The sequence below is a fragment of the Musca autumnalis genome, unplaced genomic scaffold, assembly GCF_047663935.1.
Source record: "Musca autumnalis isolate F117 unplaced genomic scaffold, ASM4766393v1 scaffold_2, whole genome shotgun sequence".
NCBI lineage: Eukaryota > Metazoa > Arthropoda > Insecta > Diptera > Muscidae > Musca > Musca autumnalis.
In genome coordinates this window covers 53,052,522-53,196,700 of record NW_027411755.1, presented here as the reverse complement: position 1 = coordinate 53,196,700, position 144,179 = coordinate 53,052,522, and the positions used below count along the sequence as shown (strand labels likewise).

Here is a 144,179-nt window from a genome sequence, read left to right as displayed (position 1 = left end):
CAGGTTTTGGTATATCCTTTATATAACGGTACCACATGATTCAGGCATTTCAAAGTTTTTATCTACATTTTCGGCCTAATACCCCTGTTACATTTAACCGGATTAACCCTGTTGGTTTGGATTTCAAATGTCAATTCTATAGCGCAAACCTCAAATAAATCCTCTCGAAGTAGGTTAACCCCACAAAAAACTCCAGTGTAACCGTACTATAAATTGGCTATAATTTTGGTCAAAAAATGTAATTACTGAAAAGTTAAAAATAAAAAAAATAATTTAAAAAATTAAGTTACAGTGTTTTATTTATAAGTGCATTAAAACTAGAAAATAATTTTTCATGACGGAATCTTTCAAATAAAACGCTTGCATTTGAATTACAAATCGTGACAATATTTAATGGCAAGCTTTTTATTTGAGAGATTCCATAATGAAAATTTATTTTTTAGTTTTGAGTGCATTTATACATAAAACACTATAACTTAATTTTTTAAATATTTTTTATTTATTTGTTTACTTTACAAATATCGGTTTTAATGCTCAAACCTTGTTCAAATTACATATAATGCAACCTTCAAGACTTCGATAAGCAATCTGATATCAGATGAAACCTCTTTTGATATTGATAAATCATTGAGTTTGTAAAATGTTAATTGTGCAGCGTAATCGTATCAATTACAATTGCCAAATTCAAGCATGATTGGGAACACTTTTGATATTATAAAAATAATTTTAAGTAAAAAATTCTGTCTTCAATATATTTATTTCTGGTTAATTTTAGCCATCTTCATTTTAAAACACTGCCCTTGTTTCTTGCCAAATTTATAAGTCTCTCTTAATATAAACGTGAGTTCATGTGAAAGATTATGTGATTTTTAGATCAATTTGTTCCACTACCCATACGAATGGCATCACATCCAATTGCTCTCTCTCTCTCTCTCTCTTACGCACAAGAAGAGAAACGTAGATGTTATTTTTGTTTCCATTTCTAGCAAAAATATTAATATTTAATAGACCCACGTAGTTGTAGCATTTGCATTGAAGTATGAGCACGTTAACATACATACATTTGTATATCCGTAAGTGTTGTCGAATTAGTCGATTTATCGTCATTTTGACGATTTTTTAGCCTAAATTTGAAAAATTACGATTTTATGGTCTAAAATGACGATTTTTCACATACGCCAAAATTGCGTGATCTAAGACATGATAACAATGAATGCACCAAAATTTCACAAACGATTTTAAGGAAAACATTTTACAAACTCTATTTTATGAGCTTTTTTAATGTTCTTAATAATTTCCAGGTTGGGTATATTTAGATTTCTGAATTTGTTTAGTTTATTGTGGACAACGGCACATCCCGAATAAAGGAATTTTGATGGTTTTGCTCCCACCTTCGAATTCAATAAACTGAAAATTTTCATTTAGGATTGATAGTTGATGAAAATCTTCATTGAAAAGTTGTGGAGATGAAATGACAGTTTTTTATTGATTTCCGACTGTCCAATAACCAAAATGTAGGATGATGACTGAAAAACATGGATGGTCACATTGTTAAAAAAGCGATATTTGAGCAAAGATGTCATTCGAAACTGACAATGTATACCCAGTTTTACCTTCCTGCATTACTGCAAACTCGATAACCATAGGAAAAACTGTCACCTTATGAAAGCTGTTTTATGGCGGTATTTAAGTCAGATTTGGTTAGATTTATTGCTGTGAGTTTTATATCTTATGTATTCAGTCTCATTCGCATAACTATTATCGAAAAAAAATCGTATTAACGGTAACCAAACTTAGTTTTGGAATATTTTGGCGATTTTCCAAATTTGATTGACGTTTTGACGATTTTGTAGACGATTTCCGATCAAAAACTGTCAGCAACGCTGATATACGTACACACATATATTTGCAGTTAGATAAACGCACACTCGCATATACATATATATTTAGACATATATACTCGTATGCACGATATGATTGTGTTTATCTCTAGATTTGTTTTTTAATTTATTTATTTCCCACTGGTCCTCAAATTCTATGTGTGAGTCAGGAATCTTTAAGCGTTCAGATATGTATGTACGTTCGTTTGTGTTCTTACAAATATTTGTGTAGATTTACGTTTTTCATCGCTCTCCCACTTTGCTTTGTTTACTTTTCGGTTAGCTGTTACTTTGTGTTGTAATGTACAAAAATATTAACGTGTTGGTTGTTCTGGGTCGATCTCTACTTCTGGCTGTGTATGTGTCTGTCGCTTTTTTTCCGTCTGTCTGGCTTTCTGCCTGCCACTCGGCTTATTTATTGTTGTTAAAATATTTGATTGTTTGAGTGGAGTATTCCCCCATTGGCTCAACTTCATTTATTACCCTCTATTACAGAGAGTAATGTTTTTCAAAACGAACTGACAGTGTTGCAAAATTTTACTGATCGCTACCAATATCATGATTTCATCCCGGCGAAGGGAATTATCAATTGGCTTCTCAGTTTTTGAAATGATGCCTTTTTTAGCGAAAAACCGAACTCTTTAAGTGTCTAGTATTCTCATATGAATGAGAATCACACTCACTTTTCGGCTTTTCAAAAGAAACACCAAAATCAAAATATTTTGCAACATGTCAGCACGTATCAACTAAGAATTCTTCGAATTCTGTGAGTTGAAAAGAACACCAACACAGTTGCCTGTGAGGTTGTTTATTGGAATTTTGTTTTTTGTTTTTAACAAAGCTCCAATTCGCCCGTGCCTCGGCTGTTTTTTGTTTGTTTTGTTTATTGTTGAAGTTCAATCTCATTTTCGATTGTTTGAGTGGAGTATTCCCCCATTGGGAATGAGTGATGACAGATGCTTTATGTGCAAATGTCGTTTGCTGTTCCGGGTCGTGGTTCTTTTTACTTACTGCCATGCAAGCCTGTCAATGGGGATTTTAATATATTGACATGTGATAGTGTGTGTGCGTTGTGATGTTTTTGTTTTGTATTATCTTATTCATATCCTGCTGGTAGTAGATTAATTTAACCAAGGCGTACTGTGCAAACATATGTTTCGGTTGTGATTGAGTCGAATTATGTTATTGAAATATTTTGAATTGTTATTAATTGTTTTTGTATTTAGAATATTCGACCTAATTTGTACTTATATATTCAGAGAATTATGCTGCCTTGGTATTGATTTTTTCTTAATATAGAAATTCATTGTTAGTCGGACCATCTGTGTTGTAGGCTACAGATGCGAAATAGGGCTATTTTGGTTCACGAGCTTGGTCATTTGCATGGTGATAACAATCCCTTACACAAATGTAATTGTGTTTGTGAGGAAAAGAATAATACAAATACGTAATTTACTCTTTTTTGCAAACATGTGTAGAAAGTCTAGTTTTTATAGAAACAAAAACAAGCTACTAGCATATGGTTGAACGTTTTCAATATTTTCCGCAAAGCCTTTGCTTCTTTATTATTATTATACCCTACACCACTATGTGGGGAGGGTATTATAAGTTGGTTTTGGCCAAAAAGTTTGTAACGCATCGAAATAATGGTCGTAGACCCATACTTATATATACCAAAATGAATGTCTCGACGAGCTGAGTCGATCTGGCTATGTGTGTCCGTCCGTCAGTCCGTCCGTCTGTCCGTCTGTCCATCTAAACCTTGTAATCACGCTACAGGTCGCAAATTTTATCGGATCGTCACGAAATTTTGGATGTTGATGGGGGTCCGGGAGGGGAAGAAGCCTATTGATTTGGTGATGGTCGGATAATATTTAGGGGTCGGAATGGGCAAAAAACTTATGTGGATAAAAAGACAACGTTTTTTTCCAAAGCGAATATCTCAGCTTCTATACGGGGTATACCAAAAGCAAAACCTAACCTAGGTTCTCGTAGGTGATCAAACAACGAAGATATCACAATAGTCGCAAATAAAATCCAACTTTTCATTTTTGCGATTTTAATTATAATGACGATTATCACAGCTTTGGTTGGGGACTTTCCAAAAGCAAAGCATGGCTATGAAAGTAGAAGATCCCATCTTTACAACGATGTAAACTAGGTCGGCGTTGGTGACCAAATAACGGAGATTTCACAATAGTCGGTAATACATCCCATTTTTCCACTTTTTTGGAAATCACGCTACAGGTCGCAATTTTGATCGGGTCGTCACGAAATTTTGAGGGTTAATGGGGGTCACACAGATGAAGAAGCCTATTGATTTTGTTAATGGTCGGATAATATTTAGGGGTGGTAATGGGCAAAAAAACTTATTTGGAGAAAAGACAACGTTTTTTTCCTAAGCGAATAGCTCAGCCTCAATATGGGGTATGCCAAAAGCAGAACCTGGCCATGAAAATATAAAATATCGCCTTTCTAGTGATGTAAAGTAGGTTCTCGTAGGTGATCAAACAACGAATATATCGCAATAGCCGCTAATAGAACCCAACCTTTTATTTTTGCGATTTTAATAATAATGGCGAATATCACAGCTTCGGTTGGGGATCTTCCAAAAACAAAGTCCGACTATGAAAGTAGAAAATCCCATATTTACAGTGATGCAAAGTAGGTTGACGTAGGTGGCCACATAACAGAGATATCACAATAGTCGGCAATACATCCCATTTCTTCATTTTTTTTTTTTTTTTTTTGAAATCACGCTACAGGTCGCAATTTGATCGGATCGTCACGACATTTTTGGGGTTAATGGGGATCCTACAGAGAAAGAAGCCTATTGATTTTGGTGATGGTGGGATAATATTCAGCGGTCGGAATGGGAAAAAGCTTATTTGGAGAAAAAGTCAACGTTTTATTTCAAAGCGAATATCCCCGCTTCTTAAAGGGGTATATCAAACGCAAAACCTGCTAATGAAAGTAGAAAATATCACCTTTGCAACGTAGGTTGTCGTAGGTGGTCAAACAACGAAGATATCGCAATAGCCGCTAATAGAACACAACTTTTCATTTTTGCGATATAATAATAATGACGAATATCACAGCTTTGGTTCGGAACCTTCCAAAAGCAAAGTCTGACAATGAAAGTAAAAAATCCCATCATTACAATGATGTAAAGCAGGTTGGCGTAGGTATCCAAATAACGAAGATATCACAATAGTCGGTAATACATCAATTTTCCACTTTTTTGGAAATCATGCTACAGGTCGCAATTTTAATTGGATCGTCACGAAAATATGGGTGTTATTGGGGGTCCCACAGAGGAAAAAACCCTTTGATTTTTGATAATGGGCGGATATTATTCAGGGGTCGGAATGTGAAAAAAAATATTTGGAAAAAACACCAACGTTTTATTTCAAAGTTAATATCTCCCTTCTGTAGGAGGTATATCAAAAGCAAAACCTGGCAAGGAAAGTAGAAAATATCACCTTTACAACGATGTGAAGTAGGTTGTCATAGGTGGTCATACAACAGAGATATCGCAATAGTCGGTAATGCATCCCTTTTTCCATTTTTGTGCAATCACACTACGAAATTTTGATCGGATCCTCACGAAGTTTTGGGGGTTAATGGGGGTCTAACAGAGAAAGAAGCCTATTGATGGTTGGCATACATCCCACTTTTCCATGAAGACATTCAGAGTAAATGAAGACATTCAGAGCAAAGGCGCTAAGCTATCCCAATTTTAATATTTTGAATTTTATTAGGCAAAAGCTTATGAACGGGGGTAGTGGTGTAGGGTATTACATAGTCGGCCCCGACCCGACTATAGCCTTGGCTCACTTGTTTTTATTTACTGGTTTGACATTTGTGCGTTTAATAGATTTTTAATCAGAACGTTGTATTTTTTCTGCAACATTAGTTTGTCTCTGTTGATTGTAATTTTGTTTTCATGGCAGTGACAGTGGAGGCCATTAGTACAAGTTGACGATGTTGCGCAACTTTTGTCTATGGCATTAGCAAACTGGCAAATTGCAAATATTCAGCCACTATTTGCACATAACTGTCACTATCGTCCGCACTCCAATATCTATGACGACTTCATTGCATCGTATCGCATCCCAAAGCCATGGTTGTTGCTGCTGATAGGAACATTGGAACCAAAGGCAATGGGCCATTGTGACGATGGCTCTCATCATTACCACAGTCATTGCCATTTTGATAATTTTTTCTACCATCTTAACCACAACATTTTGCCACTATTGGTTAGTGTTAATGAGGAAAGTTGGTAGTCGCTTTACATTAAAATTGTTTAGCATTTTCTTTTTGGTAACTTTTTTATCGTTGACTTTTTGTTTTTTTTTTTTTTGTTCTTTGACCTTTCCTTGTTGGTTCTTTGGTTTAATAGCTTGCATGGCTTGTTGACTATCCCAACCGCCTTTGTGTGACGTTCTGTTTAATGTTTTGCTAATTGTGGTTTGACATGCAATCATCATTGTTGTTGTCATAGACGTCATCATCATGACCAGCGGCAGCAGCGTGGATGTCGATTCTTTGCAAAATGGTTTTAGGTTTTTTGTTGTTGTTGTTCGCTTCTGTTTTCTTTTATTCTAATTAATGTCAATGTTATTGGAAATGTTGAGTTTTTCAATATTTCTAATCTAATCCTTGCAATGGTTTGACTGCCATCACCATCATTGCGGTTTGGCCTTAGTGCCATTGAAAAAATATAGGAGCAATTAAGTGGCACAAGAACAAAGAAAACAAAACAAAATCCGCAGGATATAAACAATCCTGTAGTTAGTTTGTTTTCCATCCCATTTCTCATTTTCGTATCAACTGCATATTTAAGTTCTATCACAATATTGGATTTAGTGGTACGGTTAAAGGTATTCTAATTGGAAATATGGTTGGCGACTTTATTTTCCTTTTTTGTTTTTTCTCCATCGATACATGATTTAGTTATTTGTTTTGCAAGCCTTAAGCCACAATAATTTATTCCGTACAAAAGGAAGAAAAAACAACGTAACGTAAAACGCAAGGAAGGTAATGAATATGTTATGCTGATGGCATGGGGAGCGTATGACAACCGGAATAGCACAGAATTTAAACAAATGTTTGATGGGGCCATGACTGCGAATGATGAATGAGTGGTATGAGAATGAGGACCACCTGGCGTATGGGTATTATAAATACATATAAAGCAATTAATCTACGATTATGTGTAAATAATTTGAAAATCCGTTATTTATGATTAAATAATAAATAAATAATACATGGAATACGGAAAGAAAAAGTTGATTGATAGTATCATTAATATCAACAATACATACTCCACTTGTGAATATTGGATTTTATTGATTTGGTTTGAAGAGGAAAGTGTAGATAAAAATCTGAAAATCGTCCTTTAATGTAAATATGAAGTCATATGAATCGTATTTAAGTGGGATTTAATTGTCCTAACTATTTCGCAGACAGACTCAATCACACAGTCTACACTAAAAACAAAACCGCATACCAATCGGGGCATTATAGAGAGACGTATGAAGAATAAAACAAGTAAGCAAAGGCTATAGTCGGACGGGGCCGACCATGTGATACCCTACACCACAACCTGTAGGAATTAGCTATGTGCTTGCACGCTGAATGTCCGGGTTCGATTCATATCAAAATGTCAACGGTGGCAAAATACCCCTTAGTAATGTTGGTGATATTTCCTGAGTATATCAGCCATGAAAAACGTCTCAACAAGTGGCAACTTAGGACACGCCGTTCGGACTCGGCAATAAAACTTAATATGAATCCATTGATATCAGAGAAGCCTCCCTTGTCTTTACTGGGATGTTTAATAAATTGTTTGTTTAATATATAAATTATACATTTCTAAAAAAATATTCGAAAATCGCAAAATTCACATTGATTAGTCCCTCCTGCTACATCTTCAAATTGTCTTTGAATATCAGCTTCCTTTTTGGAATACACCTAAAATAAATAAATATATATACCACACAATTTGGTATATTTGATAATTGGAAAAACTGCGAGTTTATTGAAGATCTATCGCCCAAAATTGTGCACTTGTACCTCACATATGCTTCGAAAATAGTTCATTGTGGGCATATACTGTGATATCTGAAATATATTTTATACCGGTAGAAATAACTAACAATGAATAGAAATTCAAAAATTTTGCATACAAACAAATTTATAAATCCCAAAATTATTCATATTCAATTAAACAGCAAAGAAGGGAGTATAAGTCAGCTGCGCTAATGGTGATATATCCTCAGCCCCTGCCGTATAAAAATACATTTATTTTGTAACACGAGTTTGCTTCAAAATACGTAGTATCTGTAGGTATCGTAATATGGGGCTATACCAAATCAATTTTAGTAAGCTAACTTCTGAGTTTTGGAAAAGCTTGAGAATTATTTTTTCAGATTTTTAATGTTAGTTGGAGCCGGCAGGGGTTTTTGGAGCTTCTGGACTATTATCTCAGGAAGTATGACTTACCCCGGAAAACGGACCAGAATAGGGACCGTGAAAAGAAACTTCTTCAAAAATAACAAGTAGGAAAAGCGTTAAGTTCGGTCGGGCCGAACTTTTTATACCCTCCACCACAAATTTCAGCCATCTCGGTGTGATAATGAGGCCAAAACCTTCAAAATACCGAAAATCGAGAGATATCGTTCTATGGGTGCTATATCAAAACGTGTACCTATATAAACATTTTACGGTAGAAATGTTTCTTAGCCTCTGGAAACACAAAATACATAGTTACAGCCGATTCTGTTGTCAAACGGGACTAATACATTCAAAATATATTAAAATGAAGCGTACCTTATATGGGGCGTTATATGGGGGCTATACCAAAACGTGGACCTATATACACCAACTTTGGTAGGAATGTTTTTTGGCCTCTGGAGACACAAAATACCAAAATGTAAAATTGTAAAATGGGACAAATATCTTAAAAATTCTTTAAAACGACGACGCGTCACGCGTCATTTTGTATGGGGGCTATACAAAAGCGTGGACCTACATAGCCCGGTTTCAATACCAAAAGTCCTACGTACATATAATAGAATTTCCCAAAATGTCATCCACCTACGTCAATCCGTTCGGACGCTAGAGTGATTTCCACAGACGGACAGACGGACGGACAAGAATATATATAGTTTGTGGGGTCTACAATGATTATTTCGAGTAGTTACAAACGGAATGACAAACTTAATATACCCCCATCCTATGGTGGAGGGTATAAAAAATAATCAAATAGATCCCATACGGGTCCTCAGACTGAACTTTTCTCAAATTTTGTGTGGGAGGTACTCGAAGGACGGACCGATATAGTCCATATACCAACCTGACACATGACTGAATGAAATAATATGATGTGTAAAGTTTCGTCCAATCAGAAAATCCCCTTGAGAGTTATCTTGCGGATTTGCGGCGCAAGTACAATCTGCTGAAAAAATTCAAAACAATTCGAGAGGACTCTTAAATTTCCCTTTTTCCGAATTTTGTGTGGGAGGTACCCTAAGGTGTGGACCGATATATTCTTATCCGATCTACATCTGGATGTGTTGCATAAATTTGTTTCAAGATTTTCGGTGTTATACGCGAGTTTACGTTCTACTCGACAGCTACAAAGCAAGTGAGTGATTTTGACATTATCTTTCTACAAGAGACAGCCCTTTCAAAATACATAAACCCAAATTTACAGGAAAAGCGTACGTTTACGTGTTATTTCGTATGGCTTGTCGGTCGCATAGATTTTCGTTTGGAAGGTGTTTACATGAACAGAAAATTATTTTTTTCGACTTCCGAAGCGCAAGAAACCTTTCGGTCGACATACATGAACAGGCTGTAAGTGCATGATAAAAAAAAAACAACATAACACAAATTCATCTCACCATAACTCAGAAGTTTTACCTATGGCATAACTGTCTTAATCGATTTTCATCGCCGAAAAGAATTTTTGAAACCAGTGATATTTTACATCAAAATCGGTTTAAGAAAGCGGTTTTTTTGTTCTAGCTTCGGAACCAACAAAGTTGTAATCAGCTACTTGCTGTCATTTGATTGACCATTTTATTAGCTTTCTAATGATATACATATACGGTTAATCGATTACTTAAAACCGGTTCCAAAATCGGTTTTGATATCAGAATAACCGGTTCGAAAATTGAGATAACCGGATCTATCCTTCAATAAAATTTGTTATTATCGTGTTCGTCATTACAAGAGCTATTAATGGTATGTATTTCAAAAGCACCACATACCAATAACAAATATACATAAAAACAAAACATAGTTTTCTGAACAAAAACCGGGTAAATGTCAAAAAGGACCATGAAAACGGGGAAATATCGATTGGTTATCAATGAGAACCGTACCTAAAATCTTCTGAACAACATTTCTGTAGAATATTTGGATGCTGTAAAATCTCGTCTTCTGGTACTTTTACTACGGTTCAAAAAATAAAGGACGAAAAGGACATAAAAGGAATTGAGTTAGAGGGATGAAATATTCTACAAAAAGATTCACCATTCGATTTGACTGAAGACACGTAATGTCAAAATGAAGCTACAATAACGCTTTAGTGAGATATAAAGCTATTTTCTCACAAATTAAGGGGCCAAAATTAAACCATTAATCACGCAATATCTCGGAAACTTGATCTATGGTGAAAATTTCCTTTTGGGTTCTTAGTACACTCACCGAGGGCTTTCATCTTGAAAAGGGATTTTCCACCCACTGAATTTGAGTCCCGTTTTGTAGCACATTGTCATTTATCGGTATTTTCCGACAAATGTGCACTTTCTCGAGGCCATAACTGCCTGAAAGAGCGTTCCAATGCTTTTGCGATGTACTAGAGAGTTCTTTATTATTGTCTTGGCTACAATTGTTGTCTTTGTGTTGGATAGAAAATCTCAGTGGTTTGGTTGATATATGTCAAAGTATCCAAAAATCCTTGAAAAAAATTTCAAGTCAAAATCCGGGGGCTCGATTTTCACCGTAGACATATGGTCTAGTTGACTTTTTTGCTCAGTACAATCCCAAGAATCAGAAACTGCAGGCGCCCGATAACACTTTTTTCCTTCCATACAAATCGCCCCGGCCTAATGTCCACGTTTTGATGTAGCCAACGGTTATCCTGATGTTCGTAATGTTTAGGATTATAACTACATTTTTGACAGACCTGTCTGTAATTTGAAATTTGAGATTCTGAGTTGTCACAAAACTCCTTTAGTAAAAATTTTCAACATAGGTCCATGTTTTAGAGTAGCCCCCATATAACGGTACTTCACGATTTTCGCCATTTTACTTATGATTTTTAACCGAATTAACTTGACATAGCCCCTATATAACGGTATCTCCTGATTTTCAGTATTTTGAGGATTTTAGCTACAAGTTTTAAACGAACTAGCTGAATTTTGTTATTTGAGATTCTCAGTGGTCACAAAACTTGTCCACCAAAAATTTCCAACATAGGTGCATATTTTGTGGGACCTACTTTTTATCGCCGAGTCCGAACGGCGTGTATTACGACACCATTTGCAGAGAAGGTTTCCATTACTAAAAGCACAGGAAATGTCGCCAACATTATGTTACGGTCATGGATTAAACCGCAGACTTTGCAAGGCGGACGTGCTTACCACTGCCCAGCGGTGGCTCCCACACTTAAATATAGCCCCTATATAAAATTGTCACCTGATTGAAGACATTTTTAGATACATGTTCTTATCTAGTTTTGGCAGTTGGGTATCCGAAAGAAGGGCATATTTCGTCACCTATTTATATATATTTTCATCAAATTTTGAGCAACAACTACATGAAATCGAAATGTTCATCGAATGTGTACAATAATAAGAAGATGTGTACAATAATAAGAAGAAGATATGATTATACAAATTCGATTATAATATTCTCCCAAAAATACATTAACAAATTATGATGAACTAAAATCATAGCACCGTTCTCTTCTTGATACTCATTTTAGCATGCTTCTATTGGGAACCAACTATCAAAAATGTTTATTAGTTTATATCTGCTAATGACAGTGCCATTTGAAGTTTAATAATTTTATCTTTTGTGCAAATATTTTCTATTAAATACTGTTGTACCGCTGCAAAACGTCCCGAGGGTCGACCGATGCTATTAATTCAACTGCCATAAAATAAGAAAGTTTTAAACAAAAGTTTTATCACTTTCATTCTCTTGCACTGTCTCTATCTGATAACTGATGAAAAGCTAATAAACTTACTATGTACACATATTGCAGGGTCACTAAGCATCCAGCCACCCGCACTTTCACACACATAACCTCAGGACAAATACGTACGAAGAACCACTCACACATTTGATACCAAGAAATTTATTGTGTTCTCTAACAAAATCTAAATAAAATTAAAAGTTAAAATAACTTAATTGCACAGTGAAAAAAAGTTTTAATTTTTTCCAATAACAAATCCTGCAGTCACTTTCTGGCTTTTTCAGTTAAGTCCCCCCGGGGGACTTTAAGTCATGGCAAAGTTATGAAAAAACTAACATTACAGAAGAAATCATAAAAAAGCGAAAAAAGCGAGTGCCACTTGCGTGTTAATGTCTGCCAAGTGTTGATACCTTTATTAACACCACCCAACACTCAACATATAGCAACCAGCCAGCCAAGCCAACCAAGAAACGCCTTCACTAACATTTCTCCCTAATGGTCTGAGATTTTACACCAGTATATTCTGTAAAGTAAATACTCTGTTAACAAAAGTGAAAAAAGAACGTTTCAAAAAAATTGCATCGGATACTATTTAGTGAGCAACGATGGCACAAAAACATGAAACAACATGAAAACATGGCTGCCAACAAAAGATGAATCAGTAGCATAGCCAGGGCGACACAAATGTTGTGTTTATTTAGTCAAAGTGTTTGCTTTAGTCAAGTATTTGACATTATATGCTTGAGGCGCTTTTTAGTCGGTGATAAATGATAAACATTTAACAAAATATGATAAGCATGCTTCGGCTTTTGTATCTTTACAAGTCCAAAAGAAACATAAAAAATGATTTTGCTTTAGTGGTCTTTGGAGATTTTATAATTTATTTTTGTTATTCAAATCGGATTAGATATGAACGTATTCTTGAAAGAAGAACTATTACACGGTGTTCAGCTTAGTTGTTATGTCCAAAATAACATCTCATATAGAAAATGTTAAAACGTTTTTGAAACAAGTAAAACCGAAAGTAAGTTCAGCCAGCCCGAGCGTTTATTAGTTTCCACCATGGGTAAATCTTAAAAATGTAAAGTTTTTCTTGCAGTTACATTTCTTGGCCGAACTGGCCTAATTTAGGCATTTGAGGCATGCATCAGTGGTCATAAAATATCTTCACTTAAAATTGTGTACAGAAAAGAAAACTAAGTGTGTCATTTTAGATCAGTGGCGATTTCAATAGCCACCACAGCCTCTGGAGATATGCCAACGAAGATGAAAACGGCGAGTGACTCTACCAATGGTCAGAAAATCATGGTTTCCATATATTCTTCCGGCTCCGGCAGCTTTCGCTCTGCCAGATGGCACCGTACTCCTCAACCGAGGTGAAATTTTCGCAAAGCTGACTGGGCCAAATTCGCCGCCAAACTCGACGGGGACGTTAAATTTATATCCCTAAGTCCAACAACTTCGAACGATTCTATGGACTTATAGTTGCCGCACCCAAAAAGTGTATCCCAAGAGGTTTTCGAAAAGACTATATCCCATGCTAGAATGAGGACAGTGAACGACTTATCGAAGCCAAAGCCCAGAGGTAGCAGATGAGCTCATAAAACGCCTAGACGATGCGAGAAAATCTGAGTGGCAAAATCCATGTCCAACATGAGCTCCAAACACTCCAGTCGTAAAGCGTGGCAACATGTTCCCAAACTTGGCACTGCAAACACCCCATCTTCCAAAGTCCTAAAATTGATCCAAACATCATTGCTGCCCATATAGTACATTTATCCAAGGCCGATGCTGACAAACCGTTCACTCAAAAAATCAACTCGGAATTGAAGGTCCTACGTACTCACACCACCCCAAATAACTCTTTCTCCCACCCATTCTCCGTATCGGAAATTGACTCAGCACTGTCAAAAATAGAAAAATGGAACAGCGGCAGGAATGGATTGTGCATAGTGGTCCCCGTACTAGGAAATGGCTCTCCAGATTCTACACTGATATCCTTCACTCAGGCCATATCCCGGGCCTCTTAAAGAAGTCAAAAGACATTGCCCTTCTCAAACCAGGCAAGAACCCCGCTGAAGCTTCGAGTTACCAACCGATTGCCTTCCTCTCAATGTGCCCAAAGTTATTTGAAAGGCTTATACTGTGCCGAATTGATGATGAAATAGAGAAGTTTATCCCACCTGAACAAGCTGGATTTAGAAAAGGTAGGAACTGCACCAACCAAGTACTAGCATTAACAATAATGGTTTCATTCGTCGATCTGTCGGCTGCCTATGACACAGTATGGAAAAAAGGACTCCTGCTTAAATTAAATAAGACCATTCCGTGCAGTAGAATTCGCAATATGATATCAGCTCTCCTCAGCGACCGTCTCTTCACTGTTCATCTAAACAACAACCATAGCAGAACGAGAAAACTCCACAACGGCTCGCCACAGGGCTCAGTACTAGCTCCTACACTCTTCAATCTGTACATCCACGACCCTCCAGAGACTGCTTCCCGCAAGTTCATCTACGCAGACGATATGGCGTTCGCTGTTCAAAACTCTGGGTTTTGTATCTTGGAAAGGGTTTAAGAGAATGATCTTTCAATAATATCATCCTATTGACGTAGATGGAGACTAAAACCCAGTCTATCGAAAACCGAAGAGTGTTGCTTCCACCTCACGCATATAGATGCAGGCAAAAACTAAGAGTTCGCTTCAATGGGTCTGTTTTTACTACAACTTCAACCCAAAATACCCTTGACAGTATCCTTTCGTTTAAACAACGCCTAGATAAAACAGCCCATCCATCCATAAACTCGCATAAACGAATTGGGGTACCTCGGCCAATTGCCTTCGAACATCTGCCTTATCTCTTGTATACTCAACAGCCGAATACGGAGCACCTGTGTGGCTCAACAGTCACCACGTAAAACGAATTGACATCCAGCTAAACTCCACCATAAGACTGATAACAGGAACACTAAAATCAACACCGACAGAATGGCTTCCAATGTTATCAAATATTCCACCTTCAAACTTAAGAAGAAAAGTGCTATTCTAAAAACAAAATCGACCAGAAAATACCAGTATCCCCCTCAATCTAGATCTATCAATGGCATGTGAATCCAGACTGACCTCCAGAAAACCGCCTTTGCTACAAGCTAAACAGCTGCACAGCTAACATTTCAATACCCTGATCGCTTGGCAATTGCAGTGGAACTCCTTGGGTCGCAGCAGTCCTCTTTTCAACTCACAAAACAGAACAACTAAATTTCATCTACCACGCAAACCATTGTGTAATTTAAATCGCCTTCGCTCTTCCACAGGCCGCACAATGAAAACCCTACACAAATGGGGTCTCGCCGATGATGCCAACTATGTGTGCGGTGCCCAAACCAGTCGATCGACCACATAATTTACAACTGCCCAGGTGCTATCTTTTCCAGGAAATATTGAGGAAGTACAGTCCCTTTCAACAGACGCAATATTTTGGCTAAACACATTGAACCTGTAAATACATAAAATCAAACTTAACTGTGATTTTCTTAAGAAATCCATACGCTAAAGAATAAAAATTACTATAAATTTATGTTGAGTTTTACTAATGTTTGCCCCGTAAGGGCACGTCCATATTTTTTTAAATACAGGGGAAAGTCTCTAGTTTAGGATAAAAAAATCTAGGTGCACCCATCTGCCACCCTGTTTGTATATTGTTCCCTCAGAACTAAAAATGCAAAATTACAGCCAAGTCGGTTGGAAAATTTGGCTAAAATGGTCAAAATACCGAATATCGGGAGGTACGTTTATATGGGAGCTATACCTAAACTTGGGCATATATTGAACATTTGTTGCAAGGAGGTATGTTGTTCCTTTAAAAACGTTTTTGAAACAAGTAAAACCGAAAGTAAGTTCAGCCGGCCCGAGCGTTTATTAGTTTCCACCATGGGTAAATCTTAAAAATGTAAAGTTTTTTTTGCAGTTACATTTCTTGGCCGAACTGGCCTAATTTAGGCATTTGAGGCATGTATCCGTGGTCATAAAATATCTTCACTTAAAATTGTGTACAGAAAAGAAAACTAAGTGTGTCATTTTAGATCAGTGGCGATTTCAATAGCCACCACAGCCTCTGGAGATATGCCAACGAAGATGAAAACGGCGAGCGACTCTACCAATGGTCAGAAAATCATGGTTTCCATCTATTCTTCCGGCTCGGGCAGCTTTCGCTCTGCCAGATGGCACTGTAATTACAATCCCGATCTATATTTTGTTTATGGTCTCAACGACAACCCCTTCCTGCTTCAAGACGCATGCTGCCTCACTTTCCTCAAAGCCAACATCGTCCGGCAATCGTACACATTGGCATAATTGTTCCGATTATAAGATCTACCCCTCAACCGAGGTGGAATTTTCGCAAAGCTGACTGGGCCAAATTCGCCGCCAAACTCAACGGGGACGTTAGATTTCTATATCCCCTAAGTCCAACAACTTGGAACGATTCTCTGGACTTATAATTGCCACACCCAAAAAGTGTATCCCAAGAGGTTTTCGAAAAGACTATATCCCATGCTAGAATGAGGACAGTGAAGAACTTCTCGAAGAATTCCGTATAAGCCAAAGCCCAGAGGTAGCAGATGAGCTCATAAAACGCCTAGACGATGCGAGAAAATCTGAGTGGCAAAATCCATGTCCAACATGAGCTCCAAACACTCCAGTCGTAAAGCGTGGCAACATGTTCCCAAACTTGGCACTGCAAACACCCCATCTTCCACAAGTCCTAAAATTGATCCAAACATCATTGCTGCCCATATAGTACATTTATCCAAGGCCGATGCTGACAAACCGTTCACTCGAAAAATCAACTCGGAATTGAAGGCCCTACGTAGTCACACCACTCCGGAAATTGACCCAGCACTGTCAAAAATAGAAAATGGAACAGCGGCAGGAATGGATTGTGCATAGTGGTCCCCGTACTATAAATGGCTCTCCAGACTGATATCCTTCACTCAGGCCATATCCCGGGCCTCTTAAAGAAGTAAAAAGTAATTGCCCTTCTCAAACCAGGCAAGAACCCCGCTGAAGCTTCGAGTTACCAACCGATTGCCTTCCTCTCAATGTGCCCAAAGTTATTTGAAAGGCTTATACTGACTGTGCCGTATTGATGAAGAAATAGAGAAGTTTATCCCACCTGAACAAGCTGGGTTTAGAAAAGGTAGGACCTGCACCAACCAAGTACTAGCATTAACAAAAATGGTTTCATTCGTCGATCTGTCGGCTGCCTATGACACAGTATGGAAAAAAAAAAAGATTCCTGCTAAAATTAAATAAGACCATTCCGTGCAGTAGAATTCGCAATATGATATCAGCTCTCCTCAGCAACCGTCCCTTCACTGTTCATCTAAACAACAACCATAGCAGAACGAGAAAACTCCAGACGATATGGCGTTCGCAGTTCAAAACTCTGGGATTTGTATCTTGGAAAGGGTTTTAGAGAATGATCTTTCAATAATATCATCCTATTGACGTAGATGGAGACTGAAACCCAGTCTATCGAAAACCGAATGTTTTTGCTTCCACCTCACGCATATTGATGCAGGCAAAAAACTAAGAGTTCGCTTCAATGGATCTGTTTTCTCCCATAACATGGGTATAACCCTTGACAGAAATCTTTCGTTCAAACAACACCTAGATAAAATAGTCAAAAAAATCAAATCCAGGAACAACGTCATCCAGAAACTCACAGGAACGAATTGGGTTGCCTCGGTCAATTGCCTTGTATACTCAACAGCCGAATACGGAGCACCTGTGTGGCTCAACAGTCACCACGTAAAACGAGTTGACACCCGGCTAAACACCACCATGAGACTGATAACAGAGACACTAAAATCAACACCGACAGAATGGCATCCAATGTTATCAAATATTCCACCTCCAAACTTAATAGGAGGACATGCAATTCTCCAGGAATATAACGAAATTGACGAAAATACCGGTATCCCCCTCAATCTAGATCTATCAATAGCATATGAATCCAGGCTGACATCCAGAAAACCGCCATTGCTACAGCTGCACAGCGAAAATTTCAATACCCAGACCGCTTGGCAAACGCAGTGAACTCCTTGGGTCGCAGCAGTCCTCTTTTCAACCCACAAAACAGAACAACTGAATTCGATCTACCACGCAAACCATGGTGTAATTTAAATCGCCTCCGCTCTTCCATAGGCCAGAATGGCGGCGATGATGCCAGTTGTGTGTGCGGTGTCCAAATTCAATCGATCGACCACATAATGTACAACTGCACAGTGTCGTCTTTTCCAGCAAATATTGAGGAAATACCGTCCCTTTCAACAGACACAATATCCTGGCTAAACACATTGAACCTGTAGATACATAAAATCAAAATTCACTCTGTATTTTTTAAGAAATCCATACGGTAAATAATAAAACTTACTATAAATTTATGTTGAGTTTAACTAAGGTTGGACCGTAAGGGCACGTCCATATTTTTTTTAAATACAGGGGAAAGTCTCTAGTTTAGAATAAAAAAATTTAGGTGCACCCATCTGCCACCCTGTTTGTTATTCCCCTTATACCACGCCAGTAAAATCGCCAAAATTCCGAAAATCGGGAGGTACGTTTTTATGGGAGCTATACCTAAAAGTGGACCTGTATTGAACATTTTTGTAAGGTGGTATATTGTTCCCTCAGAACTAAAAATGCAAAATTACAGCCAAGTCGGTTGGAAAATTTGGCTAAATATCGGGAGGTACGTTTATATGGGAGCTATACCTAAACTTGGGCATATATTGAACATTTGTTTCAAGGTGGTATGTTGTTCCTTCAGAACACAAAATGCAAAATTAAAGCCAAATCGATTTGAAAATTTGGCTAAAATCAAAGCAAAATATAAAAAATATATACGGGGGCTACACCTAAATGTGGACCTACATCCATTAAATTTCTTTTCTCTCTTTTGGGCTTCTAATATGTTTAAAATTTTGAGACCGTAGCTCGATTATAGGGACAGCTGGAATTTTATAGTTTTACACGCAAGGAGACACCCGCAATGAAAGTTTTTCAATTTGCTTGTGCTGGAATTAAAGTTGATGTAAGTACCACAACACAAAGAAAAAGTCAAACCAAGAAGATGATGGCGTTGAAAACCGCTAAAAGAAAATTTCGAATTAGAAATAAAATCGATGGAAGGCAATTAAAGGAAGGAACAAACGCACCATGACTAAAGCGGGCGTTTGTGTCTTAAACTTTGCACATAAAAGTCGTGAAGAAAGCAAAAAAGTGTGTTTAAAGGTTTATTTGTATTTTCCCTTCCATGGTCTGTCTATGTCAGCGACGACCACAGAAATACAACCAAAGCGAAGACACGTATGAACGTATGAGTGAAAAAAGCAACAACCACATTATGTTTTCATTCATTTACACTGTATGTGAGAGAGAGAGAAGCAAATGCAAAAACAACTCAGTGGGCGCCCTCACTATACGATCTAAGCAAAGAAGCTCGTCCCTGGTCTATGTTAACATCGACAACGAAATTTCTGTCACATTTTCTTTTTTCCATTGGGCTGCTGCTTCCGGCGGTTTTTTCACTACAACCTACTATGAACATTTTAGCACCCTTTAAAGTTTCATTGTTTTTAGTATAATCGAAGCAAAAAGCCGGAACACAAATGAATTGAAGTGTCTAAAAAGCTGCGAAAACAAAACACTAAACGATGAAAAAACAAAAGGAATTTCCAAAATGTTGCCACAAGTTTTTGTCATGGTTTCGTGTGTTAGGCGTTCAAATGAAATGAAATGCGCTCTACACTTCTGGTGGTTGGTGATGACATGCCAACGCCGGACTAGAATGTCCAAAGGGTATCAACAGAATTGCTTGGTAAAGTTGTCGCCTAAATTTCACAGCAAATGGAGCTTAGCATTATTTAACTTTATGTGGTCTTTCTGTTCGGTTATTTGCCCTTTTATGTTACAAGTGTCACTTGAAATATCCCCTTTTGCACCCCATCATGCCTTTGGCAATGCTAACATGACTGTCAAAAACAAGCTATGCTGACTTTTTATTACTTCAATTTGATTGTTGAGAGGTCTTTCGAAATTTTTTGTTTGTAATTGATAACTTTTTTATTTGTTTGTCCATTTGAAATCTATGAATTTAAATGCGATTCATATTTTTCATTTGTTTGTTTTTTGGCACTTGTGTGAAATGTATTTATATTGACAACCACCAATCTTGTTGAGGACATTTAATATAAATTAAATGATTTTGCATTTGTTGTATTGAGGATTTCTTAAAAATTCATTATACCCTCAGCCTTTAGGCTAAAGAGGGTATTTACACTTTGATACGACCAAAAATGTGCCTCATCGAAATAATGTTTTTAGACCCCAAGTATGTTTGTACGATATCCGTTTCAGACAATTTTGAGTAGATCTAGCAATGTCCGTCCGTCTGTCTGTCTGTCTGTCCGTCTGTCTGTCTGGCTGGCTGGTGCGCACGATAACTCTCGAACGGATCAATCGTTTCGGTTTAAATTTTGGGTATCGAAATATTTTGTCCAGATTCGATTTAATTTCGAAGATGGGCCATATAGCCATATGTTCAAAAATTGTCGCAAAACTTGTGCGCACGATAACTCTTGAAGGGAATAACCGATTTGGTCCATACTTTGCACATCGTGTAATTTCTACCAAACTTAGATGAGGTTTCAATATGGACTCAATCGGTCTACTCCTTCGGGTACCTCCCACACAAAATTTCGGAAAAGTTCAGTTTAGGACCTGGTCTCGAATCGCTTTGATTTTTGTTTACGCAAGTTGTATTCGCTGTCCTCTATACGACGCTGTAAGTTTCATTAGGGGCAAGTCCATACTTCCTGAGAAAATAGCCTGAAAGTCACAGATAACCCTATGACACCGTGTATAGTGGTTGGAGCACAAGAAAACTCTCGAACGGATCTGCCGATTCGTTTCAAAATTTGGCTTTTGTAATATTTTGTCTAAACTTAGTTCAAGTTCAAAGACGGATTATATCGGTCCACTCCTTCCGGTACCTCCCCCACAAAAGTTCGAAAATTTTCGGAAAATTTGTGCGTACGATAAGTCTTGAAGGGAGTAAGCGATTTGGTCCATACATTGCACATTATGAAATTTCTAACAGACTTAGATGAGGTTCCAATATGGACTCAATCGGTAAACTCCTTCGAGTACCTCCCACACAAAATTTCGGAAAAGTTCAGTTTAGGACCTGCTCTCGAATCGCCTTGGTTTTTGTTGTAACATCTTGTTTTCACTGTCTCCAATACGAAGGTATAAGTTTCCCCAGGGGCAAGTCCATACTTCCTGAAAAAATAGCCTGAAAGTTGAAAAACAAACCCTATGACACCATGTTTATGGGTGGAAGCGCAAGATAATTCTCGAACGGAAATGCCGATTCCGGCCAAAATTAGGACTTCGTAATATTATTTCCAAACTTAATTTAAGTTCGTAGATAAGCCATATCGGTCCACTCCTTCAGGTACCTACCCCACAAAAGTTCAAAAATATTCGGAAAAATTGTGCGCACGATAACTTTTGATGGGAGTGACTGATTTGGTCCATACCTTACACATTCTCATAATATCTACCAGATATAGATCAGGTTCAAATATGGACTATATTTGTCCACTGCATCCCGTACCTCCCACACAAAATTTTGGATAAGTTCACTTTAAGACCTGCTATTGAATCACTTTGATTTTTGTTGAAGCAACTTACATTCGCTGCCTCAATTACGATGGTAAAAGTTGTTTCAGGGGAAAGTCCATACTTCTTGAGAAAACAGCCCGAAGTGTGTAAAAACCCCCTATGACACCCCCATGGTCTATGTTGGTCCCTTCCTTTAAGTGCCTTTTCGCAAAATTTTTGTACTATAATCCTAATCAACATTTTTGTCGGTTCATACGACCAACATTTTTAAACCCCGTAAATACATAAGTTTTTTGTGAAAAAAGTGTTTCAATTTGCACAGGCTGAGAGTATATCTCTGTCGGCAAAGCCGACTGATACTTTTTTACTTGTTTTGTACATTCTTTTGTTCGTGGTGTCACATATTAATATCGCAATAGGGGAGATTTCCATTTGCATGAAATAGTTTCACTTGAATATGTTTGTAACTTGAATACGATGTCATCTTAGTGGAGAAAAAATTCTGAACTTCCATGTATAAAGAGCCGGGCCGAACTATTTTTGCCCTCCAACACGAGTTGTATTGAAGTAAAATGAAACAAGTAAGAACGGCGTTAAGTTCGGCCGGGCCGAACTTGTGATACCCTCCACCACGAGTTGTATTGAAGTAAAATGGAACAATTAGTTTCCCTTCGTTTAAGAAGAAGACTAAATACCGAATTTCGAAAATTTCGGCAAAACAACCGAAGTTCGGGAGGTACCGTTCTATGGAGGCTATATCAACACGTCGATCTATACCGACAAATTTCCGGCGGAAAGTTTTTAACTCAAAGAAGACTAAATACCAAATTTCTGGTATTTCGGTAAGATAATGTGGCTAAAATCTAAAAATACCGAAAATCAAGAGGTACGCTTTTATGGGGGATATAGAAAGACGCGGACCTATACTCATAATTCTCTTTTGGAATATTTTATAACCCATGGAAAACTAGATAACAAATTTCAGTCATTTGGGTGAGATATTGACTTCACAACCTTCAGAATTACGAAAATCGGGAGGTACCGTTCTATGGGGGCTATATGAAGGCGTCAGGTGGAAAGTTTAATACCACCAACGAAGACTAGATACCAAATTTCAGCCATTTGGATGGATTATTGTGGCCATAACCTTAAAAATACCGGAAATCGGGAAGTACCGTTTATAGGGGCTATAAGAAGGCGTGGGCCTGTACTGACAAATTTCAGGAATGTTTCTTCCAGGAATAAAGATAAAAGCTGTATATTAAAAATGTTCACAATTTTCACACAAAAATTGTGGTCCATTTAACCCACTAAATATTATCTGATCGCCATCTCAAATTGCAAGTTTCTTCTCATTTAAAATTTCGTTGATCGGACTATTATTGCGACCTACAGAGCCGCTACAAAATTGGATAAATATTATGTTTTTGGTCCATTTCACCCGCTAAATATTTCACGATCATCACCAATAAAAATAGGGATCTATTCTGGTCTGAACGCGACCTTATACAAAATTATGTGACGATCGGTCCATAATTGCTGCCTGGAGTTTGATTACAATTTATAATGGACAGACGGACGGATGGACACGCATCTCAAAATCGCTTTATCCCGTCGAGATATGAAGATTGGTGGTATACATTGGGGTATACATTGGGGGTCTCCGACGAATATTTCGCGGTGTTACAAGAATTTTTACCAAAACAAACTTATAATACCCTTTCCACATAGTTGTGTAGGGTACAAAATTGATATCTTAGGTACATTTTTGTAGTTAACTGCATCCTTAATTTTTGGGCGATTTGGTATCGGTGGACCAGAATATGAGAAAAAGCTATAAAAACCAAATATTTTCGAAATTTTTTGGCTATTTTCGCCTTTAAAAACCGCTCATAGACATTTCGTAAGTTCTAGAAAGTTGTTTGCTGATATCTTTGCTACATTACTTTGGTTAATTGCTTTTTGGAATTTTGAACGGTTTTGTATCTATGGAGCAGAAAACAAGAAAAGAGGATTAAATTCGCATTTGTTTAGCTATATTGACCATTAAGAACACTTTCTACAGAGTTCGTATGTTCTAGAAAGTTGTTTATTGAGATCTAAGGAACATTTCTATAGTTGTTTGTTTGCTTCAATTTTGTTCGGTTTGATATCTGCAGAATAAAATCCGAGAAAAAAATATAATGGATATTTGATCTTGACGATTTTCACATTGAAGATGATGTTGAATGGATTTTATGTGCTCACAATTATTATTCTCTAGGACGAGAGTTACAACCATGCCTCCACGAGTAATCCCAAATTCCAAGCGGTTTAGAAGACATTTGCCGTACAAAATGATCCCTTTTGACATCAAAGCCTCATTTATTTTGGGGGCCCATAACCGCGAAAGTTGAAATGATAGGGAAAAACGTCGGGACACGTGTCTTCTTATTCTTGGTCTTCTATCTGCTGTGTCAAAATATGGTTAAAAATTGCGACACGAAAATTTTGTAATTGAAGTGTGAATGTAAGTGTAATTGAAAACAATATTATGAAATATTTTTGGCATAAACTTAAGATAATAAAATAAAAGCCCATTTTTAATAACTTCATCTCATATTTGTTAAAGCATTTAAGCTTTCTTTCTAAATAAAATTTGTTTTGCATTTCAATACACAAATCTCCAAAACCTACCTTAAATGTTTATTATTCTTATTTCAATAGTAAAATTCAACTTTGTGTGAAAACTGAATACATATTTTCTTTTGAATTTTCAAAACATGTTGTGCTCCTCTTATTCTCTGAGTTCCTCTACCTATACATGGATAGTTTTTTTCAGTTATTGTCGGTTTAAATTTCTTTGTTATTATTTATGTAAACATTTTTTAACATAGTACTTTTTATGCATTCTAAAGTTATTTTTCTCTTTGCAAATTTATGTTACGAGTACGTAGGTAGCTGCTAGCTAGCTGCTATCTACCTACCATTTTGTGTTACAAATTCTATAGAGTTTGCCCATTCGAATGCATTCAATTGCAAAGTTTTATTTTATTTAACCTTACACCAACTGTGAGTTTTTACGTATGTACGAGGGCGGTTCGGAAACTTCTTAGCCTATCAATGAAAGAGAATAGTTAGTTTTTCAAAAATATTTTTATTTTTCAATATAATCTCCTGATACTTCAAAACACTTAGTCCAACGCTTTTCTAGCAATTTTATACCTTGATTAAAATAGTTTTTCTCGAGGTCTTCAAAATAGTGGTTTACAACTGTAATTGCATCTTCATTTGAGGTAAAACGCTTGCCAGCAAGGAATTTTGGGAACAAGTAAAAGTCACTGGGGGCTAAATCATGAGAATAAGGTCGTACTTTAATTCGTTGATTTTAGCCATTGTTAAAACAGTCTTGTGCGCTGGTGCGTTGTCTTGATAAAAAATATTTTTTTGTGTTGTAAGCCAGGACGTTTTTCTCGAATTTGTACATTTAATTGATCCAAAAGGTGGCAATAGTACTCTGAATTTTGCAGATAGTCAATCAATAAAATACCTTCGAAGTAACATGTGTTCATAACAGAGATGGAAGTTTCCAAAACACTTAACTTTTTATACCCTCCACCATAGTATGGAGGGTATATTAAGTTTGTTTTTCCGTTTGTAACGCATTGAAATACTCATTTGCGACCCTAAAAAGTATATATATTCTTGATCAGGGTAAAATTCTGAGTCGATCTGTGCACGTCCGTCCGTCCGTACGTCTGTGGTAATCACTCTAGCATCCACAAAAATGGAGATAGAACGCTGAAATTTTGGGAAAATGCGTCTTTTGTTTGCAGGCAAACACCACCATATAACGGTACCCCCCCGATTTACGGTATTTTGACGTGTTTAGCTAAATTTTCAGATCGATTTAGCTATAATTTGACATTTAGAGTTCTTAAGTTTCAATAAACTCCATATAACGGTACCCCCGATTTACGGTATTTTGACGTGTTTAGCTACATTTTCAGATCGATTTAGCTATGATGTGACATTTAGGGTTCTTAAGTTCCAATAAACTTATATAACAAACGTTGTGGATATAGGTCCACGTTTTGGTATAGCCCCCATATAACGGCACCCCCGATTTACGGTATTTTGACGTTTTTAGCTAAATTTTCAGACCGATTTAGCTATAAATTGACATTTAGGGTTCTTAAGTGTCAATAAACTTATATAACAAAACTAGTGACATAGACATAGGTCCATGTTTTGGAATAGCCCCCATATGACGTTACCGCCCGATTTCATGTATTTTGATGTTTAAATTCACATTTCTAGACCGAATTAGCCATAATTTGATATTTAGGGTTCTTAGTGACCAAAAAACTTATATTCGGAATAATTATGAACGTAGGTCCGTGTTTGGTATAGCCCCATAAACGGTACCTCGGTATAACGGATTTCGGTATCTCCATATAACGGATTTTCGGTATTTTGAGAATTTTACCTACAAGTTTTAACCGAATTATCTGTAATTTGAACATTTGACATTTGAAATTCTTAGTGGTCACCAAACCTCTCTACCAAAAATTGTCAAGAAAGGTCGATGTATTGATAAAGCTCCCATATAAAAGTACCTCCAAATTTTCAGTAATTTGACATTTGAAGTTCTTAGTGGTTACAACACCTCTCCATAAAAAATTGTCAACATAGGTCAGTAACTGGCATTTTTTGCTAAAATTTTTAACCGAACTAACTGTAATTTTACATTTGAAGGTTGTAGTGTCACCACACATCTGCATCAACAATTTTCAACATAGCCCCAATATAACGATACTTCCCGATTTTCGGTACTTTGAGGATTTTACTTAAAATGTTTAACCGAACGTATGTCCATATTTTGGTATAGCCCCAAAACAAACCTCCCGATTTTCCGTACCTTAGCTTTATTTTTGGACGAACTTTCTGTAATTTGAAATTTAAAAGCCAACAAAAATTGTTAATTTAATTTCATGACATTTGAAGTTCCCACGTTATGTACCGATTTTCGGTATTTTGGGGATTCTATCTACAATTTTTAACCGAATTTGGAGTTATTTGACATTAAAGGCTCCCATCAAAAACTGTCAACATAGGTCCATGTTTTATTATAACCCCTATATAACGGTACCTACCCATTTTTAAGCCCACCAAAAATTGTCAACATACCGAATGAAACATTTTATGTACATTATCTGACATTTTAACGTACACACTTAAAGTTGCGGGCTGGAATGAAAACTAATTATTCCATTTTAGTTCAGAATATTTTATGGTGGAGGGTATGAAAAGTTCGGCCCGGCCGAACTTAACGCTTTTTTACTTGTTTCTGTTAATACCGCGCTTCTTGTGCTAGGCTATGAAGTTTCCGAACTGCCCTCGTATTTTATTCTTTGCTACTTCGTGCCAACATCAGATTTTTGTGAGGTGTTTGAATAGTTTATTGTGAGATTTTTGTTTTTCGGGTTAGAGTTGCTATACTGTTTTTATGTTTTAATACATTTCAAAATGCTATAAACTTTGTGTCACCTGACAAATAAATTGTATATTGGCAACAAAAAAATCCTTTTTTTTCAACTGATGGAACAATAAATTCGTGGCAGAGTGTTGTTGTGGCCACAAATCGTACAAAAACATTTCATGGAAGTTTTGTTAGGTGTTAATTGCTTATCCATTAGTTTCTTTGGAACTTTGTCTAAAAATGTTTTTAATATGTTTATGTATATTTTTTTGCCATGAGTGATTGTTAAAAAATAAATTAACAATATCTTTTACACCACAATTCGCCATAACAATTGTTGCTAATCCTGATAAGTCTATTTATGATAATAAACAACATATTTATGAGAGTTAAAAAATATATATAGAAATATATCACGTATTTATAAATATGTATGTATATAAACATTTATGTTTACGATGACATTTTCTAAATAAATATAGATTTAATTATAATCCATGACAGCAGGTGATAATGCAATTTTTATGGGCGATTTATAATAATACAATTTTGGGAATAACTAAGGTGTGCATTTACTACTTATATATTCATTATGGAAATGTAAATAAATACTGAAGAAATATTTAAATTAAAGCTAATGGTCATTTGAAATATTTTCAAATGTTTATATTAATTGCTATCCATTACAGAATGGCAAATCACTGATTCAAAATGTTTAAATATTAATTGATAACAATTCACATTGATTGTATTGTTGATATGTGTATTACACTATGCAACACTGAAAATGCAAACAACTTCTAGTATGCATTTTTTGAAAGAACTTATTAAGGCTACAAAGACAATAGTAGGGTTTTGTCCTGTCAAATCTAGTTCGTATTTTATGGCCACATCTAAACCGGGCTGAAACTACAGTTTTATGAATTTTTATGCAGAAATGATTAGGAATTTGGCCTTGTTGTCGTCGGGAATATTGTAGCTATAAACTAGTAGAAATTTTCTTTGGAACAAATCACATAAGAAAAACATCATCTAGGGCATCAAAATCGATAAAATATAGAACATTCTACATAATTGCTGAAATTCTGGTCAGTATCAGCTAAACTATTGGGAGTTGAACCAAGTAAACCTTTGCAAAAATCTTCCAATTAAAGTTCTCAGCAATTCTTCAGAACATTCTGAAACTCTAAAATAATAACTTTAAAAGAATTTCTAGTGTTTGTCTAATTTTGGTTTAGGAATTTCACATATTGGTTCCATTTTTTTAATACTTACTGAAAATGCAGTAACAAATGCCTTTCTTTAAAGCAACACAAGAAAAATCACAGTCCTTGAAATTTTATTTGTACTACACATAACAAATATCCACAAAATTTATTACACGAATCTTTTTTTGGCTACACAATTGTTACAACAACATTGACATCTCTCTTTTTTAGCTTTGTTGCACTCCAACAAGACTGAAAAATATAGGATTCAGGTGTTAACACGAACTTTGTTCGCAAAACTATTTATGTTTGTTTCGCAATTTGTTATATGGCAAACAAAATGAAAATATTCACTAAAAATACAATCAACTCGTAAATAAAATACATAAAAGAAAGAGAGAAAAACAAACAAACGGCAGTCGTAGAAAATACAGTAGCAAAAACATTGCATGAATAATGTTGCCGCACAGCAAAGTACAACTGTTGCTATAAAGCGCAAACAAAAAATATACGAAAATTTGCAATAAAGAAATTTGAATTCAAAAAAGAATTCCTCATTGTGCAAGTGAGTTGTGATGCTTTAGATCAAGGCAATTATGCTGCATAGAAAAGAAGCAAATGTTTTTATTTAAATTAAATATTCCTTATTTAAATTAAGGAATATAGGCTGTTATGGTTGCTTCAATAATGTGGTAAGTATCAACAAATATAAAACTCCTCCCACTTAGCGAGTCTCCTAACGAACACATGTAAGCCGTACTATTAACAGAAAGGCAAATGAACCACCTAAATAATGTTCAATACCCTGTCAAATTTGCTATTTTCGAATTTGCACCTTAAATTTCAGAATTAATGATTATGCTCTCATTTGTTGTCTCAATATCGCTGATATTAAAGCATGGTATGGTTTTACAAATTATAAAAGCAGCGTAAGAAATCTGAGCTTAAAAAATTTTGATTTTTTAATCAAAGAAATGTTTACTTCTTCCACTAAATTTATTGCTTCTTCGACGCAGATCCAACAATTAAATATTTTACCCTGCAATAAAATGTCTCAAAATGCACCAATTTCTACATATTTAAACTTTGAAGATTTTCACTTATTTTCTTAAATTCAAAAATTGAATTTTATTAAAATAAAATTTACAGCTCCTACGTTTTGTAGCATTTAACTAAGATTTATGTTTTACCATTTAGATTTTATGCCGGTGTGTGTCTGTGTAAGTGCACAACATTTTTGGGAAATCTGTACAAAATATACAAATGTATATTCTATCGAAGAAAATTGAAGTCCTTGAGCATGAACATCCTTTACATATGAACAGCTGCAAGCGTAACAGATGTATTTTAATGTTGAAAAATTCAAGAAAAATATATTACAAATAGATTTTGTGAAAAGTAGCTAGGAAAGAGAAAAGAATAAAAGTGAATACATTAAGAAAGATATAAGCACTTAGAATGGATGTGCATTTGTACATATAAAAAATATTGAAATTTCTCTATGGTCAATACTGTGGATGTCCAGTTTGTAAACAAATATTTTATTTATTCTGCAATATTTTCTTCAAGAACACACTATTGTGTCGGGAATATCAGAAAACGTTTTTAAAGCATTTGCATTCTGGGGAAAACTAGACCGATGGATATGAGCAGAGGCCAGTAAAAGTTATTATGCCGTTAATGTCTTATTCCGTTTACATAACCTAACCAGACTGTGTGTGATTCATATCACATACTATTCGCTACCAACGCAGATTGATCCATATGAGTAACCATGTCGCTCCATGTGCGTCCGAAAATTTCAAATAAATCTTTGGGAAATTTTTAATCTCAATGTGTCAATTAAGACACATTGTTCCGGAGGTTTATATACGCCTCCCCTAAAAATTGTCAATTGGTCCACGGTATAGGCCCTATTTTTATAAATATAATATTTCGTTCGAAATTGGCTGCCAATATTGGCCCAATTTTTTTTCAATTGATACTTCATATATCCAGATGGTAGAAAATATGTCTGCAAAATATGTTGTTGTAGTTTTCATAGAGAACTCTACAACTGTACCTCCCGGTTTTGGGAAGTTTGGTATTTTCAGGGTTTTAGCTGCATTATCATATTAAGATAGCTTAAATTTGGTATACAGTCTTCGTTTGAGCTTTAAAAATTCTCCTAGAAATTTGTTGGAACAGGTTTTGATATAGCGCCCCTCCCTCCTGGAATGTTACCGAAATGCCCACATGTCGAGGTTTGAGCCACCCCGATACCAAACTAGGATATCTATATTAAATGTTATCAAACTCGACAATTACATGGCTGCCTTATCGATAATTTACCATCACTACTTTTCAACCAAATTGGGAAGAAGCAAGATCGTCTTGATCGTCAACACAAAACAAAAAAAAAAAAAAACAAGTAAAAACGCGTTAAGTTCGGCCGGGCCGAACTTTTCACACCCTCCATCATAAAATATTCTGAACTAAAATGGAATAATTAGTTTTCATTCCTGTCCCCAACTTTAAGTGGGTACGTTAAAATGTCAGATAATGTACATAAAATGTTTCATTCGGTAGGCCTTTTTCATGGTGCCTATATCTAACTATGTATGTTGACAATTTTTGGTGGGCTAGAAATTGGGAGGTACCGTTATATAGGGGTTATAATAAAACATGGACCTATGTTGACCGTTTTTGATGGGAGCCTTTAATGTCAAATAACTCCTAATTCGGTTCAAAATTTTAGCTAGAATCCTCAAAATACCGAAAATCGGTATATAACGAGAGAACTTAAAATGGCATTAACAGCTAGTTCGGAGGTATGTGGGCTATACGAAAATATGAACTTAAGTGAACAATTTTTGTTGGCTTTTAAATTTCAAATTACAGAAAGTTCGTCCAAAAAATAAGGCTAAGGTGCGGAAAATCGGGAGGTTTGTTTTGGGGGTATACCTGCGTTCGGTTAAACATTTTAAGTAAAATCCTCAAAGTACCGAAAATCTGGAAGTATCGTTGGGCTATGTTGAAAATTGTTGATGTGTGGTGACCACTACAACCTTCAAATGTCAAATAACAGTTAGTTCGGTTAAAAATTTTAGCTAAAATTGCCAATTACTGAAAATTGGGAGGTACCGTTATATGGGAGCTACATCCGAACATGGACCTATGTTGACAATTTTTTATGGAGAGTTGTTGTGACCACTAACCTTTAACTTTGGAGGTGAAAATGTAGGACCTACTTTTTGACGTGGTGGTAAATTTTACCCCTATACATATTCTTAAATAGTTCTTTATATATTTTCTATTTTTTATAATATTTTAAATTTTTTGCATGATATTGTGTCAGCAAATAATAAAATAATATCAAATCAAACCACACTCTTTGTTTATATAGAAAATTAGGCTCTACATTTCACAGACCTTTTTTAATCCAACAAAAAAGACATATTTTATTTTTAGAAGAAATAAATAATATAACAATACTAAAAAACGTGAAATTACATTTTTTGTCACTCTTGCCTACATATTTAATAAAAATACAGAGATCATTCAAAAACACACGTTTTTTAAAAATCTGCAGGTTACCAAATAGTTGAATTATCAGTCATAGTGATCGCACTTGTACACATACATATTGGTATGATGCAACCTATTTACATTCCTTTATTGGATTGGAAACAGGTATGTGTAGTTTTTTTTTGTTATGCCTACTAAGCATATATAACATATTTTCGAGTCTCTGGGATATATTTTGGATGGGGCTATTGAGTCCTTGCCCAAGATCCTAGTAATAATTTAACGTAAGCCTTTGGTTATGTTGAATTCGGGATCGAACATCACCGTCAACGTTGCTGAACTTATCGTCCTCTTCTAGCAATTGCCTTATTATAGGAACACTGATTTGCTGTGAAAATGGATTAATTGAAAATGCAGAATATATAATTCATATGCCGAGTTTAACGTGTGGTCAAAACTTTTCCATGAAATTCATACTTTGTATTGGACGTGGGGTCATTTTTTTACATAGGATACTTACGTTAGTTTGGAGGTGGTGGTAAAATATTCTCTGTGCCACAGTGACAAAAACTTGGACGTGGGGTAATTTTTACACCACCGTAAGCATATCTCCTCACTTGCTAGTCATATGACAACCAAAACATTACTGCCTACTTATGTTAAGGAAATATGAAGATACAGAGAAAATTAGACCGATCGCTCAAATCATTTGAAAATAATTAACAAAATATGATCGAAGGGGTAAAATTTACCCCCACCTCCACATTTAAAGGCTAAGAACTTCAAATGTCAAATTACTGCTAGTTCGGTTTAATATTGTAGCTAAAATCATGAAATTACTGAAAATCAGGAGGTACCGTTATATGGGGGCTTTATCAATACATCGACCTTTCTTGCAAATTTTTGGTGGAGAGGTGTGGTGACCACTAAGAATTTCAAATGTCAAATGTTCAAATTACAGATAATTCGGTTAAAACTTGTAGGTAAAATTCTCAAATTACCGAAAATCCGTTATATGGGGATACCGAAATCCGTTATGCTGAGATACCGTTATATGGGGCTGTACCAAAACATGGACCAATGTTCGTAATATTTTCGAATATAAGTTTTTTGGTCAGTAAGAACCCTAAATATCAAATAATAGCTAATTCGGTCTAGAAATGTGACTTAAAACGTCAAAATACCTGAAATCAGGCGGTAACGTTATATGGGGGCTATTCCAAAACATGGACCTATCTCCACTAGTTATATAAGTTTATTGACATTTAAGAACCCTAAATGTCAATTTATAGCTAAATCGGTCTGTAAATGTAACTAAAAACGTCAAAATGACATAAATCGGGGGTACCGTTATATGGGGGCTATACCAAAACGTGGACCGATATAGCCCTTCATCGAACTTGACCTGCCTGCAAACAAAAGACGCATTTACCCAAAATTTCATACAATTTTGGTGGAGAGGTGTGGTGACCACTAAGAACTTCAAATGTCAAATGTTCAAATTACAGCTAATTCGGTTAAAACTTGTAGGTAAAAATCTCAAAATACCGAAAATCAGGAGGTACCGTTATATGGGGCTGCACCAAAACATGGACCAATGTTCGTAATTTTTTCGAATATAAGTGTTTTGGTCAGTAAGAACCCTAAATATCAAATAATAGCTAATTCGGTCTAGAAATGTGACTTAAAACGTCAAAATACCTGAAATCAGGAGGTACCGTTATATGGGGCTATACCAAAACATGTACCTATGTTCATACTTTTTTCGAATATTGGTTTTTTGGTCACTAAGAGCCCTAAATATCAAATTATAGCTAATTATACCCTACACTACTATGTAGAAAGGGTATTATAAGTTTGTTTTGGGAAAAATTCATTCGGAATGAGTTTATTTGCGTATTGTTGTGAATATATGTACATTATGGCACATTGACACTGTGCTTTGGACAATCATTTTTATTAACAGCTTTTTAATTAATTATTTTTGAATTTTGTTTATTACGAATGCATAGATATTTGTATTTAAGTGTTGTTAACGTAGTATTTCATCCAAAATCGTGAATACAGTTCGCAATGAACAAGTTTTCTATTAAAAAAAAAATAATTTATAGTTTATCAAGATAACACTGTGCAATAAAATGGAGCTCGAAGTCCGGGGGTGGATAATTCCTTTTGGGGGTGAAAGCCTTTGATAAGTATATGCAGAACCACAAAGGGCAGATCCGCCGTGAGTCGAACTTTTGAGTTATGGCGTGATAAATTTTTCACTAGAGACCCTAAACTCCATCAGAAACTATCGTTATATTTTTGTTCGCTGTTATGTTGGCTCATTATACCCTACACTACTATGTAGAAAGGGTATTATAAGTTTGTTTTGGGAAAAATTCATGTAACACCGCGAAATATTCGTCGGAGACCCCCAATATGGTATACCAATCTTCATATCTCGGCGAGATAAAGCGATTTTGAGATGTGTGTCCGTCCGTCCGTCCGTCCGTCCGTGTGTCCGTCTGTCCATTATAAATTGTAATCAAACTCCAGGCCGCAATTATGGACCGATCGTCACGAAATTTGGTATGGAGGTCGGTTTCACATCAGAATAGATCGCTATTTTAATTGGTGATGATCGTGAAATATTTAGCGGGTGAAATGGACCAAAAACATAATTTTTATCCGATTTTGTAGTTGCTCTGTAGGTCGCAATAATAGTCCGATAGCCTCGAAATTTTAAATAAGATAAGAGTATATGACAAAGAAGAAGCTTGCGATTTGAGATGGTGATCATATGATATTTAGAGGGTTAAATGGACCACAACTTTTGTGTGAAAATTGTGAATTTTTTTTATAAACAGCTTATATCTTTATTCCTGAAAGACACATTCCCCACTCGTGAGTTACATTTGGAAGACGATCTCTTGACCTTTCAGTTGATGTTAATTTTGTTGATGTACGTGATCAGATAACAGAGTTACAGCCTAATATATCCAGTTTTTTGTTTGTAGAGAATCATAAACCCGCTAGAGCAATTATAGCTCAATAGTCACGAAATTTTACACGAGGTAAGAGTTTAGGTTGAAGAAAATGCCTATAATTTTGCCTAATGATCTGATATTATTTGGCGGTTGACATAGACCATTACCTTTGGATGAAATATATACAAATTTTTTTGTTGGTTCATATTTTCATTTCTGGAGGGCATATACTGGCAAAGTAGCCTACATATGGAAAAATAACTACTGATCTTTCCCCTGATGCAAACTGCAATAATTTGTCTGCTAGATAATGCACCTACTGCCTGTTATATAATGTGTTTTGTGTAGAGAACCACAATTTCCTCCCATGCTACAAATTGTCTCTATCATGACAGAGAAATTTTCAGTTCAGTTGTCAAATTGGATTTTAATACAAATATTGCAGCATGGGGTCGCCTCTCCACCTATTGTATACCTCAGGATTTTTTCAGCAGATTGTACTTGCGCCGCAAATCCGCAAGTTAAGTCTCAAGGGGATTTTCTGATTGGTCGAAACTTTACACATCGAAACTTTACACATTATTTCATCCAGTCATGTGTCCGTTAGGAATATGGACTATGTCGGTCCGTCCTTCGAGTATCTCCCACACAAAATTTGGGAAAATTGCAGTTGGAGGACCCGTATCGGATCTATTTGATTATTATTATTATTATTATTATTATTATTATTATTATTATTATTATTATTTTTTTTTTTAGAAGCTTCTTTTTACGTTCCCTATTCTGGTCCCTTTCCCTGGGTAAGTCATACCTCCTGAGATAATAGTCCAGAAGGTCAAAAACCCCTGCCAGCTCTAACTAAAATTGAAAATCTGAAAAAAATAATTCTCAAATATTTCCAAAACTCAGAGTTTATCTTACTAAAATTGATTTGGTATATCCCCATATTACGATACCTACAGATTCCACGTATTTTAAAGCAAATTCGTGTTACAAAATAAATATATTTTTATACGGCAGAGGCTGAGGGTACATCTCCGTTAGCGCAGCTGACTTGTACTATCTTCTTTGCTGTGTAATTGAATATGAATAATTTTGGGATTTATAAATTTGTTTGCATGCAAAATTTTTGAATTCCTATTCATTGTTAGTTATTTCTACCGGTATAAAATATATTTTAGATATCACAATATATGCCCACAATGAACTATTTTCTAGGTACAAGTGCACAATTTTGGACGATAGATCTTCAATAAACTCGCAATTTTCCCAAATAACAAACATACCAAATCGCGTGGTATATATATGTATTTATTTTAGGTGTATTCCAAAAAGGAATCTGATATTCAAAGACAATTTGAAGATGTAGCAGGTGGGGCTAATCAATGTGAATTTTCCAATTTTCGAACACTTTTTAGAAATGATAAATTATACATATATTTTTCCACAAACATCTCAGTAAAGAAAAGGGGGCTTCTCTTATATCAATGGATTCATATGATGTTATTTATATGTGACCTAGTTTTTATCGCCGATTCCGAACGGCGTGTCCTAAGACTTGTAGAGACGTTTTTTATGTCTGAAATACTCAGGAAATATCACCAACATTACTACGGGATATTTTGCCACCGTAGACAATTTGATGGGAGTCGAACCCGGACATTCAGCGTGCAAGATGGTTGCACATAGCTAATTCCTACAGGTTGTGGTGTAGGGTATCACATGGTCGGCCCCGTCCGACTATAGCCTTTGCTTACTTGTTTTTGATATGACATGTCTTCAATCAAATCTAATAAGGATCTTTTTCGTAGAACTTTTCGACCTTCTAACTATCTTCCTTCCATGTCCTTTTGCTTCCTTTATTTCAAGAACCGCAATAAAAGTACCACAAGATGAAATTTTTAGCTTCGATATGTTTTGCAAAAGTGTCACTGAGAAAATTTTTGGTACGGCTATCATTGACAACTAATCGATATTGTCGCGTTTTCATGGCCCCTTTTGCATTTCAGAAATAAGCCAAAACAACAGCGAACAAAGATATAACGCTAGTTTCTGATGGCTTAAATGAAACAAGTAAGCCAAGGCTATAGTCGGACTGGGCCGACCATGTGATACCCTACATCACTGCCCCTGGGAATTAGCTTTCCACAAATAAAAATGTCTTTATGGAACAAATAAACTTATTTTAAGAAATAACTTTGTGGATTCTGGCACAGTGTCACACAAAGCGTAAATTACACTGTGCGACAAAAAAATGACACGGAAAACTGAGCAGAATATGTAAGTAGAGCTAAAAATATGAGACACGTGTATTGGTGTTTTTACATCGGAAATTAACCAAAGTAGGCGGGGCAAGTTCCGCACATTTCTAGTTTTTTTTTCGAAATATTCGAGTTAAGATATTTTGGATTTCTTACATTTTAGGTATATAGTGTCTTTGGCAACTTTACAGAGGAGGATGTGGGGAATATTTTTATTAAAAAATTTAACCCTCATGCGGGTCATCAAAGGGGTCTTTTTGGTCCTTTTTCGAAAATCTTTCAAAAACTCCTTGATAATGTGATCATATCAAATCCAAATATTCTACAAAATAAATAGAAGTGATTTTCTTGAGCTTGAGGTCAAGAAAGCTCAAGAAAATCACTTCTATTTATTTAAAAACAGAAAGGTCGAAGAACACAATAAAAATAGTTATTCTACAAAATTGTTCACCATAACATTTTATTATATGTCTCAGAATACACCAAATCTGTAAATCTGATATAATCGCCAGGAATCTCTAAAAATGAGAAACACGTTTAAATGTTAAAGTCAGACTTCATCTGAGTTTATTCAAAATTGTCCCACAAAACACAGTTTTAGAGAGATGATGAGAGATGTCTATTTACTTCTTTTATCATGAAAATATCAGTATCATTTTTGCAGAAAAAAAAACATGAAATTTTTTCCCAATTTTTTGATGAAAATTTGTTCCTTCTTTTTTCGAGTTGATACATGAAAGTAATATGAAACTTGGTTCTATGTGAAAAGTGTAAAAAGTGTTAAGAGAAGAAAAATGCTACACAAAATTTCCCTATGAGTTTCAGAATAAACCATATATCTAGGTATACCAATTTCTAAGGAAATTCGATTACAAATTTATATATTTTAGAATGAAATTATTTGTATAAATTTTGGACTGTTAATTTTACATAATTCCATACTGGATCAAAATTTAATAAAATCCTTCATTTTTTGGGGATATGGTAAAAAGAAGAAATTTTCAAAATCTAATTTCACTATGAGTCTCTGAATAAAAGGAATCTGTAACCATAACATATAACATTCTAAGCAGCCCTTGTTTTGATATAGGGTTTAGGGCCTTATTTTACAAATTTTATCCGGATTGTCGTTGTGATTAGACACTATAAATATCATATTGATGGTTTTTCGTTATGAATTCATACGGAGTGTGTTACGCTGTGATTGACCCAATAATATAAACTTTTTTTAGGAAATTGATCAAAGCAACCAGTTATCTCAATAGATTTTCATCATCCCGCATAACTGCCGGAATATTTGTTTTCGCCAACGTATACATACCAAATTTTGTTGTGATCCTACCGACACGGTCAAAACTTATAAAAGTCCCAAAAAATCGGGAGATATTACATAAACGTAGCGACAATTCTCTATAAGATCGTGTTATATCTACAACAGAGGCTAAGTATCACATTACATATCTATATTAATAAAAGAGTAAAGTGATTGACTCACTGACTGACTGATTGATTCATCAACGCCCAGACGAAACGGCTGAAGCTGGAAACTTGAAATTTTGGGTGAGTATTACTCTTGGTTCGAAGGTGTCAGATAAGGCTGGGTTTTTCGAAAATCGAACCGGAAGGGTACGAAAAGTACTAAAATGTACTAAATATGGTACCGTTTGTATTTGGCGAACCGGTAGAGCTAGAACTTTGAAATTTGGAATGAAGGTCACTGATGGAGTGTAGGAAACATGTACTAAAGGGTTTTTAGAAATTCGAACTATAAGTGTACGAAAAGTACTAAAGTGTACTAAATTTGGTGCCAATTCGTACTTTGTGAACGGATAAAGGTTATAGGTTGAAATTTGGTGTGAGAATCAAGGTTAAAAGGTACGGTAGACATAAGGAGGTGGTTTAGGAAAAGTGTACACATGTGTACGAAAAGTACTAAATGGTACTAAATTTGGTACATTTATGATCTGTGCGAACGGATGGAGCTGGAATCCTGAAATTTTGAATTAAGACTACTGTTGGAGAGTAGAATGGACGTAGTTTTGAAAATTCGTATTTATGGATACGAAAAGTACTAAATGGTACTAAATTTGGTACATTTATGATTTGGGCGAACGGATAGAGTTGGAATCCTGAAATTTTGAACTAAAGCTGCTGTTGGAGAGTAAAATGGAAATAGTTTTGAACATTCGTACTTATGGGTACGAAAAGTACTAAAGGGTACTAAATTTGGTACAATTTGGATATAGGTTGAACGGATAGAGCTGGAATCCTGAAATTTTTGAATTAAGGCTACAGTTGGAGATAAAATGGAAGTAGTTTTGAAAATTCGTACTTATGGGTACGAAAAGTACCAACTTGTACTAAATTTGGTACAATTACGACTTGGGCGAACGGATGGAGCTGGAATCCTGAAATTTTGAATTAAGGCTACTGTTAGAGGGTAGAATGGACGTAGTTTTGAAAATTCGGACATATGGGCACGAAAGTACTAAATGGTACTAAATTTGGTACACTTATGATTTGGGCGAACGGATAGAGTTGGAATCCTGAAAATTTGAACTAAGTTGGAGAGTAAAATGGAAGTAGTTTTGAACATTCGTACTCATGGGTATGAAAAGTACTAAATGGTACTAAATTTGGTACAATTACGATTTGGGGAACGGATAGAGCTGGAATCCTGAAATTTTGAACTAAGGCTACTGTTGGAGAGTAGAATGGAAGTAGTTTTGAAAATTCGTATTTATGGATACGTAATGTACTAAATGATACTAAATTTGGTACAATTATGATTTAAGCGAACGGATAGTGCTGGAGTCCTGAAATTTTGGATTAAAGATACAGTTGGAGGGTAGAATGGAAGTAGTTTTGAAAATTCGTACTTATGGGTACGAAAAGTACTAAATTGTACTAAATTTTGTACAATTACGATTTGGGCGAACGGATGGAGCTGGGATCCTGAAATTTTGACCTAGGCTACTGTTGGAGAGTAGAACGAAAGTAGTTTTGAAAATTCGTACTTATGGGTACGAAAATTACTAAATGGTACTATATTTGGTACAATTCCGATTTGGGCGAACGGATATCCTGAAATTTGAATTAAGGCTGCTGTTGGAGAGATAATGGACGTAGTTTTGAAAATTCGTATTTATGGGTACGAAAAGTACTAAATGATACTAAATTTGGTACAATTACGATTTGGGCGAACGGATGGAGCTGGAATCCTGAAAATTTGAACTAAGTTGGAGAGTAAAATGGAAGTAGTTTTGAACATTCGTACTCATGGGTATGAAAAGTACTAAATGGTACTATATTTGGTACAATTACGATTTGGGCGAACGGATATCCTGAAATTTGAATTAAGGCTGCTGTTGGAGAGTATAATGGACTTAGTTTTGAAAATTCGTATTTATGGGTACGAAAAGTACTAAATGATACTAAATTACGATTTGGGCGAACGGATATCCTGAAATTTGAATTAAGGCTGCTGTTGGAGAGTATAATGGACTTAGTTTTGAAAATTCGTATTTATGGGTACGAAAAGTACTAAATGATACTAAATTTGGTACAATTACGATTTGGGCGAACGGATGGAGCTGGAATCCTGAAAATTTGAACTAAGGCTATTCTTGGTACTTATGTGTACGAACAGTACTAAGTGGTAGTAAATTTAGTACAATTTGTATTTGGGTGAACGGATAGAGCTTGATTCCTCAAATTTAGACTGAGTGTCACTGGAATCTTGAAATTTGGAATTGAGATTATTGTTGAAGAGTAGGATTGAGGTAGTTTTGGAAATTCGTACTTATGGGTACGAAGAGTACTTAATGGCACTCAATTTGTTGTTGGGTGTAGAGACAGCGCTGGAATCTGTATTCTTTGGATTTAGGGTGAGTATTGGTGTGCAAAGTTGGTCTCGCTGTTATTATGTAAGGGTGAGATACTGCTGACCTTTTTGCAAATCGAACTAAAGAGGATTCGAACAGTACTAAAATAACAATAAATATTGATTAAAATTGGTATTAGTGCAACAACATTTTCAGTGTTCGCCATTTTCATATTTTATACTGTTTATTTGTTTTTATATCCTATCCGCATACGAAGTAGCGGGCACCTTGCTAGTGTATATATAAAACATCGGGCGGTACCATTCTGTACAGATTTCCCCTAAAAGGACGAGGAATCTGCAATTTTGACTTAAATTAAGGTCAAGTAAATCGTTGTTGGCGGAAAATGCAACAACTAAACAAAACAGCCAACACACAGAATAGACACCACAAGTATTTCAAATATACTTACGTGGTGTAATTGAAATGCAATTTAAAATTGCCACACAAGAATAAAAAATAAAAACAAACTTTTCAAAATATGGACGCAGGCGGTCACTAATTAAAACTTTTTATACCCTCCACCATAGTATGGAGGGTATATTAAGTTTGTTTTTCCGTTTGTAACGCATTGAAATACTCATTTGCGACACTATAAAGTATATATATTTTTGATCAGGGTAATTCTGAGTCGATCTGTGCACGTCCGTCCGTCTGTGGTAATCACTCTAGCATCCACAAAAATGGAGATAGGACGCTGAAATTTTGGGAAAATGCGTCTTTTGTTTGCAGGCAGGTCAAGTTCGATGATGGGATATATCGGTCCACGTTTTGGTATAGCCCCCATATAACGGTACCCCCGATTTACGGTATTTTGACGTTTTTAGCTACATTTTCAGACCGATTTAGCTTTAAATTGACATTTAGGGTTCTTAAGTGTCAATAAACTTATATAACAAAACTAGTGGACATAGATCAATGTTGTGGAATAGCCCCCATATAACGTTACCGCCCGATTTCATGTATTTTGACGATTTAATTCACATTTCTAGACCGAACAAGTAAGCAAAGGCTATAGTCGGACGGGGCCGACCATGTGATACCCTACACCACAACCTGTAGGAATTGGCTATGTGCAACCGTCTTGCACGCTGAATGTCCGGGTTCGACTCCCATCAAATTGTCTACGGTGGCAAAATATCCCGTAGTAATGTTGGTGATATTTCCTGAGTATTTCAGACATAAAAAACGTCTCTACAAGTCTTAGGACACGGCGTTCGGAATCGGCGATAAAAACTAGGTCACATATAAATAACATCATATGAATCCATTGATATAAGAGAAGCCCCCTTTTCTTTACTGAGATGTTTGTGGAAAAATATATGTATAATTTATCATTTCTAAAAAGTGTTCGAAAATTGGAAAATTCACATTGATTAGCCCCACCTGCTACATCTTCAAATTGTCTTTGATTATCAGATTCCTTTTTGGAATACACCTAAAATAAATACATATATATACCACGCGATTTGGTATGTTTGTTATTTGGGAAAATTGCGAGTTTATTGAAGATCTATCGTCCAAAATTGTGCACTTGTACCTCACATACGCCTAGAAAATAGTTCATTGTGGGCATATATTGTGATATCTAAAATATATTTTATACCGGTAGAAATAACTAACAATGAATAGGAATTCAAAAATTTTGCATGGAAACAAATTTATAAATCCCAAAATTATTCATATTCAATTACACAGCAAAGAAGATAGTACAAGTCAGCTGCGCTAACGGAGATGTACCCTCAGCCTCTGCCGTATAAAAATAGATTTATTTTGTAACACGAATTTGCTTTAAAATACGTGGAATCTGTAGGTATCGTAATATGGGGATATACCAAATCAATTTTAGTAAGATAAACTCTGAGTTTTGGAAATATTTGAGAATTATTTTTTTCAGATTTTCAATTTTAGTTAGAGCTGGCAGGGGTTTTTGACCTTCTGGACTATTATCTCAGGAGGTATGACTTACCCAGGGAAAGGGACCAGAATAGGGAACGTAAAAAGAAGCTTCTAAAAAAAAAATAATAATAATAATAATAATAATAATAATAATAATAATAATAATAATAATAATAATAATAATAATAATAATAATAATAATAATAATAATAATAATAATAATCAAATAGATCCGATACGGGTCCTCCAACTGCAATTTTCCCAAATTTTGTGTGGGAGATACTCGAAGGACGGACCGACATAGTCCATATTCCTAACGGACACATGACTGGATGAAATAATGTGTAAAGTTTCGATGTGTAAAGTTTCGACCAATCAGAAAATCTCCTTGAGACTTAACTTGCGGATTTGCGGCGCAAGTACAATCTGCTGAAAAAATCCTGAGGTATACAATAGGTGGAGAGGCGACCCCATGCTGCAATATTTGTATTAAAATCCAATTTGACAACTGAACTGAAAATTTCTCTGTCATGATAGAGACAATTTGTAGCATGGGAGGAAATTGTGGTTCTCTACACAAAACACATTATATAACAGGCAGTAGGTGCATTATCTAGCAGACAAATTATTGCAGTTTGCATCAGGGGAAAGATCAGTAGTTATTTTTCCATATGTAGGCTACTTTGCCAGTATATGCCCTCCAGAAATGAAAATATGAACCAACAAAAAAATTTGTATATATTTCATCCAAAGGTAATGGTCTATGTCAACCGCCAAATAATATCAGATCATTAGGCAAAATTATAGGCATTTTCTTCAACCAAAACTCTTACCTCGTGTAAAATTTCGTGACTATTGAGCTATAATTGCGACCTCTAGCGGGTTTATGATTCTCTACAAACAAAAAACTGGATATATTAGGCTGTAACTCTGTTATCTGATCACGTACATCAACAAAATTAACATCAACTGAAAGGTCAAGAGATCGTCTTCCAAATGTAACTCACGAGTGGGGAATGTGTCTTTCAGGAATAAAGATATAAGCTGTTTATAAAAAAAATTCACAATTTTCACACAAAAGTTGTGGTCCATTTAACCCTCTAAATATCATATGATCACCATCTCAAATCGCAAGCTTCTTCTTTGTCATATACTCTTATCTTATTTAAAATTTCGAGGCTATCGGACTATTATTGCGATCTACAGAGCAACTACAAAATCGGATAAAAATTATGTTTTTGGTCCATTTCACCCGCTAAATATTTCACGATTATCACCAATTAAAATAGCGATCTATTCTGATGTGAAACCGACCTCCATACCAAATTTCGTGACGATCGGTCCATAATTGCGGCCTGGAGTTTGATTACAATTTATAATGGACAGACGGACACACGGACGGACGGACGGACACACATCTCAAAATCGCTTTATCTCGCCGAGATATGAAGATTGGTATACCATATTGGGGGTCTCCGACGAATATTTCGCGGTGTTACATGAGTGTAGGGTATAATGAGCCAACATAACAGCGAACAAAAATATAACGATAGTTTCTGATGGAGTTTAGGGTCTCTAGTGAAAAATTTATCACGCCATAACTCAAAAGTTCGACTCACGGCGGATCTGCCCTTTGTGGTTCTGTATATACTTATCAAAGGCTTTCACCCCCAAAAGGAATTATCCACCCCCGGACTTCGAGCTCCATTTTATTGCACAGTGTTATCTTGATAAACTATAAATTATTTTCTTTAATAGAAAACTTGTTCATTGCGAACTGTATTCACGATTTTGGATGAAATACTACGTTAACAACACTTAAATACAAATATCTATGCATTCGTAATAAACAAAATTCAAAAATAATTAATTAAAAACCTGTTAATAAAAATGATTGTCCAAAGCACAGTGTCAATGTGCCATAATGTACATATATTCACAACAATACGCAAATAAACTCATTCCGACGAGGCATTCATTCCCAAACAGATGGTTTTATTTGCCTTTTCCATAAGAAAAAAATAAACGAAACGCCATTTTCTTTATTTCTACCTTTTTCTTTTTGTATTTTTCTCGGCCAAATAATTTTATATTTGGCGACATTTTTCTCAAACAGTGATTGTTTGAACAAAAAGAATGTGTTAAATATTTGCCTGTAATTTGAACGCAAATAAAAAATTGTATGAAATTGACATTCGTTTGGGCAAATATGGAAAAACGAATTTGGATCAAATATTTGCCTAATGTGACCTTACCTTAAACGTATTCAGGACAGTTTGACATACGACCATGTGTTATGTTGTTTACAGGGACTTGAAAAAATCACTTTGCAAAAAAAAAAAATCGAGTTTACTTGTGAACATTTTCGTCCGATCGTGTATCAACATTTTCTTCGTGGATAATCACTGCAAGAGTGTATCGATCAAATTAAATTTTTGTATGTTAAAAAAGGACTATCCTATAGCTCTATGAAAAACTGGTTGAGTGAATTCAATGAGAGTATGAGACTGAAACAAAACTAAAATCAACCGTGGGAGTCTTTGAAGATGTGTCAAATCCAAAGAAAGTTGACCATTGAAGAAGCACTTCGAAACAAATGGTCGACTGTTTCTTCGGCTAAACTTACCATGTGGCTACTATACGGCTTGAGAAACGTAGGACGCTTAATTCTGAATGGTATACTACTATTTATTTGCCTGATGTCTCCTGAGAAATTCGAATAACTAACATGAGAAGACGAGTCATTGTGCACCATGACAATGCGAGCTCTTACACATCGATTCAAACCAGTGCCTTCTTGACCGGCCAAGGAAATTGATGGGCCGGGGAATTGATGGGTCATCTGCCGTACAGCCCTGACTGAAGATCCAATGACTTCATTTGATTCCAGCATATCAAGAAAAAAGGCGTGGTGAACGATTTTCGTCGACAGAAGATGCTGTAAAATGTTCAAAAACTAAGTTTTGAAGGTGTCTCAATCGAAGTAGAAAAAGTGATTCAACAAATGGTTTGAGCTCATGAAAAAGTGTATAAATCATGTTGGAGACTACTTCAAACGATAAAACCTAAACTATATTTGATGCTAAATCTTCGCGTTCTGATTGTTAGGCCAGAAAGATATCGAGAAGCCTTCATATCCGGTTTACCATCGATTTGCCGACCCCCTGTTTTACTTGGCAATTTCGCTTTAGTTCCTTGCTGTGTTCAACGGCCCAGCTATCACAGGCGTGTTAAGCAAAGAATATACTTTAACAAATTTGCAATATCTCAATTAGCTGCTTCATGTAGTAGTTTTACTACAGTTGGGTAATCTTGTTCCTAGTTCACTGTACTGGCACAACTCTTTCAAAATTCCAATTTTATTATGGCTTCGTCTCTTTCCGGTTATTTATTATACCTGTCCAGGATCTTGCATCTTCCAAATCGTTCACATTTCATAGCCATAAAATGTAGAAAACACATCAGTCATACATGCCATAATAATGACCTCGTGACTAATCTTTCTTTCCGAATCAGGCTGCAAGGCTGCATTTATTAAACAAGGTAATTTTTAGGCATATTTAGACCATCCACCAGAGTATGGAGTGTATATTAATTTTTTTGTCATTTGTAACGCATTGAAATCATGAAATGAAATGGCAATTGATTATTTAAATGCGTAAGAAATCTATACTTCTCCACTAAATTTTTTGACTCATCGAGGTTCGATTCTAATTGATCTCGCCGTATCCATCTGTTGAAACCATTCTTGCGTCCACTAAAATTGAGCTAGAACGCTACATTTTTGCACCCATAATAACTTCATATTAAATTCATAATTGCTCTTATGTTACTCCATTACCCGGGAAAATCGATTATCCACAATTCTATGCAGTCACGAAACTTCTTCACCATTTGACTGACCTTCTTCACCAAAAATTGTAAAAATAGGCCCATACATATGTGTAGCCTCATATAACGCTACCTCTTTATTTTCGGTATTTTTAGGGGTTAACCTACATATTTACCTTAACTACTAGTAATTTGACATTTGCAGTCACGAAACTTCTCCACTAAAAGTCGGTCCATATTTATGTATACCGTATAACATTTCCTCCTGATTTTCGGTGTTTTGAGTTCCCCAGTTGTCACAAATTTCTCCATCAAAAATTGTCATCTTAGTTTGGCATAGCCCCCATATAACGGTACATCTAGAATTATGGCATTTTGCGAATATAAGTCCATGTTTTGGTACCGTCCCAATATTTTGTGTTATTTTTGGGAATTTCAGCTAAATTTGTTATGGAAATAGGGGTAATTTGACATTTCAGATTCCCAGTGGTCACAAAACTTTTCCACCAAAAATTGTCAACATAGGTCCGTGTGTTAGTGTACGCCCCTATAACGGTACCACAAGATTTTCGGTATTTCGAAGATTTTAGCAACAATTTTAAACAGAACTAGCTGTTTTTTGCCATTTGAAGTTCCCTGCAGTCACGAAACTTTTCCACTAAAAATGTTTAGTATATGTCCATGGTTTGGTAAAGCCTCTGTATAACGGTACCTCCTTATTGTACGTATTTTGAGAATTTTTACTAATTTTTTTGAAAATTTTAAAATTAGGTATTCGTGTCCAAAAAAAATCTTCACATAAAATTGTGAAAATTAAATATTCCATATACATATGCTCAGAATATGTTATATTCGGTCCGGCGAAACTTAACGCTTTTATACTTGTTATAATTATACCCTACACCACTATGTGGAAAGGGTATTATAAGTTTGTTTTGGTAAAAATTCATGTAACACCGCGAAATATTCGTCGGAGACTCCTATGTGGTATACCAATCTTCATATCTCGGCGAGATAAAGCGATTTTGAGATGTGTGTCCGTCCGTCCGTCCGTGTGTCCGTCTGTCCATTATAAATTGTAATCAAACTCCAGGCCGCAATTATGGAAGATCGTCACGAAATTTGGTATGGAGGTCGGTTTCACATCAGAATAGATCGCTATTTTAATTGGTGATGATCGTGGTATATTTAACCGGTGAAATGGACCAAAAACATAATTTTTATCCGATTTTGTAGCTGCTCTGTAGGGCGCAATAATAGTCCGATCGCCTCGAAATTTTAAATAAAGTAAGAGTACCTATATGACAAAGAAGAAGCTTGCAATCTGAGATGGCGATCAGATAATATTTAGAGGGTTAAATGGACCACAACTTTTGTGTGAAAATTAAACATTTTAATATACAGCTTATATCTTTTTTCCTGGAAGAGACATTCCGGGAAAGTAAGCTAAACTTGGAAGAGGAACGCTTGACCTTTCTATTGATGTCAATTGCGTTGGTGTACAGAGTTACAACCTAATATTCCCTGTTATTTGTTTATAGTGTAACCATAAACACTCTAGAGGTCGCAATTATAGCCCAATAATCACGAAATTTTGCACGAGGTAAGAGTTTAGGTAGAGGAAGAGCTTACAATTTTGGATGATGATCTGATATAATTTAGCGGGTGAAATGGACCATTATCTTTGTATGAAAAATACAAAAAAATATTTTTGGTCTATATTTTATTTCCTGGAGGGCATATACCGGCAAAGTAGACTACATATGAAAATAGAACTACTGATCTTCCCCCTGATGAAAATTGCAATAAAGTGTCTGCTATATAACGGGCCTACTGCTTAGTATATAATGGGTTTTCTGTAAAGAACCACATTTTCCCATTCCCAGTTGTTGCATTATTGCAAATTACATGGTGCTCTAACGCTTTAAATGTCCAATTGAATTTTTATAAATACATTGCAACATGTTCGCTTTGCCGCCTTTTTCAAAACGATTCCCCAGCCAAGCAAAATCGAATTTTCAACGGTTGCAAAATATCCTTCAGAAAGGTTTGCGACATTTTCTGAATATTTCAGTCATGTAAAATTACTCTACAAGTGGTGTCTTAGGACATGCCGTTCGGATTCGGAGATAAGCTGTGGGTTCCATATCATTGAGCGTTGTCCCATGTGGGATGTTTATGAAACAAATTTTATGTTATTATTTAAGGTTGATGTGATACGGTACCAGAATCCACAAATTTACTTCTTACAATAAGTTTATTTGTTCCATAAAGAAATTTTTGATATGTGGAAAGCTAATTCCCAGGGGTAAAGGTGTAGGGTATTACATGGTCGGCCCCGTCCGACTATAGCCTTGGCTTACTTGTTATAACTACAACAATTGTTACGAATATAATGTCAAATGCAAGCATTATTGCCCCTAGTCGAACGTTTCGTTAAATTACTAGCATTTTCCAAACCGTGGATATCCTGTCACATTCTATTGTTACAGTATAATCATGGACATTTAAGAATCTGAGAAATTCCAGGTTGTTCCCACTCTAGGTATTTTAACTACGACACATGATGTGTTGCATTGCTAACAGCTTAAAGAGACTAATTCTTTATATCACATAATCTTTCAACTCAGTCGGGTGTAGGCGGAACTGGTAATTATCTAGCTGCAGGCCATGGCAACTTGAAACATGTTGAGTGGAACAAAACCACACATAACAAATTTTTCTATAGATCATATAATAATAACTGTCAAAACAAATAATTTCAAAAGGTTAATAGGGAAAAATAAATCCATAGGGAATTTCCTCGAATACTTAAATCACACAGCTTCCTAAATGAATTTAGAAACGACCTCAACACTTGACCATGTGTGGTGGTGTCTTTCAAAGTTTTCAAGTTTCTTGTCAACAAGTTATACATTATTCTCCCAACAAAACTTTTACTTGTTCCAAAAAAAAAAAAAAACAAGAATTAAAGTTTTATTTTTTAGTTTAAAAAATTACCCTTTTAAACAAACAAATTAACTTTACCAAAACAATTTATCTATAGCAGTATAAAAATAGTTTTATTTTAAAAATAATAACCTCACTTTATGACACTATCAGCCGTAATGAAGTAAATGCCGAAAGAAAAGTTTTACGTGTTTTTCATGCAAGTATTTGCAGGATTTCCTTAGATATTTTTCTGTTGAATGCTTTTCAGGAAAAGTTTTTAGTTGCTATATAATCTCTCCTGGTGACTGTAAGTCATATTTCCTGCATTGACTCAGCAAGGGACAGATAGCAACAAGAGCACACACACACACGTTGTGAGTTTTAACTATTGAAATGAACTTTTAACATTTTCCCAACAAAAGAGTTTTAGACCATTTTTGTTTGTGGTATTTGTTTTGCCATATTTGTTGTTGTTTTTGCTGTTGGCTTTTGAGCAACATTGTAAAATTCAGCTGAGGAAATGCAAACAAAATATAACACTTCTTTGCTCATTGGGAATTAGTAAGTCATGATGTTCATGTTTGCAGATTTCTTATTGCTTTTGTGTTTGCTGACATGATAAAATTTGCTAATTTTCTGGACATTTGAACAGTTGCAAAACTATAAAATACAAAAATTCTTTGGAGCATAAAGTTTTGTCAGATGTTATAGCCATCGTTTTTATTTGTAGAGGCGAAAGGGTAGTGAAATAACGCTAACATTAGCAATATTTCCATTAGCCATAGACGAAGAACAGTTGGAGGGTGTAAGGAAAATTGACCGTAAAATTGCCATGAACTCCTCCTTATCATTAAACCCCTTTGCCCTTGGGATTCACACTGTCAGGAACTTTGGAAATTTTATAGCTGAAATTTTAATGCACAGTAAGGACTTGCATACATAATTTTAAGAGTTTGTTGTAAATTTATGTTCGAAAATTATATTATGTTTAATATTGCTTTAATTTACACTTACCCCCTGCTTTTGTAACTATTTTTTGTTCGTTCGTCTACATTCGTAATAATTTGCGCATCCATATCTCAGCCCCTAGATTACATACAGATCGAATTCTTCGTAGACACGTTCTATATATATTTAAGAATTCCTCATTCAAAAATCAGCGTTCCACATTTCCGCTAAGACGAGTAAATCGATCTACAAAATTTGACAATTCGTGTGAGAACATAAAATTTTTTTTACAAAAACTGGGGGTTAATTCCAATTATGACGTTGAATTTTAAAAATATTTTTCATACAATACGAACAAATTTAAATCTAATTTTTGATCGTGTGAATTTTCTAGGAACTTTCGGGCATTTATCAGGGGAAATAGTATTAATATTGTAATTGGGACCTTATAAATTTCAAAACAATTCCAATTTAGTCCTAAACGGAACTTTTTGGATACGTTAACTCGGGATGCTTCACAGTGGCTAAAGATTTGATTGTGATTGAAATAAATATTCTCTAAACACATCATATTTTTAATATCCAGTATTATTTTTGTCAATTTACAGCGGTAATATGACAAGTTAAAACGAAGAAGTTGTGATTTGTAAAACGTAAAATATATCTGCAAAACGTTCTTAGTTTATGAGTGACATTATAAAAAATTGAAGACAAAAATTAACAATTTTCATAACGAAATTTGACAATGTTTTTGTTTACGAAAAACATATTCAGAATTTGTTTTCTAACTGCCTTAAAAAATCTTTATAAACTACTTTTTCTGATATTTCAAAAGCACTACAAATAATTTATGTTGAGTTTTACTACACTTTTACACATACATACATACATACATCTAGTATTTCGAAACATTTTAGTTGTAATTCGTAACATTTCAATCGTAATGCGAATAATTTTATTTGAAATTCGAATTATTCCATTTGTAATTCGAATTTTTCCATTATTAATTGGAGTAATTCCATATGTAATTCGAATTATTTTATTTGAAATTCGAAACAAAAATATTTTATTCTTTTTTATTATTTAGTTCGACCTTTATTTTGATTATTTAAACATATATTTATAATAACAAAAATATTTTTTGTATTTTTGTATTTCTGGTATATGTCAGTGGCTGAGGATATACCGTCAGCACAGCTGACTGATACTCTCTTACTTGTTAATATTGATCTTATAGCGTTCTTCCTGGAAGACATGTACCACCCACGTAAGTCATACTTGGAAAAATAACTCTTGACCTTTCCATTGATGCCAATTATGTTAATGTACGTGATCAGATAAGAGAGTTATACGAGTACCCTCATATATCTACAGAAATCATATTCTAGTGGAGCTTCAGTCTGCAACCCACCATTTAAAGTAGGGTAATAGATGACAGCATATATTAAAAAATTGTTCCCGGGGAGGGCATCATGACTAAAACCTTATGTGAAATTGATTTATGTGATCGAATTGGCATTACACTTACTCTAAGAAAGTATACTGCTAACTGGAATACCACAATACTTTAAAACACTATTAAAGAATCGATTATAATATTTTGCAATACGTATTAATTTCCCAATATTTTGCATATATTTATTTGCACGTAATGTGTATGTTGTACTCACTACAAAAAAATATTTGTCAAATGTTCCAAATTTAGAGCTATTCTTAAGATAAACACGTCCGAATGAAACTAAAGCTAATATATTTTTAAAAAAGTTCCATGTCATAGCTGTCAGAGTTGCCAGATGTTGTACCAAAAATTTGACTTTCTGGTTTTTTTTTTATTTTTGGCCAATGGCTGGAACCACTGTGCAATGGTCCGTTTGGTCCGCTGATTCAGTTCATTTGTAATCTTGACAATAATTTCCTGAAATGCCGTCGTACTTCCCTTAAATCATGTTGATGGAAATGTTGCTTAAGGAACAACGATTCAAAGACGATTGGCTGCATTTAAAGGTCATGAATTTCAGTAGCGGATTTATCTGCTTTTAGAATAGGTATGATGCTCAAATTATAGGGACATAAATCCCTCCGAATCGGTTATAAAATCGTATCAAGTGTACGATTTGAATTTAGTCGTTCTACGGTAATTAAAACAAGTAAGCCATAGCCTTGGACATAGCCGGACAGGGCCGCCCATGTGATACCCTACACCTTTACCACTGGGAAGTAGCTTTTCACAAATAAACATTTCTTTAGGGAACAAATAAACTTATTGTAAGAAATAACTTTGTGGATTCTGGTACCGTATCACACCAAGCTTAAATAATAATGTAATAATTGTTTGACAAACATCTCAGAAGGGACAAGGGAGACTTCTCCCATATCCGTGAGTAAGAGCACCCCGATTCATATTCGCTCAATGATATGGGACCCACAGCTTATCTCCGATTCCGAACGGCGTACCCTAAGACACCACTTGTAGAGAAGTTTTATATGGCTGAAATACTCAGAAAATATCGCAAACCTTACTGAAGGATATTTTGCCACCGTTGAAAATTTGATTTTGCCTGGCTGCAATGTATGTATAAAAATCCAATTGGACAATTAAAACGTTAGGACACCATGTAATTTGCAATAATGCAAAAACTAGTAATAAGAAAATGTGGTTCTCTACACAAAACACATTATATATTGAGCTGTAGGCCCGTTATCTAGCAGACACGTGATTGCAATTTGCATCAGGGGGAAGATCAGTAGTTCTATTTTCATATGTAGTTCACTTTGCCGGCATATGCCCTCCAGGAAATAAAATATAGACCAAAAATATTTTTGTGTATGTTTTATGCAAAAGTAATGGTCCATTTCACCCGCTAAATAATATCAGATCATCATCCAAAATTGTAAGCATCTTCTTCTACCTAAACTTTTGCCTCGAGATTATTGAGCTATAATTGCGAACTCTAGTGTGTTTATAATAACTGTACAAACAAATAACTGGGTATATTAGGCTGTAACTCTGTTATCTTATGATGTACACCAATAGAAAGGTCAAGCGTTCCTCTTCCAAGTATAGCTTATTTGCCCGGAAAGTCTCTTCCAGGAAAAAAGATATAAGCTGTATATTAAAAATGTTCACACAAAAGTTGTGGTCCATTTAACCCTCTAAATATTATCTGATCGCCATCTCAAATTGCAAGCTTCTTCTTTGTCATATACCTTATTTAAAATTTCGAGGCGATCGGACTATTATTGCGACCTACAGAGCAGCTACCAAATCTGATAAAAATTATGTTTTTGGTCCATTTCACCCGCTAAATATTTCACGATCGTTACCAATTAAAAAAGCGATCTATTCTAATGTGAAACCGATCTCCATACCAAATTTCGTGACGACAATTTATAATGGACAGACGGACACACGTCTCAAAATCGCTTTATTTCGCCGAGATATGAAGATTGGTATACCACATTGGGGGTCTCCGACGAATATTTCGCGGTGTTACATGCATTTTTACCAAAACAAACTTATAACACCCTTTCCACATAGTGGTGTAGGGTATAATAATTTGTCCTACCCTTAACGACATTTTCCTCGTAGAATATCCCAGAGATGGGGATCGACTTATTTTTGCCCTTTACAAAACTGCTTTATTCCAAGCGATATCTGAATTTGTTATTTCCGAAAAGTTAATACATATTCTTGCGATAACCTATTGAATAGTATAGGTGTCTTCCATTGACATAATCGCCTTATCGTTTCAAGGCCATTCACTTCTATAACGAACTTTAACACGTTTTTGTTTTAAAATCCAAAACTATTCTAATTTTCACTATTAATTCTACGAGTATTTATCACATTTCAACTACCACTTAAAGTCTAAAGCATTTACACAGATACTTTGTTGGCCACGGAAAAAAATTGCTGAGTCCGACAACAAATTGTTGCATGCCATATAGAAGAGAAAAAATGTAGACACAATAAAACAAGAAGAAGAAAACGCAAATGCCCAACTTAAACCGGTTAACATTTTGAAATTAGCTTAACCCCCATCTCCACAATGCCATAGTTTGGCGCAACTATTTGCTAGTGATATTGTACTATAGTCCCACTCATCGTTTTATTGGCGTGGAAGCACAAAAATCCAAGCGTTAATCCTTTAGTAAAATATTTCACATCTCTTGTGGGGTTGCAAATTTTCCTTGGGAGATACTCATATTTATGGTGGGCGCACAATCCCATTTTTGTTCGCTTCTTTCCCACAAATATCCTATAGAGTCATAAAACATTTTTTCTCATCCTGGCCCACTATAAAAGTGCTTCATTCGTAGAAGAGTATTTTTATGACTCTTAGTAGGTGTGTGGTTGGAATTTTATAACTTTCACTAAGTTTTTAAACATTTACCAAAAGAAGAATGTTGGAAAAAATTATTTTTTGCCAATTCTGCACGTAAGTTTTTCGCCTATTTGCAGTTTTTAATATTAAATTTTCCCCCAGGACTAAAGTAGAAACGGAAGTGGCTGCTATACTGCAATAGATGCCATAAGTAAATTCATATTTTGCAAATAGTATGTACAAGGACGTGGCAATTCGTGTTGTAGCATGCAGACACACATGTGCATATACCTACATACACATTCGAATATGTGAGCCACATTGTAAATGTTCTTATTTGAAGTGAGATATTTGTATGCATCAGCTACGGTCACCGCTTCTAAATTCCCTAAATTTTCGTTTCCTTCTTTTTCGATATTAAAGTGAATGTGTACTCGTATACAGGTGTTACCTGTCTAACGACTTATATGTGTAATTTTTTAGACAGAATATATTTTTGTGAGTAAGGATTTTTTCAAGTGTTGCACAAAAGTGTTGAGATTTATGCTTTTCACTTAACTCTATGAACATTTAATTTGCATAAATGCAACGTAGTCTAGGCATTTGGCTGGTTGATATAGTACTATGGTTGAACTATGGAACGTATGATTATTAGATAAATGGTTTGATAGCAGGCAATTTAATAACACTTATACGATAGGGTGGGAAATAATATTTGAATATACGTTGGACGTACATACATACATATATTCTGAACTAAAATGGAAAAACTAATTAGCCTTCTTTCCTGTCCACAATTTTAGGCGAAGAAGTTTTTCTACCACGGATACCCAAATGCGTAACTAAGGTCAGAAAATTCATCTAATCCAGCAGTACCTTTATTTTAAAACATGGACCATGGCGAACCTCAGATATCAAATAATATTAAAAAAATGTAGCTAAAATCCTCAAAATACCGAAAATCGGATGGTACCTTAATAAGGGTGATATAGCAAAATATAAACCTATGTTGATAACTTGAGGTGAAGAAGTTTTGTGATCACCGAGAATATTAAATGTCAAATTGCAGGTGGTTCGTTCTAAAAATGTAACGTAAAAATGTAAAGACCTCAAAATACCGAAGATTGGGAGATGGCTTTATATGCGAAACTTTATATAGCAAAACAACAATTTTTGGTGGAGAGGTTTCGTGACTGCAGGGAACTTCAAATGACGAATAACGGGAGTTCAGTCAAAACCTTAAAATCCTCATAATACCGAAAATCGGAAGGTAACGTCAAATGTCCCATACATACAACAACACCAGCGGTTTACCCCTACCATCACAGTAGCAGTGAATCAGCACTCAACGACACCTTCATCTACACCAGTCATGCATTGAAGTCATTCGCTTGCTGTAATCAATGCAGAATAATTCGTATACACTTCATACTAGCTGAACCTCAAGTATTTCAGTTTTCGTCGTTGAAGTCAGCTAGCTACTGCTGGTGCTTGCTATTCACCAAGGTAACCTTTGGTGGAGATTTGCGTTTGCAAATTTTGGAAGGGACTACCCATTGTCGCTTTCCAATTAATACATTGCACACAGAGAATTCTTTTTTACTGTCCCTCACAGAGACTTCGGTTTCCTGTCCCACACAGAGTCTTCGGCTTTCTGTCTCACACGGAAGCTTCGGCTTTCCGTCCCACACAGGTACTTCAGTAGTCTGTCCCCCACAGGAATGTCGGTTTCCTGTTTCCTGTTTATAGAGTTTGTACCAGATCGTAGCAGTAACTATTGTAGCGTTAGTTGATTATCACATCATCGTACCCTATCGTCATCAGCCGAGCTCCCGAAATCATCAATCAACAAGTTCCCGATCATCACTTAAACGTAGAATTAACCAATTTTTTACGTTCCCGTTCATCGACACCTGTCATCGATCATCGTCGTTCATCAGCCGAGTTCACGATCATCGTGAGCCGGGTTTCCGAATTCCATCATATCGTCGTTAAACGAATGATCAGCAATCAACACGTTCCTGATCATCGTAAATCGTAGAACCCGAACGCCAACCAGCTTCGTCGCCACAACAAGCACAGAACCCGATTATCAATCAGGCTCATCGTTCCCGACCATCAACACAGTTCGTCATTAACGAACATCTCTGATACTGATACATCAATCAACATCACCGTTCCCGATTAGTCCTAGCAGTTAGTCAAGCCTATCAATATCGCATTTCATTGAATTTGAACATACTAGTATTTAGATCAATAAACATCCGATTGAACCCCTATAAGGGATAAAACTAGTCCTTTATTTCGTAAGGTTTAGTGGCTCCATATGGAGAACCTGGACGCGACTGGATTTACCCCTGCCGACGAGAAAATCACTTTACAAATGGCGCCCGAGCAGGGACTCGATTCGAAATCGAACTGCGAAAAATCGCAACCACCACCAACGGGGACGGATCGAGTGAGAAATGCGATAAGGACTTGTAATTTTGAGACGATGAAAATAGTCCACCAATGGAATATTAAATTTACTGGCGAACAGAATCTCCCAGAGTTTCTGGAAAGGTTGGAGGAGCTGGCCGATTGTTACCAGATCCAACATAATCGATTAATTTCTACATTACCGAAAATTTTGGAAGGTAACGCTCTTCAGTGGAACAGAATTAAGAAGAATGGAATGGCTACGTGGCACTCGTTTTGCAGGGAAGCCGAAATTATTTTTGCCAAAGCGATACTTGCAGCAGGTGGAACACTCATTCTACAACTGTCGGCAGTCCGGCCGAGAAATCGCAAAACAATGCATAATTCAACTAATAACAATAGCCCGACAACACCCCACCCTTCAAACCATGGATCATTTGTACCGCAAACATGATGGCCTACGACCAGACTACCGTCTTTATGTTCGCCGAAAGGACTTCAACAGCCTAGACGAACTATTATCGCTAACGGAAAACGACCACACACATCGCACATGGAGTCCGAAGCGACCGAAATTTACAACCGGTCAACCCACTGCTGGCGTTGCAATAAGAGGGGACACATTCGGTTCCAGTGTAGAGGCAAAAGGAAGACATTTTGTTCGTACTGCGGCATGGACAATATACTGCGAAGAGACTGCGAATGTAGAAATGGTGTTAACGTCAACACTGAACACCGTTGTCCGTATTAAATCTGGGTGGAGATCAACGGTCACCAGATGTGGGTTTTAGTCGACACCGGATCTTCGCTTACGTTCATCGACAAATCAGTTGAGAGTAATGGTATGGTCCCGGTTGCAGCTAACCGAAGAGTGTAGATGGCCGACCAGGAAATGGTTACGTGTAACAAAGTGTAGCCTGTATACATCACTTTTAAATGCAAAAGTCACACCTATGAATATATCAGTATTGCCGAATCTAGCTGAACAGGTGGTTTTGGGAATGGACTTTCTTTTGAAAAGAGGCATTAATATCGTGCTGGATGGAGAAGTCGTTCCACAAACCACAACAAGAGACGGAAACGGTTTATACTACCTCTATAGCGTGCCGGAATAGAGTAACCTCGCACGATGGGCTTGCTTCGTTTGTCATCCACCATAGGTCGGTGTTGTTAAGATGCAACGGATGCCGTTAATGGGTACATTTCGAAAACTGTTCAGGCCTGATCTTCCTTAGGGAGTACAGCAATAGGGATTATGTTGGTTCAGATTTGAAACTTACTGCAATCTATACAATAATATCATCAGCTCCAGTCAATATCACCGAGAATTAACTTTCCTGTTCCTAACAAATGCAAAATTCCAAATTAATGATATTGTGTATATATTAGTCGGAAATGGATAATGGTCGCAACAATTCAAGATACGTAACTGAACAACGCCTGCAGTTTTCGGAGCTATTAAGGATACAACGTAATGTGCTTGGGTCGTTCAATAATTAAAGAATTTTCAATGCTATTGCGCCAGTCTGTCCAGCAGGACATTTTGAGGTTTGAGAAAATCAAGAGGTTTAACATTTAACCCTATCAAATTATCAGATCGCGCTGACTGAGCAAATAGACAGTTCCACATTTTGCATCGTGAACCCATCAGCATTAGAGGAGCCTGTCATAGTTCGGCTGACATATCACTGTTGCAGCTGCTCGCCATATTTTTTTACCTGGTCGAATATCTGAAACAGGATTTAATTTCTCAGCAGAGGATATCAGATTAGCGAATATGGGTGATGAACTTCGCAGTACGAACACTAGCGACCCACACTAAGTAAGCTGACATTGGAAGTCAATAGATCTGAATTGCTGCAACATTGGAACCGTAAATGTAAATTGTGGACAAAGGCCATTATGTCATAACTAATTGAATCATGTGAAAAAGGATGATCGGATATCTCTGATAGTTAACGCTAATGATATTTAGTGATAGATCTGAAAATGGTTATTTTAGCTGACAATTTATAGAGCATACCCAGAACCGTCCGGGCAGAGGTTAGTATTATACGTCGTTTGCGATCTCCTTAAGCCGAAGATGAACCACCAAAGTTAACGACACGAGATATTGCAAATGTTATTCGAGGCCCAAATTCATGAAAAGCACTTGGACCCACGGAATTTCATTGGTGATGCTAAAGCAGCTGGATAAACCAGGATACGAATATCTACACAATAACATAAATCTCGAAGCATGGAAAAGTAGACAAAAGTGGGTGGCCTGGTTACTAAATCCTGGCGAGAATACCAGCAAAGTTCACACATACAGGCCGGTTTTGTTTTGTCAGCAATAGTTTAGATACTTGTGGTGTTACTTCTCCCCAGCATCAAAACGGTCTATCTAGTTGACGTATCATCAATACGGGTTCCGGAAGCAACATAGTGCTACAACTGCACTATACGCCATTTCCACATATATTAGCCGAGGTCTCATCCAGAACGGGCCATGTCACAGAACATTGGACCTGACTAAAGCCCCCGGTCTTCAGTCATACGTGAAATTTAGAAACAAGAAGTCCAAACCTCTTAGAGTGAATTAGGGAGTTCCTCAAGGAGGGAACTGTTTATCTTCTACATTTCTGCAATTTCATGATGTGCCGACAGCATTGAGATAATTAAGAATGTGGATGACTGTGCGTGCGCTCATGGCGTCAGGTCCTAAGCTTATCTTATTGATCTTGTGGAGTTCTTTCACCCGTGCAATAGGAAAATATCCGCCAATTAGTCAACAGCCTCATAGATTGCGGAGCTGAAACTCCAAGTAAATGTTCAGGTCAGCGGTTCAATAACTCCATCCACTACATACGGTGTTCCACAGTTTGCAAAGTTCCAGGGGTCACATTCGATCTCATATAGGTCGCCCGTGCATATCACAGCTATCTGCGATGAGAAGTAGGAACAAGTTATTCATATTCCTAGCCGGGAACTGGATAAAGAAACCTTGATAACAACATACAACGCGATAGATCGATCTGCGATAAGTAATAATGCGCAGGCAGCTGTAACACAGTGGTGCCTTATGTCTTCGGTGGATCACTTACGTGGGAAGGCTAAGATCTTGCCCCAGCATTGGCACAAGAAGATGTTGTGGATGCATGACAAAACCATCCAAATTACCGTTTAATAGATAGGTACCTCCTTCCCAGGCATATAAGGAAAGATCTTCATGATCTAGAGAGGGATGTTGAAAGATACATAAGAAAACCTCTGGCTCGACAGGTATATCGGGCTGATTTAAGTGGTAACACTTATGAAGTCGCGGGGGTTATAAGAGCTTTAAGAGTCTATCGTATTTACTGTCCTCGGAGATCAACCATCATCCATGGCAGCAGAAAGACAACATTTGCCTAGATAAACAAATGTTGTTTTGGCGCACTCAAAGCCCTGTTAGTGTAGCCACCAATTCTTGCTAGGCTACGATTGACAGCGTAACGCAAAACATCTACCCAGCATCCATTAAGGGTCCCATAATGGTTTAGGACTTTATATTGAAGAACCGGAAATCAAAACTAACTGTCAGAAAACCGAAAGGGCACAGAGTCTCTGAATTGGTATAGTGTTTACCATCCCCACTACTAGTGAAGGAAAACCCCTTTTTCATTGATATAAGTTTTTGTTGGCTTCCTGCTAGAGATGATTTTTTCGTTGGGACTACAAAACTGTACCTCTCGTTACATCCAAATGTGGCATTTAGTCTTCGCTGGGGATACAAAAGTTTTCGCCAGAAATTTGTCGGTGCAGATCCTCGTTTTGATATAGTTCCCATGGAACGATACTTCCGATTTTGAGAAGTTGTTAGGTTCTAACCACATTATGAAAATTGGGAATAAATCTTTGTTGGGAATTAAAACATTCCCAGAAAATTATCGGTACATGTTCACGTTTTAATATACACGCATTGAACTGTACTTCCCGATTTTTGGTATTTTGAAGGTTTTGGCCACATTCAAACGAAATGGCTGAAATTTGCTATTAAGTTTTCGTTGGAGCTATAAAATGTTTCTGTACAGAATTGAAGGTATAGGTATACGTTTTGATATATGTATACCTTATAGAACGCTAGCGGCCGATATTCGTTATTTTAATCGTTTTAGCCATATTGTCCAACAATATTGGCTGAAATCTGGTTTCTATATAGTTTATGATGGAAAGTATAACAATGTCTGCCCGTAACGTCGTTTTCACTTGCTTAGAAGTTAGTTAGCAAAAGTTAGAAAAGGTCTACCTAGAATGTCGTTATGGCTTTATTGAGTTTACAAAGCCGTTATATTGGCAAATCCGAATTATATCAAGTGGTTCTACCATGAAGAAATTCAGAATGTGATCTATCCCAAACCAGTTTGTCTTAAACGTTTACGTACATAACCCAAGTCCCCAAGTCTAACACGATGATTTCTTGGACAGTATAAGTTACATTAAAGTTAACGCTCTTACTAAATTAGCAAGGCTGCCTATAGTATTTCCAAACAATATATTCGTTATTTTTAGAGCAGATAACCTTGGCATTAGGAATTCATTCACCTGAACAGACAGATTGCCTCTTTGTTTCCTCCTAAGGGCAAAATGTATCAATTACGACCTCCCGAAAATTATACTCGTTCCATTCTCGCTCCTCCTGAACTAGAATATTTTTTTGTGATTCCTCCAAAGTGCAAAATGCAGGAAATTGCAGTTTACAATGACTTTAAAAACAAAATTCATAAAATCTCATCATTCTCGTATTTCATTTCAGCGTTCACAATCTAATGAAAGTCAATTGGTATTGGAGATATGGTGGTAGTTAGTAAGTTGTACGAACGTACTCACATACACAAAAACACACATATAGAAATGAAAATTGGTAAATATTTCTATACCCGCATAGAATTTTAATTTAGTGTCTGAAACTAATATCTTTTGAACCACAAATACCAAAACTGAATCCCTTGCGTTCAGAAAATAATTTCTTGTGTCACAGATAAAACTCCAACTTAATATTAACCCAAACTAGAATCAGATGTACTCAAACAAGGCAAAATGAAATTTCGGTAAAGAGAAAAGAAAGACAAAAAAACGATTGAGCCAAGTTGATCAACAACGACGAATGTTGATTGATTATAATCGGTGATGATTGTTAATTATGAGCTACTATTACTATAGAGTCTGTGGACGATTACGTAAAAGCTACAAGATATATCTACAAACAGGGAACCAAAAGAACACATATGTCTCTGTGTGGAGCGTGAAACAGAATCTTATTATATAAAAGAGCTTAGTGATAAGTGAGCAAGTGACTTACAGATCATCGCCCAGACAAAACGGCTGAAGCTAAAAGCTTGAAATTTTGAGTGTGGGTTGTGCAGGTGTGTAGGGGTGAGATAAGGCTGGGTTTTTGAAAATTCAAGCTGCTAGGGTACGAAAAGTTAGTAAATTTTGTATGAATTGCGTATTTTTAACGGATATAGCTAAAATCTTGATATTAGGTTGGGAAGTGGTATTGGTATGAGGAAATGGTTTTGGAAATTCGTATTTATGTATACGCAAAATACTAAATGATACTAAATTTTGTATTAAGAGGCTATTGGGGTGTAGGATTGAGGTAGTATTGGAAGTCCGTACTTATGGGTAAGAAAAGTAATAAATGGTACTAAATTTGGTACAATTGGGATATGGGTGAACGGATAGAGCTGGAATTGTGAAATTTGGGATTAAATATACTGTGGGATTGTAGGATTGACGATATATTGGAAATTCGTACTTATAGGTACAAAGGGTACTAAATTTGGTACACTTTGGATTTGGGTGAACGGATAGAGACGCAATCCTGGAATTAGGAATTACGATTACTGTTGGAGTGTAGTATTGAGGATGTTTTGGAAGTTCGTGCTAAAGGGGACAAAGCGTACTAAATGGAACTAATGTTTGGTACAATTTGGATTTGAGCGAACAGGTAGGGATGAAATCCTGAAATTTGGAATTTAAATTACTGTTGGACTGTAGGATTTAGGAAGTTTTGAACATTCGTACTTATGGGCACGAAACGTACTGAATTGTACTAAATTTGGTACAATTTGGATTTTGTTGAACGAATAAAGCTGGAACCCTGAAACGTGGAACTAAGGTTACTGTTGGAGTGTAGGATTGACGAAGATTTGGAAATGTATACTTATGTTACAAAAAGTAATAAATTTTGGTACAATTTGGATTTGGGTGAACGGATAGACCTTCAATCCTGCAATCCTGGAATTCGGAATTTGATTTGATTTCGAATCGTCTTAGAGAAACAGGCAGGGCAGCACTGTTGTTTTTTATATTCTTTCCGCATGCGAAGTAGCGGGCACTTTGTTAGTATGGTATAATTAACTGATATTCATTACGAATTTCCAAAACCACCTAATTATCTCCACCCTACTCTTTGATTTCTATTGCAAGTATCAGGATTTTATATCTATTCTATAACCCAAATAAAATTTTGCTAACAATAGGACCAGTTAGCAATTTTTGTGCACTGTGTTATAATTTGTCAAATATTTAAGTAGTAGGATTTCTTCTACATTGTTCCTGTTGTTACTGGTTAATCGTAGCTTCGGTCAATATCCTCTCCTTACTTTTACAAAAAATACCAAATTAATTAAAATGGTGTTTATGACTGACCTCTAAACTTAATCGATGCGGCTGAAAAGAAAAAAATAAATTTCTTCAAAAACATTTCTGTCCCAAAAACACAAACACAAAAAAAACATCTTTAAATTTTCTGAAATGCAACCTGCTGTTTTTAAGTTTAACAACTCAATTGCATAACAACCATATTCCCTTTGAAGATATACTTCTGTTAAAGATATTTTCACTTGAAATAGCAATTACAACATATTTCTATGCAACTCAAATACCACTGATATTGACCATAAAAATACCCTCAAGTAATGTAATTTCTTGACTGCAGTGATAAAGGATTTTCCCCAGAACAACAACTCTAGTGCTGCCCACAAAACAGGATGCAATCCAGAACGATGACAACTATCTAAAGGACTAACATTAAATTTCATTGTTCTGTGGAAAGGCCAAACTGACGCACCAACATCACTACCGTCATGAAATCAAGTCAAAACCACAAAACGATATTCACTACTGTTTTCATTCATTTCCTTGCAAAATGTTTCTAGGAATAGAAACCACATTTTGAATTACAAAATTCCCCGACATGGAGTCAAACTCGAAATGCTTGAGAAAAAAAGAAACTCAAAGTAATCGACACTTACAATTCATGCCACAAAAATGCACCGTAAGTGCCAATGAAATATGCTGGTCAATATCAGCTAACTGGTTGGGACATTTCTGCACCTGAACCGCATAACCTGTAAACGAAAGGATAGTGGTGGGTCAAAATAAAAGAAACCAAACAAACAAGAAACTAGACAACCTTTTCTCTACGCAATAAAAGCATACGCTTGAGTAACTCTGGTCTTCTTCTTCTGGTCGAAACAATTGCCAACCAATTGAAAATGTCTTTCAGCATCACTAGCAGACTACGAACGCATTACACAGATGAATTCTTCTCGGCTGGACTTAAATATGTCGGTGTATATTCTGGATACCAGCAGTAAAGTGTAGAAGATCTGTTTGGAATGTGGGTGTGTGCGAGATTGTGTTCGAAAGGGTACATAAAACTGTTAACCATTAAAATTTAATGGCAAAATATGGCACAGAAAACAAAAACTCATATAAATGGAATGACTTTTAGATTATGTGCACCAGGTATATGAAGTGAAACTTTATGGGGCCCTTGATTAGCATTACTTGGAATTCTTTCCTTTAATGGACATGAGCAGGAAATGTGATAATTATTTCTGTTTCAAAGAGTTGAGACGGGCTTATAAGTAAATAAAAAGAGGACAGTAATATTTCTTTTTAAGGGAAATTTTTTCAAAAAATTAACCAACCGCGTTTCTCATTTCCAACCCTATAAGTTCCCCCCAAAAACCAATTATAGTACATTACATACAAGGAAAAAAACGCCTCTCTAACATATGTCCCAAACATATTTTGCAGGAAACATACACTAGCGGTCATCTGAATAGGTTTGAATTTTTTTCTTTTTATATGTTAAGGTATCTTATGATGTGTTCGTATTACAGATCCATACTATTTAGTTTTTGAGAGTCCTATCCTATGCACACATTCCCAAGAAAAAACTTGACGGTGTTGCCATATTTTCGGAAAATATCCCAACTATAATAAAAAATGTACAAAAAAGTGTCCAATTTTTGCGATCATCAGAATAGGTTTGAATGAAATAAAATTGAAAAATTGTACTACCCATGCAAATATTGCGCAATTTTTTGGTTTAGTTTAGTAAAATGGAACATTCTGATAAATTCTACAACAAATTTGACCCGCTTTATTAGGAAAGTGGGTTCAATTCTCAATATGGAAAAGTTACCAAGAACTTTCAGATAAAATCAAGAAATATTCAAACAAAAACGTTTTATAAACTTGCTTTAAATGACTTTTTGATTTCGTAAGATCTCTTCTGAGCTTCGAAAATTGTCTGAAAGAAAATACCAAGTGTAGCCATATAACTAGAATCGATAAATTAGAAAGGTCATTGAAAATAGTTGGTATTTTAGTTCAAGTTTCATTTTTTAACTATCCTTGCAGTAGAAATTTAAGTATTATCATGGTCACAAATCAACCATAGTGGACCACATGTATCATTAATGTTCGAAAATTGGTCTGGAAGAATGTTTCTTCGACGACAATAAAGTAGAAAATTGTAATTCAAATTTAACTCAAAGGGGCATGATATCGCCGACGTTTATAGTGCTGTAATACCTATATAGTCAGGTCAAAAAGTTTTTTTTCTGTTCACAAGTCATAATATAAATACGAATAAGTACAAAAGAATGGACTACTGAAGTTATACAGCACTAAAAAAGTCGGCGATATCATGCCCCTTTCAGTTAAATTTGAATTACAATTTTCTACTTTATTGTCGTCGAAGAAACATTCTTCCAGACCAATTTTCGAACATTAATGATACATGTGGTCCACTATGGTTGATTTGTGACCATGATAATACTTAAATTTGTACTGCAAAGATAGTTAAAAAATGAAACTTGAACTAAAATACCAACTATTTTCAATGACCTTTCTAATTTATCGATCCTAATTATATGGCTACACTTGGTATTTGCTTTCAGACCATTTTCGAAGCTCAGAAGAGATCTTACGAACTCAAAAAGTCATTTAAAGCTAGTTTATAAAACGTTTTTGTTTGAATCTTTCTTGATTTTATCTGAAAGTTCTTGGTAACTTTTTCATATTGAGAATTGAACCCACGTTCCTAATAAAGCGGGTCAAATTTGTTGTAGGATTTATCAGAATGTTCCATTTTACTAAACTAAATCAAAAAATTGCGCAATATTTGCATGGGTAGTACAATTTTTCAATTTTATTTGATTCAAACCTATTCTGATGATCGCAAAAGTTGGACACTTTTTTGTACATTTTTTATTATAATTGGGATATTTTCCGAAAATATGGCAACACCGTCAAGTTTTTTCTTGGGAATGTTGGCATAGTATAGGACTCTCAAAAACTAAATAGTATGGATCTGTAATACGAACACATCAGAAGATAACTTAACATATAAAAAGAAAAAAATTCAAACCTATTCAGATGACCGCTAGTGTATATTTGTTTGCAATCAGTCCCAAACATAACATATGTTAGGGTCCCAAATATATTTTTGGGTGCAAACAAATTATATGTTTGGGTGCAAACAAATTATATGTTTGGGTGCAAACAAATATTTGTTTGGGTGCAAACAAATATAAACCCAAAAGCCACAAAAAACAAACACATGCACCAGTGGGCGGTTTCTGAGAGCAAGGAAGCGTAAATTTGCTCTCAGTAAGCACTCACTGGCTACACGGAGGAAAAAAACGCCTCTCTATCATATGTCCAAAACATATTTTGCAGCAAACATATATTTGTTTGCAATCAATACTAAACATAAAATATGTTTGGGTCCTGCAAACAAATATATTTTTGGAGGTAAACAAATTCTATGTTTGGGTGCAAGCAAATACAAACCCAAAAGCCACAAAAAACACATGCACCATTGGCCGCTTTCTGAGAGCAAGGGAGCGTAAATTTCAATGTGAAACACATTGAAATGTATGCTCACTTCCACTCAGTAAGCGCTCACTGGTTATCTCAAACATATACCCATATTTATAAATGGTGGTTTATTGAAAGGCATAGAAAAAAGCAAAAGCAACAACAGACACAAAGGTACATACAAAATTTCAACGAAATACATAACAGACTTTAATAAAAGAAAAACTGAATGAAATAATTTATAAAACACATTTTCCTCGAAGATGAAATCATCAGCGGGAAATCGGCACCTGGAATCAATTCCTTGTCCAATAAAATATTTACATTCATCTTTTTGATAGTATTATAAAATGTATTGGTCATTTAATTTACTAAAAAGCACAATTTCTTTAAGAAAAGACAAAACACTGATTTATTCCACTCACTATTTTGAAAACTAAAGAAAAAAAAAACAAATTAATTAATACAATTTTTTCTTTTCCTCTTCGCTTGCTACGTTGTTTAACAACTAAGCACGAAACACGCGTGTTTTACCGCATACACACCACCAAAGCTTCTGCGACTCCTATTACACCATACACAAAGCTCTTTATTATAAAACAGTATTCCGCAGCCGCGAGAGCCCTGTTGTCACTCTCTTTGGCAAAAATCCTCTCTCCACCCATAAAAAAGTATGTTCTAACATAACAAATATGTTAGTACCCAAACAAATAAAATTGATGTTACAAAATTTTGCAAACATATATTTGTTTGGACACAAGCAAATTATGTTTGGATTCAAACATATATTTGTTTGCAATCAGTCCCAAACAAATATTTGTTTGGATCCAAACATATTTCTAACATATAGTTTTCTGCCTGTATATGTCCATGACTTCGTTTATCCCCCACAGATGCGTATCTCTAGATTTTCACTATTTTGAAGGTTTTAGCCACATCTTACCGAAATATCGGAAATTGGGTATTTAGTCTTCTTTTAAAATAAAATTTCCGCCAGAAATGTGTGGGTATAAATCGTTTTGATGTAGCCCTCGTAGAAGAGTACCTTCCGAATTTCGATATTTTGAAGGTTAGCCACATTGTTTTACCTAAGTTGCAGAAATTTGGTATTTAGCTAATTGTTCCATTTTACTTTAAAACATCTCATGGTGGAGGGCCGGCCGAACTTTACGCCCTTCTTACTTATTGTATAATGTCTATGTAGTTACTGGTTTCAATTACTATTAAAATTTATAAAAATATGGTTTATTCTTTATTTTGAAACGTGTGCATGATCGCAACCATAAACTGAACGGAATTTTGCTGTGGTGGTTTAGCAGAAGTACCGTATTGTGCTGAGATTGATTCTCCTATCATACTATATTATTTTATGCTGGTTGTGTTGTTACTGAGCAGATTATGGTTTTGATTTGTTTCTTTGCCTTGTCGATTATGACGAATTGCAGAGACGTCGATTAAGAATTCAAAAGCAATTCTAAATACACTTAAGCGCCAAATCACACATATACATACGTCATAAAAATTTCCGGATTAAAATTGCAGCCATCCATTTACACCAGTGGAGACCAACAAAATACAATCAAAACGAAAACATGTGTGAATGTGTGAGTGAAAAAAAACCAACAACCAAATGATGAGTTTTGTTTGCCTGTGTTCACGCACAGTGTACGTGAGGGAGAAAAGCAAATGCAAATTCAACTCAGTGGGATCGCTGAGTATACTGTCTTTGAAATGAAGAGCATCACTGATTTACACCATATGTGTTCACGCTTGGCAGGGCAGTATGATGTTGTTTCGGAAATTTACACACATACGACACGATTGCCAAGAAAGAGCGTAACAAAGACAACAAGTGGTTTTATTTGTTGTTGTTCAATGTTTGTTTGACCCAATACTATATAAGTTCCCCCTCACCAATACATTTGCAATAATTGTGTTTTCTACAATACATTCTTGGTCACCTATGATTTACACATTTATCTCCTGAGCGCTGGTTTTTAAAAGCTGATATAATACTTCTAAGGAACTTGTCGGTCGAGAAAAGTTTGTGGACATTTGTTTCCTCCTTCGATGTTGGAATTTTACTGGATTAAAGGTATATTAACATCGATATTTATGCTCAGATTAGTTGCCGTTAGGTCAATCTGAGATTTGGAGGTGTTCCACGAACCACTAAGCAGAAAAATGTTGACAGTTTGTAAAGACAGACGAATGGTAGTAAGAATAAATATTATAAAAAATAAAATGGTACTGTCTTCGTTTACCTGGAGCTGATTAGTCCAGCTCGAATTTAATGATTTTCCAAGGGAAATTAGTGTAAATTTGAGGCAAAACGTATTATTTTATTGCTAAGGAAGCAATTGCACTTCTAAATGTGAATAATATTACTCGGATTTACTCGATTTTGTAAACTTTCATTTTTAAATTTTGTTCCTTGCAGTGGCAGAATAGAAAGAGGAAGTTTTCCAGATGAATAAATCAGTTGAACAATCAGATGTTTACTTGGAGCACTTATAATCTAATTTTCGGCTATCAATCTGTTTAGTCAGTAGCTAAGACACATCAAAGCAAGATATCGCATGCGAGATCCAATTATAACAGGTATACGATATAAAGTTGGTGATATACTACGTGACAATTGTACATCGGGACACTCAAGGCCAGGTGCTAATATAACATGGTTTACCAAAAGTTATGAGGTAAGTTTTTGACATACAATTCAAATATGTACTTTCAGTTAAAAACATATGCTTCAACCAACCAAATAAGCCTTAAATTGTAAACATTTTTGTTTAATTTTAAACTTATTACTGGGCCAATAAATATGGGTTAGTGTTAAGTAATGGCATTTCCATTTTCCACACAATTATATCAGAACAAACAAATACTCGTAAATAAAACCATTTGAATATTGTAAGACTAACTTTTCGCAGCCAGAGAAATAAACACACTCAAAAGTAGGCAAATCTTTGGAACATACTTACCAACTTTTACTCGCATATTCGCTATAGTGTTTAGTTTTTAATGGCTGGGTGGGGAGCTGGAGTGTAAAGAGAATGAGAATTTGTGGGGTTGCCAAAAAAGTAAGCAAGGCTTACTGTTAAATAAAACAACACTCTTTCAAAAACCATAAACACAAAACTCTCAACAAAAACAACAACAGTAACTTAGCATGGAAATATAATTTAATGCCCACTTAAAGAATTTTTAAACAGAGAGAGATCAGAGTTTAATTTGTTAAGGTGAGGATATTTTTACAGTAATTTTGCTTTTGGTTTTGTTTTTTTCTTTATTTTGAGGTGTAATATCAAAACATGAAACTTCATTAAAGGTAGCAAATTAAATGTAATATTGCCGCATAAACAATCCCGAAGGAGTGGACAAATATAGTCCCCATTCAAACCTGATCTATGGCTGGTAAATATGGTAAAGTATGGATCAAATCGGTCACCCCCTTTAATAACTTTTGTGGGGGAGGGACTTGAAGGAGTGGATCGATATGGCTTATCTTAGAACTTAAACTAAGTATGGACCAAATATTTGGAGCAAATCGGCAGATCCATTCGATAATTATATTGCACCCAACCACTACTCACGGTGTCACAGGCTTTATTTTTCGCATCTTTCAGGCTATTTTATCAGAAAGTATGGACTTGCCCCTGATGAAACTGGTACCGTCGAGTTGGAGACAGTACGTACATGTTGTTACAACATAAATCAAAGCGATTCGAGAGCCGGATCTAAATTGAACCTTTCCGAAATTTTGTGTGGGAGGTACCCGAAGGAGTGGACCGATTGAATCCATATTGGAACCTCATCGAAGTCTGGTAGGAATTCCACGATGTGCAAAGCATGGACCAAATCGGTTAGGTTAGGTTAGGTTACACCCATCAAATTTTACGAAATTTTTTTAACTTTTGTGTGGAAGCTACCGGAAGGAGTGAACCGATATGACCTATCCTCGAACTTAAACTAATTTTGGACAAAATATTACGAAAGCCAAATTTTGGTGCTCTCCAGCCAGCCAGACAGACCGACGGACATTGCTAAATCAACTCCAAATAGTCTGAAACGGACGTCGTCCAAACATACTTGGGGTTAGACCCCAACCATTATTTCTATGATGCACATTTTGCCCGTACGAAAATGTATATACCCTCGTTAGCATAAATGCTGAGGGTATAAAAATACAACCTGTTGCGTATTTATTTATAGCAATTCGAACAGAATAAGAAAATACACCCAAGCAACTTTTTCTAGACTATTTGTACCATGGACTATACTTAAACCTGGATACTTTTTTGTGTGTAAGCCTTCTAACTTCTACGAAAACAAAATTCCAATTAACAACCAATTCGGTAGAAATATCTCAAAAAAGCTTAAATCTGGTTCCTACCTTTAATAATTTTTTGTACGCCGAGCGAAAACTAAATACAAAATTTTAGTCATTTCGGATGAATAATGTGGTTAAAAATAGAAACGAGTTATAACGAAGACTAAATACCAACTTTCAACCATTTCGGTGGGAAATTTAGGACGCAACCTTCAAAATACCAAAAACGTGCCATATCAAAATGTGGACCGTACAGCCCATTTTACAAAACATACTATTATCAAGTGAGCAAAGGCTATAGTCGGGACGGGGCCGACCATGTGATACCCTACACCACTATCCCTGTGTATAAGTTTTTCACTGGTAAACATTTCTTTTAGGGAATATAATCCGACTACCACCAAAAATAATATGCCTCTTTCTCTCTGGGACCCCCATAAGCAACCAAAATTTCGTGACCATCCGATCAAAATTACGACCTGTAGCTTGATTGCAAAAAAATTGAAGAATTGGATGCATTACCGACTATTGTGGTATCTCCCTTGTTTGACCACCTTCGCCAACCTGCTTTACACCAATGTAAAGGTAATATTTTCTTCTTCCATTGACAGGCTTTGCCGTTGAAATAACCCCACTAGAAACCGATATATTCACAAAGAATAAAACTTTGAATTTGTCTCCACATGAGTTGTTCCACATTCCCCATACGACTATCACCAAAATCAATAGGCTTTTTACTCCGCGTGGCCCCCATCAACCCCCAAAATTGACTATCCGATCAAAATTCCAACCGGTAGCGTGATTACATGGGAAAAATTGGATATATTTTTAACTTTTGCGATATCTCGGTTGTTTGCCCACTTGCGCCAACATACTTTGCATCAGTATAAAGGAGATGTATTCTTCTTCCATTGGCGGGCTTTCTTTTTGGAATACTCCTACTAGAAGCGGAGATATTCGCATAAGAAAAAAACATTGACTTTTCTCCACATAAGCTTTTTGCTTATTCCGACTCCTGAATATTATCCGACCATCACCAAACTTAATAGGCTTCTTCCTCTGTGGGACTCATATCAACTCCAAAAAATTTCGTTACGATCCAATCAAAATTGCGACCTGTAGCGTAATTACAAAACAAGTAAGAAAAGTCTATAGTCGGACGGAGCCGACCATGGGATACCCTATACCACTATCCCTGGACAATCGCTCTCCGCGGAACTTCTTTTCAATGATTGTGAACATTTAATTATCAAATCCAAAAAGTTATTGAGCATGACAAAGACATTTTTGTAGCAGGAATGGAAAATTTAGTTCACACAAACTAAAATGTAATGAAACACACTTATGTAGTACTACTACTTCCGTTGTTTAACCGCTACGTTATTGAAATTTTTACCAATTTCACACAAAAGTTTCAGTCCATCTAACCCGCTAAGTATTATCTGATCTTCACGTTGGTTTGTACGCTTCTTCTTCATCATAAAGTCAAATTTTTTTAAAAATTTTGCGGGTTATTATTTTGACCTACAGAGCCTCTACAAAATTGGTTAAAATTTTGTTTTTGGTCCATTTCATCCCCTGAACATTTCACGATCATCACCAAAAACTAATCATTTCTTTCTGGCCCGAACCCAACCTCCTTGAAAAATTCGTTACAATCGGTCCATAATTGCGGCATTAAGCTTGTTTACAATTTTTAATGGATGGACACACATCGCTAAATCGCTTTATCTCGTCGAGATATGAATTTTGGCATACCAAATAAGGGGTCTAGGACGAATATTTCGTGGTGTTACATAAACTTTTGGAGAGACAATATGTAGCATGGAATAAAAATGTGATTCTCTACACATAACCTATTATATATTAGGCAGTAGGCCCGTTATCTAGCAAACACTTTATTGCATTTTACATCAGAGGTAAGGTCAGTTTATTTTCATATTTAGGATTCTTTGCGAAATATATATGTCCTCAAGGAATTAAAATATCGACCAAAAATAAAATCTTTATATGTTGCATACAAAAGTAATGGCCCATTTCACCCGCTAAAGAATATCAGATCATCATTCAAAATTGTAGGCATCTTTTTCGACATATACTCTTACCCGGTGCAAAATTTCGTGACTATTGATGTATAATTGCGACTTCTAGCGAGTTTATTATTACACTACAAACAAATACCGGAATATATTAGGATGTAACTCTGTTATCTGATCATGTACACCAACATAATTGGCATCAATTGAAAGGTCAAGCGTTCCACTTTCAAGTATATCTCACTTGTCCGGAATGTCACTTCCAGGAATTAAGATATAAGCTGTATGTTAAAAACTTTCACAATTTTCACACAAAAGTTTTGGTCCATTTAACCCTCTAAATGTTATCCGATCGCAATCTCAAATTGCAAGGTTCTCCTTTGTGATACACTCTTACCTTATTTAAAATTACACGTTGATCGGACTATTATTGAGACCTACAGAGCCGCTAGAAAATTGGATAAATATTATGTTTTTGGTCCATTTCACCCGCTAAATATTTCACCTCCATACCAAATTTCGTGACGATCGGTCCATAATTGTGGCCTGGAGCGTGTTTACAATTTATAATGGACAGAAGGACGGACGGACGGACAGACACACATCTCAAAATCGCTTTATCTCGTCGAGATATGAAGATTGGTATACCACATTGGGGGTCTCCGACGAATATTTCGCGGTGTTACATGAATTTTTACCAAAACAAACTTATAATACCCTTTTCCACATTGTGGTATAGGGTATAAAAATCGGAAAATGGGATGCATTACCGACTATTGCTATATCTCCGTTATTTGGCCACCCTACTTTCATCTACTTCATAGCCAGGCTTTGGTTTTGGAAGCCCCCCAACCAAAGCTGTGACATTTGTCATTATAACACAAATCGCAAAAATGAAAAATTGGGTTGTATTAGAGACTATTGCGATATCTTCGTTGTTTGACCACCTACGACAACCTACTATACATCGTTGTAAAAGTGATATTTGATACTCTCATTAGCAGGTTTTGGTCGTTGACTTTTCCCCAAATAAGATGTTTTCCCATTCCTGCCCCTGAATATTATCCGACCATCACCAAAATCAATATTCTTCTTCCCCTCCGGGACCCTCATCAACACCCAAAATGTGGTGACGATCCGATCAAGATTGCGACCTTGTAGCGTGATTACAAGGTTTAGATGGACAGACGGACGGACACACATAGCCAGATCGACTCGAGACATTTATTTTTGGTATATATAAGTATATGTCTAAGACCATTATTTCGAAGTGTTACAAACTTTTTGGCCAAAACTAACTTATAATACCCTCCCCACATAGTGGTGTAGGGTATAATTATAAAGCACTATCTCAAATATTGCGAGCTGTATCTTGATTTCAACACACAGACGGACTGAGGGACAGACGGACATGTTCACAGCGATTTATTGTTTATAGGCAATGTTAATTATACCCTCCATATTAAACATGGAAAATAGTGATTGCAATTCTATACCGTAGTCGTTGTTGTAAAATTGATAAAAAATAAAATAAATGTATATTAAAAATTTAAGCTACAAATCTAATTTGTAAATTAACGGAAATTCATCTAAATTAACTAACCATCAGTTACACTCGTTACAAATACCACCCAAAATAAAATTATAAAATATACCGCACATTTGCTGCATATATCCAAGTTGGCGTGAATTTTCTAGGGGGGCATAGAAATATTAAATTCTCGCCACATCTAGCATGCAGGTACTATACTTTTCCCAAAAAACCGCAAATGTCCTGCTTAACGCGTTCTCATAGTCATGTCGACGCTCACATATACATATGTATATGTATGATCCTTGTGAAGGGAAAACTTTTCTACATGCCATGTTTTTTGTATGCTATGAGTCAGAACTGTTGCATTCGTTTTCTGGACGTTTTCGTTGTTTTAATAATGAGACGCATCTGTGGTTTTGTTACTTTTGTATTTCATTGTATTTTTTTTTCATTCGCTCATATGACTTTTAGCATTTACTATCACATTCGTGGTTTCCTACTTGGGTAACAACATGATACTTGTTGTGTGCATTATATGTATACATATGTGTGATTGTTTCTGTGTCTATGTTTTTTATGCAACACAGCAGCGAATGGGTAATTTGTGTCACAATATTTACTAGAATAGAGCATTTTTGGTAATTTAAGGTGCAATAAGGGACTGAGGATGTGATTTTCTGTTCCTGTGTGGTAACGAGTCTTAACGCCAACTTGTATTTTGCATGCAACAATGTATGGGAGTTCCCATAGGTAATGTTTGTGATTTTCATATTATGTTTAAGCAGTTAAAAATGTGAGAATTTTAGCATACCACGACTTTAACAAGGCCTTGGACTCATGTTCTAAAAATGGAAATGTAAAAACTACTTACCACACGACAGTAGCAGAACCTTTTAAAACCCAATATTTAAATAATTAAAGGAAAATTCCTGCCAATTCTACACCCATATGTTTTTTAATAGTCAAATTCACTATAAATTAGAGCTTATATTTCCAGACAGTTCCATAGCATAGCTTATTATAATTATATGCGGAAAAATGTAATGCCACGTAAAGCTAAAAAACGTAGAAAAAACATGAAAAACAACAAAAATCTCGACTTTTTAATTACGAAGAACATTAACAGCTTTTTTCAGGGTGAAAAATATTTGCAGTAGAATAAAAAACTCAAACAAACAGCGCCATTGTCAAAACTTTTGAAAGTTTTGGTGTTGGGCGGGAGAAAAAATTAAAATATTTAAAACAAGTTTGTTTTTCTTTACCCAGAAATTGAAATTATGTCAGCAAAATTTTTAATGTACCACAGGAAAAGTTTAAATGCCACAAATTAAATTTATTTAGCAAATAAAAACTAAAATTGTTCACTAAATAAGGGCAATTGTGCTGAATCATTACAATTACATTATTTATTGTGGAATTGTATTTTCCTACAAGTTTCAGAAAATATTTCATTGCAACAATTTAAAGGGGGAAATTCAACGCATGAAACGTAGAAATTGTATAAAATACGAGGCGTAGTGATTACGACGGACGCACTATAGGTAATTTGGCTTTCTGTCTCTTGAAGTCATTTCCTTGGCATTTTAAATTGGCGCTAAATCGAAAACCTCGATAATTCACAGTAAACCAATTTAATTTACTATTGAACATTCCATAAGACGATATTTGGTTAGAAAACTTGAGAATTATTTATTGGCATCGATTTTAAGACAGAAATGGCATATTAGAAGTGACAGGTGCCAATGTTTTTGCTATAGTTGTACAAGGTTTTTATTGAAGGACGAAAACACTATCGGTCTAATGTTTGGATCTTTACTGAAGTTAGGTGCTTGAAAACTTCACATTATATTTTAGCCACATGATTGAGAATTCGTGATAGATAAAGTCAACTATATAATCGGGGTTTGGTAGTACTTTTCTTACATATTTACATAAATGACGATCCAGTCATTGTCGTAATATGTATTTCACTTATTATATGTGGTCTAAGGATGCGTTTGGAGGATATATGTATGTATGTAGATAGTATAAAAATCAAAACCCTTCCCAAATGTATGTGTTGTATATGCAAATTTAACTTATATTGACCTCTTCTTCCAATATGAAATAACGCTGTAATAAGACCGCCTTCTATTGATTTATGGACGAAAACTTAGCCGCAAATTTGTAATCCGCTCTTGAAATAACGTCTAAATATTATAATTGTGATCTTTAACAGATAAAAATATTTAAATATAAGTTCCAAAAATTAAGCCCATAATAATTTTCCTTTCAATAAGGACCTGTAACATGTATAGTATTGCATGAAATCGCCTCTAATATGCAACAGATCTCTTGGAATCGATGTCAAATGAATAATACCCAAATTTTCTAACCAAAAGTATTCCTGTCAAATTACACTGTGACCCAAAATGGAGGTGAAAATCTGGGGCAGAGATAATTACTTTTGGGGATGTAAGCCCTTGGTGAGTATACTTAGAATCCCGAAGGACAGATCCGCTTTGATTCAGCTTCGAAATGTTCTGCAAAAATGTCGCTCAGAAAATTTAAGTACGACTCTCAATGACAACTACTCGATTTTGTCGCGTTTTCATGGTCATTTTTGACATTTATCCTGTTTTGGGTCAGAAAATACTATGCTTTGTGTTTTTGTATATTCTGAATATTCGAACAACCAATAAATAACGAATATACAAAAAACAAAACATAGTATTTTTCTGAACAAAAACCGGGTAAATGCACAAAAGGACCATGAAAACGAGACAAAATCGAGTAGTTTTCAATGAAAGTCGTACCTAAAATTTTCTGACCGACATTTTTGCGGAACATTTCGAAGCTGAAAAACGTCATATTGTGGTACTTTTATAGCGGTTCTTAAAATAAGAGACGAAAAGGACATTGGAGGAAGCGAGTTAGAAGGTCGAACTGCTTTACGAAAATAATCCCCATTCGATTTGACTGAATATATGTCATCTCATTAATAAGCTAAAACAAGAGTTAGCAAAGATATAACGCTAATTTCAGATGCCTTACAGGGCCTTCAGCAGAAAATTCACCACACCATAACTCGGAAGTTCGACTCACGGCGGATCTGTCCTTCGGGATTCTTGATATACTCACCAAGGGTTTTCATCCCCAAAAAAAAGAAATTATCTCTACCACAAAATTTCGGTTCACAGTATTATTATTGTGGTATTATTAAAGTGGTTCATTTTGACTGCGTGTTCTTTATAAGATTTTGTTATATATCTTTCTATATCCCCGAATTTTCACATACAATATCAGGAACCTACGACTTACCCTGATGACTTTATTTTAGTTTATAGTACTAAAATACGTAATTTTACAAAGTCCGATCTGGGTTGTCAATATTTTCCCTATATATATTCACCGTAGATATTTCAAAAACAGTTTGGATCGAGCACACATAATCTTCTAAAAGAATTTATTATGAAAAACATCAATAAAATATATTTTGTGACCGCAGATAACGAAAATGTGAATAAAAACGGTAGAATATGGTCCTAAATCGTATTTAAAAGGGAAAGCTTCGGGAGATGTTAAATATTATAGCTACAAATTTCTTTTGTTCAGAGACTCATAATGAAATTTGATTTGGAATATTTCTTCTTTCTTCTTTTCAATCCCCAAAAAGTGAAGTATTTTAGGAGATTTTGACTCAGTATGGAAAAAATTTTAATTAAGAGTCTAAAAGTTTAACAAATAATTTCTACCTATAATATCTAATTTTGTAACGTCATTTTCTTAGCAAAGTGTTTAAATTAGATATATAGTTTGTTCTGGGACTTATAGTAAAATTTTGTGTAGAATATTTCTTCTTTTAACAACTTTCGTCTAAAACTAAATTTCGTGTTACTTTCATGCATCAACCCGAAAAAAGAACAAAACTAATTTATTCAGAAAATATTTGGGTTTTTTGTTGGCAAACTTCATGTATATATTTTCTTGATATATATTGTAAACACATATTTCATTTATTCAGCGAATTATATGGAAATTTGATGGAGAATATTTTTGTCTTTGACGTCTTCTATCTAGAAAGAAGTTTTGTGGGACAAAACTTAATAAACTCAGATAAAGCACAACATTAACCCTAAAACGTGATTTTACTTTTGGCAGATTCCTGGCGTTTAGGTACGATTTAGAGTTTTGGTGTATTCGGGGACCTATAGTAAAATTTTATGGCAAATAATTTTGTAGAATATTTTGATCGGATATGATCTCATTTTAAAGTACTTTTTAAACGTTTTTGAAAAAATGGACCAAAAAGACCCCTTTAGTGACTCGCATGAGGGATAATTTTTTCATAAAAAGATACCCCGCATTGTTGTCAGTAATATTGCCAAAGACACTTTATACCTAAAATGCAAGGATTCCAAAGAATCTGATGTCGAATATTTCAAAACCTGTAGAAATGGGAGGAATTTGCCACGCCTATTTAGGTTACTTCTCGACGTAAACTTTCAAAACGCCGGTACACATGTCTTCTTTTTTTCGGTCCTCTTTCATAATCTGCGCGGGGTTTTTTGTAATTTTAAAAAAAGTTCAATTTTGTTGTACAGTGTAATCAATATGGAACATGCATTACAAAATACCTTAGAGAAAATAAATAAAAGCATATATGGTCCAATTATAGGAACAAGTTAAAAATCGTGTATGTTTTATTCATTTTAAGTGATATAGGAAATTTCCTCGGAGTCGACTCCGGAGTGGGGAAAAAACTGGCCTGAAGTCGAGTCGAAGGAAAAATGGCTCGACTCCGAAGCCCTGGTTCGCACAGTTTATCAAAGACTGACATTTTGCGTTATATGAGGTCAACTAGGTTACTTTATCCAAGTGCTGCCGGCTAGGGACTTGGGGACCTAATTCCCTCATCTCACCTTTTCGCAGATAGGTGTGCTATGCGTACATTGTTGGAATTCTGCTGCCAGCGACCGCGATCATGTGGAGTTCAGCCTTTCACAAATGACATCAGGGAAGGTACCTGACAATCTTCCGCGTATGTTACGACCTCTAGGCCATCTGGAGGGATTGAAATACATGAGAGGTAGAGGTTGAACAGTTCCGGAGATATCACCCCACCCTGCGCAACTCCCTGTTTCCCTATACGGTGCTTGGAGTACTTGTTCCTGAATTCCAAGTACGACTGGCGTCCTGACTATCGTTTGCATTCGTTAGCGTCTGGAGCGGTGGAATACAAGAGAGGTTAAACAGTTCCGGAGATATCACCCCACCTTCGGGAACACCAAGCATACAAGGCTTGTACTTTTTGTTTCCTGAATTTCACGTACGACTGGCGTCCATACATATAATTGATTATTCAACGTTTCATACAAGGCCGATGGGTTGTTGTCTGCTCAATGTGGGCATCAAATGCTTTAAATAATTAAAGCGCCGCCAACGATGCACAGTGGTCCCACTTGTATGGGAAGGAGCGACAAAAATATTTATACTCGTCGGATCGATCTGATTTTTTCAGTATATGCTAAAAATAAGTAAAAAATACTTTAGCCAAAAAATCATCAATATGGGTCTAGTTTTTCCTATAGCCCCCATGTAGCGGTACCACCCGATTTCAGGTATTTTGAAGCGTTTATCTACATTTTCAACCCTAATTGGCTGTACTTTGGTATTTGGGGTTCCCAATTGTCAAAAACCTTCTGCGCAAAAAATTGTGGTCTTAGGTCCAGGTTTCGGTATAGCTCTCATATTACGGTACCTACCGATTTCAGGTATTTTGAAGATTTTATCAACATTTTCAGCCCGAATTGGTTGTAATTTGCCATTTGGAGTTCTCAATGATCAAAAACCTTCTGCGCCAAAAATTGTGGTCTTGGGTCCAGGTTTCGGTATAGCCCTCATATTACAGTACCTCCCTATTTCAATTATTTTGAGGTTTTTATCTACATTTTCGGTTCGAATTGGTTGTAATTTGCTATTTTGAGTTCTTAGTGGTCAAAAAACGTCTCCGACTGGTATCGTGGACAGGAAAGGAAACAAATTATTCCATTTGAGGTCAGAATATTTCATGGTAGGGATATACTAAAGTTCGGTGCGACCGAACTTTACATTTTTACTTGTTTTTCATATTATATGAAGCATCATACATATATCAAAAATATACAAATGTAAAAAATACACTCATAAGTAGATCCAAAAAAAATATCTTAATCTTTAAAGAAAAACACCAAAACAATCAATTAAAACACAAAACAAAGAAGAAACTTAAAATACAGTAATACGGCATATTCACTGAAACGACCAGAGGCATCGTCAGTATTTTTGATGTCACGCACGGAAGCGCAAATATATGCAGCTGGAATCAATTTTGTTGTAAACTTGACACTATTTCGAACATTCTCCAAAAAAAATTGAGAGTGGCGAAGGATGGCTAAGTTAGTAAAACTCAACTTCAATTTTTAAGACTTGGAAAAAATTTCACAAAAAAAGTATTATAAAAATTTTAATTTCCAGCACGTTTTATTCGAGCAGTATTTAAAAATTTTTATGTAAAAGTAATTAGAATACCTTGAACTAAAACTTCCATTTCAAACACAAAATATTTATCTTTTCAATTTTGAGTTATTTGCCTTGTAAAAAGTCACAACCTTACTGATGATTTTAAAGTTTTTGAAAGATCATACGTAAAAGTCATCTTCTTCTGCTTTGCTTTGTTAAATACCGTTATAAAGTACAAAAACAGTGCTGGAATATTAAAATATGATATGTTTAGAGACAATTTGCTGAATTATCGCAGAGCTTTGCTGATATCGATTTTTCGATTTTTGTCGCAGGTTGGGACCAGTGTGCGATGTCCTCTCGCACGGCTTGTTCTGGATGAGTCTTCGACTATGCTCTGCAAAAGCGAAGTCGGTCTGTTCGATTCATCGTTGCTGGGATCTTGCCTTTCTCCAGTAGCGAGACCACACTGCCCATTTTGCAGACTTCGGGAACGAGTGGCTAGTGACGGGTTAGCGTTACAGATAACATTCGCAGCACCATCTATTGTGAATTATGGTGGTTCCTTCTCTACAAGAAGAGTTCTAATGCAACATAAGACTCTTCGCCTTGTTAGTCCAGGGTTGCTCGACAAACTATCGAATAATATAACTTGCGCACTCCTTCCGATCAGTCAGAGTAACGTCGCCAAACGTGACTGATACACAGTTCACTTATTCCTGCTCCAATGCATGTGTCATCTGACTCTGGGGTCTTTGGAGTTGGTACGACGAAGCTCATTACGCTCATTTGCTAATCTAATCGAGCGGCTGCAGTAGTGATGAAGTATCGGAACGTCCTCTCTGCTATCCGAACATCAGAGAATTGAGCAATTCTCGAAGCTGTCATTGGAGAACTCTCTGAAACTTGGCCAATTATCTTTTTCATGACTGATGAACGTGCAGCGTTTAGAGATGATGGAAACGTGCTGTCTGCGGATGGAAACAATTATGGGGAAATGGTTATAGCAATCAATCTGCTCAGTCAGCTCAATAAATGTGTGGTCACTGTATTGGACCGAATGCCAAAACTCGTGATGAGCATTAAAATCACCCAAGAACTTATGTTTGTGAACTTGCAAAAGCGGACTGATGTTGGGTCTTTAATCTGATGTACAGCTATTTCTCAAGTCCCCTACCTCCAGTTCTGGTGCGATCCTTCCTCAGTACATTGTAAGCACCACAACGCTGTAAGTTAAAGTTATTATTGAACCTGCACCAGTATGCAGCGACTTCAGCGACGCAGACAGTGGCAACTTGGATGTCGTGACTGTAACGACGGATGTGCCTAGGGATGGATCCTGTCCCACAATATGGTCGTAGGGATGCGATGACTTATGCCAACGGGAACTGTCGAGAGAGCAACGCATTATGTTGTTGCATTGATAGCGCCCTTGCCTCCTGATACTGACGGTCCACTTTCAACATCTTGACACATCCGATAGCGGTTCCTTCAGCATTATTTTGATTTGTAAGCGTTGCATCCTCTGAGTGTCTCCTCAAAATGAAGTAATTTGCGAATGAGCGGCTAACGGATTTGTACGCAGTAAGCACCACAACGCTGTAAGTTAAAGTTATTATTGAACCTGCACCAGTATGTAGCGACTTCAGCGACGCAGACAGTGGCAACTTGGATGTCGTGACTGTAACGACGGATGTGCCTAGGGATGGATCCTGTCCCACAATATGGTCGTAGGGATGCGATGACTTATGCCAACGGGAACTGTCGAGAGAGCAACGCATTATGTTGTTGCATTGATAGCGCCCTTGCCTCCTGATACTGACGGTCCACTTTCAACATCTTGACACATCCGATAGCGGTTCCTTCAGCATTATTTTGATTTGTAAGCGTTGCATCCTCTGAGTGTCTCCTCAAAATGAAGTAATTTGCGAATGAGCGGCTAACGGATTTGTACGTAGTAAGAAAGACCTCCTTGTTCTTGTCCCAAGTGGTACATGAGATGATTTTGAGTATCTTATTTCTTTTCTGGAATTTGTTTTGTCGGTATTGTCTTGGTATGGTCTTCGACCATACTGGACATATCCTCTCTTATCCATGAAGAGAAGGAAAGTTGGAGACGTAAAAGATAAACAGCAAGGGAGTGTTTACACCTCTTTGCGGTACGCCCTGTTTAACTTTCTGAATCTTTGACTTCTTACCTGTGAACGCCCCATGTGTCTGCCTGCCATTAATGTAATTTCGTAACCATTTCTTCGTCGTACGAGCCAAAGAGGCATTCGAAATGTCGCCAAACAACACTGCATGATCGACTATGTCAAATGCCTTTGATAAGTCGAGTAGTCCCTTTCGGCATTTCTGGTTTGATTTAAATTTGCAAAATGCTGTTGACAACATCTGTGAGGGCTGTGGGGCTGTGTGCCTTTCGAATCCATGCTAGGTAGCAATAGATATTCAAAAATCTTGGACAGCGGGATCGACCAATATGAATCTCCTTTGCTAGCGGGTTTGTCAGGCGGAATTATCCTCGCCCAGATGCAGTTGTAGGGCTTAGTATCTTGCACAGTTGTGACCAAGATATTTGCCGGCTCCCAAAATGAAATAGCGGTTGGCCAACAAACTGCGGTTGCTCTTGTGTTGGCACGGTGCTCTTGAAGCAAATTTAAATGGTGCTTACAACTGGGAAGTTTTTGCGGATTCTGAAACTATAATGTTCACAGATGAGAAAAATCAAAGAACAAAAAAATCGACGGAGCGCTTTTCAAATAAATCGCGATTCAAGTTGAAATTTTTAGAGTTTTTTTTAGGTTTTCACGATTTTGCTTGGAAACCGCTAGTCCTATCGAAATTGGACTAAAGAAAATGGTGTAGCTATGAACATTCTGTACATGGTTGACCTTCACGATAATTTCGTAGGCTTTAACGTTATTGAGATATAGAAGTTCATATTGGGACAATGCATTGACTGTATTGCCTAATTATAAAACAATGTCATGACTGCAATTTCCCAACGTAAACTTATATATCTCGAAAATGGTACTAACAAGAAAAAAATCACGAGAGCCAATCTTGTAGAGAATTTTCACAGCTAAAAGATTCTCTCTAGTCCCATTTCCATAAGACTTACCGTTTTCCAGCAAATCGTGAAAACTTAACAAAAAAAGCTTTAAACGTGACCTGTGGGCCTATTCTGCAACTTTTTAATAATTGTCGGATCGACAACGTTCTCGACACTAAAAATTGTTTGCAGTAGCGATTGTGTTATTCTGTAACAAGTGAGCAAAGGCTATAGTCGGGACGGGGCCGACCATGCGATACCCTACACCACTACCCCTGTGCATAAACTTTTCACTGGTAAACATTTCTTTTAGGGAATATAATTCGACTACCACCAAAAATAATATGCCTCATTCTCTCTGGGACCCCCATAAGCAACCAAAATTTCGTGGCCATCCGATCAAAATTACGACCTGTAGCTTGATTGCAAAAAATGGAAGAATTGGATGCATTACCGACTATTGTGGTATCTCCCTTGTTTGACCACCTTCGCCAACCTGCTTTACACCAATGTAAAGGTAATATTTTCTTCTTCCATTGACAGGCTTTGCCGTTGGAATACCCCTACTAGAAGCCGATATATTCACAAAGAATAAAACTTTGAATTTGTCTCCAAATGAGTTTTTCCCCATTCCGACCCCTAAATATTATCCGACTATCACCAAAATCAATAGGCTTCTTCCTCTGTGGGGCTCCATCTACCCCCAACAATTTCGTCACTATCCGATCAAAATTCCAACTTGTAGCGTGATTACAAAAAATGGAAATATTGGGTATATTACTGAATTTTGCAATATCTCGGTTTACTCTCTTACGCCAACATACTTTGCATCAATATAAACGAGATCTTTTCTTCTTCCATTGACGGGTATTCCTTTTGGAAACTCCAACCAGAAGCGGAGATATTCGCTTAAAAAACGTTGACTTTTCTCCACATAAGCTTTTCGCTTAGTCCGACTCCTGAATATTATCCGACCATCACCAAACTAAATAGGCTTCTTCCTCTGTGGGACCCGCATCAACTCCCAAAAAATTCGTGACGATCCAATCAAAATTGTGACCTGTAGCGTGATTACAAAAAAATCGGAAAATGGGATGCATTATCTACTATTGCGATACCTCTGTTGTTTGACCACCTACGACAACCTGCTTTACATCCTTGTAAAGGTGATATTTTCTACTTTCCTTGCCAGGTTTTGCTTTAGATATACCTCTTAAAGAAACAGAGATATTGGCTTTAAAATAAAATGTTGACTTTTCTCCAAATAAGTGTTTGCCCAGTCCGACGCCTAATTATTATCCGACCATCACCAAAATCAATAGGCTTCTTTCTCTTTGGGACCCCCATTAACCCCCAAAATTTCGTGACGATCCGATCAAAATTGCGACCTGTAGCGTGATTACAAAAAATCGGAAATCGGACGGACGGACGGACGGACGGACGGACTGACGGACGGACACACATAGCCAGATCGACTCAGCTCGTCGAGACATTCATTTTGGTATATATAAGTATGGGTCTGCGACCATTATTTCGATGCGTTACAAACTTTTTGGCCAAAACCAACTTATAATACCCTCCCCACATAGTGGTGTAGGGTATAAAAATGTAGACAATTGTCGATAAACTTTCAAAAGCTTTAAATTTTGAATGTATTCATAAACAAAACATACACACAAAGGCAAATCCAATATTGAACATTTTTGTCGATTTTTTAACAACTACTATTTTTGTCTTGTTTTCATAACGACAATGTTGTTAAAAGCTTTTTTTTCTTGTTTTTCGATTTTTCTCACTTATGAACATTGCTATTTCAAAATCAGCAAAAACTTTCCAGGTGTAAGCGGTTTTCACTTAAAGTTAGTTATGGCGCACCATGTATGACATTGTTTAATAAGGTAGCGATACAATCAATGCATTGTCCCAATTTAAACTTATATATCTTAACAAGTAAAAAAGCGTTAAGTTCGGCCGGGCCGAAATTTTCATACCCTCCACCATAAAATATTCTGAACTAAAATGGAATAATTAGTTTTCATTCCTGTCCCCAACTTTAAGTACGTTAAAATGTCAGAAAATGTACATAAAATGCTTCATTCGGTAGGCCCTTTTTTATGGTGCCTATGTATGTTGACAATGTTTGGTGGCCTAGAAATTGGCAGGTGCCGTTATATAGGGGTTATCATAAAACATGGGCCTATGTTGACAGTTTTTGATGGGAGCCTTTAATGTCAAATAACTACTAATTTGGTTAAAAATTTTAGTTTAAATCTTCAAAATGCCGAAAATCGGTACATACGTGGGAACTACAAATGTCATTAACAGCTAGTTCGGATGTACCCCTATATGTGGGCTTTACGAAAATATGAACTTAAATGAACAATTTTTGTTGGCTCTTAAATTTCAAATTACAGAAAGTTCGTCCAAAAATACAGCTAAGGTACGGAAAATCGGAGGTTTGTTTTGGGGCTATACCAAAACATACATAGACCTACGTTCGGTTAAAAATTTTAAGGAAAATCCTCAAAGTACCGAAAATCGGAAGATATCGTTATATTGGTGCTATGTTGAAAATTGTTGATGCAGATGTGTGGTGACCACTACAACTTTTAAATGTCAAATTACAGTTAGTTCGGTTTAATATTGTAGCTAAAATCATCAAATTACTGAAAATCGGGAGGTACGCTTATATGGGAACTTTATCCATACATGGAACTTTCTTGACAATTTTTGGTGGAGAGGTGTGGTGACCACTAAGAACTACAAATGTCAAATGTTCAAATTACAGCTAATTCGGTTAAAACTTGTAGGTAAAGTTCCCAAATACCGAAAATCGGAAGGTACCGTTATATGGGGCCATACCAAAACATGGACCTAAGTTTATAATTTTTTCGAATATAAGTTTTTTGGTCACTAAGAACCGTAAATATCAAATTATAGCTAATTCGGTCTGGAAATGTGACTTAAAACGTCAAAATACCTGAAATCGGGCGGTACCGTTATATGGGGCCTATACCAAAACGTGGACCTATGTCCACAAGTTTTGTTATATAAGTTTATTGACACTTAAGAACCATAAATAAGAACCATAAATTATAGCTAAATCGGTCTGAAAATGTAACTAAAAACTTCAAAATACCGTAATTCGGGGTGTACCGTTGTATGGGGGCTATACCAAAACGTGGACCTTTATCCACAAGTTTCGTTATATAAGTTAATTGACACTTGAGAACCCTAAATGTCAAATTATAGCTACATCGGTCTGAAAATGTAGCATTATATGGGGGATATACCAAAACGTGGACCTACGTCCACAAGTTTCGTTATATAAGTTTATTGTTATATAAGTTTTGGTATATAAGTTTATTGACACTTAAGAACCCTATATGTCAAACTATAGCTAAATCGGTCTGAAAATGTAGCTAAAACGTCAAAATACCGTAAATCGGGGGGTACCGTTATATGGGGGCTATACCAAAACGTGGACTTCTGTCCACAAGTTTTGTTATATAAGTTTATTGACACTTAAGAACCCTAAATGTCAAATTATAGCTAAATCGGTCTGAAAATGTAGCTAAAAACGTCAAAATACCGTAAATCGGGGGGTACCCTTATATGGGGGCTATACCAAAACGTGGACCTATGTCCACAAGTTTCGTTATATAAGTTTATTGACACTTAAGAACCCTAAATGTCAAATTATAGCTATATATATATATATATATATATATATATATATATATATATATATATATATATATATATATATATATATAGCTATATAGCTAAATCGGTCTGAAAATGTAACTAAAAACTTCAAAATACCGTACTTCGGGGGGTACCGTCATATGGGGGCTATACCAAAACGTGGACCTATGTCCACAAGTTTTGCTATAAAAGTTTACTGACACTTAAGAACCCTAAATGTCAAATTATAGCTAAATCGGTCTGAAAATGTAGCTAAAAACGTCAAAATACCGTAAATCGGGGTGTACCGTTGTATGGGGGCTATACCAAAACGTGGACCTATATCCACAAGTTTCGTTATATAAGTTTACTGACACTTGAGAACCCTAAATGTCCAATTATAGCTAAATCGGTCTGAAAATGTAGCTAAAAACGTCAAAATACCGTAAATCGGGCGGTACCGTTATATGGGTGCTATACCAAAACGTGGACCTATGTCCACAAGTTTTGTTATATAAGTTTATAGACACTTAAGAACCCTAAATGTCCATTTATAGCTAAATCGGTCTGAAAATGTAGCTATAGCGTCAAAATGCCGTAAATCGGGGGTACCGTTATATGGGGGCTATACCAAAACGTGGACCTATGCCCACAAGTTTTGTTATATAAGTTTATTTACACTTAAGAACCCTAAATGTCAAATTATAGCTAAATCGGTCTGAAAATGTAACTAAAAACGTCAAAATACAGTAAATCGGGGGTACCGTTATATGGGGGCTATAGCAAAACGTGAACCGATATAGCCCATCATCGAACTTGACCTGCCTGCAAACAAAAGACGCATTCCCAAAATTTCAGCGTTCTATCTCAATTTTTGTGGATGCTAGAGTGATTCCCCACAGACGGACGGACGTGCAAAGATCGACTCAGAATTTTACCCTGATCAAGAATATATATACTTTATAGGGTCGCAAATGAGTATTTCAATGCGTTACAAACGGAAAAACAAACTTAATATACCATCCATACTATGGTGGAGGGTATAATAACGGTAAAACCTACGATAATATCATGAAGGACAATCTAGTAGAGAATTTTCACTGCTACAATATTTTCTTCAGTCTCAATTAGATAGGACTTGCGGTTTCAAAGCAAAATCGTGAAAACCTAAAAAACCGCTAAAAATGTCAAATTAAATCGCGATTTATTAAAAAAGCGCTCCAGCAATTTTTTTCTTCTGTTTTTTGATGTTTCTCATCTATGAACATTATTCATATGAACATTATTCAGAATCCGCAAAAACTTTCCAGGTGTAAGCACCTTCCATTTAAAGTTACTTTAAGAGCAAAGTGTGGGTGCAGTGGATGACAACGAATACGACTCAAGGGTAGGGAGAACTCTTGATAATTCGCATTGTGGCAACATTAATATTTAAAATGTTAAGTAATACAAAAAATATTAAAATATAAAAAATCAACATCGAACTACTCCATGTCCTCGTAATTGAGGAAATAAAAATCATTACTAAACCTGACCTCTACTTAATTGCCTATATTAAAAGAATAACATAAAATGTATATATTATTTACATATTTTCTATATTTTATTACACCCACTTCAACTCCACTTTCCCCAAAAACTCTTCGTATTGTTATATATAGCATTAACTTAATTACAGTTATTACAATTATTCAACTAACTTTTAATTAACACGTTTATCTTGTGACGCTGTAATACTCACTATTCCTTTTTCGCCTTTTTCTCGTTCTCTTGTTAGACATTAAACACTGTAAACCTGAAAAGGATGCACGTGAAATGGAGACAGTAACATCTGGCATACATTTTGTGGTAACACCACAAAATTTTATTTATGGAAAATTAAAAGTAAGTATCGAGAGTTGGAATCTCCATAAAAGTTTAATTATCTCTCGATTGCCAAGGAATTACCACCCATAAAAGTGGCAACCAGAAAAGGTAGATGTTTGCTAACAAATAGTTAGTTAGTGTTAAATGACTATCATAAAGCTAAATATCCGTGTATAGCCTATAAAAAGTAGCAAGTTTTTCCATTCAAAAGTGATAAATAACAAACTATTAAGGATTCTTGCAGCACACAAAGAAAAGAGAAAGTAAAATTCTGCACCCAACAGAGTCATGCGCCATTATTTACCTGCTGGTTATGGCTCAATGACAAGGGCAGTCTTCGAGGAAAGTATCAATTTGGTAAAGTTTGCAAGCATTAGACTAATAAAAGCAAGTCCTTTTGTTGAACAAGTTCTAGCCCTTGTTAAATCTGTGTCTCTGTGCGGAGAAAAGCTTATGTCCTTTGTGTTTTAAATATTAAGTAATTAATTGTACATCCTAAACATTCAAATTCATTAAAGGACATTTATTCCATGTTCTCTTGGGTAAGAAACAACATTTTCTATGGGTATCATCATCATCATCAGGGTGCCATTTCTATAGTCATTCCATGTAGGCAACAACATAACATTTGCCGCTTAATTGTTTGTTATAGTTGGCCATTGCAGCCAACTTTTAGGCAACAGCGACAACGACGAAATACCCAAATGGCTTCTATGGCCAATAAATTGTTTTATATAGTCTCTTTATTCCAACTCAGCCTCTTTGTTGGTGTCCATTTGAATCTCACGTCCGTGGCGACATTTTATGGTTAATAGTAATTTTTGCGCCTTTTATTCAGTGTTTGCTCTGCTTATAATTATATACGTTTAAGGACACTTTTCCCATTTGCCTCTTAACACCATGAATGAGAGTGTAAGTGATTTGAGACTTTTATATGTGGTGAAAGGATAAAGATTTAATCATACACAATTTGAAATAAAGTCATTTTTATAACCCCGCCAAATATTTTATTCGTAGCCATCAGGTAACTGCCGTTTTTTCGAAGACGTTGACAGAATGGACGGGTTGTGTTGGGGGAGGGAAAAAGAAGTTTGACTGAGGACTTTCCTCCCTCAAACTTCAATGTTAATCGCTTTTGTTTCCCATTTGTTCCCCATAGAAAACATAAACGTCGTGGTTTGTGTCTAAAATTTGTTTCTTTATTTTTATTATAAAACAAGTAAGAACGGCGTTAAGTTCGGCCGGGCCGAACTTGTTTTACCCTCCACCACAAGTTGTATTGAAGTAAAATGGAATAATTAGTTTCCTTTCGTGTATAAAGAAGACTTAATACTAAATTTCAGCAATTTCGGTAAAACAGCGTGAGGCACCATCTATGGGGGCTATTTCAAAACGTCCATCTATACCGACAAACTTCTGACGGAAAGTTTTTAGGCTCAAAGAAGACTAAATACCAAATTTCCTATATTTCGGTAAGAGAATGTGGCTAAAACAAAAAAAAAAAAAAAAAAAAATACCGAAAATCGAGAAGTAAGCTTCTATGGGGATATAGGAAGACGTGGATCTATACTGATAATACTCTTCTGGAAGACGAAATAACGAATTTCAGCCATATCTGTTGGATATTGACGTCACAATCTTCAGTATTATGAAAATGCGGAGGTACCGTTCTATGGGGGCTATATCGAAACGTGGACCTATACCGACGAATTTTAGTCAGAAATGGGGCAATATGAAAGCGTGGACCTGTACAGACATATTTCTGCCGAACAGTTTTATATCACATTGAAGACTAAATACCAAATTTCAGCCATTTTGGTGGAATATTGAAAACACAACCTTCAAAATACGAAAAATCGGAAGGTACTTTTCCATGGGGGCTATATGAAGGCGTGGACCTATACCGACAGATTTAAAGGGGAAGTTTGAGTACCCCCAACAAAGTCTAAATACCAAATTTCAGCCATTTCGGTGAAATATTGAGGCCACAACGTTCAAAATACCGAAAATCGGGAGGTACCGTTCTATGGGGGGCTATATGAAGGCATGGACCGATACCGAAAAAGTTCTGGGGGAATTTTTTATACCACCAACGTAAACTAAGTACCAAATTTCAGCCAATTCGGTGTGATAATGAAGCTAAAACCTTCAAAATACCGAAAATCGGGAGGTACCGTTCTATGGGGGCTATATGAAGGTGTAAACCGATACCGACAAAATTCTGGGGAAAGTTTTATACCCATAAAGAAGACTACGTACCAAATATCAGCCATTTTGGTAGGATAATGAAGCTAAAACCTTCAAAATACCGAAAATTGGAAGGTACCGTTATATGGGGGCTATATGAAGGTGTGGACCGATACCGACAAAATTCTGGGGGAAAGTTTTGTACCCCTAAAGAAGACTACGTACCAAATTTCAGCCGTTTTGGTAGGATAATGAAGCTAAAACCTTAAAAATACCGAAAATCGGGAGGTACCGTTCTATGGGGGCTATATGATGGTGTGGACCGACAACTGACAAAATTCTGGGGGAAAGTTTTATACCCCAAAAAAGACTACGTACCAAATTTCAGCTATTTTGGTAGGATAATGAGCTAAAACCTTAAAAATACCGAAAATCGGTAGGTACCGTTCTAAGGGGGCTATATGAAGGTGTGGACCCATACCGGAAAAATTCTGGGGGAAAGTTTTATACCCCTAAAGAAGACTACGTACCAAATTTCAGCCATTTTGGTAGGATAATGAAGCTAATACCTTAAAAATACCGAAAATCGGGAGGTACCGTTCTATGGGGGCTATATCAAAACGTGGACCGATCTATCCCATTTTCAATACCAACCATTTTGCAAGTAATAAAAACTTCTGTACCAAATTTTGGCTCTCTATCTTTAAAATTGCGAGCTGTATCTTGATTTCAACAGACAGACAGAGTGACGGTCGGACGGACAGACGGACATGGTCAAATCGACATAGAATTTTATGCTGATCAATAACACTGCTCAACAAAATTGAAAAAGTTGAATGTTTCAGACGAAGTTGCAGTTGTTTCTAGATGAAATCGGCGAGTTATTTTCAAATCCGGTCCCGGGTTTTCTCCATCAGCTCTTGTTTTTGAGATATAGCTCAAAATCGGTTTTTACGAGTTTAACCCAGACTTTCGTTATTTTCGGATACAAACAAATATTTTTTGTGGGTTTTTCGACATTAATATATTAAGGAGATGTTGTACGCTCGATACAAATCGTTTTTGAAATAGTTATGGTGAGTATATATCAAAAAATATAGAAAATATACGACGGACCTTGTAAAAATTGCATATTTTGAGTACTTTAAGTTGTAATTACGTCATCGGGGGAAGTCATAGGATCTTCATATGGCAATGCGGATATGCTTAGGGTGTCTACTATATAGTCCAGTATTCAAATATATAATATAAAGTTCATAGCGCCCATGATTCCGCCATAACCTAAAAACCATCATGAAGAATGCCATTGAAAAGTAAATGGCTTATGTGGTAATGATATCACTGGTAAATGATTTCCCTTTAGCAGTCTTCATGGCGATTTTTAGGTTATGGCCGAATCATGGGCGCTATGAACTTTATATTATATATTTGAATACTGGACTATATAGTAGACACCCTAAGCATATCCGCATTGCCATATGAAGATCCTATGACTTCCCCCGATGACGTAATTACAACTTAAAGTACTCAAAATATGCAATTTTTACAAGGTCCGTCGTATATTTTCTATATTTTTTGATATATACTCACCATAACTATTTCAAAAACGATTTATATCGAGCGTACAACATCTTCTTAATATATTAATGTCGAAAAACCCACAAAAAATATTTGTTTGTATCCGAAAATAACGAAAGTCTGGGTTAAACTCGTAAAAACCGATTTTGAGCTATATCTCAAAAACAAGAGCTGATGGAGAAAAACCGGGACCGGATTTGAAAATAACTCGCCGATTTCATCTAGAAACAACCGCAACTTCGGTTGAAACAAAAGTCGTGTTGACCAGTGTAATATATATACTTTATAGGGTTTCCGACGAATATTTCGATGTGTTACAAACGGAAGACAAATTTAATTATACCCTCCATATGGTGGAGGGTATAATGAATGATGTCACATGTGGGTTTAACAGCATGTTCATGTATGTCGCACGAAAACCAGTACGAAAGGAAAGCAGTCACTCACTTCCGTCTACAAAGGCGTTCATGTATTTCGCAAATTATTGTGCGCCTGCCGTTACGTATCCTATGCGAAATACTACTAATTTGAATGTACATTTGTACAACTATGTTCCATAAGTGAGAGCCAAATGAGAAATAAAAACAAAATCCACATTATCATACAAACATTGTGATTTGTTTTGTTTGAGAAAATAAAAGGTGTCGGTATTTTGAATTATTTTATTCAATTGATTTGTTCCAAATATTGAATGAAACCGCCCTTAAATCGTGTCTATAAAATTTTTATTTTGTTTCAGGGATGTGTACCGTTATACCTGGGTTACGTTCACATTTTTTGTTCAGACGTTTTTTGATCACAGCGAACCCTATCTGTCAAACACAATAAGCGCTGGAGAATTTTTTGCCAGTGGGAACACAAATTGCAGTCAATGAAAAAAAAAAATGGATAATATGGAGCCATTCCAAAATGTAAACGTATGACCATAATTTATGGTGGAGAAGTGTTGCGACTGTTAGAAAACTCAATTGCCAAATTACTGATAATTCGGTCTTCAGTTTTAGCTAAAATACCTCAAATTGCGAGCTACAGTTATTTGGGGATATACCAAAACATGAACCATTGTTGACAATTTTTGGTAGAGAAGTTCGTTTCGTGACTGCAGGAAATCTCAAATGTCAAATTACAAGTAGTTCAGACAAAAATGACGCTAAAACCCTCAAAATACTGTAAATCGGGCGATTCCATTATATTGATGCTACACCAAACCATGGGCATCTAATGACAGTTTTTAGTGAAGAAGTATTGTGACTATTGAGATCCTCAAATTTACAAGTACAGCTAGTTCTGTTAAAAAATTTAGATAATATCCTCAAAATTTCAAAAATCTTGAGGTTCCAAAATATGGACCTATATTGACAATTTTTGGTGGAGAAATTTTGTGGTCACTTGGAACCTCAAATAACATATTCGCGGATTATTGATTTGCATCACATTATATTATCAAATTACAACTTCCTACCTACATACAGCCCCACTACTGCAGTACCGCTATCACTGCAAGTGTAGAGTTGAGTAAGATTTAGACTTTTATTAGCCACAATAAATGTTCTTAGGTTCTCTGCATTAGACGTGTAGAGCAGGGGGTATCACCTATCGCTCCAACCCGTAATACAGTTCTCTTTTATAGGCCTGGACTTCGCTACTGTACTCCCTACCCTGCCCTGACACCAGTGGTGTCAGCAAGAGATTCAAACAGATTGCAAACACCGGTTTGATGGATTTGACTGTGTCTGGTGTAGTCATCGCCGTTTTTGCACTGCTGAATAAGTCCGGGCCAAGAATACCTTCGCAAACGCTCCTCAACGTGAGGGTACTTCCTTTCGAAGTACCTCACGAAGCCAAGTTTCAACCTAATTTCCCGGAATCCCATCACCGAAATTACAATTTTGCATCGGTCGCTTAAATGTGAATTTGTCTTCTTTTTCCCGGGCCTTAATAATTTTGGTGGTTGGTGAAAACGTCCTGTAAGGGAATGACAAGTCTATGGTAGCGACCGATGACCTATCCCTCAGTCGTACTCCCTTTAAACAGATTGAGCAATTGCCCGCTCTGCGTATGAATTGTTCGGAGTGGTTTTGTCGCCTCACACGAAGTAGTATCTGTGTTTGCGCTGAGTGATGCATTTCCCAAGCTTGTTGTTGTTGTAACAGTATTTATATGTTAGTATGTTCGCTTTTCTGCTTAAGCTGGCTCCGGGTACAGTTCTAGGATGTAACCACAAATCTACTGAAGTTAATTGAGTATTTTTGGCATGGCAGTTGAAAAGGTGCAGTGTGTCATGTTTCATCGATCGAAGACATGAGGAGGCACTCTGTTGTCCTCAGGGCGGCATTACGACAGGTTTGAATATTTATCCATCACCTTGCTGTTTCAGCATTGACATGAAGATTTCGTCAGGGTCAACACTTTGGATTAGTGTTGATGACATTGGTAACATTCGCAATATCAACCATTGTAAATTGTGGAGGTACATCCCTGGCACGAACAGATCTAATGTGACGTACTCGAAGTAATAACAGCCTTGTATATACAGCGATCCCAGAGTTTTAATTGTGTGAAGTGTAATCATAATCAAGCTAGAGGTCGCTGTTATAGAAGGTGAAATTGACCATAATTTTTGTGGGATAAAAATCCAAATGTAAACCCATATTTTAAATTCTGGGGGCATATTCCGACAAATTAAGAAAAATAAACTTGAAACCCCACTCTTACCCTGTGTTTACAAATGCCAGTATTGGCAAGACAATATCAAAAATACAAACCTTTTTCACAAATACATTTAAAAATGTTTAAATATGTATAGAGAAAAGTATGAATGTATTGGTGAAAATGGTTTATAACTTTGCTATTGTCTTGCCAATACTGTCTGTGTGTAAACGCCTAGTTAACGACTCCCTTGAAGCAAACTATATAAAAAACGGTTACATAATGGAGCAACTGTCTAAAATATAAGTGGATTCACTTTATCGGTGTGGTTTGTTTGTAAAAAACTACATTTACCTTCCATGTAGAATTGTGCTAATCTAAATCAATTGAATGGATTCCGGACGTTTGTATGAAAAAAAGCGTATGCCTATTAGGGATATAACTTTTTGCACTTTTTTGCTAATATCAAAAATACCACCACATAGTCGTGTAGAGCATGAAAAACTATTATGAAATACGGTGTCAATTTTTCTCTACCGTGAAAAAAGTTTCCGCACCAAATGCATTGAAGTTCTGTAATGCATTTTTTAATTTTATCTGTCATAACAACATATTTGCTTTTCATTAAAATTTTTATTTTTTTGTAATCTAATTTAAAATCATTATCAAAGCGTTCTGGACCAATTTGTTCTAAAATCGCGCCATTTCGGACCATATTAGGATTTTTTGACACTATTGCAATTTTTGGTTTTTCTTTATAAACTCGTGAATTTTATCTTTATATTTTTTTAACCTATCGGACAAGAGAATATGGAGTCATTTGCAACTAATTCGCGAAAGTTACAGGCTGTTTTTGTTGACTTTGCCTGTGATAATTGTATTTTTTTCTACAAATATTTATTCAAACAAAGCAATTTTAAAATTTTAAGTAGAAAAAGCATCAAAAGGGTTTTAGTAATCAAAGTTGATGCGGAGACTTTTTTCACCGAATCGATCTTAGAAACGCGTTTTCATTATTAGGACAAAATTCCCCACATGGTACTGGTGTTGTATTTTTGTAGAAAACAAATACGAATCTCACAAGCAAAGTCGACAAAAACAGCCTGTAACTTTCGCGAATTCGTTTCAAATGACCCCATATTCCCTGGTCCGATAGGTTAAAAAAGTATAAACATAAAATTCACGAGTTTATAAAGAAAAACCAAAAATTGCAGTAGTGTCAAAAAATCCTAATGTGGTCCGAAATGGCGCGATTTGAGAAGAAATTGGTCCAGAACGCTTTGATAATGATTTTAAATTAGATTACAAAAAAATAAAAATTTTAATGAAAAGCAAATATGTTGTTATGACAGATAAAATTAAAAAATGCATTACAGAACTTCAATGCATTTGGTGCGGAAACTTTTTTCGCAATAGAGAAAAATTGACACCGTGTTTCATAATAGTTTTCCATGCGCAACACGGCTATGTGGTGGTATTTTTTTGGTTATAGCCCTAATGCCTAATTTCACACGTTAGTTTGTATAACGTTACTCATAATTTTTATACCCTACACCACCATGTGGAAAAGGTATTATAAGTTTGTTTTGGGAAAAATGCATGTAACACCGCGAAATATTCATATCTCGACAAGATAAAGCGATTTTGAGATGTGTGTCCGTCCGTCTGTCCATTATAAATTGTAATCAAACTCCAGGCCGCAATTATGGACCGATCGTCACGAAATTTTGCATGTAGGTCGGGTTCAGACCAGAATAGACACCTATTGTTATTGATGATGATCGTGAAATATTTAGCGGGTGAAATGGGCCAAAAACATAATATTTATACAATTTTGTGCCTGCTCTGTAGGTCACAATAATAGTCCGATCGCCACGAAATTTTAAATAACGTAAGAGTATATTAGAAAGAAGTAGTTTGCAATTTGAGATAGTAATGTGATAAGATTAAGAGGGTTTAAAGGACCAAAGTTTTTGTGTGAAAATTGTGAAATTTTTTTTAAGTCTAGAGTATTACCCCAATGGCTTAAACTTCATCATTACTTTCTGTGACAGAGTGTAATGCTTTTCAAAACGAACTGACAGTGTTGCAAAATTTTACTGATCGCTACCAATACCATGATTTCATCCCGGCGAAGGGAATTATCAATTGGCTTTTCAGCTTTTTGAAATGATGTTTTTTTAGCGAAAAACCGAACTCTTGAAGTGTCTAGTATTCTCAAATAAATGAGAATCAATCACTTTTCGGTTTTCCCAAAAAACATCAGAACAAATATTTTTGCTAACAACTATCAGTACGTATCAACTCATCGAGTTCTGTAAGTTGAAGATAACATCACCACAGTTGCCTATGAGTAATTGTTGTTGGAATTTATTTCAAATTCCCCTGCGCATGCCATCCGCTGTTTTTTGTTTGTTTTGTTTTGGTTGAAGTTTCAATCTCATTTAATTGTTTTTAAGTCTGGCTTGAACTTAATCATTACTTTCTGTTACAGAAAGTAAGCTATGTTTGGAAAAGGAACTCTTGACCTATTCTATCTATTGATGCCAATTGTGTTGATCTACATGATTAGATAACAGAGTTACAACCTAATATATCCACGTATTTGTTTGTAGTATAATAATAAACACGCTAGAGGTCGCAATTATAGCTCAATAGTCACGAAATATTGCACGAGGTAAGAGTTTAAGTTTAGAAGATGCCTACAATTTTGGATAATGATCTAATATTATTTAGCGGGTGAAATGGACCATTACTTTGGTATAAAAAATATAAACAAATATTTGTGTGTAAAAATTTGCGATGCAACAAATTTGCAATAATAGTCTGATCGGTGCGAAATTTTAAGTAAGTTTTGGGTTTACGACGAAGAAGCTTCCAATTTAACTTTCAATAAATTGGAAGCTTCTTCGTCGTAAACCCAAAACTTACTTAAAATTTCGCACCGATCAGACTATTATTGCAAATTTGTTGCATCGCAAATTTTTACACAAAAATATTTGTTTATATTTTTCATACCAAAGTAATGGTCCATTTCACCCGCTAAATAATATTAGATCATTATCCAAAATTGTAGGCCTCTTCTAAACTTAAACTCTTACCTCGTGCAATATTTCGTGTTCAATGGACAAAAACTTTTGTCTAAAATTTGTATTATATCCGGAACGACAACGTGAGTTATATTTGGAAGACGATCTGTTAACCTTTCCATTGATGTTAATTATGTTGATGTATGTGGTCAGATAATAGAGTTACACCCTATTATTTACAAGAACCCCAGTTTTTTGTGTGCAGTGTAATTACATTCACGCTAAAGGTCGCAGTTATAGTTCAATACTGACAAATTTATGCACGAGATAACAGTTTTCGTCAAGGAAGATGCCAATAATTGCTATGTTACAAAATGTCGAGCGAAATTCCTAGAATTTATATTGATGCTAATTGCAATGCTATACTAGTCTTTACATTTTTTAGTTTTTTTCATTGTATGATTGGGTAAAAATCAGCGAAAACTTCTTCTAAATGTCTTTTGATATTTCTTTCTTTATAGAAATGTTAATTTTGAAAAAAAAAAACATTTATGTATATAGCCAAAACGGTATATGTGTCCATTACAAAACAAAGATAATAAAACCTAGCGTTTCCAGTAATGACGGTGTATGTAAGTGCTATATCTCTGGTATGTTATCGTGTATATCAACTTATGTATGTATTACTGGACGGCAAAAATATGTCGCAATCATTTAAAGTTAATTTAGTGGAAAACGAGTGCCCAGGGGAATTGGTTTAGGGTATCACATGGTCGGCCCCGTCCGACTATAGCCCTCTCTTACTTGTATTAACTAGGAGAGTGAACTACGAATTATATTGCACAACTCTACTTCCATGGTAAAAAATGTCACAGTCATAATGGAAAAGTTTTCAAATCATGATAAAGAAATTCCGTGTTTTTTCAATTTATGCTGATTTCAACGCTGTACAGTGTCTTGAAGTGTTTGTGCTACCTTTGGCTAAAAATTAGTGTAATACCTCGAAATATTGGCTGGAGAGGCTATTTTCTCAATACAAATTTCAATTTTTTTAAAGATATTTATATGTATACAGCAAATTCCGTGGAAAACTAATCCCTAGGGGAAGTGTTGTAGGGTATCACATGGTCGGCTTTGTCCGACTTTAGCCCTCTTTTACTTTTTATAAATGCTAATGTCATTAATGAGTTATTTAAATGGTGGAACTGAGTACTGCCATGATGGAACAGATGATTTTTATTTAGGTAGGATATCACTACATTGGTAACCCTTAGTTCATTCACAGTTTAATTGTTTAATCTAAAAACAATGCATTTGAAGTAAATTGTCTTTTAAATGAAGAAAATTGGCAATTAAATCCTCGCTTTGCCTCATGAATGTTGGCCCAGGTAAATACCTAAAGTCTGGTAAATGTAATTCATTATTATATAAATGGAGGCGAATAATATATCAACGGCATATGGTTATTGGGGGCCAACATATTTTCTTGAAATGATCTAATTTATTGTAAAAAGGTGTTTTCGTTGATTGTCATAAAAATTTATGTAATTCACATCAACTAAAAAAGTACTTAGAATGAGACCATTTATATGCGCCTTAAAGAAGGACATTCCCCCTACCACAATGGAATTAATATAACTTAACGAATATTCTATTGTCCAAATACCAAAACCAAATTATTAAATTCCAAACTATATATGTTGGCGTATTCAATTTCAATTTTTCTTTGAAATCACTTCTGTGTTTACTAATATAAAGAGTAAAATTGCCCACAATTATTGATTTTAAGGTTTCATGGGCTATCATGAACATCTTGTTGCTCTCAATTACTTACCAAGTCATATGCTCTTAGCAGAAACCACACTTATCTTCTTCATATGCATATGTGTATTTAAATAATTGCACAACCAAATACACAAAAGTGTTTGCATACATACAAACTCATTTACATAGATATTTATATGAAGTGATATAAGACAACAACTTGAACGTCAATAAGTTAATGAGAATGTGGTTATATATGTACAAGGGTGAATTGGGAATGAAATCATTGTCCAAGGTATCAGAAGAATCTAAAGAATTTTAACCCAATTATGAAACTATACAAAATTGTGGATTTTGAAGATTATTTTCAAATACTATTAAAGCTTAAATCATAGACTTAAAAAATTGCTTAAACAATTTTCGAAGCTATTGTCATCCCATCCTATTAAATGTTTTCATTTGCTTGGGGAACATCTTCATCTTATTTGTCTCAACTATATTTTCATATCCAATATACATAAGTATGTCATGCACACACGTAAGTCAATATGACGTTATATCATTTTCTTTCTCTCTGAGCGTTTAACCACATCAAGTGTTAAATATGACTACCATTCATTGAAAGTCAAAATAAAAACAAAAGTAATAATTAAATAAAAACATCATATCACGACAACTGAAATGTTTACCATATTTAATGGTCAAAAGGAAGGATATATATAGGTGATAGCAAGCTCCTAGGCCATTTCTGTCAGCTTGCTCATTATATTTGAGGTGAATGCTGTGTGTGTATGTGATTATTAAAAATATCTTTCTTAATGCTGGCTCAGTAACTTATGCCGGGCGAATGAATTAAACACGTCAATGAATAAAATTTTCTTCAGTGGTCCTTTCGAAATCATTTGCCAGCCCGTTGAAATGGGTTTCAATGATTATTAGTTTTTTATGTTTACTTGGCATGCACAGGCTTGTGTTATTTCTTTTTTCCTCTCCTACTTTGTATTGAAATTTAATCAATTAAACGGCTATAAATTTTTGTTCATATTAAGTATGTGCAGATGTACATTTTATTGGTTGCCATTTCCATCATATGTGTGTGTGTGTGTTTTCATTTCACTTACAGATATGTTGTACAGCCCACATACATGATATTTATTGGAAATCTACAGAAAAACACGTTGAAGAAAATCGTCATGCCACCAAACAGGCTGGCAATGTCAATGTGATCCATACATTCTCAGATGATTATTTCGATATGGATGATGAGGATAATATCATTGATCGTTCGGATAAATATATGACACATATAAAAGGTAAGAAGAAAAACAAGTTTTCTTTATTATACAATTTTAATGATTTTGTACAATTAAATTTAATATTCCATTAATATTAAAGCAGATATCCGTTTATTGAACTATTAAGCGAAGGGAAATTAAGGGGTCGATTAAGAATTGCCACTAAACTTGAGTTGCGTTGTCAATAGCGCGACTGAGATGAATTGTTGTATTATTGATGTCAACCCAACTGGGTGATCGATAAACGTGTTATCGATCAGTGTTTTTCAAACTTATGAACTCTATATACAATGCAAAAAACACAATTCGCCAAAAAAAAAATTAAAATGATAAATTCTGTGTAAATATTTTTTGATGATAAAGAAAATACACATTTACATCTATCAGAAGAAATTTGAGGGACAAGTCGAATCCATTGGAATTGCCATATGCGGTGTAAGTTGATGCTCATGTTGGAAAGATCTGTATAATCCAGGGTTTCGGAGTCGGAGTCGAGCAATTTTGCTGGAGTCGGAGTCGGTGTCTGAGCCGAAAAAATAACTTATAGAAATATAACATTAAATTTGGAACAAGAACATTTTTTTTAAAAACCATTATTTATTTTAAAAGAAAGGTATAAGAAAACATATATGCTAACGGTATATTATTCTATGTTAAAGGACAACTCACAGGATATTTACTATACTCTGAAGTGTAGTCTATTCATACCTATTTTGTTGATCCAATTGATTCTTTACATTTTTGCAAACAAATGTAAAGTTCTATGACAATCGAATTAAGATTAGACCTTTAATAAAAACTGTGTTTCGTAGACGTAATATTTTTCTCTTTCGGATAAAGGAAAAAATCTGCCAAAAAGTTACGTAGTTTTTCATGAAAAATGGCTTTTATTGAGCTTCACAACTGGGGGTCTCCTCTTAAGGCTAAGCACACTAAAATGTTGGCTTACATCCAGTTTGAAACTGTGACATGAATTGCTTATAATTTTTATTGCATGTATTCCTTATGATTTGTATTGCCCTTTCTAATGAATATATAAGTAAAAGCTAACACATTAGCCTATATAGGTCAAAATATAGGAAAAAGTTAAAAATGTGTGCATATTTTATTCATTTTTACTGGTATAGGAATTCACTCTCGGAGTCGACCCGAAGTCGGATCCGGAGTCGTAAAAAACTCGTCTGGAGTCGGCGTCGGAGTCGAGCCAAAAATACCTCGACTCCGAAACCCTGGTATAATCAGTAAATTATTTTAGGTTTAATGCGTATTTTTGATTGCCAAAGGATGCCGTAGTTTACATTGTGGAAACGCTGAAGGATGACTTTTAAAATTGTGGCTGCGTAGAAATTTTTTGCGGAGGGAAGTTTCCAAAAGAAGTATTGTGTTTTGTCAGTGGATACAAAAGCCCAATTCGGAAAATTGTAACTCAAGTGGAGGGTATAAAGAGTTTGGATCGACCGAACTTAACTATTAATCCCTCCAATTGTTATATGTATATTGAAGGGATTGAATTTATCTACAAATTTGCTTGCTACTCAAGGTTGTCCTCAGTTTTTCAGCATATTTAACATATTATTACTTTTTCCACAAAATAACAAAGAAAGAAAAAAATGCATCTTCCCTTCAGTTATTTGTAGCAGATGCTTGAAGAGAAGGGAACTTTTAACAAATTCTTCGTACTGTGGAAAATGCTACAACTTGTGTGCCAACAAGCATGACATCGAAAGACGGAAGTGCATAAAAATAATTTGTAAAAACTACCCAAAGACATATGCTAAAAATGTACGCACCTCATCCCCATCTACTTTTCGTTACCACAAAGGAATCATAGGGAGCAACAAGTTCCTAATTTAAATGTTTTTCTGTATGATTATAAGGATTTCAGGAAGAAGGAACTTTATATGGGGAATAATGATAGTTTTTATATATTATGTATAAATTTTTTTTACATCAAAAATATTTCAAAGTAAAATCTTGAGCATATTTAAGGAATAATAACCAGAAAGCAGCAAATATGTATAGGAATTTAGTGTATTGTAGAGCCACTGTGAAAAAAACTTTGAAGTATATTTAAAGACTCAAAGTAGGCTCTGGGATAGGATTGATTTTCTGTCATATTATTAAATGTATTCCAATTACATATTTGCTCAACGGGCTTACGAATAACGCCATCACAAATAAGACCAAATGCGGAAAAGTCCTCAAGAAGTTAATGAAATAAACAACGATCTGGATTTGATTATTGTATGGCAACATTTATAATCAGCCCTCCTTCAGTTTAGCAATCAACTGCGATATTTTAATGTTTTCTGTTTTGCTAAAATTTTTCAAACTGTGGGCGCCAATAGCTCGGATCCAATTTCGGAACTTGCCTACTTGCTCAACGGAAATGGTTTCCACAACGAATTTTGCCTGATCTGTTCAATTTTTACTACCATTGTCATTGGAGTCAGGTGTCCCGCGCTGCATGTACCAACCGTAATCATGGAGACCTTTTCATACTCCTTTGCGGAAACATCGTTATTAATCTCATGACCAGACCAAGCCAGCGATAACGATACATTCAAATATGTAAATTCAAATATGTAAACGCCGTTCGGACTCGACGATAAACAGCATGTCATGGATCTAATATGAATCGGAGTGCACCTCAGTGATATGACAGAATTCTGCCTTGTCCCTTCTGGGATGTTTGTAAGACAATTATTACATATATAGGGCACTATAAGTCAATGTTTTGGTATGGCCCCTATATAAATTTACCACACGATTTATGATTTTTTGAAGATTTTAATCACATTTTCTTTTAAAAGGTTTTCCAACATTTCCCACAGAATTGGCTGTTGCTGTTGCAACTATTTTTGTAAGTTCGATTTCTGCTAATCTGGTCTGGGCCTATCTCCTGTTCTAGGAATGTTTTTGATTCGATGAATTCTAGCCAAAAAGCTACTGCAGTTAGTTGAGTATGTACACCATTTAGTGATTAGGATGGTTCTCCCGGTAACGCCCGAGCAAGTGCACCTCATGTGATGAAGCTAGGGATTTTGAGGCTTACTTATTACAAGAAAAAGGGGCTTGGACTTCCTGTTTTTATCCAACGTTTCGAACTTGATCGGAGGGTAGTCTGTTCAATTTCTTCAAACAGCTTTAAGTGCATCACAGTATCAAAGGCTTTTGATAAGTCGGCTGCCACTATCGCTGTCCTATCACACGGCCTGTTCTGGTTGAGTCCTCGACTAATAAATGTACAGATGGCGTGCTGAGATGTTTTCGTGCTTACGGCGAGAACTAAAACATTATAGGTCTTTGCTACGGGCGACAAAAGCAAAATCGGTCAGTACGATTCACGTTTGCTGGCACCCTTGCCCGGCTTCAGTAGCAGGACCACGCTACCCTTTCCAGACTTCGGGAACGATGTGGGTGGCTAATGACAGATTGAGAACTTTTTATTGAAATACTCGACTCCCCGCTCATTCAGCTGTTTTAGCGTTACCATGAAGATTCCATCAGGACCACACACTATGGATTCTTAAGCGTTCCATATGACATTCGCAACATCATCGATTGTAAATTGTGGTGGAAGGAGGAGACCTTATGCGACGTAGTACTCTTCTACCTGTCACTATTGACAAACTGCTCGACAAAATGTTGATTAAAACAGGTCCTGTCTTCCTTTTATCCAGTGTTTCACTTATTCCGTCTCCAATGTTGCTTCTTCTTCTTCTTTATTTGCATATTCGATCTCGAATATAAGCGACCAATACAATTATATATCATTATTTGTTACAACTTTTAAGGTATGCATATTCATATATTATTCGTGATCTCCATAAAAGCTTCTCTATTTCTGGCTTCACTCAGTAGGATTGAGAGATTTCCAATGCCGGTCCATTTCAGTATATTGTCAATCCATGATGTTTCTTTCTGTCCTCTGGATGGCTTCCCTTCTATCGTTCCACCGATTATGGTTTGGAGCAGCTTGTATTTTCGGTTCCTCATTATATGTCCAAGATATGACACTTTTCTTCTTTTTATTGTTGTAATGAGTTCACGTTCTCGATTAACCCTTGTCAGAACTACTGAATTGGGTACGTTGGCTCAAAATCAATGACAAATTTCATTGATAGAACGTAAGATTTCGTTTATATTATGAAGCTTTTTCTTTCAGTGTAGGTCCACTCCACCGCCACAAAAGTACCATTTTTTTTTCAAAAATCGTGTGATCGATCACTGACGAAGTGAGCAATAGATTTGGTCCAAACTTTCCATATATTATTATTCCTTCCAGATATAGATCGGGTAAGACCATATCAGTCTACACCTTCGGGTACCTCCCACACAAAATTCGGAAAAGTGAAATTTAAGAGTCCCCTCGAATCGTTTTGAGCAGATCATTATTGCGGCCCCTTTACAATTGCAATAGCAAGTCCATACTTCCGGAAAAGCTCCAAGAAACGCTAAAAAAAACAAGAACCCTAAATAAAATTGCAAACCCGCAAGATAACTCTCAAGTGAATTTTCTGATTTGCCCAAACTTTGCACATCGCATTATTTCATCCAGTCACACAAAATTTGGGAAATGTCCAGTTTGAATAAGGTTCTTTTCACGGTCCCTATTGCAACGGTACAATTTTTCTGGGGTAAGTCTAAACTTCCTGAGATAATGGTACAAAAGTTCCAAAATCCCCTGCATGCTCCAACTAAAATTACAAATCCGAAAAATAATTCTCAAACTTTTTCAAAAATCAGAAGTTAGCTCACTAAAATTGATTTGGTATATCCCCACATTACGATACCTACAGAATTCACGCATTTTGAAGCAAACTCGTCATACAAAAGCAATATATATTTATACGGCATAATTAATGTGTTTGTTTCTTGTTTGGTCGGTCATAGGCTGAGGGTATATCATCGTTAGCTGACTTATACTATCTTCTTTGGTGTGTAGTTGAATATGAATAATTTTGAGATTTATAAATTTGTGTGCATGCAAATTATTCGTTATTAGTTATTTCTACCGATATAAAATATATTTTTGATATCACAATATATATTCACAATGAACTATTTTCGAAATATCTTGAAAAGCACAAAATTACGTGCATTATCAAGCATATGTGAGGTACAAGTGCAAAACTTTTGCACGATAAATCTTTCAAAATTTTCACAAATATCAAATATCAGAGACATAGTAAATTGCATTACATATATTTATTTTAGGTGTATTCCGAAAAGAAACCTGACATTCAAAGACAATTTGAATCAATGTGAATTTTCCAATTTTCGATAATAAATATTTATTCGAGCAAAGCAAATTTAATGTCGAAAAGTCATAACTCTACTAGACATATCGTTAATTCTCCCAAAGAGTAGCATAACTCAAAAATGCGTTTACTGAGTTAGCAATTTCTTTTTTTTTTTCTACAACTTCTACTTTATCTTGTGTTAAATTTCCAGCTATTTAACTACAAGTTTGACATAATTCAACAAAAAAGTTTTTTGAGTTTGTGAAACGCTAAAACACTTCAAATCATGTTTGATCTTGCACAGAAAATTAGCACTTTAGCTCTTTGCAAAATATATTTTGTCTAAATAATCTTTCTAAGTTGCAAAGTAAAATTTCAATCGCCAACCTAAAACCCGTTTTTTCGATACTGGATTTTTTGAGATGTGTCACTCTTTGAGTAAATGAGCGATATGAAACGACAGAGACCGGTATGATTAAACGCTCCACTGACCATGACCAGAACTAGAAACTAACCGCGAAATGTATTTAGAGTTAGAAACAAAATCCTATACTCTTGCGGAACTCAGTTGTTAACCTCGTTCCATATTAACATGATTGAGATCCTTTTGAAAATATTGAATTCTTAGGGACTTCTTGTAATCATTGGGTATTTCTATATATGTTTCGGTTAATTGTACCAAAAAACTTAAATTAAATATTAAATTTACAAATATCACAATGCAATGCCTATAGTCATGGCAATATCAGAAACAAAAGCTTAAGTCAATGTAGAAAAAATATAGGTTACAATTCAGTGCCACAGGCATTGACCGTGTCAAATTAGTTGCTATGAAAATTATTACTCTGACTTTTTGTTGCCGTTCTTTTCAAGAGGGAGAGTGTTGTTTTTGTGGAGCATTCCATTGCCAAAAGTTAAAATATGTTCCACTTTGTTTATTGTTGTTGATATTTTTTTGCGCCTTTATGTGGAGCGCTGTTTTCTGGGTCACTGATTGTATGTATGTCTTTGTAAGGCCATAAACAAACGACAGTGTAGCATCAGATTAAAAGGGATCTTGTGCTTTATACATATTAAATTAAATTCCATTTTTATACCCTACACCTCTATGTGGGGAGGGTATTTATAAGTTGGTTTTGGCCAAAAAGTTTGTAACGCATCGAAATAATGGTCGTAGACCCATACTTATATATACCAAAATGAATGTCTCGACGAGCTGAGTCGATCTGGGTATGTGTGTCCGTCCGTCCGTCTGTCCGTCTAAACCTTGTAATCACGCTACAGGTCGCAATTTTGATCGGATCGTCACGAAATTTTGCATGTTGATGGGGGTCCTGGATGGGAAGAAGCCTATTGATTTTGGTGATGGTCGGATAATATTTAGGGGTCGGAAAGGGCAAAAAACTTAGGTCGATAAAAAGACAACGTTTTTTTCCAAAGCGAATATCTCAGCTTCTACATGGGGTATACCAGAAGCAAAACCTGAGAATGAAAGTAGAAAATATCACATTTCTAATGATGTAATGTAGGTGCTCGTAGGTGATCAAACAACGATGATATCACAATAGTACCAAATAAAATCCCAATTTTCATTTTTGCGATTTTAATTATATTGACGAATATCACAGCTTTGGTTGAGAACTTTCCAAAATCAAAGTCTGACTATGAAAGTAGAAGATCCCATCCTTACAATGATGCAAACTAGGTCGGCGTAGGTGACCAAATAACGGAGATATCGCAATAGTCGGTAATACATCCCATTTTTCTATTTTATTGGAAATCACGCTACAGGTCGCAATTTTGATCGGATCGTCACGAAAATTTGAGAGTTAATGGGCGTCTTACAGATGAAGAAGCCTATTGATTTTGGTGATGGTCGGATAATATTTAGGGGTCGGAATGGGCAAGTACTTATTTGGAGAAAAGTCAACTATTTATTTCAAAGCCAATATCTATGTTTCTTTAAGGGGTATATCAAAAGCAAAACCTGGCAAGGAAAGTAGAAAATATCCCCTTTACAACGATGTAAAGTAGGTTGTCGAAGCTGCTCAAACAACAGAGATATCGCAATAGTCGGTAATGCATCCCATTTCCGATTTAGTTTGGTGATGGTCGGATAATATTCAGGAGTCGGAATAAGCGAAAAGGTTATGTGGAGAAAAGTCAACGTTTTTTTCTTATGCGAATATCTCCGCTTCTGGTTGGAGTATTCCAAAAGGAATACCCGACAATGGAAGAAAAAAAGATCTCGTTTATATTGATGCAAAGTATGTTGGCGTAAGTGAGCAAACCGAGATATTGCAAAATTCAGTAATATATCCAATTTTTCCATTTTTTGTAATCACGCTACAAGTTGGAATTTTGATCGGATAGTGACGAAATTTTTGGGGTAGATGGGGGCCCCACAGGGGAGGAAGCCTATTGATTTTGGTGATAGTCGGATAATATTTAGGGGTCGGAATGGGGAAAAACTCATTTTGAGACAAATTCAAAGTTTTTTTCTTTGTGAATATATCGGTTTCTAGTAGGGGTATTTCAACGGCAAAGCCTGTCAATGGAAGAAGAAAATATTACCTTTACATTGGTGTAAAGCAGGTTGGCCAAGTGGTCAAACAAGGGAGATACAACAATAGTCGGTAATGCATCCAATTCTTCCATTTTTTGCAGTCAAGCTACAGGTCGTAATTTTGATCGGATGGTCACGAAATTTTGGTTGCTTATGGGGGTCCCAGAGAAAAAAAGAGGCATATTATGTTTGGTGGTAGTCGGATTATATTCCCTAAAAGAAATGTTTACCAGTGAAAAGCTTATGCCCAGGGGTTGTGGTGTAAGGGTATCACATGGTCGGCCCCGTCCCGACTATAGCCTCACTTGTTTGTTATTGTTCACTCCAACACTATTATATAACGCCCCTACCCAATAGAAAATCGAGTCTTCGATGACATTTTCGTCGACGATTCGTTGACGAATGTTCCGAAATTGTCATGCACGACAACTTGCATGATCATGTCTTGCATTGTGTCTTGGCAACAAACCGAAAAATGCTCAAAAGTGTGCTTTGAAACAATTGTACACATATTTATTCAAATATACAATTTTTGATTTGTAATAAATGTAAAATTATAAAGCCACAAAAATCTGAAACCGCGTTACAGATTAAACAATTTTTATTTATACAAACTGAATTATATAGAAAACGGTAAGTTAGAATAAATAGAATTAAATACTTTAAAATTAATTGTAGTTATTTTTGAATATGTGCATTTAGGTTGAAGAACATTGAAAATTCCAGCGACTGTAAAATACAACTCCTGTGGTTGTGGTAAGCTTTTAGCATGGTTTAATAAGAAAGGTTAGCCAAAGCTTTATGTCAATTTAAATTTTTTTTATTCGAGTATGCCTAAAACTTCAAAACAATATAAACAAACTGTGTATGTGTGTGTGGTGTTTGGATAATATGCCAAACAATTTTAAAAACAATCGAATTCAATGATTTTTAAAATTGTTTTTAGACCATTTGTATGGAAGAAATTCGTGAGATTTGCATTGAAACAATCAGTTTATCATATTCACAACTCGATTATGTGGAGAAAACTTAACTCTTCATTCATTTTTCGCGTTTTTTATAAAATGCTCAAAAAATGCATTGTAAACAAACCCAATTGTTGCTTTTATTTTGAAGTTTTAGGAATTCAAGAAAAACAAGGGTTCTATAGATTTTTTTCATTTAAATCTACCTCTTTACTTATACCATGGCTTTTAGAATATTTAGGGGATATTCAAAATATACATTAAAATCATTTCTTTTTGCAGAATCCAAAAATAAAGCGAGGTCGCTTTTCGGTCGGCTGGGGTAAGAAGTGTAAGGCGTGGTAAAGCTGGAAGAAAATGGTGGAAATGGTGGCGTGGTAAAGCTGGAAGAAAATGGTGGAAATGGTGGCGTGGTAAAGCTGAAAGAAAATGGTGGAGTGCAGAACATACGGGGGCTAAGTATTATTAATTATTTAACTAATTTCTTTTGTAAAAATTATGTATTTTATAATTAAATAAAAAATTGACATACGACAGCATAAACGAAATTGTCTTTAGTTGGGTCATCGATGACTAGTAGCAAGGCAGGGTCGGTGAAACAGTCGTCGACGAAATACGGGGATTTTAGTCATGTAGATCGTCGTCGACGACAACTTCGCTTACCATGTCGCCCAAGTTGTCGTGCATGAATACTGGGACACTTGTGTGAAAATGTCGTCAACGATACCGAAGGGCTGTCTGCAAAGAGTCGTGAACGAATTAGAAATGTCGTGCACGAGTCATCAATGTTGTCTTAAAGACACTTTCTATTGGGTACTTACAATGTGTTCTCATTTTGCCATTGTGTGTGCGTGTGTCATTTGTATTCATATTTTCTGCTCTTCTCTTTTTTACTTTAATTTATATTTTCAACTGCCTGCTACTTGGCTGTCATACATCTATGGTTTTTTCGGCATGGTTCTGCTATAGGTGATGTATCATCGTTAAATGCCAGCGGCGGTTCATCCACTTTGCATGCATGTCTTTCATGCTTTTGGCCAAGTTTAACAACACTTTCACTGTTGCTGTAATATGGTGTACGGCAACAACTGTTGCAATTATTATTTGGCCAAAAGACAATAAATGAAAAAATAAGCAATTGTTTGGCATTCAACGGGAAAAGGAAAGCAGAAACAGCAGCTGCAGCGGCACACAATGAAAATTGCAACAAGCAGAACAAAGACAATACTAGCCAACAACGCCATAAAATGGAGACAAAAGAATTACAAGTGCAACAACTACAACGTGAAGTGGTGCCAGCAGGTCAGCAACAATTGCAGTATGTGCAACACTCCCAGTCCAAAAAACAAAGACTTGACATAAATGCTCCAATTTTCAGAGAAGTAGCAACAATTTGTTATAAAGACATAAAGGATGAAGAAAACTGAGGAGATGAGCAGCAGCAACAACAAACAAATAAAATGTTATTGTTAAAAGAGACATTTTTTCAAATAAAGTTAATCAACAATAAAAACGAACAATTGCCCTAGCAGCAACAGATAGTGTCTTTGCAATTGGCACAACGACAACAACAGCATTAACATGAGCAACAGCAGCATTATTATACCCTACACCACTTTGTTGGGAGGGTATTATAAGTTGGGTTTGGCCAAAAAGTTTGTAATCAATGGTCGTATTTCCATACTTATATATGGTGATGGTCGGATAATATTTAGGGTCGGAATGGGCAACACATTTATTTGGCGAAAAAGTCAACGTCCAAAGCGAAAGTTTCAGCTGCTAAAAAGGGTATTCCAAAAGCAGAAGTTTATAATGAAAGTAGAAAATATCACCTTTCTAACTATGTAAAGTAGGTTGTCGTAGGTGGTCAAACAATGAAGATATCGCTATAGTTGCAAATAAAACCCAACCTTTCATTTTTTCGATTTTAATTATAATGACGAATAATACAGCTTTTGTTAGAGACTTTCCAAAAGCAAAGCCATACTATGAGAGTAGAAAATACTATCTTTACAATGATGTAAAGTAGGTTGGCGTATGTGGCCAAATAACAGAGATATCGCAATAGGCGGTAATACATCCCATTTTTTTCTTTTTATTGAAATCACTCTACTGGTCGCCGTTTTGATCGGAGCGTCACGAAATTTTGGAAGCTAATGAGGGTCCAAGAGATGAAGACGCATATTGGGCTTGATGAAGGTCGGATAATATGCTATAAGCTTATACACTTTTATCATTGTGTAGTGTAGACTTTTATCACTTGTTACAATGTGCAATGTCAAGTGGCACGCTGCAATGGTCCAACAAGCGTAAACGAGAATTATAATTTAACAATGAATTCAAGTGGCAACTACTTCAGTAACAGCAGCAAATTCTAGCTATGCAAATGTTTCAATAGCCCAACAAGCATCTATTCTGTTTGCAGTTATATTGCAACTTTGCCATAAACAAAGTCTTGCTATTAAACATAATTTATTTAGTTTGCAAAAACAAAAACAACAAAGTTGTTATCTTTCTTGCCCCAACAAAGTCCAACAAATCCAAAGCACTACTCCTAGCACCACTGCCACCACCTCAATGAAATATATCATCAACATCTTTTACCAATCAAACGAATTCAACTTGCACAACTTTCAGCGTATATCTGCCACAGCTTTAAATTTGCTAACAGAACCACCAACAACGACAGCAACAATATGATTTTATTTCATGCATACGTAAAATATCTTCAAAAATTGAATTTTTTATATATTCTTGTGAAGTGAAAATATTGCAATCTTCTTCAGTTCGTGTGGAAGACCAGAAAAAAAAAAAAATAAACAAGTAAAAAGGCGTTAAGTTCGGCCGGGCCGAACTTTTCATACCCTCCACCATAAAATATTCTGAACTAAAATGGAATAATTAGTTTTCATTCCTGTCCCCAACTTTAAGTGGGTAAGTTAAAATGTCAGATAATGTACAGAAATTCTTCGGGAGGCCCATTTTTATGGTGCCTATATCTAACTATGTATGTTGACAATTTTTGGTGGGCTAGAAATTGGGAGGTGCCTATATATAGAGATTATAATAAAATAAAACATGACCTATGTTGACAGTTTTTGATGGGAGCCTTTAATGTCAAATAACTCCTAATTCGGTTAAAAATTGTAGCTAGAATCCTCAAAATACCGAAAATCGGTACATAACGTGGGAACTTCAAATGTCATTAACAGCTACTTCGGAGGTATGTGGGCTATACGAAAATATTAACTTAAATGAACAATTTTTGTTGCAGAATTTTTGTTGGCTTTTAAATTTCAAATTACAAAAAGTTCGTCCAAAAAATAAAGCTAAGGTACGGAAAATCGGGAGGTTTGTTTTGGGGCTATACAAAAACATGGACCTACGTTCGATTAAACATTTTAAGTAAAATCGTCAAAGTACCGAAAATCGGGAAGTATCGTTATATTGGGGCTATGTTGAAAATTGTTGATGCAGATGTGTGGTGACCACTACAACCTTCACATGTCAAAATACAGTTAGTTCGGTTAAAAAATGTATCTAAAATTGCCAAATTACTGAAAATTGGGAGGTACCGTTATATGGGAGCTATATCCGAACATGGAGCTATGTTGACAATTTTTGATGGAGAGGTGTTGTGACCACTAAGAGCTGCAAATATCAAATTACTGCTAGTTCGGTTTAGTATTGTAGTTAAAATCATCAAATTTCTGAAAATCGGGAGGTATCGTTATATTTGGGCTTTATCAATACATCGACCTTTCTTGACAATTTTTGGTGGAGAGGTGTGGTGACCACTAAGAATTTCAAATGTCAAATGTTCAAATTACAGATATTTCGGTTAAAACTTGTAGGTAAAATTCTCAAAATACCGAAAATCGGGAGGTACGGTTGTATGTGGCTATACCAAAACATGGACCTACGTTCATAATTAGTTCGAATATAAGTTTTTTGGTCACTAAGAACCCTAAATATCAGATTATAGCTAATTCGGTCTAGAAATCTGAATTTAAACGTCAAAATACCTGAAATCGGGCGGTAAGGTTATATGGGGGCTATTCCAAGACATGGACCTATTTCCACTAGTTATATAAGTTTATTGACATTAAAGAACCCAATTTATAGCTAAATCGGTCTGAAAATGCAACTAAAAACGTCAAAATGCCATAAATCGGGGGTACCGTTATATGGGGGTTATTCCAAAACGTGGACCTATGTCCACAACTTTTGTTATATCAGTGTATTTACACTTAAGAATCCTAAATGTCAAATTATAGCTTCATCGGTCTGAAAATGTAGCTAAAAACGTCAAAATACCGTAAATCGGGGGGTACCGTTATTTGGGGGCTATACCTAAACGTGGACCTATGTCCACAACTTTTGTTATATACGTTTATTGACACTTAAGAGCCCTAAATGTCAAATTATAGCTTAATCGGTCTGAAAATGTAGCTAAAAACGTCAAAATACCGGAAATCGGGGGGTAGCGTTATATGGGGGCTATACCAAAACGTGGACCTATGTCCACAACTTTTATTATATACGTTTGTTGACACTTAAGAGCCCTAAATGTCAAATTATAGCTAAATCGGTCTGAAAATGTAGCTAAAAACGTCAAAATACCGGAAATCGGGGGTACCGTTATATGGGGGCTATACCAAAACGTGGACCTATGTCCACTACTTTTGTTATATAAGTTTATTGACACTTAAGAACCCTAAATGTCAAATTATAGCTAAATCGGTCTGAAAATGTAGCTAAAAACGTCAAAATACCGTAAATCGGGGGGTACGGTTATATGGGGGCTATACCAAAACGTGGACCTATGTCCACAACTTTTGTTATATACGTTTACTGACACTTAAGAACCGTAAATATCAAATTATAGCTACAGCGGTCTGAAAATGTAGCTAAAAACGTCAAAATACCGTAAATCGGGGGGTACGGTTATATGGGGGCTATACCAAAACGTGGACCTATGTCCACAACTTTTGTTATATAAATTTATTGACACTTAAGAACCCTAAATGTCAAATTATAGCTACATCGGTTTGAAAATGTAGCTAAAAACGTCAAAATACCGCAAATCGGGGGGTACCGTTATATGGGGGCTATACCAAAACGTGGACCGATATAGCCCATCATCGATCTTGACCTGCCTGCAAACAAAAGACGCATTTTCCCAAAATGTCAGCGTTCTATCTCAATTTTTGTGGATGCTAGAGTGATTACCACAGACGGACGGACGGACGGACGTGCACAGATCGACTCAAAATTTTACCCTGATCAAGAATATATATACTTTATAGGGTCGCAAATGAGTATTCCAATGCGTTACAAACGGAAAAACAAACTTAATACACCCTCCATACTATGGTGGAGGGTATAAAAAAATATGTGTGAATGTCAAATATGCTGTAGGATAAGTTTTGTAAAATATTAGCAAATAAAAACAAACATATATGTATATGTACACATATTGCTTAAAATATAAAATAGCCAAAGAGAGAGAAAAATACATTGCAGTAAGACTCTCAAAACTTATTATGATTTAATATTTTTTCGAGTGGCTGATGCCGATATTATTCCGTCGTAAAATATTCAAAACATCTAAATTTTATCTTGAACTGTCGTATTCAAATAGATATGTGAGTTTTACCCTACTTTCCTCACAAATTTTCTAACAAAAACGAGTAATGTTTAAAAGTGTTTAATAACTAGTCTGGTTTTGTTTATACAAATTGCCAAACCTTATTTGGGAACAGTAATTGCGACCAATTCATAGCATCATGGAGGATGAAATGTGCTTCACCCGAATAATGGTCCCGAATGGGGTCCAACCCCAATTTCAGAAAACATGACGTCGAATAACACTGTGCGCACGAACATTTTTAAACGAATCAACCAATTTGGTCCAAACTTTGCACCTTGTAATATATTGTCCAAAATTAGCTCATGTTCTACATATGACCACACCTTCGGTTCCAAACATTTTCTATAAAATGGTGCCCAGGATAACTCTTGAAGTGAGTAAACAATATGGTGCAAACTTTGCACATCGTAATATTCTTGCCAGAAATAGATTAGGTTCAGATAAGGACAATATCAGCCCACTTTCTGATACCTTCCATACAAAATTTCAAAAATTTTCGCAGAAATGCAGTTTAAGGACATGTATCGGATGGTTTTGCAATGTTTACAGATGATAGTACTCGTGGCTCCTGTCTCGACAGTGACACTTCCACTTCCAGACATACATAGATAGTGGTTCAAAAGTTATAAAATAGCCTCTGCTGACACCACCTAAAATCACTGATGAGAACAATAAATTACGAATTGACTATCCCATTTTGACCGAAGCTGTCTGTACATACAGTAAAATTTCTTCCAAACTACAAGTTCCAACAAAGTCTATATCGGACAACACCTGCGGGTATCTCCCTCACAAAATTCTACATTTTCGCCTTAGTGCAGCTTAAGTTTAGTTCAAGGATCGCTTCGAGGATTGGTTTATAATTTTCATCAAAAGTAAGGTCTATCTTTACGGGCCCATAACGGACGATAACTATTGGAAGGAATGGCTTCCCAGATGGGCTATGTCTCCCCATTCCTTCAGGTATATCATCCGCAAAAGTTGAACACTTTTCAAATGTTTTTTATAACCTTCACCATTGGATAAAGTGTAAATTATGTTGGTTTTTCCGTTTCTGACGCATTGACATACCGACTTGCGATCCTCTAAGTTATATATATTCACGCCGGATTTTCCCAACCGGCAACCCTAATACACATTTTCCTTCATTCTTATATGTTTGCATTGAGCATCTCTAATTCTACTCAAATCTGTGCCATGTATCCTCTCATTTTCTCTCTTTGCGATTTCATACTGCATTTGCCTTAATAACTTTGCCCGTAAATAAACACTTGTTACCAAATCGTCAACCATTATTGTTGTTCATTCGAATTTGTAGATAAAAATGTGAGTTAGGATTAAAGTTCAAAAGTGTTGCGGAGGAGGTACTTAAAGGAATTGGCCGACATAGACCCTTATGAAAGTCGATTTTGTTTTGGGAGTTTGGACCAAATTTGTTACCCGTTCAAGAGATAGCGTGCATACCATTTTAGTGATATTTTTAAATATAGGGGGGCAGTAATTATAAGATTATACCATAAAAATCAAAGCGATTTGAGAGCATGTCCTAAACTGAACTTTTCCGAAATTTTGTGTGAGGTACCCGAAGGACTGGACCGATTGACTCCATATTGGAATCTCATCTAAGTGTAGTAGAAATTTCACGATGTGCAAAATATGGAGTAGACCGATATAACCCATCTTCGTTCGAACTTAAACTTAGTTTGGACATAATATTACGAAAGCCATATTTTGGACCGAATCGGTTGATCTTTTCGAGAGTTATATGGCGTTCCAGCCAGCCGGAGGGATGGACATGGCTAAACAACTATGAGCGTCTACCTCGTTAGGTTAAATGCTGATGGTATAACCAATATCGAAAATGTTAATAAAAATAAAAAATACGACAACAATGAAGAAGAATTTTTTATACTCTTCACCATGAAATAATTGAGCTATAATTGAGCTAGAACACTGTATTTTTTGCATTAGAGTGTATTTGTCCATAGGCAGGTCGAATATGTGGTATATTGGTCCACGTTTTGGTATAGCCCCATAAGACTGTACCTCCCGTATTTTGGTATTTTGAGTGTGCTTGCTACTTTGCAATATTTTGTCCAAATTTAGTTCAAGTTCGAAAATATGCCACATTGGTGCACTCATTTGGGTACCTTCCTTCAAAAATGTCCTACACTATAGTTCAATATTATTGTTCTGTCCGAGGTCTGAATACATAATTTTTGGGGAAAAGAATTTCGGTTGTGTTGTCCTTATTCTCTGTCGACAAAGCCGGCTTGTTAATTTAATTTATTTTAGTTGCTTGTACTAGTACCTCTGTAATTTTTCTACTATACCACTTTCTAAACTAGTAGTCGTACTTTTATTCAATTAATTAGATTTCCTTTAGTAAGTGAAATTTTGCTCAAATATTATATCCGATTGCTGAAATTGCTGTTCAGTAATTTTCATAAATATTGATTTTATTTGGAAACGTACTCACACACAAACATACCTCAATACATCGAATTTAGAACCATTTTGTAGACTTGTAAAATGAAAGGTTTCTAAGACGTTGTGAGTCTTTGTTTTAAAGCCATGTCGTAGAAATCATAGATGTATGAATTGGTAGACATAACAACACATTCATTCATTGGTGTTTATATCCTTTGTTTACAAAGAAACAGAAATAGAACAATAACCATTATGGCAAAGCATTTAATAAATCAACAATAGAGATTTAGTAAAGGCAGTATCTACATTTCCTTTTGTTTTAACATTTCCCAAATTGATATTTATAGAAGTATTTTCTTTGAAACTCATAGCAGATTAGTAATTTAAGACGAATATATTCTTAAAATTTGTGTTAATAATAGATGATTACTTGACGCTTTTTATTTATGGGATTAAACGTATGTTGCGGTTTATAGCCAAATTAAAGGAATTGAATTTTGTGATAGGTCGTCAAAGCCTCGTTTTTGTATATAAAGCACTATTATGTACACCCAGAGAAAATATTACACCATACGTGGTCAAACTGAGCACATCCGTTGTCGATAGTGTAGCAACAACGTTTGTGCTCGAATTGAGCACGGCGTGTACGGCAACGGTTTCAACCACAAACGTGGTCGGATTGAGCACGGATGGTGTCAGATTGACACCACTTCGGAGTCAAATTGACACCGTATATGCTCAAATTGACACCATTCGGTGTCATTATTTTTTATCCGTTCCCTTAGTAAAAACAATTGAAATCGATATTATTTATAGATGTGTTTTATTAAATGTGTTAAAGTTAGAATCAATTAAATTATTTAAATTGGTCCTATGAATTGCATAGGAGTATTCGTTGAAATCTCCTCATTCCCATTTATTACACCCCTATTATACTATGCAACACTGAAAATGCAAACAAATTCTAGTATGCATTTTTTGAAAGTACATATTTAGACTACAAAAACCCTAGTAGGGTTTTGTCCTGTCAGATCCAGTTCGGATTTTATGGCCTCATCTAAACCGGGCTAAATCTACACTTTTTTGCATTTATCAGGCCTTTATCTCAGAAACGAGTATGAATTTGGCCTTGCTGTCTTTAGCAATATTGTAGCCCTAAACCAGTAGAACTTATCTTCTGAAAGAATCACATAAGAAAAACTCCATCTAATGCATCAAAATCTATAAAATATAGAAAATTTTACATAATTACTGAAATTCTGGTCAGTATCGGCTAAACTATTGGGAGTTGAGCCAAGTAACCTTTTGCAAAAATCTGCCAAATAAAGTTCTCAAGTGAATCTCTAAAATGCTTACTTCATGGTGTTTTAGCGGTATTTTGTATCATATCTTTTACAACACGTATTTCAAACACAGTTCACACCAACAGTTTATTCTCGCTTTTCGGATTTCAATACATTATTGACATTTTTATTAAATCGTCGTTGAAAAATGTACTGAAAACAACGGGATAGAGTCATTTTACAACAATGATATGTTCTGAAGAGTTGTGTATTACATTCCTCGGAATATTTTTCCAAAAGAAAATATTCAGAAAAAATAACGGTTTTGGAGGTACGGTGCGAAATGTATAAAAATTGTGGCATTTTTGCATATATTTTGAAATTTGAGGCAATAAAATGTAGTTTTTCAAGCTCATTACTTATCCAAATATTTTATTCTTGTCCTTATATACAAATTTGTTTCAGAGGTCAGAAGAAGATTCGCATTGGTTTCAGAGACATAGCCCCGAATTTCTTTAAAAACTCAATATTTAAGCATGTTTAGATGGGGCCATAAAATCCGAGCTGGATCTGACACAACAAAACCCAACTAGGGTTCCTTGTCGTTTGGGTCTGTACTTTCAAAAAATCCTCAGTTCGAATTGTTTGCACAAGATCACCTTAAAAATGTTGCACAGTGTAATAGAATGAGAGATTTCAACGAATATTCACATTGACACTTTTGAACACACCCGCGCTTTATTGTAAGCATCGTACATATCGTTGTACAAAAGGTAATATTGATAACCACCAATAAACACCCGCAATTGAGCCAATCCTATTACTAAAACTGATGTGTTTTATTTTATTCTATTTCTTTTTATATTGAGGCCACACGTACGCATTGGATGTACTGGCTCCATTGGGGAGCCTTGATAACACTTGTTCCCCCCAAGTCCCTACATTGCGGACTAAACAAAACGCTTATATAAAATCTTCAGCATCTACAATGAAAATATAAAAAAAATATTGATTGCTTGAGTGGAGTATTCCCCCACTGGCTCAACTTCATTTATTGCCCTCTATTACAGAGAGTAATGTTTTTCAAAACGAACTGACAGTGTTGCAAAATTTTACTGATCGCTACAAATATCATGATTTCATCCCGGCGAAGGGAATTATCAATTGGTTTCTCAGTTTTGATGCCTTAGCGATCAGTAAAATTTTGCAACACTGTCAGTTCCTTTTTAAAAACATTACTCTCTGTAATAGAGGGTAATAAATGAAGTTGAGCCAATGGGGGAATACTCCACTCAAGCAATCAAATGAGATTGAATCTTCAACAATAAACAAAACAAACAAAAAACAGCGGAGGCACGCGTAAAGGGAAATTTGCTAAAAACAAAATTCCAAAAACAACCTCACATGCAACTGTGGTCATGTTCTTTTCAACTCACATAATTCGATGAATTCTTAGTTGATACGTGCTGACATGTTGCAGAATATTTTGATTTTGGTGTTTCTTTGGAAAAGCCGAAAAGTGAGTGTGATGGGAATACTAGACACTTAAAGAGTTCGGTGTTTCGCTAAAAAGGCATCATTTCAAAAACTGAGAAGCCAATTGATAATTCCCTTCGCCGGGATGAAATCATGATATTGGTAGCGATCAGTAAAATTTTGCAACACTGTCAGTTCGTTTTGAAAAACATTACTCTCTGTAATAGAGGGTAATAAATGAAGTTGAGCCAATGGGGGAATACTCCACTCAAGCAATCAAATGAGATTGAATCTTCAACAATAAACAAAACAAACAAATATAAAAAAATATTAATCATAACTATTTTGAAATCTGATTCATGGGATTACTACTTACTTAGAGTTTGAATTTTCTTCTTAAATTGGTCCCATGTTGAAAGTAAGAGATGACCTTTCTGAGGATACTAATATCGAAAACAATATTGACCTAAAACAAAACATATTTAGCCAATAATAAATAATGCTTCGGAACTTCGGTTCTACATTAAAACAAATAAAAAATTATTTTCCCTTCGATTAAGAAAGTACTTAGCTCCGCCGCCACGCCAAGGCTTATTCCTAGGGGGAGTAGTTTATGTTAATTGGTGTATAATATTTTACATGAAATAACATGAGCCAATTAACATGAACCGAGTATACATTTGTATTTGACAGACGCTTAAGGTATGCATTTCAATATAAATTGTAATATACCGAAAACATACTCAAAATTAAAGTGAACAATTCATATAAGTACCATTTTATGATGAAACACAAGCACTACTAAACTTCTGTTTAAAAATTAATATAATGCATTTTGTTTTCAATCAATCAAAAATGTAAAATGAAATGTAAAAAAAAAAACGTGTACGTATGTCCACAAATTTGGATAAACAAATGTTCTGATCACAAGGTTCGCTAAGTGCCAAATTACAGTCAATTTAGGCGGAAAAGTAGATAAAAACTTCAAAGTACTTGAAATACGGCGGTACCGTTATATGGGGGCTGTACCTAAACGTGAACCTATATCAAAAGTATTTGGCAGAGAAATTGTTTGACCCTTGGGAACCATAATTTCAGACAATTTAGGCCGAAAATGTGCATAAAAAGTGATAAATACATAAAATCGGGCGGTACAGTTATATGGGGACAATGCCAAAAAGACGGCCGATATAGGAGAAAATTGCACTCAGGTGCAATATTTTACCTTCCTATCTCAATGTTTGAGGACGGTAGAGTGACTACAACTGAGAAACATGGCTAGATCGACTCAAATCTTTACCCTGATCAAGAACGTATAGAACTTTACAGGGTCGCAAATGGTTAGCTTGATGTATTACTAACAGAAAAACAAAGTTAATATACCATCCATACTATTGTGGATGGTATAAAAAGCAGATCTAGTGCCACCGAGGTACAATGGTATGCACACCCGCCTTGAACGCTAAAGGTCCGGGGTTCGTTTGCCAGATCAGACAACATATCATTATGAACGGTGACAAATACCCCTCAATGTAATTTTGGTGACATTTCCTGAGTACTTCAGCCATGAAAACCTACACTGGTACCCAAGGCGAATTTAACAAGGTGATCCAATAGTTGACGTTAGGTTGTAGTCTTCATTTGCTGTCAATTTTTTTCCGCGAAATATCCACAAAAGTTAGAAGAAAACGTTAAAATATTATTCGCGAAGCTTAAACAAAGATGTTGTACACAAACATTTTTTATAGAAGCGAAATATTTGTTATTTATTTTTGATTAAAAATATGTTTTGACAGCAAATGAAGACATCAGTTCGTATTATTGTATCACCTTCTTTCTTACACCATGCTGGTACCGTTATATGTATAGGGCCTATACGTATGAATCTTTTTTTGTGAAGAAGTTTTTGATCTCTAGAAATGCTAAATTGAAGCTAATTCGGTCTGAAATTGTGGATAAAACGTCAAACTACCTGATATCAGGCGATACCGTTATATTGGGGCTATATCAAAACTTAAACCTATATCCGTAATTATTTGTAGATATGTGTTTTGACCTCCAGGAACACTAAATAGCAAATTATAGCCATCTCGGTCTGAAAATGTGGTTTAAAACGTCAAATTGTCTGAAATCGCGCGGTACCAATATAAGTGGGCTATACCAAAAAGTGGATCGATATAGTCCATCTTCGAACTTGACCTGCCTATGTAAAAAAGACGCTCCGGTGCAAATGATTATAACAGACGGACATGTATGGATCGTCTCAGAATTTTATCCTAATCAAGAATATATATACGTTATATGGTCGCAAATGATTAGTTCGATGTGTTACAAACGGAATGACAAACTTAATATACCCTCCATACTATGGTGGAGGGTATAAAAAGTAAATAAAAACTTCAAAGTACCTGAAAACGGGCGGTATCTTTATATGGCGGCTATACCAAAACGTGGACTTGGAATTTTTGATAAAATGTTTTTTGACCTACAGAGACCCTAAATGCCAAATTGTATATAATCCGGTCTGAAAATGTAGCGAAAAACACCAAAATACCTCAAATCGGGAGGAACCGTTATATGAGGGCTATACCAAAACTTGGACCTATATCCATATTTTTTGTAGATATGTTTTTTGACATCCATGTATCCTAAATGCCAAATTATATCTAATTCGATCTGCAAATGTGGCGTAAAAACTCAAAATACCTCAAATCGGGACGTTCCGTTATATCGGGGCTATATTAAACTTTTGACCTGTATACATGATTTTTTGTAGATATGTTGTTTGTCGCCCAGGGACCCTAAATGCCAAATTATAGCTAATTCGGTCTGCAAATGTGGCGAAGAACGTGAAAATACCTCAAAATGGGAGGTACCGTCAAGTGTTTTAAGGATTTTATCTTCATTTTTAGCCAGAATTGGCTGTAACTTGGTATTTGGAGTTAACAATGGTACAGAGACTTCCCCAACAAAAATTATGGACATAAGTCCAGGTTTTGGTATAGCCTTTATAAAACGGTACTACACGATTTCAGGCATTTTGAAGTTTTTATCTAAATATTCGGCCTAAATTGACTATAATTTTGTTCTCAGTGGTCAAAAAATGTATTTACTAAAAAGTTAAAAATAAAAAATAATTTAAAAAAATTATGTTTCAGTGTTTTATTTAGAAATGCACTTAAAACTAGGTAATAATTTGTCGCTTAGCCTCAATAAATATTATTGAAGCTAAGCGACAAATTATTTTCTAGTTTTAAGTGCATTTCTAAATAAAACACTGAAACTTAATTTTTTAAATTATTTTTTTTATTACTTGTTTTTATTTACTTACCTTTTAAGTATTCATAAAGTGACTCCTTATTTATGCCTATTATGAATTCCTTAAGCTTATAATCGTCGTCATTGTCGTCTGTAACTTGCGTGCTTGGAAGGCATTTATTGCTGACCATCATGATATTACCATTGATATCCTCTAACTCAGAAATGATATTTTGCTGCTCTTCTGTATAATTTTCTTAACTATTTTCCAGTTTTAATAAATTTTATTTTGCAAAGCGTCCTTTCATTTTCAGCAACACGAAATTAATAATAACAAGTAAAAAAGCTTTAAGTTCGGCAGAGCCGAACTTTTTATACCCTCCACCATAAAAATATTCTGAACTAAAACGGAATAATTATGTTCTTTCCTGTCCACAATTTTAGGCGGAGATATTTTGGCACAACTGATACCTAAATAAGGTAAAAACAAGTAAAAAAGCATTAAGTTCGGCCGGGCCGAACTTTTCATACCCTCCACCATAAAATATTCATTACTGTCCCCAACTTTAAGTGAGTACGTTAAAATGTCAGATAATGTACATAAAATGCTTCATTCGGGAGGCCCTTTTTTATGGTGTCTATATCTAACTGTTGACAATTTTTGGTGGGCTGGAAATTGGGAGGTACTGTTATATAGGGGTTATAATAAAACATAGGCCTATGTTGACAGTTTTTGATGGGAGCCTTTAATGTCAAATAACTCCTAATTCAGTTACAAAATTTAGCTAGTATCCTCAAAATATCGAAAATCGGTACATAACATGGGAACTTCAAATGTCATTAACAGCTAGTTCGGAGGTATCTGGGCTATACGAAAATATGAACTTAACCCTCCGTCATGCACATGTATCTGGCCAGATATTTTACGAATTCAACTGCGATTTAAATATATTTCTGATTTAGCTAGGGGCTTGAGTCTCCAGGTACCCTCTACAAATATTGTAAGGTATCGTTTTATGAAAAAAAAAACACTTTAAAAAACAACAACAATCTAATTTTATGTAGATTTGTTCATCTATACATCGTATACGTAGCGCATGTATCTGACCAGATACACACACATTTTGCTCCAATCCGGTATGCCTACAACATTCGAAATCAGATTATACATGTTTCAGTTGCTTACCTGAAGCATTGTGAGACTTTTTTAATTAAGAATTAATTAAAACTTACTTTATAACATCTAAATTTAATTGAAATGAACTTTATACCAATTCTTGTTATTTTTTTTTTTTTTGACATTACGAGTAAACACAAAAATACAATTTTTCTTGTTTTATTTCCCATATTTTTTACACGGGTTAAGCATGTACTAAGAACAAAAAAAGTGAAAATATATATCTGCCTGGCGTGATAACGATAATATTATCACTAAAATAGCATATTTTTCGTATAAATGTACTGAAATACATACTGTATCTGGCCAGATACATGCGCTACGTACGTGACTATCGGAACATGTGCATGACGGAGGGTTAAATGAACAATTTTTGTTGCAGAATTTTTGTTGACTTTTAAATTTCAAATTACAGAAAGTTCGTCCAAAAAATAAAGCTAAGGTACAGAAAATCGGGAGGTTTGTTTTGGGGCTATACAAAAACATGGACCTACGTTCGGTTAAACATTTTAAGTAAAATCCTCAAAGTACCGAAAATAGGGAAGTATCGTTATATTGGGGCTATGTTAAAAATTGTTGATGCAGATGTGTGGTGACCACTACAACCTTCAAATGTCAAATTACAGTTAGTTCTGTTAAAAATTGTAGCTAAAATTGCCAAATTACTGAAAATTGGGAGGTACCGTTACATGGGACATGGACCTATGTTGACAATTTTTGATGGAGAGGTGTTGTGACCACTAAGAACTTCAAATGTCAAATTACTGCTTGTTCGGTTTAATATTGTAGCTAAAATCATCAAATTACTGAAAATCGGGAGGTACCGTTATATGGGGGCTTTCTTGACAATTTTTGGTGGAAAGGTGTTGTGACCACTAAGAATTTCAAATGTCAAATGTTCAAACTACAGATAATTCGATTAAAACTTGTTGGTAAAATTCTCAAAATACCAGAAATCGGGCGGTAACGTTATATGGGGGCTATTCCAAAACATGGACCTATGTCCACTAGTTATATAAGTTTATTGACATTTAAGAACCCTAAATGTCAATTGATAGCTAAATCGTTCTGAAAATGTAGATAAAAACGTCAAAATGCCGTAAATCGGGGGTACCGTTATATGGGGGCTATACCAAAACTTGGACCTAGGTCCACAACTTTTGTTATATAAGTTTAGTTACACTTAAGAACCCTAAATGTCAAATTATAGCTATATCGATCTGAAAATGTAGCTAAAAACATCAAAATACCGTAAATCGGGGGTACCGTTATATGGGGGCTATACCAAAACGTGGACCTATGTCCACAAGTTTAGTCACATAAGTTTATTGACATTTAAGAACTTCAAATGTCAAATTATAGCTAAATCGGTCGGAAAATGTAGCTAAACCCGTCAAAATACCGTAAATCGGGGGGTACCGTTATATGGGGGCTATACCAATACGTGGACCTATGTCCACAACTTTTGTTATATAAGTTTATTGACTTTTAAGAACCCTAAATGTCAAATTATAGCTAAATCGATCTGAAAATGTAGCTAAACCAGTCAAAATACCGTAAATCGGGGGGCACCGTTATATGGGGGCTATACCAATACGTGGACCTATGTCCACAACTTTTGTTAAATAAATTTTATGACTTTTAGGAACCCCAAATGTCAAATTATAGCTACATCGGTCGGAAAATTTAGCTAAAAAAGTCAAAATACCGCAAATCGGGGGGTACCGTTATATGGGGGCTATACCAAAACGTGGACCTATGTCCACAACTTCTAATTTATAAGTTTATTAACACTTAAGAACCCTAAATGTCAAATTATAGCTACATCGGTCTGATAATGTAGCTAAAAACGTCAAAATACCGTATATCGGGGGGTACCGTTATATGGGGGCTATACCAAAACTTGGACATAGGTCCACAACTTTTGTTATATAAGTTTAGTTACACTTAAGAACCCTAAATGTCAAATTACAGCTATATCGGTCTGAAAATGTAGCTAAAAACGTCAAAATACCGTAAATCGGGGGGTACCGTTATATGGGGGCTATACCAAAACGTGGACCTATGTCCACAACTTTTGTTATATAATTTTATTGATACTTAAGAATTCTAAATTTCAAATAATATCTAAATCGGTCTAAAAATGTAGCTAAAAACGTCAAAATACCGCAAATCGGGGGGTACCTTTATATGGGGGCTATACCAAAACGTGGACCTATGTCCACAAGTTTTTTTATATATGTTTGTTGACACTTAAGAACCCTAAATGTCAAATTATAGCCAAATCGTTCTGAAAATATAGCTAAAAACGTCAAAATACCGTAAATCGGGGGGTACCGTTATATGGGGGCTATACCAAAACGTGGACCGATATAGCCCATCATCATCGAACTTGACCTGCCTGCAAACAAAAGACGCATTTTCCCAAAATTTCAGCGTCCTATCTCTATTTTTGTGGATGCTAGAGTGATTACCACAGACGGACGGACGGACGGTCGGACGGACGGACGTGCTCAGATCGACTTAGAATTTTACCCTGATCAAGAATATATATACTTTATAGGGTCGCAAATGAGTATTTCAATGCGTTACAAACGGAAAAACAAACTTAATATACCCTCCATACTATGGTGGAGGGTATAAAAAACATAAAGAATATATATCAATATATATCAAAGTGAAAATCGGGAGGTACAGTCATATAGGTGGCGATAGGTGGAGATATTTTGTGACCACTGGAAACCCCAAACGTGAAATTACAGGCAGTTCGGTCAAAAAAATATATAAGGTGCCGTTATATGGGGGCTATACCTAAACATGGACCTATGTTGACAGTTTTTGGTGAAGATGTTTTCTGATTACTAGGAACCTCAACTGTCAAATTAGTTAGATCAAAGATTTTAGCTAAAATCCTCAAAATACCGAAAATCGGGAGGTACCGCTATATGGGGCTTCACCAGAACATGGACCTATGTTTACCATTACGAATTGACCACGAGCCGTGCTCGATTCGAGCACATCGATGCTCAAGTTGAGCACTGTCGTTGTCAGATACTAAAAATTTACCACGTATTGTTGTCAATTTGTACACGTTTGTGCTCATTTTGAAACAGCCGTGGTAAAAAAAATTGACCAGATGTGTTAAAAAATTGACAACATACATGACCGATTTCGGAATGTGTTTTTTTCCCTCAGTGTACCAATACTTGAACTTGAACATTGGTGTCAGTTGTAGTAGCGTATAAAATATATTTTTGAAATCTATTAAGCGTCCATTTTCAAGAAAAAATCCTTTTGTTATAGCATTTTTGTTATATACACTGTACATTCTATGAAACACCAGTACCAAATGAACACAATGTGGCCTTAAATAAAATCCACAGTAATAATAAAATTATATCGCAAGTTTTCTTAATGAAAATTCAACTGTTAGTTAAAATTCAATGTTCATTGTGATTTTCACAAGGATTTTACAAAGCTACGAAAAAAAAACAATTATCCATTTCTTTGTTAACAGATAATATAAAAGACAAGAAATGAAATTAATAATGGAATTTAATATTAATTCTTTTTTACATAATCTACAGCATAATTCTACTAGACTTTCTGTAATACTTGACAAGAAGTAGGCTTAAGGCTCATTATGCAAAATATTTATTTTTTTCCATGCAGTGCTTTTGTTCAGGTAGCTTTTAAGAAAATTTAATTTTGACACACTTTTGGGTATTAAGGCACGTTTGCCACTTTACCAATGCCTACCATTGAGGATTTAAGAAAAATATTTGCATTTAATTTGAAGCTTTAGCTGTGAAGTGTATTCAAATGAATGACTGAATAAATTATTCATCGCCTGATTAAGTTATTTCTAATTGCAAATGAATTTGTCAGCTGATAAGCTAATAATTTGGAGTGGTGTTGAAACATGGCCAATGAGGCGAACGAAAATGGAAAGGAAATATAAAAAAAATCTTATGGGATTAAAGGATAATTGAAACGAGTGGATGGAAACAGATATGAGGCGCTCAGTGCACACTTCGACTAACTCCACTTTTTGAAAATTTTGAGATTTTAGTGTCAAAGCCTTTGATATCGCCATATCTATTTATGATTATAATATCTTTTCTGAATAATAAAGATGAGCACCTTTAAATAACAAGTTTTTATTGACCACTGAATAATATGCAACTTTTTTCAGTGCACACTTCGATTAACTCCACATTCATATGTAGCTCTGCTCGCAACGTGTACATTTTTACATGCAATGTCCTTTCGGCTTTTGTTGAAACCATAGATGGCCTTATTATGACGTATATAACATACATTTTTGACGTATATTACATACGTCGGAAACGTCGTAAACCTAGCCATGAAGAATGAAGAATGACGCTAACATAAAGCTAACATGAATTAATTACAAATATTGTTTTATAACTGAACTGCCAACATTAATTTTTATGTAAAACCTGTTATATATGAGTAAAAAACTAAGTTTTTCGTTAATTAAAAAATTCAAGACCTAACTGTATTACTTTTTTCAGTGCACACTTTGATTAACTCCACCATTACCACAACATTACTAACGATTGTTTGTTGACTATTGTTTTTATTTTATTTTATATACCGTTAGATGAAAACTATACCTGCTATTATGCATTCTACATTATATATTTGAATCCATATAATCAGGGGAATTTTAAAAAACAATATACATTTCATCATTGCTTTTCTCAACTTTTTGTTTTATGGAGTTAGTCGAAGTGTGCTCTGAACGCCTCATATAAGGGTATTATGCGATTTAGAGAAAGTAGTAAAAAGGCTTAAATACGACCAGTAAGGCGATTTTCTAACACATTTTTTGAGTTACTGACAAAAACCGGTAAAATTACCCTCGACAATATTAACAGAGCCTTAAAAAACAAAACCCGAAGAGTGAGATTATAATAAATTTCGTGTACTGAATATGATTTAAATACGTAATACGTATTTTATTGGTTTCAGACAACCCTAACGATAAATTCAAGTTAAAATGTGTTAGGCGGCTTTGCGACAGAGGTATAGTATTATCATGTATTATCATGAATTAATACTTTCATATACAAATATGATCGAATGTCGGCTACGCAAAATCCGTTTCCCTAATAATTATGTATTTAGAAGGCTTCCCGATTTTGTGGCTCTTGTGCACGTATGAACTTGCCGACAACAAAATATATTTGGATTAAACGTCAAAAGTGTTGCGGAGGAGGTACATAATGGTATGGATCGACATAATTCATTCATTAATTCATTCAAGTAATTTCAGTCAGCCACACTACACACGGTTCCATATAGGTTTTATACAGCTTTCAGGCTATTTTCTCAGGAACTTGCTCCTGAAAAAACTGGCACCCTCTTAATAAGGGCAGTGAATACAAGCTGTTGCAACAAAAAAATCAAACTGCACTATTCCGAAATTGTGTGGGAGGTACCAAGGTATTGACATATATAGTCTATACACGAACATATTCTATGCATTGAAGATAGTATGGACCAGGTCGGTTACTGCCATGGAGAGTTATCATACGTACCATTTTAGCGAACAATTTTGAACTATATGACCCATCTTCTAACTTAAAGAAAGTATGGACAAAATATTCTATGAATAAGTGTTGGACCGTATCGGCAGATCCATTCGAGAGTTATCTTGTTTGATAGAACTATTACGATGTGCAAAGTATGGACCAGATCCGTTAATCCCTTCGGGAATTATAGTGCGCATAGTTTTTGCGAAAAATTTTAACTTTTTTTGGGGATGTACACGAGGAAGTGGACCGATATGGCCCATTTTCTATCAACATACCGACCTGGCTAGATTTACCCACAAAATGATGATTTCCATCCATTACAAACTAAATATACCCTCCATATTATGGAGGATGATTTAAAAATATGTTTAGAGGCTGTTCATTTATAGATACTGAACAAAGCAAGGAATTTACTATTACTAAGTACGGCAAATATTACTACACTGGTGTGCAAATTGTCTTCTTTCCTAGACCGAAACATAATAAATATCCTACCTGAATAACTGACGAATTAATCCATATTTATTTTTTAAGACAGGCATTCGACAGATTGTAGCTTACAGACCTACTGTAAGCACACATATCTTCTTCTCCCCAATGTTCACAGATTTTTCTGAACTGAGCTCCGCATCGTCTAAATTATTATTATTAAATTTTATTATTAAATTTAAATATTTTATTATAAAATTTTAAATTTAATAACAATTCTAAATTTCCCTTTACATAAAATCAAACTAAACGACAACGGCTTCTGATCATTAAAATACCCCACCAATCGTCTAAAATATTGCATTGTTATAATCTATACTCTAATTATTTTAACGAAGCATGGACGTTTTTTTCCAAACAAAAATTACACCCTCCTACACTTACGCTAACTACAACAAAATCGCTTTAAGCTTTGATGTATGTCTTCATTTCAATCTATTCAAGAACAAAAGCAACAAAACATTCAATAAAAATGACCAAAGCCTATAGAAAATTACTTTGCTAAAAAAATAACAGCAACAAAGTGAATAACGCCGATAAGCATACAACGATCGAAGCGGTGTCATCAAACCCCACAGCAAAAAAAGAAACAAAACCGAAAAAATCAATCTTAATGTTAACACGTTCGCGGACACCCAATTTTTTCAGAAGTTAGTTTTTTTGTATTTATTAAATAATTATAAGTCCTATTACAATTTTTTATTTATTATCTTATGGATATTGATAAAATTAATAGTACTATGTACTTTAATCGCAGAAACGTAGGATTGTATAGAAGTAAATGACAAAAAATTGACTTTGCAAATGAATGCTATAGCATTCACGTCCGCGAACGTGTTAAATGAACTTTGCTATTATACTTTAAATCACCAGTTTTACACACTGAACCGGCCGGCCACCATGATACGAAACTTTTTGCCCATTATGCATGGGTTGCCTAACCGGGAGAAGGGAGATGGACATAAACATTAACACAAACCCATCCTTATCCTATGGATACATATCGCTCTACTCGGTAGAGTAGAGTCTACTGTTGCACAGAAAGCAACAAAGGCAAAATAAAAACAAATAAATAAACTGTAGCATAGTTTGAGGGATAAAACATAGGCAAGTAGTAACATGTAAAATGGAAATGAAAAACACAAACCCGATTTCAGCCACTAGATTGACTTTTAAATTATTGTTGATGGTGTTGCTGTATTGGTTTTTGTATATATGTATTTTGCATATGTATTGCTCAAGGATTGAGGCAAAATAACTGTACAATGACTTTGACCATATGCTAAAGGGCAATACTGGTCGAATCCCACCAGGATCTGGATACTTACTGTATATAATAGTGATGTATCCCCCACAAACCATTGAAACTACAATAATAAAAAATCACACTAAAACAACAATCTTTCCTCCAATTCGAAAGACAACCACGTAAGTCGACATAGTGTGTGTACGTGGATACATGTATATGAGTCTCTATGTGTTGCTACATTGAAATTTTAATGCTCTTCAATCACGACAAAAATCCATTAATACACTTCATACACGTTGGCATTCACATATTCGACCACACACAAATACACGAGAACGCATTCTTCTTCACATTGGCACTTGCTAAAGCGGACAAAGTACATTATTTTGTTTTACTTCACTTTAAAGTTAGTCATGCTAGTCCCGTCAAAATAGACATGCGTACAAGGGGGAAATAGCAAAAATTCCCACAAAGCTGAATTTTGGTGGAGAGCTAGGTTTGGCGATTAGAAGCAACGTCCTAAAAGTCCCCATCGATCCCATGTGTGCAAAACAAGTTATTCGGGGTCAAAGGTCATTTTTTGAGGCATTATTCAGTTTTTTTATTTTTTTCTCAAAAACGGTAATACTAAGCAAAAGCCCGCTAAAGTAAAAGTTGTAGATTCAATAATTGTCTACAAGATTGGTCTTTATGATTCTTAAAAAAGACTTACCATTTTCGAGATATCTCGATCTAAAAGTCAAATAAAAAATTAGCCGCGTAAGTACATTATGAGGCGAACCGGTTAAAGTAACGACACTATGCGTTAGATACTTCCGTAAGCTTTCAAACGATAAACTTTGCAGTAATCGGTTCAGTAGAACCGGGTCTAACCCGGTTTTTAAATTTGGCCTTTCGGGTCTAATAACCGGCGAACCGGATCCGCAACCGTTGAAAATTATACATTTCCGTAATCAGCGCAACAAACCCTACCTTCGGACAAAACTTGAAAAAAATCGGAGAGTTTTCGTTGGGGTCGTTCCCGTTGGGCTTTCGATTATACATGTGGGTTAAATGGGCTATTTTTGCATAAAATGGCTCTAACATTGAATAACTCTACTAAACACACTCTGATTTTGTTGGAATTTTTTTAGAAGATAGCTGTAATTTCGCTCTTCAAGAAAATATTTATTTTTGGGGGGACAGACCCGATTACTTCGCTTATTTTACCCGGTTCTTCTGAATATCTGCATATTTCCCTTAAAAGTGCATAAAAATCATGTGTTTTTTAGAACAGCTATATCTCAAGAATGGTTCCTTCTAAGAAAAAAATTATAAGGGTCAAACTTGTAGATAATTTTTCTGTCTACAATATTTACTTTAGTCACTTTTGGATTATATCAACCGTTTTCAAAAAATAAATCCGAAAACCTAAAAACCCTTAAATTTTTACCTTTGACCCCGAATAACTTGTTTTGCACACATGGGATCGATGGGGACTTTTAGGACGTTGCTTCTAATGGCAAACCCTAGCTCTCCACCAAAATTCAGCTTTGTGGGAATTTTTGCTATTTCAATGTCTATTTTGACCGGACTATGCAGACTATGCAGGTTCTATATGAAGCCCTTTGGCAGCAAATCGCCAAAAAAAGAATGCCGGTCTAAAATTTGCGCTTGCAGATAAATTCATATGCAGTTGTTCTTTTTTGTCGAAAATCAAATGTCTGTATTTTATCTTTGGGAGTGAGTCAAATATCAAACTATGGCCCAGTCGAAAATCCATTGGGTGTGTGTGGGTTTCTAATCATTGAAATATGGAGGATGGTATCAACAATATTCAATAGTTCTTTAAAAATATTATTGACAAATGGTTTAAAATTAACAATTAAATTAAAATTTTATCGCCGGTCGAACTTTTTATACCCCGAGTTGTATTGAAGAAAAATGGGACAATTAGTTTGCATTCGTTAATGATTGCAAAATAACGCTTTCTTTTCAACAAGATTTAATACCAATGAGACATCGGTTCAGAATCCGAAATACCATATTACTTCAAACTGCTAAAAAGTTTTGTAGCCCCAAGAGGACTAAATACCAATTTTCAGCCGTTTCGGAGTGATAATAAGGCTAAAACCTTTCAAATACCGAAACTCAAGAGGGAGGTTTATCAAAATGTGGACCTATACTGACAAATTTCTGAGGAAAAGTTTTGTAACCTCAAAGAAGACTAAACGCTAAATTTCAGCCATTTCTGTGTGATAATGAAGCTAAACTTTGCCAATACTGTAAATCGGTAGGTATAGTTCTATGAGAGCTCTATCAAGATGTGGATCTGCACTGACAAATTTCTGGGGGAAAGTGTGGTAGCCCAAAAGAAGAAAAAATCTTAAATTTCAAAAATGTTTTAGCCCCAATGAAGTATAAACATATAATTTCCATTTCGGTGAGGTAATATGACTAAACCTTCAAAATATCGAAAACCAGTAGGTACCGTTCTATGGGGACTATATCATACCATAGACCTATACAGAATAATTTCTGAGCGAAAGTTTTTTAGCCCCAAAAGAAGACTAGGTACCAAATTTACACTATTTCGATGGGATAATGTAGCTAAAACCTTTAAAATACCGAAAATCGTGTGGTACCCTGCTATGGCAGCTATATGAAAATGTGTGCATATCAAGCTTTTTGTAGAAAATTAACTTATGTTGAAACTGAGGTATGGGGTATTGTAACTCGCGATCAGTTTTACTATACCATAACAATTGACCGCATTTCGGCAAAATAAACTGTTTTAGCCCGATTCACCGAGGGGTTTCTTAAAATAATAATTTGAGCGGAAGCTGTGGTCGTACTAATGTAAAAAAATCGGAAAAAATCGTTGAAATAAACGAGTTTCATTATGTTATTTTCCAATTAGTTGTTTTACAACACAATGTAGAGCTTAATGCTCAAAGGAGAAGTTAAAGAGTACACTTCAGAGTTGAAGTTTCTTATGGATGATTTTTTAATATATCCACTGTATCTACCTCAAACGGATGCTGACATTTTGAAACCTGAAAAGTAGGTTTTTTTGAATTTTTGCTCTAATCGGCACGCGCAGCTGGAATTCGCTAAAAGCTTATTATTGGATTGTAGTACTCGCGATTTCGCATTTTTTAATGTATAACATGAGGGTGTAGCCCTCACAGGATCACAGTAATCTGCGCCTAAACGCGAAATTTTTGTGCGTAAATTTTTCTCAAAAACCTATTTTTTGGTTTAAAATTTACAAACGTCATTCGATTTCCGTGGAAACCCGCGTAAATTTAGTTTTTTTACGTTCTGAATCTAACAAGCCACGACGCGTAAAAATCCACCCACTAGATCGGCGGATATGATACCCCTCAAATTTCGGAAATTTGCAAAAAATTATTTTGAAAATATCGCATATTAAAACGCGTTTTGGATGTGTCAGTTCTACTTAAATAAATAGATCGATACGCGTGTTTAAACTGCGCGAAAACAGATATTTAAAAACTCTCGTAAATCCAGAGATATAATAGATTTTTTCTAAAAATTGAGTGAGATGCTACATCCACGGTTCTTGATGGATCGCATTGAAACGGCATAGAAGGATGTATTTTTTAATGGTGATTATTGAAATCGGATGCGCATAAAATGTAAATGAACTTCGCGGAAATTATGACCATTTTACTGTATTTTGCACCCTTAAATGCAGCAGATGCTACATCGTGGCCGCCAAATAGAATTTGACAAACTGTACATCAAATAAGAGGGATTGATTCGCTGTGTTGGAAAATCGGATGCGCATCATGCCATTTTCATAATTACGCGGTTTATATGCGTCTCAAATGTTGTAATATTCAATATAACATTATTTTAACGTTATGCCACAATTGCAATTCCTTGTGATTTAATATAAGGTTCTAATAATATTATCCAATAGGAAAACTATATGCGAAAAATTTGTTACAACGGAATATCATCATTATTGCGTGAAATTTTGACGAAAATGCCGAATAACTCAAACATTTTTTCTCCAACTTTTCCCATAAAACCATAACAAAATTAAAATTAGAATAATATGATTTTAATTTTTTCGTAATATTTTCTTCGTATTTTTGCAAATAACATGAATACTATAGCTCCAACCTTCACAATTTAGGTTTCATTTTATTCCTCAAAATGTCTGGATGCTGTTATAATTTTTTTATATATTTTTCGTAACTATGAGCGCAATTGTTTCAAAAATATGTTTGTAAATACGTGAAATTATTTAACAAATTTGATTTTTTCGCGAATCCATTGAGACTTCGCGATTATTTTTTTGCATCATCGCAAAGGTTACGAATTCAGTTAACGATAATAGGATATAACAGCTAACTATATTAAGCCGCGATTTTTTTAGAATTTTTTCTAATTATCATAATTAAAACGGTCATATCTTTTGCGCGCAACGATCAAAGTTAATAACGAAAACAGATTTGGAATGCTGATTTTTTTCTTAATCTATGTACCAAAAATCATTGATGTAGTATCAACAATTTTTTTTGATTTTTTGAAATGGAAAAGACAATTTTATACATTTTTCCTGATATACTTTTAAGACCTAAAATCAAATGTCACCCATTTCGTAATTGTAATTAGGTTGAAACCTTCAAAATACCGTCCCATATGAAGACTTGGACCGATACCTACAAATGTTGATGGGAAGTTTTATACCTCCAACGAAGACTAAACACCAAATATAGGTCACTTCTGTAGGATATTGAGGCCACAACCTTCAAAATACCTGAAATCGGGAGGTACCGTCCATGGCAGCTATATCAAAACGTGGACCGATATTGCCCATTTTCAATACCAAACATCTTAGGAGTAGTAGAAACTTTTGGGATGTATTTTTATTCCTACAGACGAACACACGGAGAAACGGGTTTGGTTATCTCGACTTATGACAATTTCTGAGTAAGATCTGAAACTTTTTAAAAAAGTTGTTTTTGATTTCCTTTATTTTTTGCTCTGTTGACGCTGCTCGTCAGCTAAATATTTCAGTATATTTTCATATATGCTCATAACTTATTCAATATTGGTCCAAAAAGAAAAAAGTATGGGTATATACACGTTTATACGGGCAAAATGTACCTCATCGAAATAATCGTTTTAGACTCCAAGTATGTTTGGACAAAATCCGTTTCAGACAATTTGGGGTTGGTTTAGCCAGTCTGTCTGGCTGCCTGGAGCGCACGATAACTCTCGAACGGATCAACCGATTCGGTCCAAGTCCATACTTCCTGAGAAAATAGCCTGAAATGTACAAAAAAACGCTATGACACCGTGTTAGTGGTTGGAGCGCAAGATAACTCTCGAATGGATCTGCCGATTCGTTCCAAATTTTGGCCTTCGTAATATTTTGTTCCAACTTAGTTTCAGTTAGAAGATAAGCTCTATCTGCCTACTCCTTCAGGTACTCGTACCTCCCCAAATTAGTTCAAAAATGTTCGGAAAACTTGTGCGAACGATAACTCTGGAAGAGAATATCCGATTTGGTCCGTACTTTGAATATCGTAATATTTCTACGAGACATACCTTAGGTTTGAATATAAACTGCATAACGTCGGTGTCATGCTTAAGTGTTCCATACGCCATTTTTGACATTTTGAGATAAAGGTACCTTACAAGGTTTTGAACCATGCTCTTTCAGATTTTTTGGTCGGGTTTTCTCTATCTCTTATAGTTTCTGAGATATTCAGATGCGAGTATGTTCCATATCCGCTTTGTGACCCAAAAAATCTTGTCGTTTTGTTCCATATCCATAAAGCCTGGCGTATGGAACAAAACAACTGTGAACTTTTTAGTTCCATATCCATGTCGTTTGGCGTATTGAACAAAAAGAGACAAAAACGAATTGTTCCGCACCAAAAATGATGGCGTTTGGAACAAAAAATTGCCCATTTTTGCCAAGTTACGGAAAAGTGTGGCGTATGGAAGAAATTGTTTTAAAGAACTTGGTTTAAAAACTGAAGAATAATAGTTTCTAAATCCAAATATTTTTGAATATTGTGTTGTTATATGAAAACGAAAATTTATCAATCGTTTAAACAAAAAATCCCTAGTTTTAAGACAAAATTTTGATGTAAGTCCACAAAAATATACTCAAAAACGTCCATTCGACTTGAAGCTAACCGACTACAAAAACGGTATTATAAGAAAATCGCGTTTATATGATTTATGTTACCTTGGAAATACAAGATATCAATCCGTTTTGTCGGATAGAATTTTTTACCACAAAAAAATAGTGATAAGTGGAGGAAATCCTTTAAATAAATGTTAAGGAAACCTATAATTATGGTCCTTATTGTATTTATATGAGAAAAATAAATGTTTCATTTAAAGTCATGATTTTTAAACTCCACAGTAGCACTTCATATAAGGGAGGTGGAACACGATTGATAAAAAGTGTTTTGGTTGAAATGTGACAAAACGTGTTCCATGTGACACAAACTGCCAAAAACATGAAAAAAAGATTCCATGGAACAATTCACAAACTTTTTGCAATTATAAAAAATTGCCATAACTTCTAGACTACCACAGATATCTGACTAAAATAAACTACTGATATATTCTATGAGTTTAGTGAAGTAGAACTGAGCTCTTAAAGTATTGGATTATTGCACAATTTTTATCCTGTATGGCCTTAAACATTAACTTGAGTTTTTCTCGAATCAGGCAAATGGCGTATGGAACACTTAAGCATGACACCGACGATATGTCAACTCCTTCGGGTACCTCCCACACAAAATTTCGAAAAAATGCAGTTCAAGGCCTTCTCTCGAATCAATTTGAACTTTATTGTAATAACTTGCATTCGCTGCCGCCATTACGACGGTACAAGTTTTTATGGCTCAAATCCATACTTCCTGAGAAAATAGGTTCAAAGCGATAACTCTCGAACGGATCAGCCGATTCTGTCCAAAATTTGGCTTTCGTAATATTTTTCTGAGCTTTGTTTATTTTCGAAGATGGACACTATTGGTGCGCAACTTCCGTTACCCCTTCAATAGTTAAAAATTTTCACTAAAAAGCTATGCGCAATATATTTTGAACGGTGCAACCGTCCAACCGTTGTATCTCATAATATTTTGTCCAAATGTAGTTTTACTTCAGAAATGGTCAATATCGATCTTCATACACAAAAGTTTAAGATTTTTGTAAAAATACAGTTAAGGATCTGTTCGAAGATCCTTTGCCAAAATTGAATCCAAACCCACTGTGCAAAATTTGTTCTATCTTTTAATAGATAACTGATAAAACATACACATACATAGCATTGAGTGTAGGTCGATTATATTTGTATACCCCATGTGTATTTTCTTTAGTCGTGCGATAGAATGCCAGATACAAATACACATGCGTCCCGGCGATTTCCCCATCACTAACACATTCGGGTTTATGGGTCACCAAAAGTTTGTGGCTTTCATGTCCGAACAATGATTTTGTCAGATTCATATCTTCCAAACCATTAAGATTTTGATTTACTTTCGCAGGCACAGATGTAACTCTTATCATGAAGAACAAATGAACACATATAATTTCTTTTATAAATTTTTGATGGGCTTTGGTCTATAGATATCAAACTGTTAAATATCCGAGCAAATCATAAACTACCAAAATGTACTTAAGATCTCAAGCAACGTTTTTGGTCCTGAGACGAACTCCCTCAAAAATTTAAATGTCTTCAGATATCGTCACCAAATTTCACATCGATAATACACAAAGAGCATTATAAAAGTCTAATTAAATGTTCGTAAATGCGATCCGAATTAGCCCAAACAAAACTGTTTTGACTATGATTAAATCGCTTAATTTAAGATATAGTCCATTGAAAGACAGAAATTTTATTATAACTTAAACTGCACATCAGACAAAGTATGACATGTTGGAACAGGACTTAAGATTAAGTATAAGTTTGTTTAAATGACATTTCGAAAAAAGAGTGCTATAGTCGGACGGAACCGGTCATACACCACTTCCACTGGGCACTACTTTTCCGCGGAATTTATTTATATGAGTGCGATGTCTCCCATGTTCCTTCGGGGATGTTGTGGGAAAATATGTATGATTGCGAAGCAAAGTTGGAACCATTTAAAAATTGTCCACTCCAACAGTACACATAATTCTAGATTTCAGGATTTTCATTCGATGCGTTCACCAAATTTAGTACCGTTTAGTACTTTTTGTACACATAAGTACGAATTTCTGAAATCTGTCTCAATCCTACACGCAACATTAATCATAATTCCAAATTTCACGATTCAGGCTCTATCCATTCACCAAAATCCAAATTTAATACCATTTAGTAGCTTTCGTACAAATAAGAACGAATTTCCCAAACCACCTCCATACCTCAATGCTACACTTCAACAGTAACCTTAATTCCAAATTGCAGGTTCCCAGCCCCGTCCGTTCACATAAATCCAAATTGTACACAATTTAGTACCATTTAGTACTTTCCGTACACATAAGTCCGATTTTTCAAATTTGTCTCCATCGCTCAATCCTAAACTTATAGGGTAATATTAATTCCAAATTTCAGGATCCCAGCTCTATCCGTTCAACCAAAACCAAATTGTACCAACGTTAGTACCATTTAGTACTTTTCGTACGCAACAAGTACGAATTTCCAAAACTACCTCAATCCTATACTTCAGTTCCTAATTTTAGAATTCCTTCTATCTCTATCCCTTCAATCAAATCCAAATAGTACCAAATTTAGTACCTTTTAAGTAGAAATTTCCAAAAATACCTACATATCTCAATCCTACACTTTAACAGTAGTAATTCAAAATTTCAAGAGTCCAGCTCTATCCGTTCACACAAATTCAAATTGTACCAAATATAGTACTATTCGCACACATAAGTACGAAATTCTAAAAACTATCTCAATCCCACACTCTATCAGTAATCGTAATTCTAAATTTCATGATCGCCGCTTTATGCGTTAACCCAAAAGCAAATTAGACCATTTAGTACTTCTCGTACACAATAAGTACGAATTTCCAAAACTACCTCAATCCTATGCTTCAGTTCCTAATTTTAGAACTCCATCTATATCCGTTCAATCAAATCCAAATAGTACCAAATTTAGTACCTTTTAAGTAGAAATTTCCAAAAATACCTACATATCTCAATCCTACACTTTAACAGAAGTCACTCCAAATTCTAAGAGTCCAGCTCTCTCCGTTCACAAAAATTAAAATTGTACCAAATTTAGTACAATTTAGTACACATAACTACGAATTTCCAAAACTACCTCCATATCTTAATCCAACACTTTAAAAGAAATCTTAAATCCACATTACAGGTTTCCAGCTCTATCCGTTCACTCAAATCCAAATTGTACCAATTCTAGTACTTTTCGTACATATATGTATCATAATCCAAAACCACCTCCATAACTCTATCCTCCACTACAACAGTAATCTTAATTCCAAGTATCAGGTTTCTAGCTATATCCGTACACCCAAATCCAAATTGTACCAAATTTAGTAGCATTTAGAACCTTTCGTACACATATGTAAGTACGAATTTCCAAAACCACCCTCATATCTCAACCCTACACTTCAAATTTAATCTTAATTCCAAATTTCATGTTTCTAACTCTATCCGTTTACCCAAATCCAAATTGTACTAAATTAGGTACCATTTAGTACTTTTCGTACACATAAGTACGACTTTCAAAAACCATTTCCTTACATCAAAACTACTTGCCAACCTTG

At 35.4% G+C, this 144,179-nt stretch overlaps 1 long non-coding RNA gene across 1 annotated transcript; it reads left to right on the top strand.

Moving 5' to 3' along the window:
• Nucleotides 1-111,427: 111,427 nt before the first annotated feature.
• On the top strand, nucleotides 111,428-112,161 carry LOC141392786 (uncharacterized). The gene is made up of 3 exons (XR_012409870.1): nucleotides 111,428-111,510; nucleotides 111,556-111,633; nucleotides 112,125-112,161. It is a non-coding gene; the product is annotated as an uncharacterized lncRNA (long non-coding RNA).
• Nucleotides 112,162-144,179: the final 32,018 nt, after the last annotated feature.